Source organism: Homarus americanus, unplaced genomic scaffold, assembly GCF_018991925.1.
Source record: "Homarus americanus isolate GMGI-L3 unplaced genomic scaffold, GMGI_Hamer_2.0 scaffold45698, whole genome shotgun sequence".
NCBI classification, from domain to species: Eukaryota; Metazoa; Arthropoda; class Malacostraca; order Decapoda; family Nephropidae; genus Homarus; species Homarus americanus.
In genome coordinates, this window is record NW_024735554.1 from 8,796,086 (window position 1) to 8,940,264 (window position 144,179).

At 38.5% G+C, this 144,179-nt stretch overlaps 3 protein-coding genes across 13 annotated transcripts in view; 2 read left to right on the forward strand and 1 right to left on the reverse strand.

Annotated features, from left to right (window-relative positions):
- Positions 1–16,414: 16,414 nt before the first annotated feature.
- On the forward strand, positions 16,415–69,815 carry LOC121871486 (DDB1- and CUL4-associated factor 8-like). 6 transcript variants are annotated; one of them, XM_042373852.1, is made up of 13 exons: positions 16,430–16,497; positions 19,114–19,387; positions 32,905–33,458; positions 41,496–41,742; positions 43,757–44,015; positions 44,523–44,758; positions 45,512–45,686; positions 46,938–47,103; positions 52,796–52,926; positions 53,073–53,192; positions 54,241–54,363; positions 56,638–56,708; positions 67,329–67,442. In XM_042373852.1, exons 3-12 carry the CDS (start codon positions 32,924–32,926, stop codon positions 56,662–56,664), a joined length of 2,019 nt encoding a protein of 672 aa, XP_042229786.1. In that variant the 5' UTR covers positions 16,430–16,497; positions 19,114–19,387; positions 32,905–32,923; the 3' UTR covers positions 56,665–56,708; positions 67,329–67,442. The 6 variants fall into 6 exon arrangements, with proteins under 6 accessions (XP_042229783.1, XP_042229786.1, XP_042229787.1 ...); XM_042373853.1 differs by having other exon boundaries at positions 56,641–56,708; XM_042373848.1 differs by lacking the exon at positions 56,638–56,708 and having other exon boundaries at positions 67,329–69,815.
- Positions 69,816–81,565: 11,750 nt separating this feature from the next.
- LOC121871487 (protein MCM10 homolog) lies at positions 81,566–106,712 on the reverse strand. Of its 3 annotated transcripts, none has more exons than XM_042373856.1 (14): positions 106,535–106,712; positions 95,394–96,228; positions 93,363–93,525; positions 92,800–92,951; positions 92,124–92,225; positions 91,130–91,307; positions 90,517–90,740; positions 89,974–90,136; positions 89,350–89,520; positions 88,202–88,343; positions 84,997–85,142; positions 83,064–83,180; positions 82,748–82,939; positions 81,566–82,000 (listed from the first exon to the last, which is right to left on the reverse strand). In XM_042373856.1, the coding sequence occupies exons 2-14, from the start codon at positions 96,200–96,202 to the stop codon at positions 81,899–81,901; spliced, it is 2,661 nt and encodes an 886-aa protein (XP_042229790.1). In that variant the 5' UTR covers positions 96,203–96,228; positions 106,535–106,712; the 3' UTR covers positions 81,566–81,898. The 3 variants fall into 3 exon arrangements, with proteins under 3 accessions (XP_042229790.1, XP_042229789.1, XP_042229788.1); XM_042373855.1 differs by lacking the exon at positions 106,535–106,712 and adding an exon at positions 98,727–98,856 and having other exon boundaries at positions 81,567–82,000; positions 89,350–89,517; XM_042373854.1 differs by lacking the exon at positions 106,535–106,712 and adding an exon at positions 98,727–98,856 and having other exon boundaries at positions 81,567–82,000.
- The window catches only part of LOC121871489 (syntaxin-6-like), a 90,097-nt gene continuing 44,983 nt past the window's right edge, over positions 99,066–144,179 (forward strand). For 2 of the 4 annotated variants that reach the window (XM_042373859.1, XM_042373861.1), the window contains exons 1-2: positions 99,066–99,223; positions 111,424–111,596. In XM_042373859.1, the coding sequence (XP_042229793.1) occupies positions 99,189–99,223; positions 111,424–111,596 (208 nt within the window). In that variant the 5' untranslated portion in view covers positions 99,066–99,188. Of the gene's footprint in view, positions 99,224–108,679; positions 109,058–111,423; positions 111,597–144,179 lie in introns of those variants that run through there. The other 2 variants (XM_042373858.1, XM_042373857.1) reach the window with 2 other exon arrangements.

The following is a 144,179-nucleotide window of genomic DNA, read 5'->3' on the forward strand; positions in this document are numbered from 1 at the left end:
GGTAAAATACTGTGGGAGAAATGAATACACCTAAAGTACTCTAAAAACAAATTTATTAATATGAAATCAAAGGGAAAAAGATATATTATTAATCATATAACTACCAGGCTCAACTCCTGGGCTTATTGCAGACTCAGTACTTTCTTCTTTACTTATTTTCTTATTTACTTATTTTCTTATTTCTTTACTCAACAGTAATTACTCAGATCTTACACTCTTAATGCACACAACCTTACTGGTGTTACATTACATGGCATAGCAGGACCAGGTCCTTGGCCCTACTCACAATACATAGTACATGGCACTCATTGTAGATTACTTTACTTGAGTACAGTACAGTTACAATACCTTACTCAACATACACGTTAATAATGAAATCAGCAGATACCTGGTTCCACTACCCAACATGGGATAATTATTTCCAACTAATTATCCCTAACATACATGTTACAACACTCTCTGTGGACATATACTTCCAGGGTGCGTCCCAGGGTAGAACACTGAGATTCACGACCGTTGTTATTGTGTGTGGTAGCCAGACACATGGCGAGTCTGGGGTCTGGCCCAACGAGGCAGTGGAGCACATTAATCAGGCCGCATTGGCGCCATCGTTTCATATATGGTCCCTGCTGGGTATCTACGACATCAGGGCAGTTGTTGAGCGATGCAAGAATCACAATGGGATCTGGAACAAACGTTAGGGCGGCGTCAGGGGACGCTCGTCCTGTGTGATGCGAGGGTATATATATATCCCTGAGTTGCCAGTGATCGCTACTCACGCAATGACAATAATCACAAACAAACTAACTGTTACTCATTCAAAGATGACCCTCAGTTGACAAAGGTCTGGCAAATTACTTGAGTTGATATACACAGACTAATTCAAGATTGAGCTTCCCAGGAGAAAATGGAATAAGCAACGCATTGATCACTGTCTTCACAAAGGCGGGACTCTGGGAGGGAACAAGTGTAGCGTCTATGGGGAATAACACGTCTTCTCAGGGGTCGCTAACCCACTCATGTTTTGCGGTCGTGGAGTTTAATAAGAATCATTAGTCAAATAGATCAGCAGTCAACGTGACCCTGACACTAAGAATAAACTACTTTGAGAGGAAAAAATTACGAAGTACTAAGATTAGCAAAAACTTCAAGAGAAATACTTGAAATGTACAGAAGAAGAAAAATGAGATACTTTGGTCATATTATTAAGGATGCGGGGATAATAGAAATATTAATGTGCAAAATTTAGGATGGGAGGGCCAGAGTAAGGTAGTGACTGGGTTGGATGAATGAGATTAAAAACTGGGTCCTCAGAGAGATACAAAACCTTAGAGGATTGATACAAACAGCCCGAGAACGTTTAGAGTGGAGGCCTGTGGTCGCCAACCCTCAGATAATGAGTACGGTCCTCTGGTTGAATGATTGAATCCTGCCACTGAGTTCAGTATAATATCCAACAGATTCTAAGCATTAATTTAGTATAGGCAAGACTGGTGTTTATATGTATTAATGCTACTGATAACATTTGTATATTTAAATATAAAATCCCTTTATCTTCACACGTGGTATACATGTTCATGTAGTAATAGTAAGAGTTGTGTACGTGTAGATAGTTTGATAGACATACTGATACTGTATTTAGTAAAATCGTCATACAATTTCACCTTGGTTGATTATGTGCATAGACAGTCAATCAATCAAAGTACCACCCTCATATCTGAGGTCTGGCGATCACAGTCCTCCCCTTTAAACGTTTCAGGGGTGGCGTTAGTTTCCTTGATGGGGAGACTACACCAGGCAAGGGCGTCGATTGCTATACAAAAGTGGTGGAACATGAGAGAAGGGGAGAGAGCAATGGATATTTGAATAATAGAATTATCGACGCTCCTGTATTGTCACCAGATGAATGATTCGTGGACTGAACACTTGTATTACTGATTATTTTTTATGCAACATGTTTGCAGATGCATAAAAGGTGAACAAAAAATCATCATAAAAATTCTCCATAGATACATGATTAAAAGATATTAGGAAACCCTGAACATATATTTACAAAACAATATGAGCTAAACCCAAACCTTATTCCAAATTAATATACTTTAACCAAACTTTAAAATTCAATAAATTCTATAATTAAAAATTTTTGCTTTGAATCTATTTACAACAGTATGTACATCAAGCCTGCTGGCACGAGTTCGATGGATGCCAATTGTTCATCCTTCATAACAGAACGTAATTGTACTTGATGAAATCCATTGATCTAAAATTCCTCTCATATTCACCTGTTGACACTGGCAGCTTACAGCACATGCTATAGTTACAATGCTATCTAGCTCAAAAAGGCATCATTTAGCTTTGTTAAATTGGCATGAAGTTTAATAAGACTATGTAGAGATTTCGTGACTAAGTGCACTGCAGTCTGTATTTAAAGGTTTTGCCAATTCCGTGATTGTTGGGGCATCCAAACAACTTTCAGAAGTTGGGGAAAGATGTTATATAATTCATTATAGCAACATTGTTGTTTCCAAATCTTTTTCAAACTCTGTAGAGAGTTTATCTATTATATGATAAACGTTTCGTACAAAATCATCAAAATCAAGTCCATTTTGTTTATTTTATCACCTGATATGCCTTTAGTAACTGTTTCTACAATAAAGTCTTTAAGATGCTCAGGGTGTATCTTGTTTCTTATGGGCCTGAGCTAGAGGCCAAGCTCAGTTTCCCTGCAACAGCTTCTGCTGCAGACCAAAGTCGCTACAACACTCTACTGTGACAAACATTTAGCTCTTCTTTCACTGATTTTATCATGTCAAAAGCACGTGACATATCATTTGGTGGTTACTACAGTATAACTTATGTTAAGTTAACTTTGTTAGGGATACGTTCAATCGCCAAAAGGTATCGGATGAACTCACGACCAATCTGTAATTTTAAACCATTTGCCTTTCTTACAGTTTAGATACTTCTCTACATTGTGTACTGTGTACATTGTCAGCATCGTGAAATGACGTGGGCGACGAGAGCAGGGGTGATGGCTCGGGGATTTTCTTAGAATAATTAATGAGAAAAAGGCGAGGGACTTTGTGTGTGTGTGTGTGTGTGTGTGAAGAACAGGTTGGTGGATATAGTGCAATGATCAAAAGACTTTAGAAAAGGAGATGTGATAATATGGATAACCTAGTGTGCAATGTGGCTTACTCACGAGTATGGTTGTCAAAACAAAGGATGCTTTTGTTATAGGGAACGTGAGGTGAATGTTGACAGAGGGATATCTACAGTATCTCTCGTGTTTACAGTGTACCAGTGTTATTGAGCAAGTATACACACACCTGTTTGATGCCGTTTGACTAAGCCACAGGTTGCCAGATTTTCGATTTCAAAACACGGAACATCCTACGAACAAAAGAATGGAGGAATTTACTGTATATTTTGAGCTACCCATCGTGTTCGAGTTAACGATGGTATTTGGTAATAGTTCCACTCAACCACTACTCTATTTCAAAACCAGTATTTACTTATCACACGTCTGAATCTCAATTTGTCTAATCTAAAACCATTACTACGTGTTCGCTCCTGGTTGGATTGTTTAATTACCTTTGTTATATCACCTTTGCTTAACTTCGACTTCCATTTATACACCTCGATCATATCTCCCCTCACTACAGTACGTCTCTCGAGGGAGTGCAAATTCAGATGCTGACTCCACTGTATACTCAAGGTTCCTAATGCCCAGGATTATTCTTTCATCCTTCGCTGAATGCTTTTCAGGGATTCGATATCCATTCTGTAGTACGGTGACCAAAACTGAACCGTATAATTCAAGTTTTAGGATAACCTCGCTAGTCTCGTAACTAACCCTCCTTTGTATAAACCTAAGTACTTTGTTAGCCTTGTTTCGAGTAAATACGCATTATTGTCATGGTTTAAGGTTCCAACTTATCATTACCCTTAAATCTTTCTCACATTCTAATTTATCGATATCAACGTTGTTCATCCTATATCTGGTTTCCCTATTTACATCTAGGCGAAGTATTTTTTTTTTCACATTAAAATTCATCTGGAAATTTTCAGACCATGAGAAAAGTTTGTTTAGATCTTCCTGTAAAATTTTCGGAGTGTTGTTTAAACAGTGTATTTGGAAAGACACTGCTTTTATTTTATTTTTTGTCTATATAGCCCAACATGACAATTTATGTCTCACTGAAGCCGTTTATCCTACCCATATACCAGCAGTGATAAAACTTCACCTTTCTTTGCTCTTTGTGGCACTGTGAAGGAGTGTGAGGTTCTTAGTGATATTTCCTTAAATTTGATCTTGCACTGTTGATAACGTTTATGTTGAAATATCCTCAGTGAACTGTTTCTGCTACAGTATATAGACAATATAAAAGTGGTTAGCTTAGTGGTGTTTCACTGCAGCATAGAGAAATATGTTATTTTTTGCGCTAATAATACAAACCTATTTTACCATTTAGCACGCACTAGTGTCTCAAGCTTTGATCCCTGACACTGACACTCATCAGGATTGCGGTCATAAAAAACAGTGTCCTTTCATCTGTGCTTCCAATATAACTGCGTGAAATTGAATTTTTGTAGTGATGAACACACACTGGTAAGTTATAGAAGTACCAGTTAATTGTTACGAAAAAATTAATAATATATATATATATATATATATATATATATATATATATATATATATATATATATATATATATATATATATATATATATATATATATATATATATATATATATATGCCTGAGTCAAGTCAAACGCGTGAGACTTGGCAAGTGTGCTTGGTTGTTGCTTGGTATAAATAAACCAAGCTCACTGCTCTAGCTAGTTCGGACTTGTGTTTTCTAGAAGTATAATGGAGTGATTTTGGAAAAGAAAAAGAAACCTTGAAGACATTCAACAATAGATATAATAATGACTGTTGTGAGATAGTTCATGTGGTTCTTTAATTTCAGGGTGAATTATTACGGAGCAATATTGCCTAAGCGGAGTAGGAAGAGGAAGTACCCCGTGATTTCCTGAAATTGAGCAGGATGTAATCTAACAGCGAATCATTCCGAAATTAAGTAGTCCGAACCAAGACCTGTCCAGGGGCAGATTGTGGGTCAGACCACATCCCAATGATGAGTTTAGCAAGGCTAAAACTTCAAGGATTAAAAATAAAAACAAAAGAATGAATCAAATGAGATTTAGGTACGCTCAAAACAGGGGCAGGGATAGAATATGAAATTTAAACTGAAAACGGATTTCCATTATTGTTTGAGGAAAATCTTGATAAAGAAAAGCCAGGACAACAATGGAATAATTAAAAAATAATAATTTTAGAGACTGGGGAAAAACTTACAGGACCTAGGAAGAACGAGTTTGAAAATGAATGGGTGACAAATGAAACTAAAGAAAATGGATAGACGAAAACAGATGATAAGAGGAAGTGTGGCTTACAAAGAACTTAACAAAGAAATTAAAAAGAGCTGTAGGCAGGCCCAGGAAGATTTTCCTCAGAGGAAATGCAAGGAGATAGAAGATGATGGCAGAAGGTATAACTGTAAGGAAATATACAGAAAGATTAAACAAATGTGCCGTAAAAGGGACATAAATGGGGAGGAACTATTAAAAACAAAGACACTATAATCCTGTTTGAGGCAAAAGTAGAAGATAGATGGGCAGAGAATGTAGAAGAACTATGCAATTATAAGAATAGAGTGGAGGTATGAAATTAAAATTAAATAAAGATCAAACTTCCATTTCTGGAATCTGGACTTGAGGCAGCTGTGGGCAAAATGAAAAATGGTAAAGTTTGTGGGGTTGATCAGCTTCCTGCAGAATTTATAAAACAAACGGGCAAGAATAGGATCAAATGTTTGACTAAATATTTGATTCTATATACTTCAGAGGAGCCCTTCCTGGTGATTGAAAAAGTAAAAATTTGTATTATTACCTAAAACGCCAGGAGCCTTAGAGTGCACCCAGTTCAGAACAATTAGTTTAATAAACCATGCCTGCAAAGTTTTATTAAACATAATTTTAAGTAGAATAAAATTTAGAATAGACAGTGAGTTATCTGAAAATCAAAACGGATTTAGAAAGTGAAAAGGAACTAAAAAGCTACATTTAGTTTGAGAATTTGTAATGCGAGAGCTTTAGATGTTCAAAGAAATTTGTATATCTGCTTTGTTGATTTTGAAAAGCTTTTGGTAAGGTAAAGCACAATAAACTTATAGATGTCTTGGGAAAAATGGGTATTAATGAAGGAGATATTATAATTCAAACAAAAAAATCTTTACTGCCAACAGAAGAGTGCAGTGTGAGTAAATAATTAATTTACTAATTCGGTTTAAAGTTGTTGTATCTCCAAAATGTACAATATATATTCAGAATTCGTAATGAGAAAAGTTCAAACTAACAACGAAGGAATAAAAGTTAATGGTAAAGTAATATCAAATATACGCTATGCAGATGATACTGCTCTTATCATGGATAGTGAAGAGGCATTACAAAAACTGATTAACAGATAAGTGAAAAAGGCGAAGGATATAGGCTAAAAGTTAAAGCTGTAATGACGAAAGAATTGGTTATTTCCAAATTTGAATAACTCCTCAAATAAAAATTATGGTAAGCAACAGAGAACTTAAACAAGTGGAAAACTTGGTGTATTTGTGAAGTAACATTAGCTGTGATGGTAGATGTGTGAAAGAAATCCCAAGAAGAATAAATGAAGCAAAACCAGCATTTAATAGTATAAAAAGCACAATGAAAGGGAACTTTAACTTCAACTTGAGAAAAAGCCTGATGAATTATCAAGTCAGGACACTCAGCAGACACAAGAAAGAGGTTAGAGGCCTTTGAAATAATGTATGGTGTTATAGACGAATGTTAAAAATAAGTTACACTCACAGGAAAACAAATGAAGGAGTTCTGTACTGAGATCTGAGATTAGCAAAAACTTCAAGATAATAACAGTGCAGTAATATTGAAGGACAAAGTTGAGAGCAGGAGGACCAGAGGAAAGAAAAGACTGAGGTGGATGAATGAAATTAAAAACTGGTTTCCTAGAGAGATGCAAAATCTTGGAGGATTGGCAAAAATGGCCCGAACTGGTTTAGAACGATGGACTGTGGTTGCCAACCCTCAGATATGAGGCCGGTGCTTTGAGTGATATTAACAAATATTGAAGTATTATCATCCTGTGTAGAAGCTGACCTTGTGATCAGTGCTTCTTTATTCTGCAGTCGGTGCACTTTAATCGATGTCATTACCATAAAAAGCAGTTCAACGATATTACTTTTACTTTTATCCTCTTCGCCACTGATCGGCTCGTTAGCCGCTTGGCAGTCGGTCACGTCTCTGTTACGCACTGTTGGCAAGTACTGGATATGTACTGGCTCATTATTATTTATTTTTTGGGTAAGGAACTCATTTGCGTTCAATCCTTATTAACCCCTGCTGGGTCTGGTAATATTTTATGGGTAGCCAGTAATCCAGCATGTATGTAACCAGCAGAGTGAGAATGTTGCACCATTTCCTGACAGCCGACTGACAGAATTTTCAGTTTCCGGCAAACTGGAGTACAGTTTACGGCGTTAATAATTCTGGCAATTAAACTTATTGTGACGAAGTTGACAAAGGTCTGTTTGTTAGTAAATACATTATTGTTCCGAAAAATCCCCCGTTTTTATTTATTTTTATTATTTTCTTTGGAGGGGGAGGGGTGAAAGTAATCTACATTTTTTTCAATACAATATTCCTGTTCTTTTGGAGGGAATTGTTCCTTAAATTTTGGGGGGGAATTTTATTTTACAAAAATTTCCGAAAAAAATTATTGTTTCAAATTTCTTTTATGTTTAGCGAATCCGACCCCTCCCCCCCCTTTTTTTTCTGGAAACATTTTTTGGGGGAAATTTGTTGAAAAAAAAAGACGGATTATTCGCAACTCATATAACTCCTTAACCCCACATAGTTATTATCTCCTGTTCAGTACACAGCGTAGTGCCTCGTACCGCTGGAGGATGTCATACGATATTTATCTTATAACTGGGTGACGTCAATGTCTCGATAAATACGCAGATGGGGCAGTCGCGCTTCACTTCAACCTGGCTGTATTTGAGTGACTGTCAACTTCCTTAAAATGTCCGCGTAGCTAATATAAGGGAAATGAACAGGCTCTAAGACTCACTTACTTAGTACTGGGTGCAAATTCTCATGGATTTGAACAAGGAGTATTTTTCGTAACTGGACGTGTATGAATGCCCTAACTGGTTTTTTTCCACTTTTACATTTAAGTGGTAACTTTTTATCCTCCACCCACAGAAGTTATGATTGTTCAAGTTCATTACACTACGTATATAATATTGATTCTGTGTATGAAAACATAGACTGATGGATCTACAGTAACAATGGGACTATGTTCTATGGTGGGCTGTGTTCTATGGGGGCTGTGTTCTATGGGGGGCTGTGTTCTATGATGGGCTGTGTTCTATGGTGGGTTGTGTTCTATGGGGGACTGTGTTCTTTGGTGGGCTGTGTTCTATAGTGGGCTGTGTTCTATGGGGGACTGTGTTCTATGGTGGGTTGTGTTCTATGGTGGGCTGTGTTCTATGGGGGTTGTGTTCTATGGTGGGTTGTGTTCTATGGGGGGTCTGTGCTCTATGGTGGGCTGTGTTCTATGGGGGGACTGTCCTATGGTGGTGCTGTATTCTATGGTGGGTTGTGTTCTATGGTGGGCTGTGTTCTATGGGGGGCTCATGGTGGGCTGTGTTCTATGGTGGGCTGCTATGGTGGGCTGTGTTCTCTATGGGGGACTGTGTTCTATGTTGGGCTGTGTTCTATAGGGCTGTGTTCTATATGGGGCTGTTCTGGTGGTGGGTGTTCTGGGCTGTTGTTCTTGGTGGGCTGTGTTCTATGGGCTGTCTATAGGTGTGTCTATGGTGGGTTGTGTTCTATGGTGGGCTGTGTTCTATGGTGGGCTGTGTTCTATGGGGGTTGTGTTCTATGGGGGGTCTGTGCTCTATGGTGGGCTGTGTTCTATGGGGGGACTGTCCTATGGTGGTGCTGTATTCTATGGTGGGTTGTGTTCTATGGTGGGCTGTGTTCTATGGTGGGACTGTGTTCTATGGGGAGACTGTCCTATGGTGGTGCTGTATTCTATGGTGGGTTGTGTTCTATGGTGGGCTGTGTTCTATGGGGGGTCTGTTGGTGGTTAATTCATCAGGTTAATTGACTACGGAGTCTCAGTTACCTTAAGAGATTTGAATGCCTGCAGTTGCCTAGCATATACTATAGGCGGGCAAAGGGTGATTTAATATAAGTCTATAAACACCTCAGAGGACATTACTCAGTCGAGTGTCCATATCTGGAGCTGGTGGATGCCCGCCCCACTAGGGGTCACAACTTAGGTTGAAGAAGCCACAAGTTCAGAAAATTGTCAGGGCAAACTTTTTCGGAGCGAGGGTTGTGAACTCTTGGAACAGTCTGTCAGAGAGTGTTGTGACGGCGTCGAGTGTGAGTTTATTCAAGACCAGACTTGACCAACAGGTTCAGATACATTCAGGAGCCAGTACATGCCCAGTACATGCCAACAGTGCGTAACAGAGACGTGACTGACCGCCCAAGTGACTAACGAGCAGATCAGTGGCGAAGAGGATAAAGTTTGGCAAACAGCGAGCTTCCATTCGCTCGCGGTCGACGTGTTGGCGTACCCTGCTGCAGGGTATATAGGAGCTGATGGATGGAAGCAGTCGTCTTCCATGTTTTGCAGAGATATTGGTGACTGGAATTAGTTGTAACTATGTGAAATGTGATGCATCTTATGATATTTATGTGTGTGAATGCCACGCAAAAACTGTCCCTCATTTTCCGAACACCAGGAAATAAGCACTTGACATCTTTGTCGGCTATCCTTGGTCAAGTTGCCGTACTGTTTACCGTTGTTGTTTACCTGCACTGTCTCGGCACACAGGAAACTGTATACTCCCACGGCCTATGTGCAATATATATCTACAGTATATTTTCTATATTCATGCTGAACTGTATAACCGCATAGTTTATAAACATGCTTATCCAATTTTAAACCTGTATGAAAATTTTACCGAATAATAAAATAATAATAATAATAATAATAATAATAATAATAATAATAATAATAATAATAATAATTATTGTTATTATTATTATTATTATTATTATTATTATTATAATTATTATTATTATTACACCTATCAAAGTATTCTTTATTGTATGTTAATAATCGAATCGGTGGTTCGTCCTTGAGCTTGGTCTGATGTAGGTACAGTTATGCCCTTCCCCACAGATTTTACTGCTCCCCCAGACCGTACTGCTGACCCCCCAGTTTCAAAACGGACTGTAAGTCAACCGATACTACTTGTGGATCTTGTTTTCTAAAAATTTTGTATGCGAAATAACATTCAAAGTTCCTTGTTGACTTTTTGTACATCATACTACAGCCAAAAATATATATTTTTAGATGTATTAAAAGACGTCTCATGGACACAAATTTTTTAATTTTAAGTTATACTGCCTATGTGAATGTGAAACTAGAGGAAAAATCTTTCACAAATACTGTATTTCTCGCTGAGCGCACCACAACCGACCTCTAACCCCTTAGTCATCGCGATCTTGACTGTTGCTTCCGGTTACCTGTTGTAATCACTGATGAATTGTCCTGAAGTTTCAGCTCTTGAGGTACACTGGAAGTAACACTAATAAATGTTTTTGGATTAAGTCAAATACCCAAATGATCGTTTGTCCTTTTATTAAGAAAATAGACTATTGCACAATAAACTTAGAATATATCACCGTAACTAACGCTATGAGCTGTGAGTGTTACAGTAACGATGCGAAGTGTAACGAGCTTCGTGACACACGTTAGGTGTGTGAGAGAAACCAGTCAAGACTGACTTCGCCGGTGCTGACCCTGCTGGTCAGTCGTGTGCCAAGGTCATTTGAAAGACATTGAGATTACGTGACATACATCACTAGACACTTGCTCATAGTTTAATTACTGTGGGTGTAGTAAATATATAACCATAATGTATATAGCCCACATTTCTATAACCATTACTATCTGCTAGACAGGGGCTAATACATGACTCGTACAGTAATGTACTGTACGTGTGTAATGCCCGACCAGCTACCCGTCGCCGCCTGCGCCTGGACAGTTAACTCAATCACGGTCTGGCACCCGGTATAACAGGTTCGTATAGACCATTGTTTACATCACGTGACAGTCCAGTGCTTTTCTGTGTACAATATTGGGATTTGTTACAAGTAAGATTGGGATTACCTCATCACGAAAATATATCTCAGAAGTCCAGTGTTTTTATTTGCACTGTGCTGTACATAACCATGCAAAAAAATTCTGCTCATAATCACTATATACTTAGGGGCGGATTAAAAGTACTTGGGGCCTGAGGCTAATTCTATTTGGGGGCCCTTTTGAATAAAATTATATTGGATTTTATGAACACTATACACAAGCATGATTATCATAGGACTCGTATATGGATTTTGGTGCAAAACAAAATAACTTTACCTCTATATTTTCCATTTACTAAAACTGAATAAAACAAGTTTTACAATAAGGTTAAAGGCAAATAAAACGGAACACAAACTTAAAAGATTTCCGTTTGTCGACTAATTTTTAACCAATGAACTTAACCTTTTGAGCTTTCTGGTTTCCGAAATCTCGAATTACATCATCAAAACTCAGTTCCCGCAAAATGCCAGTTTCTATGTACTGTACAGTACAGTTGCCTCCACATTTAATGTACCACAGCCTGGGAGTGTGTGAGGGTTGGGGTACGAGATGTCGCAAGGAAGCGCCGTAGTCAGAGATGAATGAACGGGCGTGAAACGGAAATTACCCTGTTTGTGTGGCCACACATCAGTGCTGAAGAACACTTATCACATGGATGCTTTATTTGTTTATTTTATGCAGCATTGTTGTGAGGCCACAGCTGGGTGACTTGGGCTGAACAACGGGGAACCGGCAAACAGTGTACGTAATCCACGGTTTTACTCCCATGACTACGGTACTGCCTTGCCACATCTATTACCTGTGCCCTCACACACTCCCAGGCCGTGGTACGTTCATGTGAAAGCAACTGTACATTAGTGAGAGCATATTCAGGTGCTTTTGTTTCAATATTGCTTATGTTTCATCTTTGATCAGTTTCAGTTTTGAAAAGCTGCAGTTTGAGACCACGAGACAAAGATACATTCGATAAGCTATTTTCACATTAACAAAGACATCTCTCAATCCGTGGTGCAAAAGCATCCGGTATGTAATCATTTCAGTGCTGCAGTCTTGATTTTCAGTCATGTTACGAGAATCATTGATATGAGCAGCGGCATAGGATGCAAAGTGAACCATTTCATCACCCAGGCTGTTCTCAATATCAATAAAGTAATGCTGAGACTACAGATCACAGTGACTTTTCAATGCAAGTGCGGTATTCAGCTGGTCAATGGTTGTTAGAAAGACCTCGCTTCGAAATTTCCCTTTTCCAGGTCTCTGCTTCTTCACTTGACCCTTCATCAAACTGTCCCTTCTGTCGACCGTTTTCTGCTAGTGACTTCCTTGTATGTGTCAGCTTCACCCAACTCTTTTCTTTGTTCTTTATATGAATCAAGTTCAGAACGTAATGACCAAACAAAATCCTGTAATAAACTCAACAATACAACTGCATTATTCAAGTCAAGTGTAGAACTTTAAAGTGCTTGGCTGGTTTTATTAAACCTTTGAAGAATAGTGTAATCGCCAGTCAGGCGGTTAAGGATATTTAGACTCTTCACCTAGAACTCGAAAATTATAATTCGGTCAAACCTGTTGAATACAATTCATTTAGTATTTCAAATAAGTCATGCATAGGCACTCCTACATAAATGTTTAATCCAATATATATTTACATAACAATCATGGCTATGTAATTAGTCTAATCTTAACACTTACAATGAGTACTCAATTTGCCATATTTCTATATTGTCACACTGATAAATGATGCAATGGACACAGTCTACCTGTGTACACAATAAGTACTAGTTAAACTTACGTGTTGAAAGTCTAGAGAGAAGCCAGGGTAGGTGTTGACTCTAAGATATGGGTAGCTATACTGAAATGCCCACCCTATAGCCTGGCCCCCTGGCTGGTCAGCTATGGCTGAGTCAGGTGATTATAATTATACATAAACAAACTCCCTTCACACGCTCCAACCTCCTTCTGGGCCTCTCATCTTCAACCATCTCAACACTCTACATACTGTATACGGGCAGGCACACCCAATAAACATGACATGACTTACAGCCTAACATATTATTTGTTTATGTGTTTGCTGCTTGCCGTAACAAATAGTGTCTCAACAGTGTAAGGATTCCAGTTGATTGGAGGTCTCCTCAAGCTTGGGGCCTGGGGCTTCAACCTCATTAATCTCCATGTAAATCCGGCCCTGTATATACTGAAGCCAAAACCCTTATAGATATGTTCACTGACCCACATCGGAGCCTGGGGGGCGAAAATGTAATAATAATAATAATAATAATAATAATAATAATAATAATAATAATAATAATATTTCAGATTAGTAAAATTTATAATAAAAATAAATAAATAATAATGATAACAATAATAATAATAATAATAATAATAATAATAATAATAATAATAATAATAATAATAATAATAATAATAATAATAATAATAATAATAACAACACTGCAATAATAATAATAATAATAATATTAATAATAATAATAATAATAATAATAATAATAATAATAATAAAGAAGCAAAAAGAAATACAAAAGTGAAAAAAGATCAAGTGTCAGAAACAATATATGTATGTTGTGTTGTCAACGGTAAGAGATCCAGGAGTTTTACCTAAAAACTACCGTTTCCATTCTACGGGATCCTCGGGGCAACTATATCCAAGCCAACTTGACTCCTGCTGTCCGAGGCCGACCTCCATCTAGAAGACAGTGGCGAGGGTCACTCATCCTGGCCCTTCAGGAACACGACCTCCTGCCTGATATTGTTGTCATCCCTGCTGTTAGTTCGTCTCCTTCTCCCTGGCTGGATTTTCAACCCGAAGTGATTGCCCTCGGTGGACCGCTCCCGAAATCCCACGTGAACCCTGTTATTCTCTGCAAATACCACCTCTCCAGGATCGCCCACTGGTCCCCAGGTAGGGTCGTCCTCTACACTGATGGCTCTGTTGACCCCGCTACAGGTCGGGCCGGGGCTGGTGTCTACATCTCCCGTCCTCATGCCCCTGAGCCTTTCAAACTTTCTCTCAGAGTTTCTGACGGGGCATCCTCCACTCAAGTCGAACTAATAGCCCTCCTTGCTGCCCTTCTCGCTGAGGAAGAAGCAGATGGTTTCTGCCCCTTGCTTGTCTGCTGCGATTCCAGGTCTGCTCTCGACGGGATCGCATTTGGATCAGGGGAAAATAAGGACCTCATCCTCCGAATACGAGGGTTAATATCCACATTTCAGGATGCAGGCCGTCCTGTGACATTCCTATGGATACCCAGTCATGTCGGTATCTTGAGGAATGAGGCAACAGATGGCCTTGCCAAGACTGGCTGCAACAATGCCACACCTGACTACGTTGTTCCTCGAACACTTTTGCAGCTTAGGAACCAAATTCGCCGAAAACAGAGAGAAGCTCGGGAAGCAGCCCACCTGGTACGATGTCCTCCGTAAACTTCCTGACCTCTCGTATGTCTATGGGAAAGGGTCACGGAAAAGGGACGTGATTGCTGCCCGTATCATCATTGGGTATGACTTTGCTTGGGAGATTGGTATCCCCGCATCCCCTGAGCAACACTCTTTTGCATTATGCAGAAGACCCGACAGCCGCACCCTTATTCACTACCTCCTAAGATGTCCCCACACACAACGCTTCCGTGACGCCTGCTGGACCACCACTCCACGACCCCCTGACGGAGACACGATGATCCTCCCCATACTGGCCAGATATTATGTAAATAACATTGATTATGTGTTAAAGGAATATCCTTCCTTCCTTAGGCTTTAATAAGCCCCTTTATAATATTTATTTTTACTGTATATACTTGTGACACTTGCCAGATGCTTCTGGTGTTATTGTACAGGGGTACCCAGTGACAGCACTAGGATCCCGCTTCCTCTATCAAGGAATAGCCAATTGAAATTGAAATTGAATTGAAAATTGTAAGAGAAACAATTGAGACCCTGCAATTGTGTGTAAATGAGGTAGAAAGTCAGGTCAGCAACCTGGGACTTGGTCACAATTTTCGTGATGCCATATGGCAGCAGGGTCTACGATTAGACAGCACATTATGCTTCCAGTATCTTCCCAAGCAGTAATACCTCCCTGTTTGGTAGCTGCCTACTACCTAAATGCATAGATAACCGAGAAATCGATTAAATGAAACAAATTCATAGGTCATAGCACAAGAGACTGGACTTGGTCAACAAGTGTCATCAAACAGCCCAATCCCTAGCTCCAGCACACTAACCCTAGTGTGCTGGAGAACTAGGGATTTGGCAGTCCGGTAAGAGTTATTTTTTTTCTTATGCAACATGCGACGTGGACAGTGACCCAGTGGGAAGGTTAAAAATCGCATTCTTCTCATAAAGAATAATATCAGTGAACTAATAGCGACAACAGCAAATGGATCGTTAACACCTCGCAGCAATAGTATATATCGTAGCATATGTACAAAACTAAAGTTCAGTAATGTCGGTACCTTTACGTTTATTTTTTTTATATTTTAAGATACATATCTCATTACAGAGATAACAGTTAATAATGTCATGTATGGCAGAGCCGTTAATAAATCTTTTCCCCCCCTTGGTGCAAGGCCGTTAACTGCCCCTCCTAGACTATGAATCTAACGACGGGGCTGGGTACAGTAATTACCACTTACCAACGCGATTAAAATTTATTCTTCGAAGCACCCTACAGAAGATCACATCAAAATTTAAGCATAATTATCTTTTCAATAAATTATTTGCAAAATATTATTCGAAAAATATTGTTATTGGAATATAATAATATAAATCAATACCAAACAAATTTTAATGAAGTATTAAAAATTCAAAGTTTCTTCTTAATTTATATTTTTATTTTAATAAATACTTGTATCTAACCTCCGTAATTGGGTTAAACTACAATGTGCTTTGTGTTTAGCGGGCAAGTGTTTCGCCAATCAGCTGGGAAGATCCAGCTGATGTTGCTGATACCTTATAAATATTACTTCCCCCAATTAAATGTAATTTTCATTTCACATGACACACTGATAATATTTTTTTTCACATTATAATTGATGACCATTTTATTTTAAATAACATGTTACCCATCATTTTTTTTAAATAAATAAAATAAAAATGTTAACATCGCAGTTGGCAGTTGTTTGCTCACCCCGACGACAACAAACCATCTTAGCGAGAGTCGACTCCTGTGCTCCTGACGTTTGTGGCGGTACGTCTTGCTGCTTAACATCCTCATTGTGTGCTGTCTTACCTGCTGTGCCACTGCCTTATTGCTGACAACTAGCCCAGCCATTTACCGAAAGGGTTATGTTGGATTTTTTCTAAAAATAGATAGTAAGAACCATTTCACTTTGTTTACGTTTTCTAAGTTACAGATTGGAGTCGCAGTGTTTTGATAAGAATTTTTGTGAGGTGTTATTACCCACATGGATTATTGTATTAACATAACTCATAACTACGGTGACTTGTATATGGCTGAGTAATTTACGTTTTTTGTACATTTTGTTCTTATCATTAGGTAAGTGATGACACCCATCAGGACGGAAAGGTTAGATATTAGATGATATTTCTTGGATAGTTCATTTGTTCCCATAAGGCTTGTATTGAGGTATTCGTTTTTTATTATTATTATTATTTGGGTTAGCTGTTTGGCTACACAAGTGATTTGGAGCCTGTAAGTGTCTGAAAAATTTTGCAATCAATAGTCATGGATTCACCTATATGCCTGGTCATAAACTTTGGGCTTTCTTCAATACATTAATTACCTGAAATAGGCACGAAAACAATTGATCTTATCTTGAAGGTAATCTTTAACCTCTTGGTATTTAATACCTTAAATTCAGTGTGATTAGAGGGATCATAATTATACAGTACTGTATTTGGTTATATTCCCTTAAAGGAAGTGCACTTCATTTATCTAACTGCTTTCTTGTGTAGACTTATCTCTTAAATTAGCAGACCATCTAGTTTCAGTGACAAGCATAGAGGCACCACTTCTTTTTATCTTGTTGTATGTTAACTTGAGCTGTCACTTTTCCTGCAAATTTCCTAAGGAACTCCTTGTTCTGTATTTTGGTAAACCCTTTTCTTGGACCATTTTATTTCTTTGATATTTTATGACATGTTCTTCTGATGTGTTTGTTGTAATGCAAAATATGTGAAACTGGTGGCAAAGCAAGTGAAAAGCTAGTGTGAAACCACTTAAAAGGCAGACCATAAGAACCATCTTAAACTTAGCCTAACCAACACTACTCTACAATCTGTAGATTGGGTTAGGTTAGGAATGGTTGATTCTTTCAATCTGTTTTATCATTAATCTTCAAAATGATTTTTTCCCTGGTTTTCACATCAGATTTACATTCTTGCATTAAACAAAACATTGATTAAGATCCCCTGAGAGAATGTGAAGACATAATGTGGTACAAGTAGAACAGTACAGTACCATATTTTTGTTTTAATGCACAGCAGTCAAATAGGGTGTCAAAGTAGGAAAACATGCAGTTATGAAATAATTTATGAAGTAGACTACATAAACCAAGGTCATCTAAACTAACCAAAACCAATCTAGGATCATTAGGTTTGCTTTAGTTGGTTCATGTGGTTGGCTTCATAAATGTTTTCAGATTAAGTTTTTTCCTTACTTCCCATTAGCTGTAAAGATCTCATTAAAAATCAAGAAATAATGTTGGAGAGAGAAACATTTACCCTACATTTTTATTTATATAGTTAAGCTGATATTTTGCTATACACATGTTGTATTTTTAGTTTTCTTTTAATAGGATTTTCACCAATATATTTGTTTTGATGTATTGCATAGAATGCAAGTCCAGTATTAGAACAAGGAAAATACTTGAAAATCATTTATGAAACATACAACCAAGAATCAACCATAGGTAACTTAGCCAAACCATGATCATTAGGTTAGGTTAGAATTTATTGGTTCTTTTTTCTGTTCCATATTAGTTTTAAGTCAAGCATATTTATGGGAGGAAACACCTAGGCCCTGACTTGTAACTGGGATCTTGAAATTGAATAATTAAAAAAATATATATCATCCTTTACTTACATACTAAATTTCTAGAGGAGAACTGTGTGGTAAGAAGAGGCCTTTAGAAGGGATAAATCTTGATAGTACTGTATTGCTGTCAGGCATAACTCAGACACACTAATCCATTCTCTTGTTTGTTGACATTACTTGTTAACTATAAAATGCCGATGTCAGGAACAAACTACAGATTCCAGTCTTTCCTCATGCAGTGTGAATGTACAGTGCCCTCTCTGATCCCATAGAGAATGAAGTGTTCCCTTGTGATTTTAGACACTTAAATAGTGTATAGTACAGTATACTGCTGTCATGCAGTTGTAGGGGTTCTGTTAATATGATAAGTTTATATTGTACTACAAGTGTTTACTTTGTTTAATGACCCTCTGGCAGGCTGGATTTACATTCTAGGCCAGTGGTTCTTAAACTTTTTTGCATCGCTTCCCCTCTCTGCACAAGTCCTAGATCCCCCACCCCCCCACCCCCTAATGCAACCCTTGGTTATTATAGAGTGGGAGGGATGGGCAATAGTGTACAAGATGCATTCAGTTCCTCACCAGACTTTTCTCTCTGACCACTTTCGCTCCCCTTGGAATCTTCTGGCGCCCACCCCAGTTTAAGAACCACTGTTCTATGCATTAAAACAAATGTACTATTGGTGCAGATCCTGTCAAAAAATTGCTAGAAATAACAACACAGAGGTAAACTAAACATTTACCATCAAGTCCTAGCTCATTATTAAGTGGGTGGGAGACTGATTTCCTCTTCATATTTTCATTTTAGCTCACAGTTTTTGTCATGCGACTAAAAGGAACTCCAAGCTAAGGAAGACTAAACTCAAGAACTCCCAAGGCTGCTGTGGTACAGTACTGCTCATCAACCATGAGATGAAACTATAGCAGCTGCCAAAGCACATATGTGGAAGCATCACTGATATTTCTTCCTGTGACATCATTACTCTCAATACATCTACACCTTGAAACCAGAGTGAAAGTACAGTATAAGGAGAGAGGCAGCTGTGGATCTCATGGCCAAGAGCATACTACGACAAACAGTGGTGAGTGACCTGCACTAAAACGAAGGTAGAGCAGACTGCAAGTGAAGGATGGTGCAATCTGAAGTTCTTGTGCAGTCTGAAGTGACTTAAGATAAAAATCTGTCTCTGCCATAAGTAGTCATGTGATGGCTCTGCTAGGGATAGCTAACAACTCAGATAATAATGGATTGATGATGGAGCATGAACCTAAGGGGAGAGCAGGAAAGAATTTTCTCCTTCAGGAAACTAGGTTTCTTTTGCTCAAAAAGCAGGATATGCTAAGCAGCAAGTGTACTTAGAAGGGCTTTATAACAGCTAATGAACAGCTGTCAATCATTTTTGGTTGAAAATGTAATTTTTAACACTCAAAATGAGTGCTTTAAGTTCTGCCTATGGCAGTTTTACCTATACTGTACCTGTATTGGTAAGATTGTACAGTGCCCGGTAAGTCCACAATATATGCAAGATTTACATTCTTGGAAAACCCTTGTTTGATTGAATTCACTCAAGTTGACTTAAAGCTCTTAAAGGAAAAGGGGGGTGGAGTTTTTTTATCTGAAAGATCTTTTACTATTCCCCCCCCACCACACACACACACACAATATATATATAAATATATATATATATATATATATATATATATATATATATATATATATATTTTATATATATATATATATATATTTTATATATATATATATATATATATATATATATATATATATATATATATATATATATATATATATATATATATATATATATATATATATATATATATATATATATATATATATATATATATATATATATATATATATATATATATATATATATATATATATATATATATATCTTGATAAAATCACACGGGAAAATGGAAACAACGGAGTATATATAACACAATGTTCATAATGATGGAAAAACATCAAACCTACTGACTACAGTACTGTACGTACACAGTTACATGGATAATAAATATAATTTGAAGCTGTATTGTACTCAGTCTTTCATCTCAAGTTTGCACATACAGTAACCTGGCTGACACTAACTAACAACTTTTAACTCTTCTAGAATATTTCGTTGATGGTGTAAGCAGATTGCCTCATCGTGGTGTTAGAAATAGATATACTGCAGTTTTTCTAGGTAGACTTCATTGCCCTCCTTTGAAGCCATTGCTTCACTAGTTGAGTTAAATCTATTTCAGTATACCATACACATGATCACTCAGGGACACTAGAGTACACTTCTGACTCTGTGTACAGTTAAGATCATAAACGTGCTTCTAGCCTACATGCATGATATCAGCCAGGTGCTTTGGTAATACTGTATGGCAAATAGCTGACAGATTTGTTTTTTTATGACCAGTTATTTAAAATGTATTATTGTAAATAACCTCAATCTTTTGTTGTACAGTACTGTATATATTGGTGATTGGTATCAGATGTGCAAAACATGGGAAAAGAAAGTTATTGAGAGAAATATGACATTACTGCTGGATGATTTATTACTGGAGATCCAGACCTGTGATTATAAACAACAGTTGTCATACTGCTGCTGCCAAGAATTCTTTTTATGCTTAATGTAACTGATACGTATAAATATTACAGTAATGTACTCGTAAATATGGAAATAATGTGATAGTATTATGTAAACGCGTCTCTATCATTCTCTAATCATATTCTGACCACAATCTATTTCCCCATCTACTAAAAACCCTAACCATACTTACCACAATGGTCATTCACTGTTTCCACTCCTTAAAATACCTATATAACCTATCCGTCCTAACCCCACTTATTGCAATTCATACTCTACTTCCCACACTCCCTACCAAAACCTCCTAACATACCAACCCATCCTTCCAGAATCATCATACTTAGCAACCACATCAATACAATCCTTTAATTTCTCCCTCTTTCTGCATATTCCAAAATTAATTCCCTCACACCCTCTCTCCACATTCTCCCCCTACCTCTTATCATTTTTATAATCTTTTCTCTTCCTTTCCATTTTCCTGGCCACTCTCACATCCTTCTCTCTGCTCCCCCCTCTCCTCAGCCTTGGTTCTCCCCCTCCCTACTCTCCCCTACATAAGGTAGAATATAACTGTACAGTATGCTCTTTGGTTCACTCGGGTTACAGTATTAATACGTTTACTTGGATTAAATATGTCCATTGTGTTGGGAATGAACTATGTGCTATGCACTATAACTTATTTTAAGAATAGTTTCTGTTGTTTGTTAATGTTCTGTGCATGAACCTATTTTCCAAAAGTGAACATTACTTTTATCTTTCTGAAACTTTTTACAATAAAGTTTATCTTAAACCATGGTAATATTTGCAATTCAAACTTGCACCTATTTTAGCATTTGTAAAATATAAAGTAAACAGAGAGGAGAGACACATACTTCATGGTTATTGCTGAAAACATTTATTTAATACTGTACCATCAAGCATAAAGGATTCAGTATCAGTAGTCTTATGGCAAATGTAATTTCTAATCATACGTCTGGATCCCCAGTAATTAATCATCCTGCAGCTATGTCATGTTTATTGTCAATAAATTTTTTTTTTGTGTTTTATACATTTGATACAGTACCAATTGGTTATGGTATATACTGTACAGTACAACAAATGTATTCCAAACTAATCTCCAATTGCAAATCTTAAATAACTGGTCATTTAAAGCATATCTGCCAACTCTTCACCATACAGTGTTAACAGATCACATGGCTCTTATCATATACATAGGCTTCAAGTGAATTTATGATCTCAATTTTACTTTGGGCAATTAGTCTACAATAGCTGTTTGGGCACTGGGGTATCATTGAATTATATTTTCTTATATTTTTATATCCAAAATTTAATTAAATAAGTTATGCAACATGCAGATGTACAGGTACTGTTTTTATTTAATTTTTGTAGTACAGTACCACAACTTTAATTTACAGAAGAAAGGTCATGTATTTCAGATTTTGTTTTAACATGTGACTTGTTATGTAGAATTTGCATAAATTGAGTGCTCACTGTAACTAATAACAGAAGAGATAATTATCCAATGAGTAAGAATTTAAAAAAAAATTAATTCAATAGATAATTCCTATGTATGAAAGAATCTCTTCCTTATAGCATGGGTATCAAACTGAAACTTCGGTGCTATTGCTACACATTGTATTGTATAGTAATGCACTGTGATCATGATGTTACCAGTTTTGTCCTTAATCAGACTTGGGTATGTTTTAATAACACCAAAGCAGCTACTAAATGTCCTCAGAAGAACAAGTTCCTCGGTGATTTTCATCATAAATATTGTAAATAAAATACGTGTGTTAAGGTTACTGTATATGTCAGTGCAGAGAACTGAAGCCTCAGTGATGTAATTTTATCACCAAGACAGGGTGAGGTTATTGCTCATGGTAACTATAAGCTGAGTACAGTACAGGTATATACAGTACTGTAGGTACAGGACAAGTACTGTATTGAAAAAGAAAGCCTGATGTGTCCTAACCTTTTTGTGCTGTATTGACACTCATATTTGTGTTCTTATACTGGACCAGCTGGAATTGTTGAAACCATATATAATTGTCCGAGTTAGCTGTATCTAATATTTGACCTTTATAGGTTTGTTGTATGAATCTTATTTTTTACTTCCATTATTTTATATTACTTTGAATATTTAAAAAAAAAATTTTGTTTATATACTTTGTGATGTAACATCAACAACGATTGTTATTGGTATACCCTGTACTTTGTTTTTATGCATAGGTTAGAGTTTTTAGGTATAAAGGAAACTGGCTCCCAATAGAGATAGAATTATAAAGGGTGTCACCATGGTTGTTCAATATCTTCATGGTTGGTGTAGTAAGAGAGATGAAAGCAAGGGTAATGTTGAGGAGTGCACGTTGAGTATATAATGGTATGAAATGCAAGTGGGAAGTGAATCGGCTACTATTTGTATAAGACACTGTCTTAGTGGTCAGTTCAGAAGAAAAGTTAGGAATATTAGTGAATGAGTTTGGGGGAATGTATACCAGAAGAATGTTAATAGTGTACAGTACGAGAATGTGAACAAAAAAAAAAAAAAAATTGAGAAGGAAGGCAAGGAGAAAAAACTAGTGTATTTTTGTTTCTGGTAACTTGGAGTGGATGTGCTAAGGAATGGGACAGTGAGTGATTAATTGAACCTCAGAATTGAAGAGGGAAATGGTGTAATAGGTGAATTGAGAAATGTATGGAGAGGGAGAGAAGTACAGTTGGCTCCATTCCTGCAGTTGCCACCTAGCATTGCTAATCTTCTATCGCCATAAGGTGTGAACCCGAACTCTGAAGTGTGAATTCAAAGTATTCAATAATAAGAGGGAAGGAGAGGTGTGTCAGGGAAGGTGTCTTTTTGTGGGGGGAGGGACAGGATACTAGGGGTGAGGACAGAAAGAGTATATCAGTAGGGAGAGATTACAATACAGGATAACACTTGAACGATACTGATGGGGTTTTTCAGCTGAATGTAATCATCTAGTGTTAGCCAGGTGAAAATACTAAAGTTAAAGTGGAGGAGTGGGAGATGAGTTCATGTTCTAAGTAAGGTGTTGCTTTGCAAAAGGGGGCATTTATGAACATCCGGGGGTCGTGGCCCATGGTCCAAACGTCCTGCGTTCCACCAGAATATAGAAATAGTTTAAGGTGCAACCACTAAAGCACTCAAAATGTGTAGAAAAGGACATTTATTCTAACTAACACTTAATAATGTGCACGAGTAGCTAAGACTAATAACTCCCACACCCTGGTTGTTTAAAATACTGGGTATCACTTGTATTTTTATCATAACTGCACCATAAATTGCTCATTTGATAATCCCTGTAATTATAATAATAATACAGTAAGTTGGATGAATAGGTTGTAGAGTTTGATAAATACAGAAAAGAGGAAAACTGGAATTGAGAGAAGCATTAGCCAGAGAGTGTATCAGGATTTGTACTGGTGGCATAGACAGATTTAGAGAATGAGAAGTAAAATTTTGATAGTGTTTAATTCAAAGGTAGATAGAAGGTAGGAAAGGGAAGACCAAGAGAAGGATTTTTTTCTCTTTGGGGTTATTCACAGCACTACCACTTCGTGGTCAGTGTGCACTAATCCTGGGATAGTTAGTAGTAGTTATGGAGAAATAATAAAGACAGTATACACCTGGGCTTTGCCTTTTGTGGGGGTTGTGTTCTTGAAAATCTCTGTGAACCAAAAATCTGTGAAGTGCAATAATGAGGGGTAAGGGAGAAGTTAGAATTTATTGTATCACCTTGGTAAATCTTCGATTTAAATGTAAAGTTGGAAGCGATAAGGTACATTGGGGCTGGTGAAAATACGACGGCCATCGGTAGAGTTTTAGGGTCACAGCATCTCGGTCAACTGTAGCAACTATTAAACAAATTACTGTTTTGTTTTACAATTTTTATGCATCCACATCTTTAAGTTGTGTTGCAAAGTATCATTTTGTTAGATATTGGAGAAGTCTTATTTTACAGGAACACATCTTCATATTTGCAATGATTAAATTATCAATGGATAGACAATTTAATTTACAATTATTTGGTTTATGATAAGATTGGGAATGTAATCCTTTTGTAATTTAGGGTATAAAGTCCCCGAATATGTTATAGTCTTAGTACAGTGTGTTGTGTTCAACAGAACATCATGTTTTTATTGAAGAACAAATAAGGAGAAACATGGCTTTATTCCTGAAACTCCCAAAAATACTTCTCTTTGGTCAGAATCTGAAATTTTACTGAACGCTAAATGTTTTGTTTATTTTAAATTTGCATAGATGATAAAAGAACCGTTTAAGTTACATGAAAATCTGTGTGGTATGCTACATTGTAATAACAAATGAAAGAGAAGACTCCAACCTCAATAGACATAAACATCACCTCACCACTGCCACAGGCCATTCAGTTATGAAACCAACTATGATCCTCCACTCCAACCACACCATCATCTTGCCACACACACACTACATTTTGACTCCATCAGAATAATCCCTTACACTCTACATTATAGTATTATTTATAGCATGTTTTTAGCAATACTGTACAGTATTTTAATTGTTTCTTCTTCAGAAAAAAGCTGAACATGGGCCCCCTAGTGTGTTGTCATGAACAAAGAGTGTACGAGACCAGCAGACTGAATAGGAGTCTTTGTGGGTTTTTGCTGTCTCACAATTTTACTCGTTTTACACTGTGCATCAACCATGTCTTTTTATAGTTATAGGAATATATTTATTTCTTGTCTTTAATTTTTTTTACATACAGTAGTTATATACTGTATTACTAGGTGTCCGATAAGTCCCTTTACCCTCTGTTAACATAGTTACAATATGATGGGAGGCAGCCACTCAAGTGTTAACACTGGTCCTATTAATTATTAACTGTCACATTACATATACAGTACTGGGTATGTGAAAATTAGTGTAAAAATAGAGAAAAAAATTATTTTTCCATCCTGCTAATCTACTTCTAGTTGGAAAATTTTCTGAGTAAAGAGACTTTTGGAATAAGTGTACTGTATTAATTTTGTTAAGGGCTTCATAGAATATATAGCTTATCTAGAGGGATGAACTAACTGTGCACGTAGACATACAGTATTGATATAACATCCACAAAGCATTTAGGCCAAACTTACTCAAGGCAGCTTGCTGTGTGTGAGACAATACTGTATACTGGTATTAGTATGTAACATTAACAAGCAAAACAATGTCGGTAATGTGTCACCTTATTTCACAGTGTGCCTTTAAGAGCTCTTTAATTACTTACAAAAATAAGTGATTAGGAGGAACATTCTTTTCATAGAACCAAATTTTGATAGTGTTCACCTATGAATACATGCATGCCCTTAAAATTTGCATGGGTTTGGGTCTCAAAATGACTGCAAGTTGCCAAATCCGCAAATATAATTTGCTGACCAGGAGGGGGGTACATTTTTCTTACGAAAAAAAAGTAATTTTCGTAAAAATATTTTTTACATTATTTTAAGTACAGTAAGCTCTCATATTTTGCGCTATTTCATTTTGCGTTTTTGAATTTCGCGAGCACTACCTCATGTAACCAAGTCTTATATTTGACGTAAAATATCGTGAATTTCGTGAGATCCAGCAAGCTGAATGCTGGCCACCATCTTGAATGACTTCACAGCCCTCATACCAGTTGCAGTCATTTCTGCTACAACGCTTGTTTTGTCATTTCAAATTGGTTGCAACACGATTGATGAATAGGGGAACTCTGTTTGTAAAACGCAAACTTTGCATACATTTGTTGGCTTAGCACGATTCCATCCTCAATGTTTTGATTCCATCCTCAACGTTTTAAGCGTAGCGTGGGGTTATGCAATGTTTACAATTCACGTTCGACATCACATTTTCAATTGATTCGTGTCTTTTGTTTGTGAAGTGTTTTTTGAGAGGTACTCTGTAATTTTTTGTATTTATTTATTTATTTTGTTTTTTTCAAATTTAACTGTTACCTATAAATACTGTATGAAAATAAAAAATAAAAAGAATGTTTCGCAGTGAGGACAAATAACGGTTTACACCAGCGCTCTCTGTTTACATCACGTGATCAGTTGAATCGTGCGGTTTCTGTCAATGACCCCGTGATTTTCGCAATTTTCTCTAATTTTGTTGTGTTAGCGATGAATATGGAAAGACAAGTTAGGAAGAATGTTTCCAAGAAGCGTTCTGTTGATCGAATTGCTGGTGGTGAACGTAAAAGAGGCTTACAAGAACGCAACTATCGCGTTGTAGCCCGCGCTATCCTAGCGTTCGTCCGGGCTGTTATTGTGTGCTTTTTTGGGTGGTGCTATCACCTGTCGAGTCAAGATAATGGCCTCCACCTCTGCTTGTGCTGGTGGTGAAGAAAATGATGAATAACATAAAGATAATGGTGATGATGAAGATGGAGGCAGGGGAGTTACAAGTGCTCCTCATCTGCCTTGGAAGAGAAGAGCGGAGGGAGGTCAGAGCTGGAGGCAGCAGGAGGAGGGTCGTCCATGTCGGAATCAGAATCAGGAGGAGGAGCACTTGAGTTCCTTCATTATTTCCTTGTAAGGAAGTAGGAGCTTTTTGAACCCTCTCTTGAAGTTGACTGATCTCTCGATAGAGTGATTGGTCTCGAAAAACATGCTCACGAGTGCCTGTTGAGGCTATGACAGTTAAGGTGGGCACCTTCTCCACTTCACCTTCTTCTTCCTCCTCATCCTCACGACGCTGCTCCTTTACAAGCTCGGCCAGCTCTTCCTCAGTCAGCTCTTCCCTAGCATGACGCAGGAGCTCCTCTTGCATTTCTTCCTCCTGTATGACGTCAAACCCCTCACCTCCCACTTGATGGGCAAGCTGGGTGATGTGCTGCACATCCTGGTCGACTGTGGGGAAGCCAGCAGTCATTTGCCACCTCTAGCCACAAGGCCCTCCAGCAGGAGTTAGCACAGAGGGCTGTCAGGTTAGCATGGCACTGCTTGATGAAGGAGATGCAGTCTGCACTGGAGAACTTCTTCCACATTTCCCACACTGACTCGGCACCATCCCATGTGTCCTCGTTCAAGGCTTGCCATATCCTGCTGAAGGAGCGAGTCATGTACTTGACCTTGAGGACAGCAATGATTCCCTGGTTGAGTGGTTGGAGCAATGATGCTGTGTTCTTGGGCAGCAAAACCACCTCGACGTTTTTGTTGGCAACCTTGAGGGCTTTGGGGTGGCCAGAGCCTTTCTTTTGCAGGTAATCCTTGACCTTTCGCACAGAACAATTGTAAAACCAGTCAGCGAACAACACTACCATCATCCTGGCTTTCTTGTTTGAGCGTAGAAAACTAGGAGGAGGTGCATGTCTTTGTTCTTGAGTGCTCACGGATATTTGGCTTGGTGCAGCAGCATGGGCTTGATCATTTGCCCTGCAGTGTGGCAACACTGCAGGATAGACACATGATCTTTGGCCACCTTGAAGTCCAGTGCACTCCATTCCTCCTTGGAAATGAATGTCCTGGCTGGCATATTCTTCCACCACAAACCAGTCTCATCAGCATTGAAAACTTGCTCTGGCTTGTAACCCTTCTCCCAGATAATCTCAGCAAAGACCTCAGGATACTCCTTTGCTGCTACATTGTCTGCTGAGGCTGACTCATCAATGATCCTCAAGTTATGTAGGTTGTAGCACTTCAAGTTCTCAAACCACCCCTTACTGGCATTAAAACCTTTTTCTATGGTATCACCAGAACCACCAGCATTAGCACCACCTTCACCACGGAATTGGTCATACAGGTCCTTGGCTTTGTCACGGATAAACTTCTGGCTGAGAGGGATGTGGCGGCGGGCAGTTACAGTCCTCAATCCAGATGTTAAGGGCTTTCTACATCTTCACCATAGCTGTATCCCTCACATTAACGGCTATCTTGGCAGAAGAGGGGGCACTTAGGGCAATGGCATTACGAATATCCCTCTTTTTTCCTTGATGTAGCGGACAGTTGACTCATTGATGCCATACTCCCTGCCACATGCTGCAAAGCTTTATCCACTCCTCAGTTTGCCTACCAGTTGTGTCTTCTCCATGAGGGTTATGACCTTTTCTCTCACTTGTTTGGGCGCCTTCCCGCAGCTGGTTGAAGATGGTTGAGGGTGTTTGGCAACCATCCCAAGCACGAGGAGCACAGTTCTTTAGAGAGCAGAGTAGCACATGCATGAGACGGAGAGTGAGTGTGGCCCAGCCTCCTGGGACAACAGAGACCACTTGTGAGAGCCATGAAACTCACGCGCTCCCCCTTCCTGACCGCGAACCTGCCACCAACTTTAGAAGTACCCTCAGACATTCTTCGGTACAATCAGGGTGTCATACGCGAATAATCGAAGGCCGCAAATTTTAAAGGCATGATGTACTACAGATATATTGAATTCTGAACTTAATGAATGATATAAAAAACTATTGGTATTATAGAGTACAGTAGTAGGATAATAAGTCATAATACTACAGTGTAACACATCTACACGCATTAGGGATATTTCATACAGAACATGGTAAAGGAGAACTAACCTGGAGAGATCTTCTGTCACTGTAGGTTGATTTTGCATGTACAGTACTGGCATAAGAGTTCAATCTACTTAGCATCTCGAGAAGCTTTAATCTCAGTTTTGATACGGAGGCATTAGAATGCTGGTTGTGTTAAGGTGCATTATTTCATGGCAGATCAAAATAATGCAGTAGATAGGGACACATTCTGAAGGCCACTGAGTGTGTTTAGGTGCATAAGTTAATTTTCATTGCTTTTATGGGTACTACTGTGCACTTAGTGCAATTTTATGGGTAAGGTTGGGTTATACAAATGGATATACATGTACAGTGAACCCTCACTTTACGCTGTTAATTGAACCCACGGTGGCCCGCTTAAAGTGAGAAACGCGTAAAGTGAACAACATAACATATGGGATTAATTGAAATAGAGACCGGGCCGACCCCCAAACTCCACTTTTTCCCGACACAATACGTACGTTTTACTAAAAATAACATCTTAACTTTATGATGGTATTCACCCACACATAATGTAGAAGGGAACAATCAATAAGAGAATAATAAACTGAAGGTTAGGTTAGAAAAAACAAGGTTGGGGTTAACACTTACGTTAGTAGAAGAGATGGGTCGGCATAAGGGAATGGAGGCTGGTTTCGAAGCAGAGGGCAGGCTACTGGCCCTCAAGTGAGTCTTCATCGGTGTCATCCACACTTACTAGTGCCTCCCTGACAAATCCCTCAAAGTCATCATCACTGTCTCTGCCTCTGTCACTGGCTTGGGCTGGCTGTGGTGGGTTGCGGGCGAAGAACTCTGTTATGCTTTGCTGACGGCTGGTGTTTATGTTGTTGTGATAATCCTTGATGTAGGGCTCCATAGTCTGCAACAGCTGGGTAGTGAAGATTTCATACCTGTTTGCGTCAGGGTTGTCGGAAAGGAGGAGCTTGACTTTCTCAATACACTCGATGGCACCCCTTACATTACTATGGGATAAGCGGCATTCTTCTTGGGATGACGCACCACCTGCCTCTTCACTGACGTTATCATCATCTACCATCTCGTCGGTAGTCACATCAGGATCCCTTATCACCTCCAGGATGTCGTCGTTGGTGGTCTCGAAGAAGCCTGCAGCTGTAACACTGCGCAGCTTCTCTGGCAAGGTCCACTGCTACTGCAACAGTCTGAACCTCACCAGTCACAGATTTACTCTGCCTAACACCCGGAATGCCTTGCAACACATGTCTCCATGCGTGACGAACAGTTGCTACAGACAGCTGATCCCATGTCTCCACCAAGAAGTCCACAGCTTTCTTGATGTTGAATGTTCTCCAGAATTGTTTTAAAAGTACTTCTTCCTCTGCCAACTGTTGATCCTCATCGTCTTCGCTCTTGCTATCGGTGTTGGTGTCACTCAGGTTACGCAACTCTTCCTTGGTGTTGGTGAAGTCGTTCAGGAGGTTGAATTTTTTAGCAGAGAATGCAGCTTTTACACTACAGATCAATTCTTGGTCCATGGGCTGTATTATAGACGTAGTGTTGGGAGGAAGGAAGACCACTTTTATGTTGGGGTGACAATCTAACAGTAGGGGCGAGTGTCCTGGTGCGTTGTCAAGCAGCAACAAAATCTTGAATGGCACATTCTGTTGCTCACAGAATTTCTTCACATCGGGAACGAAACAGTCATCAAACCAGGAGAGGGACAGTGTAGAGAACTTCCAGGCCTTACGTGCGGTCAGCCAGTGGACATTTAGCTTGGTCATGTCCATGCTCTTGTAGGCGTGCGGCTTGCGTGCTGTGTGGATCACCGATAACTTGAGCTTACAGGTACCGGAGGCATTGGTGGTAAACAGGACGGTGATGCTCTCCTTCTGCAACTTCCGGCCCCGACACTTGCTGGCATTCTTCACAACGAAGGTCTTGGAAGGTAGCTTTTTCCAAAAAAGACCAGATTCGTCCATGTTAAACACCTGGTCGTCGGTGTACTGTCCTTTCTCCATAATCTCGCGTAAAATATGAGGAAATTCCCTAGCCGCAACAAGGTCAGCACTAGCTTCTTCACCACCAATGTTGATATTGGTGATCTTGCTCCTCTTCTTAAACCTCTGTAACCACCCAGAGGAAGCATTAAAGGGTTTGGGCTCTGTAATTCCCATCTTTCGTGACACTGCAGCATACAGTTCACGTGCGTACTCCTTAACTGAGCGTGTGTCCACCGCCATGTTCCGTCGCGCCTGAAGCACCAAGTAGCTCGCAAGTAATTTTTCTGTCTTGAGAAGCACCTGGTTGTGGAAATACTTGATCATAGAAGCACCTGTAGACTTTGTGATGTTCATGTGCTCCTTTATCTTGGCTGCATCCTTCTTAATTGTCCTGATAGTTGATTCGTTAACACCATGCTGGTGCGCGAGATCAACCTGTCTTGTTCCTTTCTCCAACTCTTGTATGATCTTATATTTGATTTCGTAGCTTAAGGAACATCGTGTCTTCTTTGGCTTAGGGCGGCTGGGTCCAGGTAATGCAAGGTTTCTTTGTGGTGGTGGTGGTGGTCCGGTGGAAGCCATTCTTATGGAACAATGGATACTGATATACACGGTGCAGCCGGGAGGGGTGTAACTGACGCGGTAGGTCAAGGGGCTTGAACGCTCCCGCGGCGGGGCACGTCATAGTACTACATTAAACCAATCACAGCTAGCAGGGAGGGAGGTAAGGATGTTTTGCCCAATCACAGTCCGCTACGTCATATGACGTCACCGATAACGCAACAAAGACATACACTGGGCAACCTACTTGCGCTGCTTACACAACATGGCGGGAGGTTTGGATCCAAAAATGGCGCGGCGCGAGAGGACCGCCAGCCGCTCTCCGCATTAAGGGGTACACGCACTGCGGAAAGTGAGCATTCCGTGTTCGGCAGGGTACCGCGTAAACGTGGAAACGCGTAAAGTGGGACCGCGTAAAGCGAGGGTTGACTGTACTGTACTATTAGATTGTGCTAATTATTAAGAGGCTATTTGACGTAATGCAGCACCTAAGTTCCATACCTGGCACAGTACTAAGGGTTGTTGGTCAGTACTTTTGGGCACCCCCAGCTTACCCTTGAGGTAGATGTGTACCAAGTCCTTACATTCATTATATTGTTACCTAACTGCTTCTAACAGGCAGTCAAGTGACATAAACCCCCCTCTCTCCTCCGTGGCTTTCATGGCTTATGCTGCTAATGACTAACCTGTTAAATCAAATACGGAGGATTCTTTTACAAGATGACCGAGTTTGAGTTGTGCTGACTAGTAAGACAGCTAATTTTAGGCCTCCTTTTTCTAGAGGAGTACTGTTACACCTGTTGCTCATTAAATTAATCTAGCAGCTTTTCCTAACATTTTTGTTGATGAAATATTAAATAGGTTAATATATCTTTCATGAAGTCTTGATCAGTTGTGTGATGAAAACAAAACATTGTAGAAATTTCAGGTACAGTTACATTATTGTGAATTTTATTTGCAGGTAGTTTGTTGGTCTCCAAATGGCAGAGGAAGCCGAGACCTACTTTAAAAATCTAGGCGGAGGAGCTTGTTGCACAAAGGAGGATAGTGATACTGTAGTACAAAATGGAGGTAACAAAAGAGAACACAAGGAAAGTAAAGAAGACCTAAGCATTCCTAGTGAACGATCAGAGGTATCAGATGAAGAAGGCAATAAAAAAGTGAAATCGGAGAATGACAAAAAAGATGGAGAAACCTCCGGAGCTTTTAGCAGTAAAGGAAAAAGACGTCAGCGTAGCTACCGTACGAGGCTTATTGAGTCCGACTCTGATGATGAAACGGACAACACACTGTGTGAGAGGGGAGCAAGTAATGCAACTAACAGAAAAATAAGTGATACAGGGGATACACTAATAAGTAGGAGCGTCACTACCATTACCTCTGGCCCCTCTGAGATGGACGACACAAGTGCAGACACCAGCCGAGACACAGAGACAGACCACATGGAGCCAACTAGTCTTTCTGCTATGGAGACAGGAAGTGCAGCTAGTGGCAATACTGATAATGATGGCACAGGTAAGAATCATATTAGGTGTTATATTGGGTTCAAAGGTAGCACGACACTTTTTGCAATGTGGAAAAAATTTGGATGTATTTGGAAGATACCGGTATAGTGTACAGTATATCCAGCAATTCGCAAAAAAATAGTATCATGCTAACTTTGAACCCTTGATATGATGAAACTTTAGGTGATTTTCGACTCATTTTATGAATGAAGTGTAGTACTTTATAATTGGTACATGTAGATTTTGTCAAGAAATTTTTTTTATTTAAGTGAAGAACCTTTGTGAACGTAGAGGTGAGGAGTTTTGGAGTTTGTTTGAATGCTGCTACTTTATATCTTGAGTTGTATATTGTACAGTACTGTATCCTAATTTGTCTGTAGTAGTGAAAATAAAAGTGCAGTACAGTACTTTGAATAAGATAGTTATAAACACTGAAAAATATCGTAGACTATTTTTCACGTGGTTTATGCGGTAACTTTTATTGTAAGACATTTGGCTGGTTGTCTGGGTGTACTGGATGTGTGTATTAGAGAGAGAATATTAATACATATTGTATATTCATAATTTCCTGATCTATGCAGTGCTTGTCCAGTAGTTTCCCGAGTTGTGTGAATGAGCTGAAGAAGAAATTATAGTACAGTACAGGTATTATGAATACTGTACTGTATAACCAAATACACATACCCGGTACCTATATACAGTAAATTGAGGAAGATGGTACTGTATAATGAAAGTTTGGACATAGCATGATAAGCAGAGAGTAAAAACAAAAACCCAGAACAGATTTACTTCATTTCTGTCTGCTATATGAAATGGAACGAAGTAATGCCTCTACACTGTACATACACCAAACTTGGGAGATACTAAAATGCTTTGGTTCTACAGTACAATCGTCACTTTGCTAACCTCATGAATTTGTGAGTTAAGACAGTTTGTTTGTGATCACCTCCCCATCAACATAAAGTTTCTTTATTCTAATGATTGATACTGTAATTACCCATTTGCAATACTGTACTTGTTTAAAAATTTAAAATGACCAACCACTCTTACCTCGGATTTACCAGGCTGGCTACAGACCCGTATAACCATGCCTAATCATCAAAATTTGATGGGTAAAGTCAGATTGCAGTTCATGTAGTTGCGGGAATTGTCCTGTAAGGCATAATGCATCAGTTGCAGAAATCATCTTTAAAGGGTTTAAACACAAGATCTGCCAATATTCTTATACTAAATAGTTTTCAAATACACTGTAAAATCTGTCTTATGTGGCACTCCACTATCCAGCACAATTTAATAAGTGTACAGTACTGTACTGTATTGTTAAATATTTTTAATCAATGATGTACACTAATTGATTATTCATATTAGATTAAACTTAACTGTACGCTTATACGTAGTGCATAAAATATTCAAGAAAGAAGAGTGTCATCTGTACACTGCTACTACTACTTAATTGGTGAATACTTTACAGGTACAGTCTTGTTCAAGATTCTTTGAACACTGCTGGAGACAGCTGGCAACTCAAGGCCGTTTGTTTACTATAGTACGTAGTATAATGTAATAAGCCCAACCATTAATTAAGCAATGGGGAACTAAGTAAACCAATCACCAATCACTTTTACATTCATTCATAATTTTTACTACGTACTATAGTAAACAAACGGCCTTGAGTTGCCAGCTGTCTCCAGCAGTGTTCGAAGAATCTTGAACGAGACTGTACCTGTATTGAATTCCTTTGGCAAGAGTAATTCTTTATTAACTGTCATAGCTATTTGATTAACTGGCACCACATACAAGCCCCCCCCCCATTGCTATATAACTAAGATTCAACTATAATAAGATATAAATTAACATCCCCACACAACAGTTATCATCCTGTATGACTATGTTTTATCTTTATTCCTTAGTCATGCATTGTTTCATGACATGTCAGTGGGTATATATGAGTATTGGGCAGGGATCCATCCTTAAGAATATTGGTATTTTGGCAAGGGTCTTATTGGGGTATTGTACACTCACTAAAAGATTATTTTTCACCTTTACGGGTTTATACAATATAATACACCGGACCAAGAAATCTGATAACACTCATCACGGCTTCTGTCGCAGTGATAATTGTGGATGGTTTTAGAGCCAAGGGTGCAGAATATTTTTTTTAGTGAGTGTACATGGCATTGTACTAAAGACTTATAAAAACTATATAGTGAATTGAATTTTTATTTTTGAGACAGGTTGTGTTCCGAATTATTGAAATCGATATGTTGGGAACTGTAGACTGAAGGAATTACGAAATGGAAAACTAAAAAACATAAATTTAGATATACTGTACTGTATACAGTACACTGCTGTACTATGCTGTAGTAGCTACCGATTTAGTAATACAGGGCGTCCTCGCTTAAAGTCGGGGTTACGCTCCTGAAAACACATTATGCGAAACAATGTTAAGCGGATCAATTTTCCCCATAAGAAATAGATAAAATACATGAGTTACTTTCCTGAGCCTCCCTTTGCCCCATGAAGAAAGGTTACATATACAGTACAGTACAAAAAATCATTGCCATTTCTATAGAGAATAGTATATAAACTACAGTACAATACTGAGTTTGTATTGGTACTCATCGATGGGCGGAGGTGGTAGAGCGAGTGTGTGGTGGGTAGTGGAGTGAAGGAGGAGAAGGGTGGGAGCGGAGGTGGAGGGCAGTGAGTCACTGAGAACTCTGCGGCTGCCTCCTCTTCCTCCTGCTCTAATTGGTGTTCCTCCGCCGCTGCTTGCTCCTCCTCCGTTGTTGCTTGCTCCTCCTCGGCTGCCGGCTGTTGTGAAGAAGCTCCTTCTGCCGTCTCGAGACGAAAAAATGAACCCAGTGTTGACTGCTTGGTGCTACTCATCATCATCTTGTAGATTTCAGTATAGCAACCAAGACTGTCCTCAATGCTGCGTTGAACCATTGAGCTACGTTCTCTGTTTGGGTCGTTATCTAGAAGCATTTGCATTGCTTGCTGGAACATGTTCAATGATTCTGCTAACCTCTTGGAAGTTAGCGTTCGTTGAGGTTCTTTGTCGTCGTCGTCTTCAACGGGGCTGTGTTCTGTTAATTGTTGCAGATCTTCGTTGGTGTGCTCTTCTGTATGGGATGCCAGGACGTCCTCAATATCCTCCGATTCCAACTCATCAAAGCCTGCCTGTCTAGCCGAGCTGAGGATAACCCTATTAACAGCTGGGACTAAGTCGGTGAATCCCGTAAACCTGTTGATGCACTCGGGTCACAGTTTACGCCACACACAATTCAGGCAACTCTAGGAAACCTCTTCCCATGCCTCGCCAATGTTGTCAATTGCATGAAGAATGTTGAAGCCGCGCCAATATTCTTGGATCGTTGGTTTATTTTCTGCGTCTATAGCCTTGAACAGCTGGGCCATGGTAGGGTGTAAATCATACGCCTTGAATGTGGCGATGGCGCCTTGTTCTTAGACTTCATCAGTGCTGTCGTGTTGGGAGGCAGGAATACAAATTTTACACTGTCATGCAAGTCGTTGAGATAAGGAGGATGAACTGGAGCATTGTCAAGGATCAGAAGAATTTTGAAGTTAAGGCAGTATTCCTTCAGTGCAGGGATGGCGTACACGTTTAACCATTGGTTAAATATGGTGCTGGTTATCTATGCCTTTTTGTTTGCCTTGTGAATGACAGGAAGGTGATCCTTAGAGTAACCTTTCAGGTCCCGTGGGTTGGCAGCGTGAGAAATCAGCATAGGCTTTAGCTTGAAGTCACTGGCAACGTTTGTGTCAAGCGATCTTTTGCCACTTTAAAACGTGGCGCTCTTTTCTCCTTCTTGGAGATGTAGGTCCTCTCAGGCATCCTCTTCCAAAAGAGACCAGTCTCATCCACATTGAAGACTTGCTTCGGTGAGCAGCCTCCTTGCTGGATAATCCGTTTGAATTCTGATGGGAATGTCTCAGCAGCAACCGTATCTGAACTGGCAGCTTAATACTGTATTATGGAAGTTATAACGGTGCTTAAAACGTTGAAACCTTTCTTGGCTGGCCGTAAAGGTCTCTTCCTTCAATCCTTCACCCTCTTCTGCCTTTTAAGTCATCGAACAAGGATCTGGCCTTCTGCTGGATAACCATAAGGCTCACTGGGGCATTGCGTTGATTCTGGTCCTCCATCCACATTGCCAGCATCTTTTCCACCTTCTCTATCACAGTGCTTCTAGTACGAGTCGTCTCAGTAGCACTCAGAGAAGAACCACTTCCAGCACTAACCTTAATCTTGTCAGCGTTGGTCCGGATAGTACACACCTTTGTGGGGGTTAGACCAAGCACAGCGGCTATGTCCACAGCACGTTCCCCTTTTTTAAATTGGGTTAATACATCCATTTTCGTAGCAAGAGTAATGGTCTTACATTGCCTCTTCTACACTAGCATCAGTAGCACTTGATGGGCGCTTGGAAGCCATTTCGAATGGTTAGAGTACAGTTTTAGAGCAAAATCACTTAAGCACACACGAATGATGTGAAGTCGTAACAGAGACCGGCTTGGCGTCGTTTGGGGACGCTGTGATGTTCCGCGAGTGAGGGCAGCGCGCCTAGCCTAGAGAGCGTAGCTTGGCCAGACAAGAGCAGGTGATGCGCTGTAGTAAGTAGTCCATGAAGACTCAAAACGACGTAGTATCGGATCACCGAGACATAAAACAAATTTTTGGTCTCTAAAGTTCAGCGACGTAGTACTGAAACAATGTTAAGCGGGACGACATTAAGCAAGGACTTACTGTATACTGTAGTTTGGGAACATCAGTTCAGTTTACCTGAACAGAAGTTTAGGATGGTGCAGGTTTCATAATACTGTACAGTACAGTACTGCACTTTAGTATTGACTGGATAAAAATTGATGTCAATTTCCCTCATCAGAAAACTTTATACATATACATATGTACTGTATACATTGTACTGTACCTTTACACCATCACTTTGCTCTGTTGACATTTAGAAAGACTAGATTTAAAATATCCCCAACTATTTGAAAATTTAAAGCACCCATGCAATCACTTGGTAGTGTTGTAAACAGTCATTATTTTTTAGTGAATTTTTCAGATCCGTTAACAAAGTAGCCGTAATAGTAATGACGAGCCGTTTCTCAAAAGCTTGTTGAATTTTCCAGAAATGTTGAGGGATGATGCTAAAGTACAGTACAGTATATCTATCTTCATTGTTGTTATCATTGGCTTTAACAAATGTAAACCATTTATATTTGAGGTCATGTTTCAGTCATGAAACCTAATATGTCACCAATCCTTGTGGGCTGTCATCTAATGATACTTGAATACCTCTCGGGAAACAATGCACTGTGACCTGTTTAATGGGAGAATTAGATCATGGTAAATTTTATATCCATCTCTGATTCAGTACTGTACTAGTTCAACATACAACAACCACCAAATTTTGTGTACTAGCTCCTCGTAACCTCTTAGGGAATTAGGTCACTGTTACATTTGGCTTCTACATTAATGCTATACAGTGACCCCTCGTTTAACGAACACCTCGGTTAACGTAATTTCGATTAACGAACTGCCTTTCATAAGGATCTTCAATTCGGTTAACGAAAAAAAATTCAGTTAACGAAGTTCTTACGAACCGACCTCAACATGTTTTCGCTTGCACTGACCGGGCAACCGGCTTTAGTATCAGTCCGCCAATACATTAATCGGTTCTAGGGCTTAAATTCCTTACTATTTTAGTAAATATCAAGAAGTTTATACTATTCAATAATTTTATAAGTTTAATATTCAATTTTTTAGTCATTTTAACAATTACGTATTGAACATAATTGAAGGTAAAGTGACTAGTTTAATGCGCGGCATCCAGCCTCTTAACACAGCATAACAGGAGTTAGTCTCTCTCTGTTTTCACTGGAGGTAACATCTTGCTTGAGACTCTCTTCAACTAAACGCTTTTTTTCTGTGTTTCCAAGCAAATTATTGGTCATTTTGAAATATAATTTACATATTGACAATATATAATGCAGTGCAGTGTTGATTTAAAGAAACTAATCTTGAATTACACCAAGAGAGCTAAAATTTTATGGGTGAAATGGCGCCATGGGGTGACTTCTCTTCCACCCCAATGCCTTCTCTTCTTCCTTCTCCTCCACCCCCATTCTAAATCCCATCATCATCATCATCCAGGAGCCTTCTACATACACACCTCAAAGTAAGTGAACTTTTCTACCATTTTTGTTGAATTTAGGAAATTTTCGGTGAGCTGGAACCAATTACCCAAAAACCCATTGAAACAATGGTTTCGGTTAACGAACTTTTTGGTTAACGAATGACCTTCTGGAACGGATTGAGTTCGTTAATGGAGGGGTCACTGTACTGTATATTAGTCACCAGACTCCATGTGCAGGATTATATGATTTTAAAATTTTGAAAATTCAGATGATTTCTGGATGGGACCTTAAATTTCAGAAGTTGGAAAATCCCCCAAAATTTGGATCACATTTTCTTATTTTTCCCTTTGCCTTTTTTTATTTATTTATTTTTTTTGTTCAGCACTTCTGCCAGTTGTATGTTCTGTATGTATTGTATATACAGTCATCCCTTGGTTATCACACCTAATTGGGACCGAGCCGAGTGTGTAATAACGAAAAACGCGATAACGAAAGTACTGTACAGAACCTATGGGATTTATTCTAATTTGGTTCCAGGCACCCAATTTTCCCATTTTATGACCATTTAGACCCACTGAAGATATAGATAATGTTATGGTAAGTATCAGAAACACACATAGGCATGGCTAGGTTTATTACAAAGTGATGAAAAGGGTACGCTCAATACTGTAGTCCACAAAACATGTAGCTATGCTTTCTTTATTTGAGTCCCCCGTCTGAGGAGTCCGTTTTCTCATCGCTTCAGGACGCCTGAGTCCTACGTTTTCTCTCAATCTTAGAGTGCACCCGAGACATCGTAATTCCTTAGTAATGACACAGAATATGAAATTGCAACTGGGGTTGCAATTGTTGAGTCAACTTAAATATGTCTGATTACAGCAAATGTGTTATTGTCAATTTGTAGGTGAAAGATTTTATCCTCAATAGATGTAGGCGAAGCAAGGGGGTAACAATACACCTGGAGGCAACTGAGTGATAACAAAATTCTCGGCTTGAAAAATGTGCTATAACAGCAGGTGTGCAGATTTTAATGGAGGCGTGATAACGAAAATCGCGATAACCAAGTTATATATATATATATATATATATATATATATATATATATATATATATATATATATATATATATATATATATATATATATATATATATATATATATATATATATATATATATATATATATATATATATATATATATATATATATATATATATATATATATATATATATATATATAATGACCTTTATATGTGGGGAGTGGGGATAACAGTACAGTATATCACACATGCTAAAATCACCAAATTTACTGTGCATAATCAAGTAAGGACAGAAAGTCAAACTTTTTAAAACTAATATCACTTTAACCTAAAAGTAGGTTGTTCTAGTGACTTGCCTATTGGGAGATGTAAGTTACAGTTTGCTACATTCATCAGATTTTATTTGTATGGTATCTGATGAAATTTAATTAGCAGCTTGAAAAAAGAAACCTTACATATTCTCTAGCAAATACTATATAAGTAATATTGTGTTATTCTGTACTATAATGTACTTCCAACTATGGCTCTACAATACTGATACTGCAATATTCTACAGTCATCAGCTTGCAACCTGTATTCATCTTCCAAAATGAAAACATGTTGAATTATATACAACTGCAGGTGAGCTCCATTGTCTTCAGGTAGCTCCTGTTACTTTTGGTAATGGGGATCTTTTAAGACAGTTAAATATTACACTTTTCATTTTGGACGTGTTATTTACATTGAGAGTTTTAGATAGAAGTGAGTTGCTGATGGTTAGGTTCAGGTGCTTCTTGTGGAGTATTGATTAAGTGGGTCATTGTGGAGCATGAGGGAATTTTTAAATTACATCTATTTTGTAGATGATTCACCAGCTTCAGAACGTCGGCGTGAAAGGCCTCACACTCGACAAACAATTTTTGGTGGTCTGCTGTCTGACACAGATTCAGATTCTGATGATACAAGACGTCGTAGAAGCATTCAGGATATTTTAGAAGATGAATCACAGCGGATGGATGCTGAAGAAGCTATTGCCAAAGAAATTAAAAGAATTCAGGAACGTCCCAAACCAAAACACGAGTGGAATTTTGTTGAGCAAGTTATCCAAAGGTTAGTCAGTACTTCTGGCCTGTGTTTTCTAACTTGTTCACCAGTACCCAGGAGTTTAGCTGTTTCTGATACCTTTTTCTGGCTACATTTATAAAAATAATATAGTATAGTGTATTAGTGAGACTTAGAAGAATGTTAAGGTTCATCGTCACTTGGATTACATTTTCATATTATTGCTTAACTCATATTGCTTAATCATCAAAAGATTTGTTATTCTATGTTACATCAAGTACTGTACTCTCATACCTACAGAAACACTAGCCAGTTATAATGGTAAGGTTAAAAAGGTTTTGTCCATTGTTCCTCTCTTTAATGGTTGTATTGTTCCTCAGTCCTGAGAGGGTACAATACAGTACATGTACTTAGGAATGCTTGTTTTCATCTTTGTCCACATTTCCAGGAGTTGTGAACTTTAGAACTTTAACAGATACCGGGTAACCATGAATTTTAAACAAATTTGATTATGAATACAGTATATCATAACAATATCCGAGACAAGTTTGATAATCAACATTTGATGTTATTGTTTTTGCTTTACAAATTACTATAGCTATTTGATTTATGTTGTGAAACCCAATTGCACTTTACTATCAGTGATACCATAGTTTGATGATTACCTCTTAGTCATTATTGACCTAGATTTTATGTTTCCCCCTCCTTTCCCTCCCTTCCTCCCCATGCTGTGAATCTAAGAGATGCATCCTGTATTGCTACCCACAAATGTGTACAGTACTTGGTTAAAAGTAAATATTAAATCTTTTAGTACATTTCCCTCAGTTCCTACACTGGTTAGTGAGTTCCAACCACGGTTTCTGGTCTTCATTTTGTATTTACTGTACTTATATTATAAAGTCTCTATAGAATAACAAATGATATATTCTATAGTGTATTGCTGCTATGAGTTTTTCAGGGGTCTATTTTTTCTAAATTACTGATATAGACCTCTAAATTACAACATTAATTATCTTTAAGTACTTGTAATGCTGATTTAGACTTGTATTGTTCTGTAACCATGGATTTTAATAATATCATATCTCTAATAGAATAGGTGTACACAAAAATTAAGCTGTAATCACCAGAAGTTGTAGGCAGACACACACTGCAACAGGCAATATTGTTTACAGCATGAAAATTGAGCTTCTTCACCATGTGTCATGCAAAACTAAGATAGGCAAGTCAGAATCTCCAGAGGTTTCTGGCTTTTACATCTGGAAGATTTCTTAGTATGGTTTGGCATGTTTAATACAATACACACACACACACCTTACTCTAGCAGTATATATGGCTATGCAGTACAGTTTTATCGCAACATTCACTGTATATAAGTCACAGCTTGTAATCATGGTGCATAAACACTCATTAACACAATGTAATTAACTGTTATGTATTGTTTAATCACAATACAGTACATCGCCCACTAATGAAGGAATAACTGTAATTACATTCATAACTGCTGAATATGAGAATAGAATTGACGTAAGTTTATATTCTTCAATTAATTTCTCAAGCAAACTGACTTTGTAATGCAACAGTCAACATATAACCTCCCCAACACAGCATAATTAACAATTACACAATGTTTAACTACAGTTGACCACTGATATAGTTACAGCTGTATAATGGTATCCTCATGTGGCAGATACTGCAAAAGTATTAACTTTGAGGGTAAATTTATCATGGGAACTGAGAGAACTTGTTGCTTTGAGACTGGTCTTGTTCATTTTTGTAAACCACAACCCTCCAAAATTGATCCTTATTGAAATAGTGTTGCCTTAGATTATGGCTTTGAGAAGCTTTACTATATACAGAACATACTGTACTTTTTTATTGTTAAGGTAAAAGGGAACTGCCATTTGGTGGTAAGTCATGTCATATAAAAATACTGGTAGGAATTCTATATGCTATAGACATGCTCATTGTGTGCTTTATTTGAAGTTCATAGGTATTGTTGCCATTGAACGTGCTATTGACATATACATCTGATGGTTAAAGAAGGTTATTCCTCAATTTACAGGCAGATAGGTGGGAGAGCCAAGCATCAATCATCTGTCTTGTTCAGCCACCATTATTATGACTCCCTCCACGTGCCTAAACGTCTAGAGCTCATGTACAAAATGGAATTTCATAGGGGATGTGTCAATGCTCTAAGCTTTAATTCCACTGGAACTAGACTGGCTAGTGGGTCAGATGACTTTCAAATTGCTGTATGGGATTGGGCTCGAGAAAAGGCATTGATCACATTCTATAGTGGACATCGAAACAACGTGTTCCAGGTCAGTTTATATACATATACAGCATATACACATTTTATTTCTTTGAAAAACTCTGGTTCAGTGAAATGAAAAATGTAGGCTGTTCTTGATTTCTGGTATGATGATGTTGGCCAGTTTTAAATGAATAAATTGATTTGCTCTTGAAAGTATATTTATTGTTTAGTTACATATTTTATAATACAGTATACTGCACTTTAATTGATACACTTAATAGTATTCTTTAAAAAAAAATTCACGAACAGTTGAAACAGTGATATTGTGGTATTGGAGAATTTCACAACATACCCTGTTCAGTCTTTTTGTATATGGTTATTGTTACTGTGTATGATGTATGTCATCCACAACTAGGTGGAGCATACTAACTTCTATAAAAACCTCTTGAAGTTCCTGTGTATGTCTTATGAAGCTAATGAATTATTTTGTTTTCAAAATTTACATAACAGTACAGTACTAATTAAATGCCTATGCAAAACATAATGTTTGAATTTGAAAATTCCTTTATTACAGAGTAAGTTCCTACCCTTGAGTGGAGATACACACATTGTATCATGTGCGCGTGATGGACAAGTACGTCTAGCAGAACTTTCATCAACGGGCGTATGTAAAGCAACCAGAAAACTAGCCAAGCACCGTGGCCCAGCGCACAAACTAGCAACACTTCCTACCTCCCCACATGTTGTATTATCTGCTGGAGAAGATGCAGTAGTACTTAATATAGATATTAGACAAGAACAGCCCACCAGGTAAATAATGATTCATTTACTCTTGTTTCTTTTGTTTCTCTTCTACATCCTCTTTTTCCTCTTGTCCATCTTTTCCCTCTTTTTACCCTCTCTTCCTTCTTTATCATTTCTATGCTTGCTTCCTCTCACTTTTTCATTTAGAATTGCTTTATGCAACATTAATGGCTCCTTGCAACTCCATGTATGTGAAGAATTGCTGTCTTCCTGTACCCTTTCTTTTATGTATTCAATTAAATACTGTACCGGTAACAGCTGCTGTTCTATACTCGGTTAACCATTCTTAAGAAGTTTTCATCTAACACTCTTCTTGATGTTTCAATAACATATGATAGCAGTATTGAAAATTCCTCTTTCGTATTATCAAGTTTAAAATCTGTATTTTCTCCATACTAAAATCTTAAGCTGGGATTTTCATAAACAAAATTTCTGCAGCTCATATGATGTAAAGTTGTTAGCTTCCAAATTTTTGTAAGTTGTTTGTTAATGTTTTTCATTGCATTTGTTTATCATATTTACTGGAACATGAAACAGCAGGGTTCTGTAAATGTTCATTAAATGAATGTAAGTATTCATACTTTGGCTGAAAATGGGTTTATTTCATACACTTAAGAGCACTTCTCGGATATTTCAGGAAATATTATTTGTGGACTGATCTCAACCCAATTTAGTCTGGATTATTAAGTTTTTGTTGTAGTTTTTCGCACCAGTTTTCAGTTTCAGGACACAACTGGATGACCTTTATGTTTGTTACAGGGTTGCTCTGGTGAAAGATGTTTCTGGTGGTCATGTTTCTCTCTACAGCATACATGCTCACCCAGTCAATGAAAACCAGTTTTGTGTTAGTGGCCATGATCAGTATGTTCGAGTGTATGATCGACGTTGTGGAAACCTGAGCTTCCCAGTCTTTAAATATTGCCCTCGTCACCTGGTAAGTTTCATCGTACTGTATAAAGACATGTTATGTATGTCAATGTTCTCTAGTTTTTAAATATTCTTCAAAATGTTTAAAGGGTAAAAACATTCGCTGTTTTACTATTTTTTCAAGTCGAGCTTTAAATGCTGTTACAGATATGTATGATACAACATTGATTTTAACTGACCTATATTGAAAATTTGAAATATATTTTCTTTGGACAGTACTCTGAGGAGTACACCCACATCATCATTAACTGCCACATATTGTTGCCATATTACATATTCTAACTTTAATATTCAATAGTAAACCACAACATGCACAACTCCAGAGCATTTGACAACTCAGACATGAAGATGATGATCACTGGTGCTAATCATCTCACAAGTAACTTCCCCCCCCACCCCCTCCCCCTGGTATTCAACCCATTTTTAAGGGTTATAAATGCATAATATTTACATGTGTTTATATGAGTCTGATATTGTGTTGCATAAATTTTAATGATTAATATGACTTAGAAAATAAGAGATTGTAAATTGTGTTAAAATTCGTGAATAAATTATTACCTATTGAATCATGATCTTGCGGTCTGTTTCAGTGAATCACTGCTGTTTCATCCCCAGAATTTCCAAACACAGTACATTGGTTATGATACATTTGGTAATTGATATCAGAAAGACAGCTTACAGTTTTGCCTGAAGCATTTATACAGTAGTGGATGATGTATTGTCTATTGGGGTGAAGCATTTACCTTTTATTAAGCTGCATGAAATGAATAAAGCAGAAATAGGAGTTCTTGGCAAAGAAGCAACTCAAATAGTGACTGTAACCAAATGTACCAGTATTGAAGTACGTACTGTATCTGCCTGACAAATTGCTACTCATGTTTATATAGTACTGTACTTGTTCCTTTTGGCCACTTGGTAAGGTCTGTGGCAAAAATAAGAGTTCATTTTAATTCATAATTAAGGGAAGCCTACATGCTTTTGACAGTCTACAGCTAATACACACACACACACACACACACACACACACACACACACACACACATATACATACACTCCCTTCCTTGGTGATCATTTATTCTTTATGCACAGTATTATTATGTAAATGTACAAGCTCAAATATAACATGTTTACAAAGTAACCATTTTCATTTGAGACTAAAAATAAGTGGTAGTTTGGTTATTTTTATTTTATTTATTTTATTTTTGGTAAATACTGTATTTTAGCTCTAAGATTCAACTCTGGTAACTGTTTCTTTCAGTACGAGGCCTCACCAACTCCAACAGTGACTTGTGCAGTGTATAGTGGTAATGGAGATGCCATATTGGCATCATACAATGATGATGATATTTACTTATTCGATACGTCTTTATCTGAGGGTGCTGATGCTGCCCATAGATACTCTGGCCACCGCAACAATGCTACAGGTATTTTGTTGATTACTATAAAAAAGTACCTGAAAACTGTACTGTACCTAAACTTAATTGACTTTGCTACAGTCATCATTATGATGCTGGCCAAGTGTGTATGTTAGTAGTTGTCGTGGGGTAGATATTATCACCTGCTAAATGTTCTGCACAATTCTTCTTTAATTTGCTCTGCTCATATACTGTACTTTATTCACAGCATCATGTATAAAGCTATGGTTATATGTGTTATGCTCTCTCCATTCTCTGTATTATGTATGGTACACTAAAGTTACCATTAAGTGTCTCTTCTTGATTCTGGCCACCAAGTTTTATAAGAGAGAGTGAAAGCAATGATGCTGCTGGACATTCTTATTACAGTATAGTCTGCATTTACGTGGTCAGTTGAACCCGTGGAGGTCCGCGTAACAACCCCCAACTCCACTTTTTCCGACAATACGTACGTTGTAGTAAAAATATCTTAATTTTATGATGGTATGCACACACACATAATATAGAAGAGAAATATCAAAAAGAGAATAATATACTGTACCAGGTAAAAGAAAAATCAAGGTTCAACACTTACGTTAGTAGAAGAGATGGGTCGGCATACGTGGATGGGGGCTGGTTCCGAGGCAGAGGGCAGATTAGTGGCCCTCAGGTGAATCACTATCACTATCCACCACAGATGTCAGGGCCTCCCTGACAAACCCCTCAAAGTCACCATCACTGTCACCATCACTGTCACTATCACTGACTTGGGCTGGCTGTGGTGGGTTGCAGGCGAAGAAGTCGGTGATGTTACGCTGACGGCTAGTGTTGATGTGGTCGTGATACATCTTGATGTACTGTTCCATACTTTGGTCTAGAAGGTTATTGAAGACTTCATATCGGTGATTGACAGGTTCTTTGGAAAGGGTGAGCTTGAGTTTCTCGGCAAACTCGATAGCATCCTTTACATCACCATGTGTTAACTTCTGTTTTCGTGCTGCCGCACCATCTCGTCGGCAGTCACCTCAGGATCCCTGATTACCTCCATGATGTCTTCGTTGGTGGTCTCGGAGAAGCCTACAGCTGTAACACTCTGTGCAGCTTCTCTTGCAAGGTCCACTTCCACTGCAACAGACTGAACCTCACTAGCCACAGGTTGCCTCTGCCTCCCACCTGGGATACCCTGCAACACATGCCGCCACGCGTGACGAATCGTTGCCACAGACAGCTGCCCCCATGCCTCCACCAAGAAATCAACAGCTTTCTTTACGTTAAACATTTTCCAAAACCGTTTAACTCGCACTTCATGCTCCGCCAACTCTTGTTCTGGATCCTCATCGTCGCTCTCGCTATCTGTGCCACTCAGAAGTTTACGCAACTCATCCTTGGTGTTGGTGTATTCGTTCAGGAGCTTAAGCTTCTTTGCGGAGAATGCAGCCTTCACGTTGCATATCAACTCATGGTCCATGGGCTGGATTAACGACGTAGTGTTGGGAGGAAGGAAAACCACTTTTACACCGGGGTGACGATCCAACAGAAGGGGCGAGTGTCCTGGTGCGTTGTCAAGCAGCAACAAAATGTTGAATGGCACATTATTTTGCGCGCAGAATTTCTTCACGTCGGGGACGAAACAGTCGTCAAAGCAGGAAAGGGACAGACCAGTGAACTTCCACGCCTTACGTGAGGTTAGTCAGTGGACAGTTAGCTTGGTCATGTTCATGTTCTTGTAGGCATGCGGCTTGCTGGCTGTGTGGATCACCAACAACTTGAGCTTACAGGTACCGGAGGCATTAGTGGTAAACAGGAGGGTAATGCGCTCATTTTGCAACTTCCGGCCCCGACACTTGCTGGCAGACTTGACAATGAAGGTCTTGGAAGGTAATTTTTCCAAAACAGACCGGATTCATCTATGTTGAACACCTGGTCGTCGGTGTACTGTCCTTCCTCCATAACTTCTCGTAAGAATAGAGGAAAATCCATGGCGGCAGCATGGTCAGCACTGGCTCCTTCACCAACAATGTTAATGTTGGTTATCTTGTTCCGTTTCTTAAATCCTTGCAGCCACCCAGAGGAAGCAGTGAAGGGTTTGGGCTCTTCAATTCCCATCTTGCGCACCACTGATGAGTACAGTTCACGAGCGTAGTCCTGCACTGCCCGCGTGTCCACAGCCATGTTACGTCTTGCTTGACGAAGTAAGTAGCTCACCAGTAAGTTCTCAGTCTTGAGCAGCACCTTATTCTGACAATACTTCACCATTGAAGCATCTGCAGACTTTGTGATGCTCATGTGTTCTTTAATCTTAGCAGCATCAGTCTTGATCGTCCGGATCGTAGATTCGTTCACGCCATGCTGGCGCGCCAAATCAACTTGTCTCGTTCCTTTCTCCAACTCCTGAACGATTTTGTACTTTACTTCGTAACTTAGGGCGCCTCGTATCTTCTTGGGCTTGGGGCGGCTTGGTTCAGGTAATGCAAGGTTTTTCTGGGGTGGTTGGGGGTCCAGCGGAAGCCATTGTTGAACAGATTTTGCGGGCACAAGAGAGAACAGTATACAGTAGGATCGCGCCAATAAAGATTTCCACAATAACGTTTTCGACATTAATGGTAAGTTACAATAGATACCCATTTTCAATAACAACGTCTGGATTCTCTTGAATAACGGAGATTAGATTTCGCGGGAAGCGTCCGAGCGCATCAATGATAGCGTTTGTTTGGCCGCCATGTTGATGACGTAGTTGTCCGCTCTGCCTCACTCCCACTCTCGCACACGCTCTGTGGAATACAGAGCTGCTCCCACGTGTGAGATTTTCGCCTCTATAACCAGTGGTTGCGAGGGTCGGTGATCAACAATGGCTTCCGTGTTTTTGCCTGTGGGGGCTGGGGGAGGTGGTGGAGGGAGTTATTTACCGCCTGAATGCCCGGGAACTTTTAAAGTGAATGAGAAAAAAGACCCCAAAGCTAAGAGACAAAGCCACAAGAAGCGTGCCTACTCGGTCACAGATAAAGAACAGATTGTTAAGCTCATTGAAAGTGGCGCACGGAACATTGATATTGTGAAGAAATTGAACTGTCCTGAGTCTACAGTGTGAAATATTAAGAGGAACTTAGAAGAGACCAAGAAGAATATTGCGCTGGCTAAGAAATATTTCGGTAGTGATGGAAATGCAAGGCGAGCTATGAATGATAAAAGTGATAGAAACAGGCTGATAGTGATTACAGAGCATTTTCTTGTGAAATGGTTAGCTTGTAGAATGAAAGACAGTGCAAGTGTAGCTCGAAAGAAAAACATTAAGCCTCCCCGTCCTTTCAATGCCTCAGTAGGGTGGCTGCATAAGTTTAAGATTAGAAGTGGCACAAAGTATGCAAAGTATCAGGGTGAGGCTTCGTCTGCTGACTCAGTGGCTGCAGATTCCTTCCCTGAAATTGCCAATCAAATCATTCAAGAGGGAGGTTATACCCTGGATCAGATTTTTAACTGTGACGAGACCGGGTTGTTTTGGAAAAAATCCCCCAAAGTAACATTTATCTCTAAAAAAGAAAAACAGGCAAAAGGTGTGAAAATGGCAAAGGATCGCTTTAGTGTCCTCCTAACCTGTAATGCTTCAGGTGAATGCCTCATGAAGCCTCTGGTGATCTACAAATATAAAATACCAAGAGCTTACAAGGGATGTGATATGTCCAAACTGAATGTCTACTGGGAAAAGACAAATAAAGGCTACATGTCCACGGAGTTATCAAAGAAGTGGTTTGATGATTGTTTTGTTAAGGATGCCAAAGAATACTGCCGGAAGAAGAATGTATCCTTCAAAGTGGTGCTCTTTCTAGACAATGCCCCCAGTCATGCACGATTTCTAGTAGGATGTCACTCTAGCGTTGAGGTTGTGTTTCTACCACCAAATACAACCTTCAAAATACAGCCACTAGACCAAGAAATCATAGCGAATGTAAAGTTGCTGTACTACAAATATGTCCATGACAAGATGAGGAAGAAAACTGATAAGCAAGAAGAAGTAAAGGAAATTTCTGAAACTGTGAGCAGTAGCGAGGAGGAGGAGGAGGAGGGTCCACCCCTTGCCGCCTCCGCTTCTCCGCCTGGCTCACACACCGCCTCCGCTGCTCCGCATGACTCGCTCACCGCCTCCGTTACTCTGCCTGGCTCACTCACAGCCTCCGCCTCCACTCCTCCTGGCGTACCTTCAACCTCCACAATGACTGTTACTGCCTTCTGGAAAAATTATAACATTCGCCAGGCAGTCAATTTCTTTGTAAAAGCCTGGGTAAATACTACGAAAGCAACCGTTAGGCATGCCTGGTCAGCACTCCTGCCCCAACTCAAGTCTGCCGAGACGAAGAGACAGCAGCCAGCAGAGCTAATGAACCAAGTGTTGGAAACCGTCTGTAGTATCTCAGCCCCATGATTTCAAGAAGTGACTCGGGAAGATAAAGAGGAAATGATGCAAGAAGGTAACACAAATGACGTCGAGGATCTCCTGGAGGATGAAGAAGGTGGTGAGAGTGGTGATGCAGCGAGTGGTGCAGGGGAGACCGAGCTGAGATATGTGACGACACAGAAGCTGTCACTCTTATTGGGTGTCTTTACAAGCCTTCAAGAGATGATCCAAGACATTGAGAGTGAATCAGGTGAAAGGGAGCAAGTGATTGGAGTTATAGAATCTATTTCAAGGAAATACCAGACGCAGTACAACGAGCGAGTGAATGCCCGGCAGCAGTCACTCATCACTTGCTTTCTTTCACAACGCTGGCCAGCCGCGGAAGACCAACAGAGAGATTTTGAAGTTGGTGATGACATTGGGGAAATGCTTGAAGATTTTGACTTTGCGGGGTTTGATGACGTGTTAGCGGAAGTGGGTGAACCGGGTGCGAGAGGCCAGCACGGGGACGGAGGTTCGACGCAGTAGCCTCCATGCCCAGCCACGGAACAATAAACACACCAAGCACCTCAAAAACTCCCCCAAGCTACGGGTAAGTGTTATATTACTCAAATTTTTTATTCTGATGATTGAATAACAAATCTTTTTATTTCAGCTAACAAAAAGTGTTAGGCAGGGCTTCAAGGGAGAACAATGGGTGAAATTCTTGGGGCGGCGGCACCAATAAACCCTTTTTACATGCATTTCAATGTCACACAAATAACGTTTTTGCTAATAACGGTGTTTTTCAGGCACCTATTAGACGTTATTGGCGAGAGCCTACTGTACGCTGTGACTGAGAACAATGAGACTGGCGCGGCTAGGTCAGTAGCTTCTCTCCCGTGCCAGGCCACGTCATATAACATAGACCAATCACAGCTAGCGGTGGAGGGAGGTAAGGATAAGTGGCCCAATCATAGTCCGATACGTCATATGACGCCAGCGATAACGCAACAGCGACATACTGCGCACCCCTCCCCACACCGCTTCCCGCGTATGGTCAAGAATGGACCGCATGAATAAAAAATGGAGCGGCGCGTCTGGACCTCTCCAGCCGCTCGCCGCGTAAATGATGAAATTTACCGCGTACGTAATTAAAATATTTCATTCTGGCAAGGCACCGCGTAAATGACCAAATGCGTAAACAAAAACCGCGTAAATCCAGACTATACTGTACAGTATATCAAATAAACCATATTTTAATTGTTATTTTGAATTTCAATCAACTTTTTGTTCTTAATTTCTAGATTTTATTATTGATGTATTTGTTTACTATGCTGTTATTTGTTACAGTTAAGGGAGTAAACTTCTTTGGGCCTGGTAGTCAGTATGTAATATCTGGCTCAGACTGTGGCAACATATTCTTCTGGCATCGGGAAACTGAGTCCATTGTCCAGTGTATGCCCGGAGATGAAAATGGAGTGGTAATATTTTCTCTTTTTTTTAATTTGGTCATCATATTAAAGTCCATAATTGAAAATTATATTGTGTGTAGTATAACTTTAGCCTTGAAGGATATTGCTTATTGTATACCGGTAACTGTTATCATGTATTCATATATCTTTTTTAGGTAAATGTCCTGGAACCACATCCTCATATCCCAGTGCTGGCAACTAGTGGCCTTGATGATGATATAAAAATCTGGGTTCCTACATGTGAAGAAGATCCTTCACTGCCTAATTTAGAACAAGTGAGAAATATTTAACATTATGGGTCATTTGGAATAAAGTTGTGATCATGAAAACTGGTGTACCTTGTCCTTGCTCTGCATGGGAAATAATTTCAACACTAATTGTGTCCTTTATATTAAAGGCTTAATGTTTGTACAAGTAAGCTTCAATACAGTATACTGTACAGTACTGTATCATTAAAGCCATCATGGAGTGGTTGTTAGGGACCTGATAGTCCCAAGTTTCAAGCCCAGTTCCCACTCTATCGATGGGTTGGCAATAGGAAGGGCATCCAGCTGTAAAACTTGCTTTAAATTTGCCTTATGGTAGCTGGGACACCATGCCATCAAGTATTGTATTTCAGCAGGGAATATTTAGAAAAAACTTTTGTGTATTTTCCTCCTGTACAGTAGAGTTGTCCAACGCAGGGGTCAAGATCCTCAAAGTTAGTGTATTGGAAATACTGTATCTGTTTTGGGCAAACATAATATTTTATGGGAAAGAAATTATTCAAGGAAATAACTGCAGATGGTAGTGTGTTTAGACCTTTTTATATTAAATTTACTTAGAAGTGTCCGCTCACCTGCCTTTTTCGAATGTCAGACACTCTTTGTTATGAGAATCAGCTTTGCAGGTTCATCCTCTCACCATCCTCTTCATTGTTGGTACTAGATGCTATTAGTTAACAGTGCAGATGCCAGTGAGTGGCAGGAAACACCACAAATGCATCAATTTTAAACTCAAGCCCATTGTTACTCAAAATTTTTTTATCTATTATAAATAATTGCAGCATTTTTTGTAGAGTAGATAACAGAATACATGTTTGAAAACCCTAGGTTGGATAAGATTCTGACTAGTTACATGAGCCTAACTGTGGGATCCACAGGGTAGTTACTGTATTGTACATTCATGAGATGTAGGGCTGTAACTGTGTTATAGTTATGACAACCTAAATATAAAATCAACTGTGTAAAATGTAATTGGAAACTTAACCTCCCACATTTGGAATAGGGGCTTACAGTAATTTATGAACTTGCATTATAACCCAATTTTCTGTGGCTCCCTCAGACGGTAAAATCAAATCTGAGGAAACGTCATAAGGAGCGCAATGAGGAGTTCACTGGATTGGATACGCAGATGTTGATGGTTCTCTGGCACCACATAAGACGGACGGACCGTAGACGACGTAGGGTGAGTCATAGGCATAGCTGTATCACACAGGAATCTACAGTAATGATCCTGTATAATATTAGATGTTGAGTTTGGTGACATGGTAAGTACAGTAGATATAAGTTTTATTGATATACTGTACTAATACTTTGTACAGTATATTTGAAATGTGTGGTGGTTGACTGGTTTGTTTATTCTACATATGTGACCCATATATAAATCACGTGGCTATTGATCTTGAATGAATTACTTCTGGTTAAGCTGTCTGGGTAATGGTGAAGGGCACATCATCATATGCTGTTTGGCTTTAAAGTTGATTATTCAACTTTATACCAGATTTTAAATACTGTATTAGGATACATCACATATCAGAATCAGGAATATTGTGTGTAGTTATTTTTATACATTTAAAGAGCATTCATGAATGACACTGATAATGGACTGCTAAGCTGGACACAAATACAGTAAACCCGCATTAAACAGAATTTACTGGGGGGGGGGAGGAAGAGGGGTAACTCCAGTTATTATTGATTATTTTTTTTAGATATACAGTACAGGGGGACCCCAAATTCGTGGGGGTTAGGTTCTCAAAATGACCGCGAATCGCCAAATCTTAATAACATTTATGGACGGGGGTGTACATTTTTACCTGTGTACAAAGAAATGTATATTCCCTTTGTGTTTGTCCTTAGGACAATTATTTCCTTTACCTGTATTTTGTGTAGACACACACATACAGATAAATAATAATGGGAAAATACTCTCACAAATACTCAGAAACAAATTTATTAAAAATGTGACAGTCTACCCTCAAGTCCGTGCTTTATTAATAAAGTACTAAAGTATTGACTTGAGGGTAGACTGTCACATCTATAATAAATTTTTTTCTGATTATTTGTTAGAGGATTTTCCAATTATTATTTATTTCTATGTGTTTTGTGTGTACACACACACACACACATATTTACAATACAGGTAAAGGAAATTACTGTCTCTAGAACGAATGGCTCCCTGTCCCAGCCGCGAAAATGCTGGTAACTTTTAAACTAACCACAGACATTCTTGGGTACATCCAGGGTGTCATCCACGAATAATAGAGGACCGCGAAATAAAAATCCGCAAAATTGGGGGGGGGAGAGGCCCCTGTACTCTCAAATCATGACCGTTTTGGAATTTACCAAGAAAAGAACATTAGTGTGACAACTCTATGTATTTACTGAAAAATTGGTTAAATGATGCAGGTTAGAGATTACTGAATATTGTTACAGGCCAAAAAATATATATTTATATGAAGTAATTATAAATGAGTTGTGATGTGATGTGGAGATATTTTAACTTGTGTAGAATACTTGTACCTCAAGAGTTACTTATTAATTTGTCATCTTTGTATTTTGTGCAGGGTCTCATAGGTCCTTCACCATAGGAAAATTAATGCTCTCTATTTTTATTTTTCAGGTGAGAGAATCAAAACAATGAAGATGGCATAAAAATTAACACTAGAGGAATAATTCAGTTTAATGTTCATGTATGGAAAACCACTTGCTACACTCCATTCAGTTGTAAAAGAATATAATCGACAACACCAAGTCATATGGGTGTTGTTAAGTTCATTCGTTGATGTGCAGCATCTGGCTTTCTATACAGGAATATTAATTACACTAATTGTTACCTCTAGTGTTAATTTCTCTGCCATTTTTGTTGATTTTTTTTCCTTCTCTTGAAAAAGAAAAAGAGAGGGGTTAATTTATGTTCCTATTTTACACAACAAATGAGACACCCTGTACACTGTAGCTCTTAATAGGTATTAAATATAATTAAAGACGAACCATATTTAGATATACTGAACAATAATGTTTTTGAGGGGCTGTTATAAAAAAGTAAAAATTTTGTTAAATTTTTTTTTTTCAAAATTTTTAATTAGATGGACAACCTTAGAAGATATAGACTGGCTTGAAACATCAGGTGGAGGTCTAACTGAAAGAAACTGTCTTTACTGTATATAGTTAGAGGGAGGTATAGTGTGCTCTAATGGAAGTTGGTCATTTTGTCAACACATTTTCTGGATTACAGTATTGGTGAATAAAGGTTTTTGTTGACTTTTATTTTTAAGAGAGACTAATAGAATGTTTATATTCATATTTCATTCATTGAAAAACTTTTGTCATTCAAATAGTAATTGCACCTACTGTAGAAGTACAGTACCGTTCTCTGAGCTTCTTGATTGTTTGAGATGTTGTGGTGGGTTAGTTCCAGGCTAGTCATAATGTTCCATAACTTTAATTATATTTTCTCCAGCAGGACTCAAGCTCTGACAGCGACTGATATTCATGTAGAGTGCTGACTTATAAGCCTTCAGCATCACTTCGGTAATTGCACATAGAAGACATATTTGTGTATCAAATTGAATAATTGCTCCCTGAGGTTATTTATAAACTGGAATTCCAACTCCACATATCCAGAATTGAGACTTATGCTTCTCTAAGTTATCAATACTTGCTGTTGTAGTGTATCTTGTACAGTATAACATATTACTATCTTTATTTAAACTGGTCAGATACAGGATACAGTACCATATATATATATATATATATATATATATATATATATATATATATATATATATATATATATATATATATATATATATATATATATATATATATATATATATATATATATATATATATATATATATATATATATATATATATATATATATATATATATATATATATATATATATATATATATATGGGGAGGGTAAGAGGCATGTGTTTTGTAACATTGAAGCATATGTACTTGATTGTTATTACCCCTTGTGCCTTTATTCATTAAGTAGGTGAGGTGTTGGTGAATTAGTTACTGTACATTCAACAAGCCATCCCTTAAACAAAATGTTGTTGCAGAGTTTCTTCTGAAAGGGATCACTGAAAAACACCAAAATACATACAATAGTTGTGTTATTGGAAATGAGTGCAGTATAGAGTACTGAAACTGAATTGCTGTTAATTTTAACACTGATTTTTTTTTTTTTTTTTTTTTTAAATATATATATATAACCATCAATGAAAATATTCACCCAGAATTATATCCAGGTAATGTTTATAAGTTCAGTTCACTGATGAGACTCAGCCTATAATTAATTCTGTGATAGTGGTCACGTGTAAACTTACAAAGGTTTCTCATAAACTTTCTCATCAACATTTCCTTATGTGCAACTTTTTTTTTTGGTCTTACAATGTTTCTAGTAGTAAAATTTGAGATGGGAAATGTGGTGTGAATTTGTATTAAGGGTGAAAATAATTTTTCTATATAGTGTACCGATATGTGTGCCCAGTGTAGCAGTTATGATTATATTTGTTTGATAATTTTGAATTAGGATTACAAAACCAACTCTTATTTAGTTTTTAGTTTTTTTTTTAAGTTTGGGAAATGGTATTGAATTGGGGAGATATTGTTGACTAATTTGGCTTGTTGTATTTATACCTCTAAATCTGCCTGCACCTCAGATGCCTTGATACCTATGGTCACTTCCCTAGTGGGTTGAGGAGTATAATAGAAAAAAGCTTTAGGACATAAACCTTCCATCACAGCCTAATGCATGCCCTTCACTATCTTGTCATGTTTCCCTTACTTACTGTTCCTTTTTTCCCTCTGAGGCAGCTTGTTGCCTTCCACCATTCTAGCTCTTTTTACCTCACTGATCTACATTATTTGTAATTCTGTCATTCATCCTCCTCTTCATGTGTTCTTACCACCTCAAGGTATTTCTTTTAATTCAATCAGTAACCCCCACATAAGTACATTTGGCCTTCTCAGTCAACCCACAGGTCTTATGCATATCTCTATTGGTCATCCTTTTTTCAACTTTTAATACCACCTAAAACTAAGATTAATTCACTACCACAGCCTGCATTATAGACCAGTGTGCTACGTTCAATATCTACTTTTCACTCCTCCAAGTTGGGTTCTCGGTCCTTTCTTTATATCCAGGGTACCATTTTTCTTATGGTTCATACTGTGGTCTTCCTGAGGCCAAATGCACAGCCAATTGCAGATACACCATCACCTACTTCAGCTCTCCTGTATAATTCTAACTTTGTTTCTAATGTTAAAGCAGCCCTCTTTCACTTCATCAATGATAAATAGAGGGGTAAGGAGATGCATTAGGTCACTTAGACAACATTGCATTAGTCAAATGTAATGGCAAATCCTCTCATTATAAGATGAGATGAGAGTAGCGTAGGAATGCGCACAACAGTGGATGGTGACACCGAGTCTGGGAGTGCGCGGGCTGCTTCATATGACTGCTCACCCACCTCTCCATCCAGTTCCACAAGGCCTTACATGTCCTAACTGCATACCAGAGTCCACCTAGCCAGTTTTACAATTGCTAATTTTTCTCTTACAAAGCAAGAAAGTGGCAGAAGTAGGTTCTTAGCAAAACAGCAAAGTCACATAAAGTGAAGATCAATTGTAGTTACTTATATAGTTTCTTAAATTAAGTTATAGAAAAAGATGGTTAACTGCAGATATATTTGGTTGATAGAAAAGATAATTCTATTTCCTCCTCCTGTTAATGGATTCAGGAAATGAAGTTAATGCCCACTTATAACTTGAAATGGCAGTACAGTACCGTATATTAATTTTTAACAGGTAAGAGACCTCTGAAAACTTTTCTTTAACCATGAAAAGGTTTATGATATACATACCTGGAAACATGATTAATTGAGAAATCTCTCTTCATTAGAACATTTCAGGGCAGGGTAGGCAATATTCTTCCCATATCCCACACCAAAAGAGAAAGAAGTAGGCCTTCCCAGGCGAGTGTCCTTCGTGTGACTTGCGTTTCCTGTGATTAATGACTTTGCCTGCTAATATACCCACTAGTTCAGTAGTAGAATTCATTTTTATTTGCAGACAGTTAAGCCATATACAGGTAGTGTTTTTCCAGTTTAATAAATTTCTTACCAGTCACTAGCAAATAGGAATTACCATATCTGCTAGTGTATGAACTGATTTCATATACCCTGTAGTATAGTTCGACCCCTGAATGTTTAGTAAAAAGGCTGAGTTTTACATATACGTTTTGTACAATTCCACCGTAGCTTTTAAGAAATACTATAACCCTAGACATATTTTGAAGCAACACACCATATTCGCCCCAACGCATCTTGGCCATGACAACAGCTGGACGACGAAGTACAGTACAGTATTTGTCAGTTATTTCACTACACACGTGGCTCGGGACACAGCAGATAGCTGAGATCCCACACTTTGCTGAACCCTCCTTTCCCCCTTCCCTGCTCAGTGAACTAACTCTCGCACACAAATAAATGTTTATTCCCTTTGTTTTTTACCTATTTTTTTCACATTTGTTAGATTGTGTGTGCTTGTAACTGAGAAAAAAAATTGAAGAAAATTATGTATATCTACCCAAAATTACGAGTTGAAAAATAACCATAACATAGTTCACAGCTCGGCCTGGTAGGGAGTGGGCTGGGGGGGATGTCTAACATGGCAACAATGCCCTCAGCAATATAAACAAAAGGCTCTTCATTCACTAGGGCAACACTGCTTTTAGCGTAGCAGGCAGTCTTTTGTGAATTTTGATAATGTAATATATTGGAAAGGTATTTTAAATATTGTCTCCCAAAAAATATCATATTTCTTTATTTTTTTTAAAAATAAAATTTGTATGAATGGTGCTTCATGCCTCTTCCAACTTCTTTTGTTCACACAAAGTTGGGAGGGACAACTGTATGTAACAAAATTATTACGGACACTGATGTACAGTATTTGAATGAAATACTGTACAAGGTGCCAGTTTGAAAATTACCTTTAATTATGTTAGTTATCCACATTTATTTTTTTTTTTATTTTTTTTTTTTTTACTGAAAATGGAGATTCAAACAGCTAAACCCCATAGACAAAGTCTTTTATCTGTAGAAAATGTTTTTTGATATCCTGTGAGGTAGGACTTTTAGACCATCCTGTGTTTGTAGAATCAGAAATAATTAGTCTCTAACAGACTGACTTCATGAGGGAATTCAAATTCTTCTCAGTCAAGGAAGTAAAGAACCTGTTAAAAAGAGATCCAGTTATTGGACAAAATCTGAAATACCCACAAACTCTATGCCAAATTTTTTTATAAATATCTTTTGCTCTTATGCAGTTGTGAATCACGTGTTGTGTTGCAGGTGTACCATAGCCTCGAGTAACTGGAGGGAATACTGTACAAGGTATACAGAAAATAATAGATAAATTATTTGTATGTTTGTAATCTCATGCCTAATAATCACTTAGTAAGTGAAGTGCATTAATAATTTTCTGTTGGAGGTAAGAGAACTTAGACATAGAAAATTAGTTTACTTTATAATGAATGTGTTTTATACTCCAATATTTACTGAAGTAAGTCTGTTTTGTTCAGGAAATATTGATGAGAATACAGTACTATACTGTATACTGTGTATTTTGTACCCATAATAAAGATATTTGATAATGGTTTATGATAAAGGAATTACTCATTGTTTAACTTATCAGAGCAAGGTAGTTATAAAGTACAGGAACACTTTAGAGTTAACTAAAAAATTCAACTATTATTTTCTATAACTTTGAGTTGAAATTTTAATAAATATGAAGAATTTGCTCAACAGATATTTTGAATTCTTTTAACAATTACAAAGTTAAGTGATGAAGGAACACTTGAAACTTGAACTGCATTATGAAAAAAATTATGAAGTAATTATGAAGGACATTAATTATGAGCAGAGTAAACTAAAGTTTAAGGGTTGACTGGTTTAATGTGTAAATAATGGCAATAGTGTGTTGAAGTAGTGTGACATTGCTATTTAGTTTAAGGCTCTGTTGCATGATACACCTTTCATCTGTAAGTATGGCAGATCACATCTTGAAGCCATTTGCAATTAAATTGTTGTATGTACAATAATATTAATTGTAAAGATTAGAGAAAAGGTCATGAATGTGATTCTTATAACTGCAGATGAAAATTTTTGATCCAGAACTCCATTAATAAGGTTTGGCTAAATGTTGGATAATAATTAGCTTTTTGATGTCCCCAAAGTGGTCATGCTTACTACCATTATTTTTATTCATCATGGTTTTTAATCTGGAAATGTAAATGTCCTCTTATGTGTTTTATTTATAATTCTTATTACAGTACACACACACACACACACACTCTTATAGCCATGTATAGTACTGATGGAAACAGTTCCTGGTGATATGAAAGGTTGTCTTAAGGTTATAAAGTTTTATATTCAGTGATATGGTTGAATCAAAACTCATTCATGGGCATATGATCACCCTAGGGCTTACTGTACTTTGTGCATCTGGTGAGATGTAGGTAATTCATTCCAGTGTTAACTAGTATGCATGACAGGGTTTTTAGTACCACTGTATCAGTTGTTTTTAAAATTTCTTGTAGATCAGCTCTCTTCCTTAAACATTAAAAAGTCAACCTGAATATCACCCATAACAAGTATATACTGTACAGGACAGATATTGTATCCCTCACTTTACGAACATTCAGGATACGAATATTCATTTATACGAATTTCTTAAATTAACACCTCTTTTTCATTTTACGAAAGGTTCTCCTGCTTATATAAATTTGGGTCCCAGAAAAAATTGAAACCGCGTTCCCCCGGGAGTCAGCTGGGGCAGCCATCTTGGAGAGATAGGCAGAGACATATTCTTACTCAATGGTCATAGCAACCCTCCCACATCTCTCAGCTTGCATCTTTCTTTCTGCCATTCCCTACCCCATGTGAATCCTGACTGCCTTCCCTTAAGGTAATCGATCCCACCATTCAGTTTGTTTGTCTGAATTCACAGCTGAGAGTGGTGGTGTGCTTATTTAAGTGTTACACATAACATCGTTGGTGGCATTGTAGCCAAGTTAAACTCTTCACTGTAGTCACATCCCCCTAGTCCTCTTGCTACCAGGCTGAACTGTAAGCTACGTAATGGTTATTATTCAATTCAAAATTTTGGCAAGTTAACTTGACTTTCTTCTATTTTTATACTCGGTTACAGGCATACACAATCTTACAAAAGGAATGTGCAAAAAAAAAAAATGCCAAACACCCTGTAATTAACTTTTAAGTTAAAAAAATAAAGGGAATAATCATTTCTTCAGTCAGCAGGTGAGGTATGTTAGTTATTTTTCAACTTTTGGGTTGATCAGGTTAACTTTCTTTTTTTCTTTTTTTTTTACTCGGTTACATGCACAGACAGGAGGTCCCCGATTTACGAACACCCGCCGATATGAACGGGGTTCCGTCCCGACGACCAGGTTGTAAGTCGAAAAGGCGAAAATAATACATAGAAATTCTAAAATGGGTGTCTCTTTTTCTTCTCAGCACCACAAGAACTCTCTACTTTTATGCTTGCCAGCCATTTTAAAGGGAATTACAAACGAAAATTTTGTCAGTACACAGCACGGTCACTAACGTTGGGACTCGAAAATGCGTAATGTGAAAAATATTTTATACGAACATGGCAGTCGTATGTCCGGGTTGTTGTAAGTCGAGGAGAGACTATATTTTATTTACCTGAGTTATTTTTTTACTTTAGTTTACTGTATTTTATCATTGCTTCTTCTTTTGTCTTAAATTAAGTGAATTTAGATGTATATAAGGACTTAGGCTATGATATAGTGGGATTTTAAACATTGTTTTGTAAGTATGGTATGCATATGGCATGTGTTCCGACTTGCGTACAAATCTGACTTACGAACATCCTCAGGAACGTAACCCGGGGAGTCCTGTACTGTCCTTTAAATATAAGTGCAAAAAAGACAAAAATAACCATCATAAGGTCAAAACATGAAGGGAATTAATATTACTTTGTGTAGGAGAGTTAGTAGGCTAAGCAAGGGAGCTGAGGCATTATTTCAACAGGGCTGAGTTACTATGGCAAGTTTTGAAGCCATGCAAATGTGACTTGTGCAAATGGCAGTTGTGTTGAACTTTCATTTAGCTTTTCCTTAATGGTTTTAGCTGCATATTTTGTTCTAGACAGTATTCTATTATCCCTCTCAGCCTCTGTGAGACACACTTGCATGAAAACTTGCACTCGGCCTCGGATGTTTTGCCAAAAAATCTTTGAAAAAAAATATTTTTTAAGGGCTCATTTCACTGCCATGGATATTGTTTTATTAGTTGTAATGGAGTCTCTTTTAATGTAAAATTGTCTGAAAATTTGTATGAAACCATAAAAAAATTGAAAATTCTTAAAATTTATACCACTTCGAGTACAACTTGAAAAAGTAGGAAAATGTTTAGTGACATCTCGATTTCCATTCACATTTTCCTTGTATTATGGTGTTCATTGATATGTACTATATACCAAAATAAAGAACAAAGCCTGTAGAATATCGTGGTACTGTATATAAGGAAATATAATATAACAAAAATTCGTGGAATAATTAAAGGGCCAAGTGGTGCACCCTCCTCTTGCTGTAACGGCCAGAGCGATACTGGCGTCATGCTGCGCTGCCTTGCACGCGATGACCAAGACCGTCTCGGGAAAGGTGATGAGGCCCACACAAAGAAAACGTCGTCTGTCAAATGGCGTCCAAAGTTCAGTCGGTTTCACTGAATAATTTTTTAGTTGTTTGAAAATATAGCCCATTGGATGCCAGGTTGGTGTCGCGAGGCTGAATGTAAGTTTTTTCGCCTTTTATGTTCGATGCCACAATGGTGTTGTGCGAGGTCGAGAGGGTTAATGTTTTTAATGGGTTATGTAGTATTTTTCATTAGCTGGGTAGGTTTTTTGTTGTTGTTCGTGAACCAATTTCGTGTTTTGGGGGTATAATATTTTTATTTATTTATTTTTTGCTGGAAAGTGAATCCTATTTTTCCTTTTTTTTTCCCGGTTACATACTTGAAATACAAAAATTCACTTAAATGAATGATTTTCCAAGAACCTAATCATTCGTTAAGTGAGGGATACCTGAATTAACATTTTCATACACACTAGATATGCTGACCATGTCAATCTTATTTTACAGTTTTTTGTGGCATGAAAATCAGTTTCTGGACTAACTTTCTCTTGTTAATTAGTCAGAAAGATTGCAAAGAGATAAACAGTCATGGGTCTTCACAACCAGTGTGTTTACAAGTGCTGTGAATTTAGAAATTGCTTCTAGTATTACACCCTTATCTTTTACAATAGGGTCTATTTTTCTCATATGCTTCTAGGCCAACTTCTTACATCTGAAAATTTTAATCTAAAATATTTGCTCTAGTGATATGATCAATGGAATCTTTTGTACAGTAACAGTTAAAACTGAACAGAATTCACATTCTAAGATTGCACTAAGCATTCTCAGAGCAATTGAATAGCCAATCTTGACTTGACATTCTGCCAGGTTAAGTATTCTAGGTGATTGAATTCTAGTTATGAAGAAGTTGTACAATATAAATTATTAAAAAAAATGCCCTTGTGGTAAAAAATGAGGAAGTAAAATATTTTTTGAGTGGTTAGGTAGCAATCTGGTGGATAATGTTTTGGACAGCTGTTTGGCATTTCTCCCCTCAGTTTGTTATTATTCATGCCCAAGGCAAGGCTGTATGAATTTCTCGATTCATTGCAAAGTTTCCTGTAAAGTATTGGACAATTTTCCCTACAAAGTTGTGTGTGTGTGTGTGTGTGTGTGTGGTGGCATTAATCATCTATGAATAATCAAGCAACAGGTCCCCCCAGCACACCTGTTGCATTACTGGTACAGTATATTTTTCACAAACTCAATAAAAGTTACCTGTGCTTAATTTTTTTTGGAGCATAATTGTGGAGGCTTTTGGCAATGCCCTAGGTGGGTGTAGGCTGAACCATGGCTGAGTTGAGACATAATGCTTCCACTCACACATGGCTCCCCACACAGGAGGAAATTGATACCATTATATTTGATTTAGGAGACAAGGATGACCCTGCCTTGCATACTTTGCATAGTGACAGTGATGTAAAAGAGTGAAAATGGTGACTTTCCTCAAGATTTGACTAATAGTTTTAGTGAATCATAGGGGTGAGTGATAGAGGGAATATGCTGGTGGTGTTGGGGTACCTTCTACCCATGTGGCTTCCACATAGGATTGAAGTGATCCTTTGTTTACTCAATTCCTCAACTTTAATGGTGTAAATAAGAATTAAATTTTCTATAAGCTGATAAGATTTTAAATAATTTGATTTATTTTTAAATTTCTATATTCACCCAGCCAGTGGATAATGACCACAAGTTGCCATCATTGTATGAAGAGTGTTAAAAGGGTATTTATTTCAAATAATTGAATAGTCAAAACTGCAGATGTTAATTACATGAATGTTGAGGTTCACTTGTATATTTTTTTTCGATTCTTCTTATAACTGGACTTTAGTTTTATATCAAAGTCATACATACAGTAAAGGTGTTGACCGTTATACATTTGATTGATATATGATCGATCAATTTTACAATGTTAAAAACAACCAAATACCGCAATGCGATGGACAAGTCAGATTTACATTGGTTGCTACCAAATGTTTTCCTGCATTGTTACTGCTATGAAAAAGTGATGTGCAGCAACTTGCAATATTCCAAGATATGACGATTCAATTTTGAAATGGCATAACACATGCGACCCACACAGGATGTCGGACTGAGCAACTGAACTGTCACATCACCTAGAGCAGTGGTTCTCAACCTTGTTTGCCCCATGCACCCCTTTCACCATATGTCAGAATGTCATTCCCCCCTCCTTTCCAAGATTGTCTGCCTCAAAAAGTGCATTCCAAATAATATGCATATAATACTGAAAATCCTTTATTTTTTCCATATTAGTATCAGTTCCCCCCCTCCCCCCCTGGTTGAGAACCCCTGACCTAGAGGATAGTTTGCATGAGGAAAAAGCTATTCTTTGTACATAAAATAATATATACTGTACTGTGCCAGTAAATGAGAGGAATAAATAAAAATAACTAATAAATAAAAGAAAAAAGACGTTTTTTTTTCTTCTAAAAACCAGTTTTTGTGATATAGTCCAGAATGCGACATCTAGCTTTATACCCAAGTGTGTAAATGCCTATCATCAACTCACCAGACCAACATACAGGCAATTAAAACATCTAATAATTACTTAAGTACTACGTAATATTAGGAGGACACGTCGCTCCCTGGCACCATTTGGCAATCCTTTCTTCACTCGGGACACGAGACCGCAAACAGCCGAGATCCCTCTACCCCATTGTGTGGCCTATTTCCCACACATGAGAAATGTTTATATCCTTTGTTTTTCACCTAATGATAATTGTTATATTTTTTTCCACATACTACATGAAATATTGTGTGCATGTAAAAAAATATCAAGAAATTACGTTTGTCTACTCAAAATTACGAGTTGAAAAATAACTTGTGTGAGTGCTAACTCTAGCTCTTCAGGGTCTCGTAAGCAGACCCTATTTTCCCCATAAGTTATTCATGTCGATATGCGATCAATCACCTTATGATGGCTTTGCGAAGTTCATAACCCCATCGTATAATGGTCAACACCTGTACTTTACCCCTAAAATTTATGCCTAGGGATACATCTACCCCTTCATACATTGTTTCTAATGGGAAAATTAGTTTTGCATACCACAGAACCCTCGCAATAAACAAGGACTACTGTACCTGCATATATGCAGTGCTTCACTTAGGTTTATTTACTTCTGATGGTGCACAAAACTTGAAGCAAGATTGTAATTTTGGATCACTTGATTATTCACTTAGAATCTATGTACCTCAGAAAATTAAGTTAATCTTTTTTGTGTTTCCTGCTCAAAAGTTGTGTTTACACTATAGTGTACATTGTCCAACTAATTCTACAAAAATCATCACTAATCCTCTAAATTTAGTACTATTGCAGGCAGCTAATGGAGATTTCCTTTTATAACCCCCATCATAAAATTTGAAAGCAAATACTGAATGAATTAATTTTCACACCCAGATGGCAGCAGCAGGAAGCACTAGCAACAGCAGTGTTGGAGCTGAAGGTGGTGCAGGCACCGGAGGATCTTCAAGTGATGATAGTAATGACAGTGAGGATTCTGATGGTCACCGGGGTGTTCAGTGTGCCACTCACTAGTACTCTTTAAAACTATGGCATTTTTTGAGGATTTGTATTAAGGTCAAGAATAACATTTTTATGAAGTGCTTTTTCATAGTTCACTTTATTGTTTAAAGAATTGGTATCCGGTGAGGCATGTTCTGCATTCTGTTGTAACACCATTTATTGCTTGGTTAAGTGTTGCAAATGCTACTCATTCAGAATATAGTAAAATTGTATGAAAGAGTTTTTAGAAGAATTTTTGTTTGTTTTTTCTTGCAAACTTTAATATTTTGTCAAATATACTACAGTACATGAAAGCGAATACTGTATATTTTGGGGGTACTAAGTGGAAGATGAGGAGGGGAAAGTGAAATTAAAAAATTATAAACCGTTTGCATTCTATGATACGGTTCATATGAAGAATATCCTTCTGTTTATATTAAGAGCAGATACAAAAACTTAGTAAGAGAGAGATTGCCATATGTTTTATAATTGTAATCAATTATTATCAGCTGTCATTAAACAACTTTCCTAAGCATTACAAAAAATATGTCATCTGTGCTATACCTGTATGTATAAAGGGAATTTGTTATTTTGAATACGTTTTTATTATTATTATTATTATTATTATTATTATTATTATTATTATTATTCCCCACATTATTGAAGGGCATGTTACTTTTGTCGTGTGTGTAAGTTGACCTACTATTAGTTTCTGTTCATTAAAAAGAAAATAGTTGAAAGATTTATTTTGAATTTGGTGTGTAGTTGTCATGAAAAAAGTTTCCAACTCGAGATTGATTTTGGCCATACCTTGTTGATTATTTTAGTTTTGCTCTTTAAAAAAAACAAAATTCATCCAATGGGGTCATTTATGTTATGGGGACTTAGCCTTATCTTTATACAGTAATTATTGTTATAAAGAAGTTCTGGTTATATAATAAATATTGTTGATGAAATTTAAACTTATATTTTATAATTTTAGGGGTTGGACAGGGTGTGGCAAATGATTGCAGTACAAAATTTCAGTTACAGCAATTAATTTTTGTATTGTTAAGCTCCTTTAATGTTTTCTGTGGTTTGAGAATTTCAAAGGCTGTATACTGTATCTCAATTAGAAAATAAATCGAGGAGGAAAACAAAGATAGAAGAGCTGAATTAATGTTAGTGTAATTCAGTATTGTATACTTGTTAAATACACAGTATAATGTGTGTTTATTTTCAAAAGTTTTTCTACAAATTTTTTTTGGGTATAAAATTGTGTTGACTGAAGTAACAGCCATTTAAGAATTGGTAAACATCTCGGCAGAATATTAATACCCTGTATAATGCTGAATACCTTAGATTTTGTGAGGTGAAGTAATTGAGTTTGTGTTGACAAATTGTAAATTGTTCACCTTACATTACCCAGTTAGAGGAAACAAGAGATTTGAGAAGATGGCTTAGATAGACAGGATGGTAAGAATTATTATACAGTATTCATACAAGTGAATGTACAGAAATGATAGGGCGAAGGTGTGCTGTCTGGAAGGGATAGCTCTTCTAAGTTTACATTTACTATTAGTCATAGTGCTTAGGTAATATTTTATGCTGTAAAACTACATAGAGCCAAGTAGTAATCATATATCTTACTATATTTGGAAATGTTAAACATTTTCAAGTGAAATGGTTTGTTCTATTGTTAGAAATAATTCATAGGTTTAGGTTTGAAACTTGACAAATATTATGAGAAACCTAAAGGCAATTGAATCATTTATTAGTTTTATATAACTGAGGAAAGATCACAAACTTAAGGAAAGTCAAAGGGAAACTAAGTAACCTGTAGCTCAGTTGATGATTTACCCTTTGTATGGATTTGCTGTATGAGAAACAAATTTTATTGTCTCTCTTTGAGAAGAATAATTGTAGGAGTTCAATATGTGTATGAAAAGACATATGTGTGGAAGGGATCAAGACCCATGACTAGGTTACCAAGATGATATCCTTACCTTTCTTTATAGGTTGCCATTTGCTCTAGGGATTATTATCTTAAAATTTAATGCCAATTTTACAACATAATTCTGAATATCTCATTTGAACAGAGCATATGTATGTTAGTGATAAACAAAAAGTCAAGCTGGAAGAAGGCAAGTGAACTACAATCTGTAAAATGGGTTTGTTTGATAACATGTTCTTCAAAGATTGTAAACCCAAAATATCACAGGATATATTTACAATGACCTTAATTCTTACCATAGGACTTTTATCATCATTCGTCTGTCCAGATTACAACTGAGAATTTCCTGTATAGGAGAGGCTATTTAGGATTGCATGCTGTCATGTTTCAAATAGGTACGTAATCAAGTGTATGTAATTATGATATTTATTAAACAAGTTATACAGTTTTCTTAATATATACAGTATAATCCTTTTGATGCTGAATATGTAATTTTGTCTAAACAGTATGCAGATCCTGAAGACATTGTTGTGCCTGAGGTCCAGAATTAAGTTTGTGTGTCTTTCTAAAGGATAATCTGTGTGCTTAGATATAGAAATCACAGATTAATACTGACTGTGATAATTCTTTTATTTCCTTGCTTTTTAGGGAATGTTAACATATTGCTGATAGAGTACAACCTTGGTCCCATTCTGCAATTTATTTTGTTCTTATTGACCTATAAAAGTTGAATACTCTGTACACAGGCAGGCCAAATTATTCTTGATCACCAAAAGGTGATACTTCCCAAGGGTGACACAAAACATATTGTGCATAATTTTGATGTTACTAATATTTTACAACGTTTTTGCTCACTTGAGCATTGTGCCTCCTAACTAGTACCCTGTACTGCTATATTGGTAAATATTCAACAAAACTGGAGTTTGTTCCTGCAGCTGTAACATTGTTATGGAAATATGATGTGTCATTCTGTTTTATATCTCATGAATGATATATGCACTTCTTACTCAGGAGTGTGTATGAATACAGTACAGTACTGTATAACTAATGGAACAAATATTTTTTTTTTATAATAACAGACCACAATGAGATGGATTAAAATTTAATAATATTACACTATAATACACAGTACAGGTTGTACCCCTCTAGTCCGGCATTCTGTGGTCCGGAAACTCCCGTGGTCCGGAACGATTTTAGTTTGTCCAATAGGTAGATAGGCATTTTTTTTTTTTTACTTATCTGAATTATTATTATTATTACAGGAGTATTAAATTTTTGCCCCTCAGGCCCCAATGTGGGTCAGTGACCTATGCCCGGGTGGGCTAATCCCCTTAAAAAAAAAAAGCCGCGGGAAATTAAGGTTTGTTTACATCCGGCAGTTCGGCTGCTCTCTCTCTCTCTCTCTGCTTGTCTATACAGAGTACAACATTTAACCCTTCAATATATATGAGCAGTAAATAAGTGTTGCTTTCATATTCTTATGTAGAGAAATGACGATATGTTTTCACATGTGCGCACTTACATACGCGCAGTCTCACTTTTTTTTTTACCATTAATGGTTAGCTACTTATATTGTTCCATTTTAACATTAAATAACATTACAGGTACTTCAAACAACCATATTAATTTTTTTACATTTATTTTACTACAGCTACAATCAGGGTCTTATTTTCTTCAGTTTTATATGTAGAACCAATCAGTCACTGGTTTTGTAAGCTTTAACATAAACAATGCTGGCAGCCGTCTCTTCTCCTCTAATATTCCACGATTATTAATAAATTGTATTGTTAATTTTGCACACACAAACATTAATTCAATAAAAACAAATTCAGAAATATTACAGTAATTAAAATATATATGAACATTAAATAAGTGTTGCTTTCATATTCTTATGTAAAGTAATGACGATATGTTTTCACGTGTGCGCACTTACATATGCGATCTCTCTTTTTTCTTTACCATTATCGTGAGCGACTTCTATTGCTCCATTTATTAACTTTAAATAACATTACTTAAAACAACCATATTAATTTTACTACAGCTACAACCAAGGTCTTATTTTCTTCAGTTTTATATGTAGAACCAGTCAGTCACTGGTTTTGTAATCAACGAAAACAATGCTGTGTCATTTCCTCGTGTGTTTTAATATTCTACGTATTATTAATGAATTGTATTGCTCATTTTGCACACATACAGTAAACATTAATTCAATAAAAAAGACATTCAATAATAAACAATAATGAATCTTTTGTACATAAGAGAAATGACGCTGTTTACACGATTATGCACGTCGTCTGCACGTTGGCGGGCCATTCAAACCCGTCGAAATTCAAGTTTCCGCTGTCAAAATTTTTATTTATTTTTTGTTTGTTTGTTCCAATAAAATACATTAAGAATTAAAAACTCGCGAAATTTGAGAAGCTACTATACGACATTTAACCCTTCAATATGTCTTCAAAGAGACCATGATGCAGAGAAAGTGGTGCTAGTGCTTCCAAGCATAAGCACAAGTCACTATCTATCCAGGAAATGGATGAATTTCCATGGTCTGGCAATTTCCATGGTCCGGCACCGGTCAGGTCCCGAGGTTGCTGGACTAGAGAGGTACAACCTGTACTACCTAAATGCTCATTTCATGATTAGTAGTGTTACAGATTTACTTAGGAATTTGTAGAAATAAGAATAATGTTTAATTTCAGTCTTATTAATCATGCTCAGTTGATGTTTGATTACTACTGGTTGTTGGTTTACATGAGCCAGGCTTCGTAATGAAAAATCTTAATACCTTGTGATTTATAATGGTTATTTGGGTTTTAGTTTTAAATTGTGTTGAAACTTTTAGGAATTGTATATTTATACTGTACTCAAATTAGAAGCATATTTAGTTGTGGAGCTGTTTTATATTTAGATGTACAGTATAAATATTATGTTTAATAGTTATACGTACATACTGTATATTGTTTATTAGTTGCATTTCCATATAAGTGCTGTATATTAATTTGTGGATGTGTTTAACAATACAGGGGTATTTGCATTCAAATATAATTGCTTTGTCATGCAAAGATCATGTTTTATTACAAAACTTAAGGATAACTGACTTACAGGTATTTGGCCAAAATGTTGAAAAAGATAGTCTTTGTATATAATTAAAATGCATTATGTATCACCATCTGATAGGACTAGTAAATAAATGTAAATTGTATCATCTTAATATATAAATTTATTATGATTACTTATCCCAATGCCAGTTTATTTTTTCAGTTAATATGGTTAATCTTAGGGAACTTTTGCCCTCCAGTATTTTCAGCCTATTTTCTCATACATATATACTACAGTATGAAGGAATGTTGCCTTGGATATTACTCTAGTGACCTTCATTGAATTTGTTTGATATGCTTGATGTGTCTGCACTAAAAATGCATTAATACTGAAGGTAACGGATGGTTGAAGTTTATGCATGAAGAAACAGTATTTTGGTGCATTGAAATCTCTTTATAATAATTTGAAATACATCATAGGAAGTATGTTTGCTTACTGCAAATTATTGACTTGGCATGATAGGGAGCTTAATGAAAAGTCAATTTTTGTTAAGCTTACATGACGGGCATAGTAGCTTTTTTGTGCATTTATTTGAGAAAGAGTGGACACTTTTAAGGGGTTATCCGAGAAAAACAACACTTAGTATTAAAAAAACATGAGATATTTTGTTGAATATGAAAATAAATTTTTTTCCTTTACCTAATTTATATAAACTGCCCATATTGTTGGTCTTTAACATGTGAACAAGGTGTCCAAATTACGTATCATTTTTTGTTCTTTGAGCTTCTTTGTAATGTTGTCACAATGGGTTAGCCACAAATGTAATGAGAATGTGACCATGAAGCATGTGAGTAATCTGTTTTTCATGTCAGGCTATAAATTTTTCTTGGATTTTTTTTTTATTATTATTATTAAACAGAATGGCTCTATTCACAATCTCCATGAAAAAAGACATTGATAATTATAATAATAATAAATGGACCTCAAAATCTTACTTGAGTGTGGAGGCATAATTTTCTGAAATATGAACAAACAAGACACAATTATTAATACACTGTACAGTACAGTATGTCCTAAAATAAAGCACTGTGTACACATATTAGTATCTTTCATACATATTTCTGTTTCAGAAGGTTGTACTAATGCATCTTGATATAACAAGAAGTTCATGTATTATGTATAACTACATGTCTATAGTATATATGCAGGTACTGCATATGTATACAGTATAGTAATATCTCCGTTAGCCGGAATCCCTCAAACCCAGAACTCTCTGATAGCCGTAATTAAGTTTTCTCGGAAAATTTTCTGGAAAATTCTTAGAAAATTTTCCCGGTACCCAGAAAATTCTGTGGATGGGGGGTTTCATTCCGGGTTCGAGAGATGATGTAATGGGCAATTTCTGGAACTGCCAAGAACATTTTTCCGTTACCCAGAAAATTCCGGGAATGAGGGATATTTTTCTGTGTTTGAGAGATGACGTAATGGGCAATTTCTGGAACTTCTGAGAAAATTTTTCCGTTACCGCAAAATTCCGGGGATGAAGGATTTTTTCCGGCTTTGAGAGAGTCGTCTCGTTACCCGGAAATCTCTTATTCCCGGAAGTGCTCTGTACCAATTGTTGTGGCTAACTGGGATATCACTCTTATGTATAGAATCATATTGTTCAATAGATTTATGCCTAAGAAAATTTATGGTCTGCATCCAACAAAATTGTGATGAATTCATGTTTGTTGGTCATGTACTGTATTTACATGAAGTACTGTAGACATTGGATATGTTACCAGATATATTATTACCTCTTATGTAACTTATTTAATTCAAGTTACAGTTGGGTATCTATGACTGTTACCACCATCTTCCTGTAATATATCTCTGCTGTATATGGTGGCACATATGTCTCTTTGCCTGTATTTGATTTGCCATCTTTAGCTGTTAAATATGATGGCCTTTGCATAATCATGGGCATGAGTGTCACGTATCATTTGTTATATACAGGGTACTGTACTTTTATTGTAAGCAGAAAGTACCTTAAAGTTCAGTCATATCTAATTTGTTTATATATTTTTTGTTTTCCTTGAACTGTTGGGGCATATAGTCACTACTTTGTCAGACCGTCCATCTGTGTGTGTGTCTGTTCATTTAACAGTCCTGTATTGTACATTTATTCCATAACTCCTCAACCATTCAAAGAATATCAGAGAAAAGTGACATAAGAATGTGACTTAAAAGATGATTTGTTGCTACAAACTACAGATTTTTGTGTATTTATAGTTATTCCTTTCAGGGAGTACCAGTTGGTGTCAGCATCCTTTAGTTTTTACTGGGATTGTAACTTCAGAAATGCTTGATTTAAGATATATTTTCATTTAATTAATTATAACGGCTATAGAAAGGATGAAGTGAAATAATTATCTTTTTCCATTACAGTAATAGATACCATGTGGAATCTCAGGGTATTACCGTAATCTGATTTTAAATACAAAAGTGGATGGTAAAATTAAAACCAGTAAAGTACTTATAAGATTTATGCACTAGTCTGTTTAGTAAATTTAGGCTAATCCCATATCAAAGAATGACAAAAAAATTTTGTTTTTTTAAAATTAATTTCTGCTTTATTCCTTTTACAAAATGGCCAAGGTAAAATTATTCCTTCATAATTAATTATACTTTAAATGTACTGCACTGTATAAAATTGTACTGATTCCATTTGTATCTTCATTTAATATTTGCTTATTACTAACATGTTTATATATACAGTACAGCAATATTTTCAGAGCCATATAAGTTAATCCCTTGTTTTTATGTATTGAAACTACTTAATTATTATCCTCCTGATGACATAAGTTATTTATATTACTCCATTAGTTCTATTTATTGTAATGTAATGTGACTAACTCCATCTTTATCATCCAAAGCATGTCATGACAGCAATGAGTTTATGCCTTTTAAGTATTTCTTGCCTTTACTTGCTCTTTGCTACTTTACCTTATCCTATAGATTGTATAGGTCGTCTTGCTTTAATGTACTGTATTTATTTTGTTTTCATGTTACAGTATTTATTTCCAAGTTCAATGTAACATGGATTAGTGGGACATTTAGTTGGATGTTGCCGGGTGCCTATGTCCAATCTCATATCCTTTCTAAAGATACAGAATTTCTGACTAATGATCCATGGAGCATACAGTGCTTGTAAGGAACACAAGGATAGGTACCGTATTAAATTTTAGGGGGGAGTAGTCATATCATACTTGATTTGAGTGTCTGAATTGATTGGTAAACTGCATTTTGTGCCTTTAGGTACATCATAGAGTCTGTTGGCACGTTGTCTGTTAGAAATTGGGATTGAATATAGCAGTCAACTCAAACAGTATCTGTAGTTTTTTTTATGTATGTTACAGCACATTTCAGCCAAGCAATTGTAGATGACACAGCAAATCTTGAATATCTTTTATTTGATACAGAGTACTACCAGAAATCCTATTTTAAGTTTTTTCACCATGTACATATATATTAAAGTACAGTATATATTTTTACAGCTGAAAAAAAATGGCGTTAATATCATGTAAGGGGAATCCTTTACTTTATGAGTTTCCTGCTCTGGTTACTACAGTGTTAAGGTCTACTTAGTTCTTGGTTAAAGGGTTCACTATAGAATAAGGGTTGCCATCACCCACTCCACTTGAAGTAAACAGGATTGATTCTGGAGCCAATCTGAGTTAACATGATCTAACTTGGTTTTATATGATAGTTTTAGTCAACATATCATGTAAATGCCCCGAGCTAGTTAACATCCTGTATGGAAGTTTCCCAGTTCACACATTGGGAAAAGGCATATGTTCACAGCCTAGTGGGTAATATACTGGATTTGGGGGAATTTTTTCTTTTAATATAGTGTATTGTAGGTTAGTGCACATATACAAGATCTCCTGACTGTATTTATTGAAGATATTTTGCATTTGAAAACAGTTTTGTTGACTGCCATTTCCAAGGACAGTTGAGAATATTAGCCTGTGTTTATAATAATGATTTGCATTTTCTATATACTTGTATTAATAATTACCTATTGCGGAATCTTTGTCACTTTTTGGGGGGGTTAAGTGACAGAAAAAACAGCATTAGCTCGACAATTGTTGTATGAGAGGAAGATATCATACATATATTCTTCATGCTTAATGTATATTAATTACTCTTTACATTACCTTATTGAATGTGATAATATAATGCAGAGATTACCTCTTATGTATGAGGCATTTTCATCATAAGAGTCCATTATATGATGTCTGAATGGTTCACTGATGGCTATTTATAATGGCATTTGTCCAACCTTGCGCACTTACCTTTGAAAAGATGTTTTAATCCTTGAAAACTATAGTCTTTTTGTTATAATATTCTGTAAATTTGAAGATGGGGAGGATAAATGAAATCCCATGAATGATGCTTTGTGTGTGATTTATAAGAAAGCTTACATATTTCAGAATACAGTATAATTTTGCTTATGGTAGACCTCAGTATTTCATGTAATACAATTATATAGCTGCAGTCATTGTTATAGTAACTGACTCAGCTACCCATAAAAGTGTTATGGAAGAAGTTGATTAGGGCATCCACTCATGAATTGACAGTTGTGTTTCTAGGCAACATTCATAGTTTAGTCTTGTTCATTTTCTAACTCCTTTCTCTTTAAGTGCAGGAGTTTCTCACTAATAAGTCTTTCATTAAATAGTCTTATTAACACCAAAATTACCTATAATCACCTTTTACAAGTAACTAAAGTTTATTGACATGTTCTGGTGTTCATTTTGCAATACAATACCTTCTATCCCTTGGCCAGAATTTATTCATATATCCTTATCAAAATTCTCTTAAGCTTGCAACTCTATACAGTTTCAATTGTGGTATTAGACATTATATTCTGTTTCAGTTCTTAACTTGACAACCTTCAAACTTTCAACTTTTAATTAATACAATGATATCTACTGTATCTATTTTTATTACCTCCAGGAACTCGTATTGAAATAGAATGTTCTCCAGACTTTTAGTCTCTGGCAGTTGAGCTAATGCCAGTTTGCAGATATTCAAAGAACTTGCTCCCTTTCTACCAGTGGTGTTATATCAAACAAAGAAAGCAGAGTGTTCATTGTTAAGGTAAGAAACAATTTTGACTAGGAAACTGTTGGTCTGTTATCAGTGATTTATGATAATTTGGTAATGAATACTGTACTGTTAAATAACTGCATAACATTTTTGAATTACAGTAATAATGTTTTAGTGGCATTTCAGCAATATTTTTGTAGTTTTATATGTTTTATGCATATATACTGTACTAATGCTTGTATAAAGGATAAAAAATTTAATGTTTAAAGTTTCTAAAAGTAAATATTTAATATCAAATTTTTCAGAATTTTCTTCACAGAGTGCTATCACGTAATGGGAATATTCAGTGATCCTGACATTAAATACTAATAATTCATCAGAATAATGGACTCTGTGGTGTACATATACTTTCTTGGATATATATTTAAAGTTAATTATATTTATTTTCATTGAGCAAGAAAATATTTTGACAGTGCGGGGTGTTTCCCTTCATGGTAAACCCAGTAAAGAAAGTACTGTTAACATATCAAATAACAAGAGGTTTGGTAGAAATAGATGCTTTTTATTACTGTACTTTAAGAGAAAATTAAAATTAAGCTATTGCTAAATGGTGGTCGAGGGTTGTCATCATTGTTTTTCAAATCAGATTAACACGAGCTGTGTTTTTATCTTGTTTCATTTCACTGACGTGGTCAACATTTCCAGTTTTATATATTGCTTGAATTAATGTTAAAATTTCATTAATAACTGACAAAAAAAAATCCAAAATATAAAATATTTTAGGAAAATTTCTTCATGTTTGGATCTGTTGAATTATATGAAGTTCCTTGATGTCTTATATTTTAACATTCATCTTGAAGTGATGTTTCTTGAATATATATTCAAATACTGTATATTAAGAGCTAGGCTAAGAATTAGCCATTATCCAAAGTTACTTCAGCTATTTCTGTACCCATAGAATTGCCTTGTAAATATCAAGTAAATAGTTATAGATGTTTGTAAATGATGTTTTAATGGCCCTTTTAATGTTTTCTGGACTATAGATTCAATACTAGGGTAGTAGCCCACCTTGAGGTGCTGAATAACTACCATAAGGACTTTTTGGCCAATATCTTGGTTTACAGGAAGACATTCTCTGTTACTGTTTAAACAATGGCAGGTGAACAAACTGGCCAAATTTTACTTATCAAGAAAGTTCACAGCTACTGAAAGGAAGCCAGCTGAACTTGGTCTTCCTGGATGTAAAGCTGGAAAGTAGCAAAAATGTCTTCAGTCTAGAGGTAATTCCCAGGCAGATACCCATTCTGTAACAGGTGAAAGTGTTCATGTTTTCATGGTGAGGGTTATGGCAAAACAAATAGTGCAGGAAAGAAATGAAATTTATAGGTTAGAGCAACTTAGAGGTATGGTTGGGAAGTTGGAGATTCCTGCAATTTTGCAGAATTTGATGTTTTAGGGTTTGGAGAATTTGTGGTTGAAGGAATATACAGGTAATCCCTGGGTTACACACAAATTCCATTCTTAAGTTGAAAATGTACCTAAGTCGAACCACATACCCTGTGCATACCGTATTTACAGAACAATGTTTAAAATCCCACTAAGTATATCATAGCCTAAGTCCTTATATACACCTAAAATCATTTAATTTAAGAGGTACGGGCGGAACGAATCAAGTGTGAGATCCATCAAGATTCGGGAGAGGGAAATTTCTGAAACCGTGTCTACAAGTGCCCCATTTACTGCTAAGGTGACTAGCCAGGTTAGAGACGTAACTCTAATGAAGGTGGAGAAGGCATTAAACATCTGGGTGGAGGATATGAACCATTAACGTGTCCCCATCGACGGCAACGTGCTCAGGGAGAAGGTACCGAGTCTTTTATAACCAGTTTAAATCTGAGGTTCCTGAGGGTGAAGTATCCACCAGCTCTGAGAAGAATTTTAAAGCCAGTGCAGGTTGGCTCAACCATTTCAGGAAGCGTTTCAACCTGAAAAGTATTACTCGCTGGTGAATCGGTATCGGTGTACGAGGCAGCTGCACGGGTGTTCCCAGGAGAATTCAGGAAAATGGACATCTTCCAGAGCAGGTCTTCAATGCTGACGAAACATTTGTTTTGGAAGAAAATGCCAGACAGAACCTACATTTCCAAGTCTGAGAAGCAGGCCCCCGGGTTCAAGGCTGTGAAAGACCGCGTCACCGTCCTGCTATGTGGCAACTTAGTGTCTTGAGTATGACCCCTCTATGGAGTGCAGCTTCAACTTCTCATGAGGTCTTACAAGCCTTAAAGCTCAGTATAAGAATATGTTCCAACAGCTTTAGGAAACAACAACGACAGCTTCCCATCACCATGTTCTTTTAAGAAAACCTCAGCATCAACATTGTCAGCAGATCAGCCAATGCCCTCAACTTCTCGCAGTGACCTTGAGCTGCCCACATCCTCCCCTGCATCGCTATTTGAGCTTGACGATCCCCCCACGGTGACGTGGGAAGGGGATGAATAATCTCAAAACAACACATGTCTGTCTACACACAGGTATTGTCTGTGTTCTATTAATGCTGTTATGCACTTGTTACAGATGTTGATATTACATTACAGTAGTGATTTATGAGTTCTAGTGTATATGTATGTATGTATAGTGATTTAAAGGCGATTTAGGGGATGTTTTGGAGTGTTTCTGACTTTATGCGTTTTTTGGCTTTACGCTGGGTCCCAGGAACGTAAGCCCCACGTAAGTTGTGAGTCTACTGTGCTATACTGTACATTCAGTAGTAGGAAACACTGGAGTACCATAACTTTCATCATTATTAAAGACATTCATATCATAAGACCCACTAATCCCCCATCCCGACTTGATATTGCATCAAGTCAGTAACGTGACCCAGTAATCCCCCCACCCAACCTCCATCGTAAGACAGTTACATATTACATTCAGCTGAGTGAGCAATGTCTGCCTACTCTAGGTTCAAGACAACAGCATCTGCTGTTGAAGAAAGTATACACAGTATAGTAGTATATATTATTTTGTTTACAATTAACAATTCAGTATTGTACGTGCACAGTGGTGTTTTCATAAATAAATACAGCTCCGTGCGAGATGCATCATTTAGACTTGGGGAAATTTTCCTGAGAAGAGTGGAAATACCACTAATTTTTTGTAACACGGCTCATCATGCCCTTATCATATCGATTTTTTTTTTTAATATATTTATTGAGCCAAAAACTTTAGATAAACTATTCAGGATTATTTGGGTAAAAAAATGTCGTGTAGCTTAATTAAAACTGATTTTATTAACTCCAGTATCAACCTTTCTTATTTTTTTTTCTATAAAAGAATAGAGTCCCCATACTTATATCGTGTACAGTATGTATACTGTATGTCACAGCTTGGATTTGTGTTATGGCAAAGAGGATTTCTGGGCGTGGCGTGGTCACATGTAACAGTTTTTGCCCGTGGTAAATTAGGGGTTTTGAATCTCTAGCACAGTATACTGTAATTATTAATATACTGTACTGTATACCATAATTTTTTCCAACATTCTTGGCATTTCTTTCAAATCGTTTTTCTTCACGAGCTTGTTCAAGTGTAAAATTATTTTGTTGATGGTCATTGACTCTTAAGCCCCAGGTTAGGGTGCTGCTGGCAGGTCCACACACAACCCCCCCCCCTCCCCCCGCGGGGATAAATCGAGAAAAAATAAACTTTCCAAAATAAATAAATAAAATAAAAAAATGGTGGGAAAATAATGAGCTATAATAAATGCTGTATCTTTGTTATTCCTGTAGGACCTTAGGACCATTAATACTTTATATTTTAAAATGTATTTAATTATAATTTCTCACACAAATGTTCATTCATAAAATTACAAAATCAATGTTTGTCAACCATGACACACGGGTAGCTTATATTGTGCAATATACTCATCCTGATTACAACTGCCAAGAGGTCATTGCAGTACAGTATACAGTCTCTCCTCAACTTATGACGGGGTTACGACCAGGTCGAAAAGGCGAAAATAATACACAAATTCTAAAATGGCTGTCTCTTTTTCTTCTCAGCACCACGAGAACTCTCACTTTTATGCTTGCCAGCCATTTTAAAGGGAATTACAAACGAAAATTTTGTCAGTACACAGCGCGATCACTAACGTCGATACTAGAAAATACGTAATTTGAAAAATATTTTATATAACCACGGCTGTCGTGTGTCCCGGTTGTCGTAAGTCGAGTATTGTATGTCGTAAGTCGAGGAGTACCTGTAGTAAATAAAATAAATATCTAATATATATAAATGGTCTAACAATAGTACACTAAATTGTAATAAACTGTTGAATTTAAAAAAATAAATATAACTTTTATAAGGGTAACTGTACAAATCAAATACCAACAACACAGAGTTTTCAAACATGAAGAAATACTTGGTTGCTGCTTCCACTGTAATGCTTAAGCTCATCACCACGCAGTGACAAGATCTCAGAATCCAGTTTTGGTCCATTCTTAGCCTGAAAATAAAAATATATTTCAGTACTAGAAAATGGAAAATTAATTTTTGGAAATAACCTATATTCCAAAAGGCTTTGCAGATTCAAAATTCCCTCCAAACCTCATCAGATGTTCATCAGCTGAGGGTGTGCTCATGCTGCCCACATTAGTCTTTCATCGCTCAGAAAACATTGTGGATTCAAACTAGGTGTACTACCCTTTAAATGTCTCAAAACAAATGCAAAAGTGACGGTATGGAGTGCAGTAGTGCAAAAAAGAAAACAAAGTGGAAATTCCCCAATACAATACAGTTACATGCCTGCAGTCTAGATGTAATGGGAGAGTTTGTTCATGTGAGACGAGATGCACAGTTTTGAGTAGGGATGAGATGCATAGTTTAGACTCAGAAAACTTTTCCCAGCAGCCATAAACATTCTGGGAATGTAGGCTAGTGTCTGTCTTTGCAAGATATGTAGTTTAGACCTTCAGAAACTTTTCCCCAGTAATGGGAACAAATTCCGTGGATGAGGGATTTTTCCAGATTTGAGAAAGTCGTCTGGTAACCCGGAAATCTCTCATCCCTGGAAGTGCTCTGCACCAATTGTTCTGAACATAACTCCTTTGTTGTAAACTTAATCAGCCCCAAATTTGGAGAGGATGTGTCTTACATTAAAGAATATACAGAACAGGTTTCATATTTCTACTGTAAGTAATTACAGCATATCCAATTATCCAATAACGTCACAAATATCCAAAAAACAGCTCACCTTTCCCATGGCAACTCTCTGCCAAGAGTTGTGGTCACAATTAGAACATGATTTCCGAGGTAACTTGTCCAAGGATGAAGTTCTTCTTTTGCAGTTCCTACACTCAAAAAATCTCTTCTTGGCTTTCACTGTCTTGAGTGGGTGATTCTCCTCACGACAGAAGTCTGATGCTGACTCTGTCATGTATTTGCACTTTGGAAAAAATGCAATTATTAAAAATATGAACAAATCAATATACATAAACAGACACTAATGTAACTAAGAAAATCAAAATTAAATAGGCAGTAGCATAAAAAGTGGTCAGAGCAAAATTTACCTGCAGGCAAACATATGCTGTGGTGGGTATTTCCATGACAGATAACATCTTGTCCTCCAGCATTTCTTTCTTCTCTAGGCCTTGGTAATACTTCTCAAGTGCCTCATTCTCTACAACCTAAGATAAAGGCAATAACATACAGTATATCTTGGATTGTCTTCATGCACAATTCTTGACACATAGGGTGACCTACAGGTATACTGCTCCTCCCCGACTTACGACGGGGTTAGGGACCCAAATCCAGGTCGTAAGTCGAAAATGCTTAAATGATACATATAAAACTAAAATGGGTATCTCTTTTTCTTCTGAGCACCACAAAACTCTCACCTTTAAGCTTGCCAGCCATTTTAAAGTGAATTATAAACGAAAATTTTGTCTGTGTACTGACGTTGGAACTCGAAAATACATAATTTGACAAAATTTTGGTACGACTGAGGCAGGTCGTAAGTCGGGGAGGAGCTGTATACGTGTTCCAGGAGGTAGGAGCATACAGTACATGATCTCAAAAGCTAATTAATAAGGTCGTTGAAAACCTGTTGATATTATATAAAAAATTATGTAGTGTGCCTGGGTGGGCTAGTTAGTCCCCGTAAAAAAAAAAAAAAAAAAACATAATCCTTTTCAACATCATCTTTACTTTCACTTATATGTACTCAGTGAGTTAAATTTCAAATAGACATGATTTTATTTCTTAGTTGAAGCACAAGATGCCTTAACACTCTTGGGGTTTTCATAAGCAAATTTGAGTACGTAGTCATAAATTAAAACAAAATAATTTTTGTTTTTGTATGAAAGCTAGATACGCAAGATACACATTTGGCAATGTTAGCGCAATCTGGCAACTATGTAGACTGCACTCCAAGGTTACCACACCAGTTTCCCCTTTGTGTTTAAAGGACCCAGGGTATATAACCTTAACCCATATTTCCCATGCATTTTCTTGCAGCTTGTGCCGATTTCTCATGCATCACAGTGATTTCATTTATCCATAACTGTTGTGAGAGTTTTGAACCATGTCTCATGTTGCTGGTGAGAGTGGAGGGGTGGGAAAACGTAAAAGTGCAAGGACATTGCACCACATGGTGATAGTGTTGTGCCTCCTGATGCCTCTCTGTGTCCCTTGCCCTTCTGGCATAAGTGATATTTTGTCTGACCCTTCAGCAAACAGTCCTAGTGCTATGACTCAATACAGTATGTACAATTATCTTTAGTGTCTGGAGGGAAAAAATGAATAACCTGTACTCGGCCTGGGTGCGCTCATCAAAATACAAAATTTACATCACTATTACCTAGCTAAATATTAACTTTTGCACAACTTTTCGTCTTTAACTATTTTTTTGCTAAATATGTACGCTTTATAATGGAATAAGTTTCATATTACAATCATATAAAATAACGAAAGTATAAAGGGATGAATAAAAATTTTCAAAAAGCATAAACAAATATTTTGTGTTCTACACGTGCTAAAGTATAAAAATAATGATTTCATCGTGATTACTCATGTGTTTGTAGATAATTTATTTACAATGATAATGCAACAAATCCCACCTTTTTATCTCAAACAGCAAGCTTGCTATGACTCATTATGTACAATTATGTCTCGTGTAGTGCAGTCTAATGCTGTGATGCGAGTAACAGGCCAGACCCCGGAGAGTCTTGCGGGAGAGCGTCTACCCAAACCCAAGAGTGTTAAATTTATGAGATAAATAAATCAATGCTTGAAATTGTTCATTTAAAGTTTCAAGTGTTCCTGCAAGTGTTTAACCTTTGAAAGTATGGTAGCTGAAGAAACTGGCGAAGGTTCTATGATGCACTCCCTTTAATAGACAGCATGTTTAGGTACAAAGTGATGATTAATGCATAACAAAATTGGTGTTATGTTTAAATTATATGCCCTTTTTCCCCAAAACAGAAAGAAGTAATGCACTCTTACATTAATTAAATTAGTGTGACGTGATTTCTGTTCCATCATGGCTTTAAACTTGTCCGAATTAACATCGATGGAGCCAAGCTTTGATTTATGAGAATCTGCTAGGATTGCTTCTGCTAGTCTTGACTTTTTATTCACTTGGTTTTCATCTGAAAAACAATTACATTACTGTATTATTAAATGTATGTAAAACATGGGAGTCTTGGCCGAGACTAACTCTCCACCAGCAATGTACGTACTTAAAAGTCAATGTTAGTGTGTGTGTGTGCTTTTTTTGTGCTTTAAATACAAAATGAGGAGATCCTGCCTGTAACAGTCCATCAAACCTGGACCAATGTTGCTGGAGTAGTTTATAACATCTTCAAAACGGCCATCTTGACAGCCATGTAGGATGACAAAACAGAGAACATGGAAATCCCTCCTATAAAATTTTATCCTGATTCCAGATTTGAAGATTAGAATTTAAATGACTTGGCAGCTATAATGATTAATGGAATACCACCAACACAGGCATATTTAAAAAAAAAAACATTGTGCAAAATTTCATAAAGATTGCTAAATATTATTCTAGAAAAACAGTAATTTACATATTGGTTAACAGAATGGCACAATAATTGGTAACTTTATAGAAAAAACATTAGTGTCCTATTCCTAATAAGTTTCATGATGATCTAATAAGATATGATGGTATGGTTATTATACTGTATACATAATAGTACAGTACACAAGTTGGTCTGGCAACCATCTTGGATAGAAGAGCAGAACCAAAACAGGCAAATTGTTAGTTTCCTTAAATACTGGAATCCAATGAAATGCTGTACAGAGTATGCACAGATCTAAACAAATATATATCCCCCCCCCCCCCAAAAAAAAGGTAATTAGTTTATTTTTTAGAAAAATACAGGAAAACATAGATTTGTTACAATATAAAAGTAGCAGCAGCAGCTTTTGAAATAAATTGCGAAGAACCAACAAAATTTGACCTAACTAGCCTGACTTCACACATACAAACCTACTGAATGACTGTTAGGTTAGGTTTGAAGAAGTTAGATGTACTATTCTTATGTGTTCCTCAATATTTGGATAGGGAATTTGAACCGCTGCCACATACAACTTAACTCTAAGTTCATCCGGGAGAAAGGTAAACTTTTATATGCACGGTTCAGTGGTGATCATTCATTCATCATCTGCTGTGATGTACCAGGGATAGAGTTGGGAGGGAGGATCAAGAGGATGAAACAACATAATTGGGCTGGTGAGTATAGTACAGTATTCCATAATGTGTTGTATTTTTTTAGGTATATAATAATAATAAAAAAAAAAATATTTGCATCTTTATTATGCTGTCTTTACATGTTATTTATTGACATGTGAGAGGGAGTGAGGTTTGCAGATCATTAGAAAGACGTTCAGGGCCATACAAGTGACCGTGAAAAGGTTATAATATTGAATATTACAGGGAAAGTGAAAATCCGGAAAAGAGTACCGGTATTTGCTGTTTTGCGGTAATATCAGGAACGTAACATTTGTGAAAAATGAGGGACCACTGTATACATTTCATTAATTTTTTTTCATATTTAAAAAAATAAATAAAATAAAATTTATAGTAAAAAATAAAAATAAAAATATTAATACAGTGACCCCTCGTTTAACGAACTGCCTTCCATAAGGATCTTCAATTCGGTTAACGAACAAAAATTCGGTTAACGAATTTCTTACGAACCGACCTCAACATGTTTTCGCTTGCACTGGCCGGGCAACCAGCTTTAGTATCAGTCCGCCAACACATTAATCGGTTCTAAGGCTTAAATTCCTTACTATTTTAGTAAATATCAAGAAGTTTATACTATTCAATAATTTTAAAAGTTTAATATTCAATTTTTTAGTCATTTTAACAATTATTGAACATAATTGAAGGTAAAGTGACTAGTTTAATGCGCGGCATCCAGCCTCTTAACACAGCAAACAGGCGTTAATCTCTCTCTCTGTTTTCACTGGAGGTAACATCTTGCTTGAGACTCTCTTCAACTAAACGCTTTTTTTCTGTGTTTCCAAGCAAATTATTGGTCATTTTGAAATATATTTTACATATTGACAATATATAATGCAGTGCAGTGTTGATTTAAAGAAAATAATCTTGAAATACACCAAGAGGACTAAAATTTTAAGGGTGAAATGGTGCCATGGGGTGACTTCTCTTCCACCCCAATGCCTTCTCTTCTTCCTTCTCCTCCACCCCCATTCTAATTCCCATCATCATCATCATCCAGGAACCTTCTGCATACACACCTTAAAGTAAGTGAACTTTTCTACCATTTTTGTTGAATTTAGGAAATTTTCGGTGAGCTGGAACCAATTACCCAAAAACCCATTGAAACAATGGTTTCGGTTAATGAACTTTTTGGTTAACGAACGACCTTCTGGAACGGATTGAGTTCGTTAACCGAGGGGTCACTGTAACAATAAAAACTGAAAAATACAAAAAAATGAAGAAAAAAAATATCAAGAGTGAGAAACAATATACAGTATGTATGTTATATCGTCAATAGTAAGAGAAATAATTGAGACCCTGCAATTGTGTGAAAATGAGGCAGAAAGTCAGATCAGCAACCTGGGACTTGGTCACAATTTTTGTGATGCCATATGGCAGCAGGGTCTACCATTAGACAATACATTATGCTTCCAATATCTTCCAAAGTGGTAGTACCTCCCTGTTTGATAGCCGCCTACTACCTACTAAATTGACCAAAGGATTAGCTGATCACCCACCTGGATTGCTAATTATCCAATTACTGCATATTGTTACCAGAACCAGTGCTTGCTTGGAAAATACTATTAAAGGACTAAAGAAATTTACCCCAAAGTGCACCAGGTGTCACCAATTTACTGTGGAAGAAATCCTAATCGACACTGGTGCTCTACATGTAATTTTTAATTCTCATATCAATGTTCCTCATTGCTGAGGCTTTTAACTTACTGGACATCATAAAACTGTACTGTATATTTATCAATGAAGTCTTGTTACATGTCAGTTAATACTGTATCATGTTAAGTCAAATTACAAATGCTATAAACATACTACCTGTAGTACTGTAGTTTGGTAAAAAAAAAAAGAAGAAAAAAAAAGGAAGGGGTTATTGACAATCTACCTCAACAATTAAATTATACTTAATGATGAACATGATGTACAAATGGAAGAGGGACTTACTGTCTGACATTGAGGAATTGCTTAACCTTTTTCTGATTTTCTCCTGAAATTGAGGATCAGAGGCTTTCTTTGTGTTCTTCACTGCATTTGGGTCTTTAGCTTGAATCCCACCTTTCCCTTGAAGCAGTGCCATAGCATGTGCCTGTTGGAGTAAAACACTTGAAAAGGGAATGTCTGGTTGAACATTTTGGGGGGAATTAAAACCTTTTATTCAACATTTTATTTAATACAGTATAGTCTGGATTTACGCGGCTTTTGTTTACGCGTTCGGTCATTTACGCGGCACCTTGCCAGAATGAAATGCTTTAATTATGCAGTAAATTTGGTCATTTATGCGGGAAGCGGCGCGGGCAGGGTGCGCACAAGGTCGCCCAGTCATCAAAACATTACCGAGTTCTTCACCCACCACAGCCGGCCCAAGTCATTGATAGTGATAGTGACAGTGAGGGTATGGACTTTGAGGGATTTGACAAAGAGGCCCTGCAAGCCTCTGTGGTGGATAGTGATACAAGTGATACAGGTGAGGCCAATAATCTGCCTCGGAACCAACCTCCCATCCCCGTGTGCTCAGCCATCTTTTCTACTAACGTAAGTGTTAAAAAACCTATTATTATTGATATTTCTCTTAATTATTAATTGTGTGTGCATACCATCATAAAATTAAGATGTTATTTTGACTACAAGGTATGTATTGTGTCGGAAAAAGTGGAGTTTGGGGGTCGGCCCAGTCTCCATTTCAATTAACCCCATATGTTCTGTTACCGTATATCATTTACGCGTTTCTCGTTTTACGCAGGCCTCCACGGGTTCAATTGACCGCGTAAATGCAGACTATACTGTACTTGTATTCCTCTGTGAACCATATTCCATACCTATGTCTTGCTTCTTATATAGTAAATTTTCGGGACTTTCCAAAAATATTCTTTTTAATTCTGAAGACTTGTATTTACAAAATCCATAAACTGTATACCTTCTTTCTTTTATATATTTCAGCCACTGTATTTAGTGTAAATATCTAATCTAAGCAGACCCACTCTAAAACCTCCCTGTCTCTCACTTATATAGTACTGCACTGTTAATTTCCTCATATATTGCTTGTAAGCTATACAAACTTTTACTTACTCAGTAGATTTCATAAAAGTACTCACTTTAGCAGGGCCTGGTCTACTTGGAGGTGGTGAAATGTCTAAATCAATATCACCCCCAGGCTGGATACCACGACCTAATTTGGGAGTTGCACTTGGGGAAAATGAGCGTCTTGATTGTCCACTTCCAGGTGATAGAGACAATGGTGTTTGTGACATACTCTGCTCTTGCTGCTGAAAGGAAAAATGGATAACTCACATTGTAAGTATCATTCCAAGTAATTTTTACTATCTGGAGAGAATTCATATTAAGGGTAGAAGAATGGATGTTGAGAAACTTCAAGAAATAATGAAAAATACACAAATTGCTGGAATGTTGAAAAGCACAGTTTATTGAATTGGAGTGAAGGAATAAGCTAAATAATAAGTAAAGGATAATATTTAAATTTTATGATATAAATGACATAACACTTTACAGCAACATGAACACATTGGGAGCACTGCTAGTGTATCCTTAACACTGAGAAGTGTGAATATAGTTTGTAGCTACCCAAATCATTTGTTAAGGGCCTAAAGTGTCACTCTGCTATGTTCAATGTTAGGCAAAATATATACACAAAATAAAATAGACCAATAAACTAAAACAAAAATAAAAAATTACCATATATTCCAAACTGATTACTGTACCTGTCTTTTCCTTGACTGAATCTGATGATAGGTCATGTTGAGTAAATCCTTTGCCGAGACACTACAGAACTCTCCTGCATCAATCTTTTTATCTGTGTCCTCTTTGACCAAGTGACGTAAAAGATTACGAGCTCCTGGGGTAGGTGCCAGAAGTTTCTCACTACTAAATGGAGAGAAAAAAAGAAAGAAAATTAATGAAATACAAAACCTATAAATTTTAGTGATAAATTTTACTGTGAAAATTGGCAACCATCATACAGTAATTCATTATCACCATCACCAATTTTTGGCCATTTTCCATGCTTGCATGGGTTGGCAGTGATTATCTGGTGTTAGCTCTCCATGTTGTGTGGTCATTTGTAGCCTCAAGTTCTTATCTCTCAGGCCATTTCAATATGGTTATAGCTCCCAATATTTCCTGTCTTTGAAGTTTCTTTATCCCATGATCCTCATTACACTAAAGTTGGAGAGAGGTAAAGATAAATATAAAATCGATTACATCTTATCACATGAATATATAGAAGTGAGAAAAAGAATACTCACAAACTATCATTACTTTGTGCAACTTGCTTTACTGCATTTATTTCACCATCACTCATGTGTTTTAAGGTGAAGGACTTCTGCTTATCTTCCTCCTTCAACTGTTCTGCCTTCAATTTAAGTTTGAGGGAGTTTAAGGTTGCTAGATCCTTTCCTTTGTTGGCTCTAACTTGCTTGGGAGCACTACCTGGAGTTGGTGAACTGTACAGCTGTCCACCATAAAATACCTAAATATGAAATAAAAAAAATTTTTGGGACAAAATGCTTCAATTATTCATTTGCTGTAAAACTTTACCATCAAGTTCAAAATACAGGAATACTGGACCTCATTTAACAGATCCTCTGGCAACAATGTTCCTTTATAATGATGTCATAAGAAATGAATTTTAACACTATTTTTATCTGTATTTCATGATGTTTTCCTATTGCACCCCTTCTCTTAAGTTCTGAAACACATCACTCTGCTTCCTTAGTTACATCTATCTCTAGTAAGAAAGCTTCTGACAATGATGTAAACTAATGGAAAATATTAACTTACTTTATTGAGGTATTCCTGTATCTAAGTACTTAAATGACTGCACAAAAATTAAATGTACTATAAATAAAATTAAGTTACCTGATCCTTCCCAAGCACTTTCTCTTGTAGCCTACGCCGTGGGTCTACTCGGGTGAATGAGGATTGGATATCGGCACGCTTGGCAGATGTTTTTTGATACTCTCGTTGGATATGGTATAAACAGAACTCACATGAAGACTTGTTCACAAAATATTTGCACTGTGAATTTTGCTTTGTTCTGCAAATATAACATTTCAGAGAATGAATATTCAATATCTTTTATGTCTTAAAAAAAATGATTCTCCAGACATTCTTTTATAGTGACACACATTCCCTTCAGAACCACCTACATCTCCTTTTAATAGCATATATTTTCACAATTGGAGTCCATCTTCCTTTTCTCATCCTAAGGCAAAGATGGAAAAATACTGTATTATAGATGCAACTTTACATCTCAATCATCCTGAGGCTTAATGAGAGGTTCCCAAAACAAGAATTACAAATCTGGTACCAAATACTAATAGATAATGGATAATCAAATTTTTGCCTCTTTACATTTTACTAATCATGGTTCACTTGTCTGTGTAATCTACCACTTCCCAATACAGGTATTTAATTCCTATTCACTATGTTCCATCTGTTCATTGCAGTTTATGTTTATCAGTTGCAGGATAAGCATGTTTTATTGACAGTAATATTTTTCACATTTCTTACACTTCAGTTTTCTTGTCTGAAGACCTCAACTCAGTTCTATATATTTAACCACATTGAACTTGGTTACACCAATGATTTTGTACCTTGGGTTATGCTCTGATCAAAAATTAATCCAGGGGCCCAGTTTAGCTAGCTCATTCAGTCTCCAGGTCCCAGGCAAGTAGTACTATCTGACCGACAACGTAATAACGATTTTACACAACATTGTGTGGAGTTTTGGTATAGAAATAGTATCGACGATGTAATAATGAAACATTGTTAACTGGGATAACATTTCAGTCAAGAAATGATGCTCTAGAGTCTAGACAATAAATTATTATTACAATGGAGTTCTACACACCTGCCTTTACACCATCCAAGATCCTTAGAGCTTCCCATCACCATGGCTTTATGGTGGTCAGATATGGACAGAGTAAGAAGATCTGTGTTCTTTTCACCCTGTCTGAAGTAAAATAAATCACATCAAAAAACAAAAACATAAGAATTAACCCAAACACACATAAATATATTTTTTTTAGTTCACTTGCAGAAAATGCAAAATAATTTATGCCATACCCAAATGTCTTTGTTACTGACTGCCCTGGTTTTAACATACAGTACACTACAGTACAGCACAGTGTACTACAGGTTGGTTTTAGTTTAAGGAAAGCTTTTCAGTTATGTAACCCATTCGTAAATCACGGTTGGCCTGTAATTTCAAAACAGTTCATACATCACAATGTACAACTTTTAACAACTACAGCTTTCACATTTAGAAAGCTGCATCCCAGCTACCCTCAACAGGTTGATTAGGTGAATCCATGGTGCATATTTGAAGGGGTTTTGTGAAATCCCTCATGAGATGTCTTGATTACAAGCGGTAACTAACTAATTAATGGGAGTTTGGGTCACAGATGTACGAAATGTATAATGATAGTACCTGCAACCCAGGTCTAGGCTGAAGGGTGGAGAGTTAAAAACCCAAGAAAATCTTTTTAACATCAAATAACTATCATATGATATAACAAGTGTTTCACCTGTCCTTCATGATTTGAGGATTGAGGAGGCCCACCACGGTGCCCACACTGCTCTTCCACAAGCCTTTGTGAGCCCCTGAGAAAAGGAACACAGCCACTGTTTTGGTGCAGTCTGTTAGGTCACTCAACTTCCAGATGGAGTACTGGGAACCCTAGAAATCATAATAAAGAGCAAGATGAAACAAGTATTATGTAAAATGTGTAAGAGCTTTTCAATATTCAATATGCAGTGCATGAACGGAAAAGGTGTTATCAAACATACTGAAATACATTTATGTATGTAACTGATGTAAGTGGTAAGGGGACAAATGAGCTAAATTATCATCATTGACCAATGACCATGGAAATGTTGCAGGTATATACAGTATGTCTCCACAGTTGTCAGATTATAACAATGTTTCACAAGTTGTTGCACAGGGAAGATAATATAAATCATAGCTTTTTTAGAGAGAATTTATATGACAGTCCTTCAATCACATTGGCTCCTTAATACTGTCAAACCTTAACACACATTCTATATTCACATTCTATATCCCCAAGGCAATCAGTGGGCTTAAACATACCTTTTGTGAGGTTTTGGGGTCACTTTTTGATACCAATACTCCAATAGTGACCCAATCTCCCTCAATATCTCCACCACGTAAGTGAAGATTAATTGTGGACATGCGTACCATCTTGCGTCCTTCCATCCTCTCTCGCATCGAATCTCCCGACACCACAGGATTGCTGAAGAGGGGAACACAGAATACACTACAACATGAGGCTTGATATGTATGAAATTAATTTTCTATTTTTTTATGACCTGATAATCTGAATGACTGTCGGGTCCCTGAAACACACAAATGAGCAGGGTGATAAAGTTACAATTGCATCCTTGCTCTTAATGCAGAAAATGATGTATTAATATATAAAATCAATGAGCTGAACATTTACTCTTTCATGAGGTTCCTTTATACTGTACACTAAAGAAATATGATAATGATCCTAAAATCCTATTTTGTAACCACCATGGATCAGGGAACTCGTGTACAGTGTCAGCAAGGCTGCAGGTTTAACCTTTACGCCCCGGGTGACGTTCCAGAACGCCCGACCTGTGGGCCCCAGGTGACGTCCCAGAATGCCCGCCTTTTCCCGCCACTGTTTAAATGCCCAGCACAGGTTATCAAGTTCTAGTGTGACTATTTGCCTGTCACGCCACATGCTCGGCCTCAGGGAAGCTTCCTGAACTTGTTTATTTCATTTTCATTGTTTGTCCATTTTATCATATTGGATCAAAGTAATATTGCTAAAAGTAGTGCACAATAGTTGTATTGTTGTGTAGTATTACTGGAAAGTAATGCAATGACTATGTTATAAATGTATTTATTTGTGAAATTATTCCAATAATTACTGTATTTCTACACATTACTTGCTCTACCAAACACAAAGACAGCCAGACAGCCTAGCGACAGACTGTGTGTGTGTGTCACCGAGCAGTGTTTATGAAAAATAATGCAAAAATAAAATAAATTCTAAATGAATTATTTATAGGAAATACGCATTATGATCAGTAAATATATGTATTACTGGCAATCCCAAACACAAAGACAAGTTAAAATAGCTGCTAAGTGCATAGTTGACCACAAGTGCTCACCGTCATCAAGCTGTCCCCTTATCTCCCTTCGCACTGCCAGGGAAGTATTTAGAGGGTCAATACATACTTTTTCTTACTTCTTTTTTATTGTTTTATCATTTAAAAGGTTAAAAATTATTTTCTGAAAAGTTGATTTTTCTCGATTAACCCCTGAGTGGGGGTACGCCCAGCGACACCCTAACCCAGGGCTTAAGGGTTAACCCCAGGGAAAAAAAAAAAAAAAAAATATATATATATATATATATATATATATATATATATATATATATATATATATATATATATATATATATATATATATATATATATATATATATATATAAAATCACACGGGAAAAGGGAAACAACGGAGCACCTTAGCTTCAGTTGCCTCTGAAGATGTCTTGAATAAAGAAGAAAGCTAAGGTGCTCCGTTGTTTCCTTTTCCGTGTGATTTTATCAAGATATATCTTATCCACGTTTTCATTCTGGATCTACATATATATATATATATATATATATATATATATATATATATATATATATATATATATATATATATATATATATATATATATATATATATATATATATATATGTATATATATATATATATATATATATATATATATATATATATATATATATATATATATATATATATACTGTATATATATATATACATATAAGAAAAAATATCCCGATGGCTTATTGTTTATATAGTACTTGTTTCAAATTGTATGAATACTATATGTAGATATATTAGATAATGAAAAGTGCTGAGAAAAACTCTGAAAACACTTTCAGTTGGAATTTGTATATTAAGATATTGTAAAAAAAAATTATGAGAGTTATCAATCTACGTTATCCCTTTATGGACATTTAATCATGCCTCACATGCAGTTTCCTAGATGTTATACACAATGTTCAGTAAGCTGTAGCTTTTCCACGTGAACTTAAGATGAATAAGAAAAATACTTACATAATTCTGATTCCAGAATACTGGTCTACAGTAACATTCTTATCAACTTCGGATGAAGAAGTACCAGCTTCTTTTAGAGACACCAGGGATCCATCTACTCCCTTCCAACCCAATTTCTGCTGGGATTTTCCCTTAACTCTGGCCAATACTTCATCTTTGCGATTATTTTGTACTTCATTAGACTCATGGGAGATGCGCTTCCTAATTTCTCGCCCACAGCTGTTGTAGCGCTGCTCAAAGGGGTTTCGATTATCTTCTTCATCTTCAGAATCTGTGTCTCCTCTATGTAATTCACTCTTCCTTTTAAGATTACGGTGAAGATTTGATTCTTCATCAGCAGATAAGGTTCTAACGGTGCGCTTTGCTTCGTGGCTAATATTGGTTAGCTTAGTAAATTTTGTACTTGTAGATCCATCTTTTACATTAAATTTCTTTTTCTTAGATAACTGATCTCGAAGAAGATTCATGCGTTCTTCCATTTGTTGTAACTCTGCTTCTAAAGGATCAAAATCAGTATTACTATTATTTGCCAATGTCTCCTCTTCCCTTTTCTTTGAAAATTTGGAATCTTTGAAAGCAGCACTAAAGTCTGACTTAGCAGAGACACAAGTTGTGGGTTGGTCTTCATCATCAGACAAAACAAGACCCAGATCAGCCATGCTGGGGTTTGTGACATCTGGAACCTTTGGAGCACTAGACTCAGGTTCTTCTAGTTTCTCCTCATGCTCCGCATCCAACATGGTAGTAAGAGTGTGCAGATCTTCTGATTCGGCTCCTGTCCATCCTCTGTCATCATCATCATCAAGCATAGCAGCCAAAGAGTCCAAATCATATTCTGTGGATCATAAAATATTCTGATTTCAATAGTGTTGTTCCTGCAGGGATCACTTAACATAGTATAATACAGTATCACATACAAGAACTTTTTTAGATAATAAGAAAAAATACTTAAGATTTAAATTTGATACTAAATATAAATACTGTATGTAGTACACGCCAGCCATCCTAAACTAATGTAACTTTTATCCAACAACCAGAGGGTAGGTCTTTTAACCCCTTCACTACAGAGATGAGGCTTAATATTTTGGTAAAGTTTTACTTTCGCACAACACGGGAATCTTTGCAATCAATAGTTTAGATAATTCTAAGATACGTTTCTTCTATGACATTTCCCTTACAAATTATCTAAATATTACCTAATCTAATCTTCTAACCACTCTCTCGGTTAGGTAGGTTTTCCCCCCAAAATAGTCAGTTTCGGTTGAAACACAAAATATACAAGGAAAAACAAGTCAATTTATAGTTAGTGCACCATTCTTTCTTTGGGTATTACAAATGTGTTAAAAAAAAATCGTCAAAAACCAACCAAACCTAACCTAATCAGGGGTCAAGGGGGCAGAGCCCTCTGATTAGGTTAGGTAAAACGATGAACTAATATTAAAAGACAGGAAAACCTAATTTTGTTAGTAGTTTCCATGGTGTAATTAAAAAGAATCTCTACCATACATAGTTTGTAAACCTGCACTGTATATATAGTTTGTATACTTACACAGTTAATATATAGAACTAATCCACCAGGACTGCATAGCGCCGATGCGGGCATATCATCGCACATCCAGAAAATGCCTCAAATTTCACCATATCATATTAAGTTCTTTCTGTTTAACATACCGGGAAGTTAGGTAAGGTTAGGTATATTTGTTTGGTTTAGTTGGTTAGGCCTGTTCTTCATAGCCACAAATGTTAAGTAGCGTTTATTTTAAAAATATCAATTTTTTAACATATTTCCACAAATTACAAAAGTGTCCACTATAATATAACAATGAAGATCAGTGTACTGCGCACATCATTGTCATCCTTAATATCTCTTTTATTCATATTATGGTACATAACATTCAAACTAGAATTAGTGACCCCAGAATTGGGCAGGATATCAAGTGTTTTTATAATTGTTTTTAATCAATTTCGCTCGCGGGTTAGTCCTATATAATTACCACTTACACTACTGTATGAATAGTTTGTATACCTACACTAATGTATGAATATTGTTTGTATACCTACACTAATGTATGAATATTGTTTGCATACCTACACTAGTGTATGAATATAGTTTGTATACCTACACTAATGTATGAATATTGTTTGTATACCTACACTACTATATGAATATACCTGTAGTTCATATACCTACACGACTGTATGAATATAGTTTGTATACCTACACTACTATATGAATATACCTGTAGTTCGTATACCTACACGACTGTATGAATATAGTTTGTATACCTACACTAATGTATGAATATACCTGTAGTTCGTATACCTACACGACTGTATGAATAGTTTGTATACCTACAATACTGTATGAATATACTTTGTATACCTATAGTACTACTATATGAATATAGTTTGTATACCTACACTACTGAATGAATAGTTTGTATACCTACACTACTAGGTGAATATAGTTTGTATACCTACACTACTGTATGAATATAGTTTGTATACCTACACTACTGAATGAAGTTTGAATACTTAAACAATTGAATGAATATACAGTAGTTTGTATACCTACACTACTGAGTGAATATAGTTTGTATACCCACACTACTGTATGAATATAGTTTGTAAACCTACACTACTGAATGAAGTTTGAATACTTAAACAATTGAATGAATATACAGTAGTTTGTATACCTACACTACTGAGTGAATATAGTTTGTATACCTACACTACTGAATGAATAGTTTGTATACCTACACTACTGAGTGAATATAGTTTGTATACCTACACTACTGAATGAATAGTTTGAATACTTAAACAATTGAATGAATATACAGTAGTTTGTATACCTACACTACTGTATGAATATAGTTTGTATACCAACACTACTGTATGAAATTTGTATACCTATACACTACTGTATGAATAGTTTGTATACCTACACTGTATACAGTTTGTATACCTACTTTATGTATACATCGTTTGGATATCCACAATATGTATACATCGTTTGTAAACCTGCATTATATACACCGCTTTGGTACCTGCATATGTAAAAGTTTGTAGACCGTAAATACACTATGCACATTGTTTGTATATCTCCATTGTGTACATTGTATACCTGCATTGTTTATATACATATTGATTCAATTTGTGCTTGTATGGGAATTTTACTGAGGAAATACCTAGAAGTAACCTTTTAAGTATAACATGCCAATGTTTGAACTCGATCTCACCTGATCTCGACCCTGTAAGAGGCCTGAAAATATAATGAAACACAAGTAGGAAAATCTAATTTCATACTTCTTCAAATTCTACAAATTACTTTACCTGTCTCACTGTCTGCCATTCCAAGTTTTGTAATGATCTAGAGGTATATAACAGTCACACAAACTTCCTTAGAACAGAGGAGGTGTGATGAAGCTCACTTTACACGTATGGCGGGAACTTCCTATTCTCTCAGGACATTTCTCTTACATAGAAAAAGGGAAATAAGTATTGATGTCAAAACCTGTAAAATATATCTTATAAAGTTTATTTAATTAATTTTCTTATGATATATATGGAGTTGTACGTAAACTGAGTATTTTATTCATAACTTATAATTAGTTTTCATATTTAGAATTATTTTTCCACCTCATTTTATTTTTGTCTCATAGGTGAATTATATTGCTGGAAGTGACCAATGTTTACATTTTGCCAATCAAAGGACACTTATCAGTACCTGCCATTTGAGTGTCGTATGTGATATCAGTGGGTCGTTATCTAGTTCTTTACCCTACGTATGTGGACATGACGTTGGAGGATCCATTTTTTGTGGTAAAAGAGTAAGTAATAATTGTATATTTCGTATTGTGTGTCAGAACCCCATGAGCCAGGAAACTTGGATTCCTTTAAAGTAATTTCACAACTAAGACTGGGAGTTGTTGGAAAGAAGGGGAGTGTTGAATTTATTAGTTGAGATCATTAAAACGATTGATTATGTGTTTGTTGAACCAAAGCATATTGTATGGAACTTGTCTACGAAACTATTCATTAAAGATTAATGTAAAAAAATGGATCTTGAAGTGGAGAACATCGCATGTCTTGTATATGTTTTTATAGTCTAGTTTTTAGTTAACGTGTAAGATGTGATATGAACATTATTTTGACAGCATAGTGGATATATTTAAAAAAAAATAAGGCTTCCTTATTTTGTGATTAGTCTTGTGCTGTCATTTCTTTTGCCCTTGTTTCGTTGAGCTCTTTTAGTAAAATTGGAGGGTGTTTGACCTGCTAACTATTAATAAACCAAATAAATAATGGTATGGTATATTTTCGGGTTGCCGCCTTGAGAATACTAATATATTCTAGAAGAACCACTGCAATACTTTTCAATGCATAGAATGATCTAGTGCTGATGCAAAGAAAAGACTTCAAATCTACAGTAGTTCAGACTTAACAACTAGGCTATATACCTCAGTGCCGTCTGCACATCTATGAATGTAATGAAAGAATTTTACTGGATTTTATCTTCTCATATCGGTGACAAACAATAGAGGGTAAATATCTTGAAGTTGCCGTGCATGGAAATTACGATGGAAAATATATTTTTATAGTGTATTTCATTGTGCTTTATAAAAATTTTACCCCCAAAATTTGGGTTGCATAAAGTGGGCAGGGCTTTGAACTACTGTAGAGGGAAATTGTGGGGTTATAAAACACAGCCAAGGCAAAACTAACATAGTTTTATGATCCGTGATCTTTAAAGATTTTCTGATTAATTTAGGTCAGCGAGGTTGGGTTTGGTCAGTTAGTGTAGTCTGCTGCCATAAATGGTTTAGTTTATTCTCATTTTTAAGGTCTAGATTTCAGCTTGACAAAATGAGAACAAATTGAGAAAAATGTTGAAAAGTACGATTTACAGTACAGTATATAATGTAGTACCTGTACACTATTTAATTTTAACAGAAAGAAATTGGTTCATTGCAGTTAAGTCAAATTAATTTTATTGGTGGTTTTTATTTGTTCACCAAAGTAAACTCTGCCCTCTTCACAGTTCTGTACTGACAACAAATCTGTTAACTGCAAGTACTGCTACAGGGTACATTCAAGTTACGAATGTTCAGTGGTCAAATTAGCTAAAGCTGTTGGATTAGTGGTGCCTTTACTTTAGTATTTTATCGATAATAAACAACTTCAGTAGAAAAAGTTGTTAAATGTGTAAATTATCAAGTGTACAATGATGTACTGTACAGGTACTTCAGTTTCATACCAGTGTTTATTGGTACAGTACCTTATGAATGTAAGGTAGGTAAGGGAGCAATTAATAGTGGCTATAAAGTAGAAGTGTGTGTGGGCAAAGAACACACAAAGGTGACGGCACACTAGGCACTTTCCTCCAGACATGTTGCCCGTTTTGCTGGCCGCTGGCCTGATGGCCCAGCAAGCAGCAGGATTTCGGTCATTGCGAGAAATGGACAACAGTTTGGCGGTGAGCTTTGCTGGTAGGGTTAGTACTCAAATGAGCTTTATATTAAGTGTTGAATATTCAAGTAAAATACTAAAATAAATCACAAAACAATAATAATTTATAATATAACAAATAAAACAGTGACATGTGTCTGTTTATTCGTCACAGCTGATCTGAGTTGCTAGGGAGCCACGAATTACCCAAATGTACCCGAAAGTACCCAAAAGTATAGCAAATAAGGGTAAAATCTTAATGAATATCTGTTATACATACACAAAACATGTTTAATAATATTTTTAGTGTAATTTTGTAAAAATAATTTGTAAGATGAAATAATAAACAGCGAAAAACTTTCAGTATTGGCGAACGCTAAATTCCAAAGAGTTCGTGAACAAGGGAGATAACTCAGATCCATCGTGAAGCACTTCGCTAACCTAACCTAACCTAACGAAAAGTAAATCCTACGGCTATGTTAATTACCCCAAAGTAACAGAAACATCGGTAATTATATCTCCATTTTGGATAGGTGACTCTTTGGAATTTAGCATTTTTCGCTGTTTATTATTTCATTATTTTGACTACATTTCAATGAAAACATTATTAATCAGGTTTTATTGATGTAAAACATATATTCGTTAAGATTTTACCCTGATTTAATATACTTTTGGATAATTCGTTGGACCGAGTTGGTATGGTGAGCTTTGAGGTCACACAGTTGCGTCTTATGCAAATGGCGGTTGTGTTAATTTTTCATTTAGCCTTTCCTCAATGGTTTTAGCTGCATATTTTCTTCTAGACAGTATTTTATTAAAGTTTTTAATGTGTTAGGTAGTAAATTACAGTAGATGGCTTATTATTTTTCATTAGTTAGGTGGGTTTTTATGCTGTTTGTGAACCAATTCATGGCTTTGGGGTATAATATTGTTTGTTTTTTTGTCGTTGGAGACCACCCCCATTTTGCCCATTTGTTCTGTTATTCAAGATACAAAATTTCACTTAACAAAGGGTTTTCCAGGAACTTAACCCATTTGTCAAGCATGGGATATTTACATACAATAATATCTCCATTAGCCAGAATCCCTCAAACCCAGAACTCTCCGATAGCCAAAATCGAAATTTTCTCGGAAAATCATTCCAAGCTGTAATTTTCTGGAAAATTTCAGCTTTGGGAACAAAATTTCAAGGGGCACATTTTCCGGAAAATTCCGGGGATGGGGGATATTTCTCCGGGTTCGAGAGATGATGTATTGGGCTATATCTGGAACTTCCGGGAACATTTTTCCACTACCCAGAAAATTCTGGGGACGAGGGATTTTTCCCGGCTTTGAGAGAGTCGTCTCGTTACCCAGAAATCTCTCATTCCCGGAAGTGCTCTACACTCTACACCAATTGTTCCGGCTAACGGGGATATCACTACTATATACACACTGTATATACGTTTATATATTTTTCCTGTAATTAGAATTGTTGAGTCAGAGAACTTCTGGCTCTGTTGTATCAATTTTGTGTACAAGGGCTGTACTGGTCAAATTTAAGTATAGGAGCAATAGTGTTGTACATGTTTGGAATTTCTATTTTTAATTTTTCCTTGCACTTCTGCTAATTTTCTAGGTGATCGGCCTATCCAGTTAAAAGAGAATTCAGTTATGCAGAGTTGTCAACATGGATACAGGACAGTAAAGTCTCAAATAAGGATGGTAATGTGTCCTCCAATATTGCGGTGTAAGGTGAATCATCATATCGTGAATCATTAATTACTATTAAAATAAAGCAATAATGAGATGCGTTCCCTAGTGTGACCTTTTCATATCTTGTGTGGCTCTTTTACCCTCTTTTCCCAAAAACCAATAAAATTAATGAAAAATTTAAATTTTCTTTAAATAATGTTTATGAATGCTCCTTACACAATATAAGTCAATACTGTAATATTATGGTCACACAAGAAGAGACGGGATGCCATTGTTGTTGTCAGTGTTTACATCCATGTTGACAGTTCTCCATCTTAAACTGAAGAAAATAAGACCCTGGTTGTTGCTGTAGTCAAACTAATGTTAAAAAATGTGTATGTTTTAATTAATGTTATTTAACGTACAGTAGCAGTAACCACTAATGGTAAAGAAAAAAGTGAGAGACTGATAGCAAAAGGTCAATATATGTATGTACTCACTCATGGAAACCTAGCATCATTCATCTTATTAAGAATATGTACAAAAGATTCATTATTGTTTGTATAATACATATCAGGATTCAGTTATTATTTATATGAAAAAAAAAAATCTCGCCGTAAGTACGAATAAAATAAAGGTGTAAATTGAATTGGGTCCTAAATTAATCAGGGTTTTAAATATGAATCGTCATTAGCAGAACCGTCATTATCGGAAACTTTCCTGTATGTGGTAAACTAGGAATTCATAGGTGAAAAACAGTACAGTACTCTATTTTGGACAAGAAAAAGTATCATTCAAGTCATTACTGTATGCCTATACTGTACGAGTCCCAGAATCTACAGGCTTTAGTGGGTCGTAGCCACTGTACCCTACTTGGTTCCTGATAAGCCAATATACAGGTTGACAATCCCTTATCCGAAATCCTTGGGGCCAGGGCATTTTGGAATTTTTCGGTTTTCAGAATGGTTAGTGTTTTTTTTATAATGTGTATTAGCTCACTGACCCATATCAGGGCCTAGGGAGCGAAAATATATTAAAAATTATAATAATAATAATAATTCATAGGTCCAGGTCATGTTTCTCACTTTTGATCTTTTTTTCATTCTTGTATTTCTTTATTACTGTACGTATTATTTTATTATTACAGTATTATTGTTATTATTTTATTATTACAGTATTATTGTTATTATTATTAATTTTACTATTATATTTTATTATTATTATTATTGTAATCATTATTATTTTATTTTGGTATTTTTATAAATAAATTTTATTTACTATGAATATTTATTATTATTATAATTATTATTACTATTACTATTACTATTACTATTACTATTACATTTTCGCCCCCCAGGCCCTGATGTGGGTCAGTGAGCTATGCCCGGGTAGGCTAATCCCTGGTTAAAAAAAAAAAAAATGGCTCCACAAAAAAAAAACTTTCAGTTTTCAGAGCTATTCGGTTTTCGGAATTTCGGATAAAGGGTTGTCAACCTGTATATATTTTTTTAACCACAACTTTTTGAAGACTCTTGTTAATTATTTTATGTGGAGGTGGACTGCTTCTGACATCTGAAGCTCTTAACTTCACCTTCAAGGCCTAACGCCTTGATAATATCTTGGGTCACCCAATGAACCTAACATTTGAGTTGTGTTTGTGCAACCCAACACCACGTTCCTATTTTAAACAGTGAATCAAAGATTAATAGCAACATTTGAAATATATAGTATTTGAGGTGGACTTTATCTCAGTTACATGAAGCTACTGATGGGCACAACAGCTATCTGTTCTGGAGTTCTGACACCAGGACAACATCCTCCATGTTATTGCAGATACCAGAAATGTATGTATCAGGAATGCTTCGGATGAATTCAAGATCAGCATCATGGTTGGAGCTTAGAATACCTTATGGCAGGAGTGTAAATATGATTTTCCATGTTTGCATGAGTTAGTCGTGATTACAGGGGTCCGACTAATTACCCAAATGTACCCAAATGTAGCCAAATATAGCCGGAATGAGGTCAAATAATGGTCCTAGATGAATAAATCGGACTGCCAATCACTTCTCGACTAGTATTTGGTGTCAGAAAGTCACAAAAAATTGGAAAACTTACTTTAATCTGAGTTAATAGATCGCGTGCATGTACCGACGGACCGAGGAATTACCCAAATGTAGTCGCAATGAAGTCAAATAATGGTCCTAGATGAATAAATCGGACTGCCAATCACTTCTCGACTAGTATTTGGTGTCACAAAGCCACAAAAAATTGGTAAACTTAATGTAATCTGAGTTAATAGATCGAGTGCATGTACCTAACCTAACCTAACCTAACCTCGACTAGTATTTGGTGTCACGAAGTCACAAAAAATTGGTAAACTTAATTTAATCTGAATTAATAGATCAAGTGCATGTACCTAACCTAACCTAATCTAACCTAACCTAACCTAACACAACACAACTCAGATTAAATTAAGTTTACCAATTTTTTTTTTACTTTATGACACCAAATAATAATCGAGAAGTGATTCACAGCCCGAATTACGCTTGTACGACCATCATTTGACTTCATTGCGGCTACATTTGGGTACATTTGGGTAATTCCTCGCTCCGTCGGTACATGCACGCAATCTATTAACTCAGATTAAAGTAAGTTTTCCAATTTTTTGTGACTTTCTGACACCAAATACTAGTCGAGAAGTGATTAGCAGTCCGATTTATTCATGTAGGACCATTATTTGACTTCATTGCGGCTATATTTGGCTACATTTGGGTAATTAGTCGGACCGTGATTACAGTGCTGTACTTGATGGTTGCTTTCGGGTAAAACCACAACAGGATGTTCCCCTATCCACTACCCCAAGGTGCCAGCCCAGAAAATGCAGCACAGGCCAAAAGATGATCACAGTGTGACCCAATTGCCATCAGGCATGTTGAAGCAAAGCTTTACAGTTGGATGTTCTTTCTAACACCAACCACAGGATGGGTACAGCTTGGCAAGGCATGGTCGTAACTTCTTAAGGTAATCAAAGACTACCCGCTTGTCTTTAACATTAGAATTGACACAATTAGTTAACCTTGGCCAAACTCTTGCAATTGAAGATTTGAAATGAGTTTGAGTCTTGTGTGGAGAAATTGACTCGAGGGATTTGATCAAGTTGACACAGCTAAAGGAAGAGGAGGCGGAAGAGAAGAACGAAACCACTGCAATATACAACAGAACCAACTGTCATGTAAAGAGAAAACTTGGGTGTAAAACATCAAAATACATTCAAAAGATGTGTCGATGGAATTCGTCTTGGTTCCAGTTAAACATCCGTTGTCGTTATAATTAAATACTAGATTACCAGGGTTTACATGGTCAAGCTCATGTATATTCTTTTAACTTACTCTCATAAATGTAAATTTAAATTTTATATAATAGTTATTAATAATATATCGCTAAGACACCAGATAAACACTTCAACAATCACTACCTTATTATAATCCTTGGGTAGTTCAAATTGTTTATAAGTAAAGCTGTGTGAAATGACGGTTCATATTCACAAAGGTTTGTATGATGAATAATCCTAAGTGAAGACATAAAAATGCACTTTATTGGTTGACTTAAGATAAATCATAAAGATCCGCAGAAAAATTACTAGACGCCAAAATTGATGCGTTCAACTCTGCTCCAATTACAGTACAGTACAAGCAAGACAAAACTATCGTAACTAAACTTTCAAAAATTTCTAGTGCTAAGTGAACTGAACTTGTTAGGCAAAATATAATTGCAAAATTAATGCCTTTTTTTAGTGTTTGTATTTCAGCGTAAACTCAACAAGTAAGTGTAGTACTTCAATTATGAGGAATGGTCATCATACGAACTTTTGGTAAACTTGGCTTGTCACTGGGTTCTTTTGATGATGCAATGTATTTTATCTGAGAATGTCCAAGTGAAATTATATTGTAGAAATAGAGTTCAAATGTAATATTTGTTACACGTAACGTGTGGTAATTGAGTGTTATAAACTTATATACCCGATTTTAACGTGAGGAGTTCTTGTGAGGACGCTGTGGAAGAGCTTTTGGTTGAAGTATCCGGTAACCTCTCGCCGTATTTGTGGGGATATCCCAGGACACTTGTGTGTATATTCAAAGTGCCTTGAGTTGTAAAATTCTCACATATCTTGTGTAAATATATTAAGTCCTTAATGTGAATAATTTAGGACTTTTAGGTCCTTTGTAAATATTTCAAGCCCCCTTATAAATACAGTAGTTTGTCACTCGTTTTAATTTTTGTTACGTAATTTTATTAGTCTTGTATTACCTGCAATGTTTATATACTGTACAGTACATGCAGAAGCAGTGTGAATTTTATGTCGAATCTACCTTATGTATATATATATATATATATATATATATATATCAGTTTCAATTGTTTATTCCTTGATAGAGGAAGCGGGATCCTAGTGCTGTCACTAGGTACCCCTGTACAATGACACCAGAAGCATCTGGCAAGTGTGACAAGTATATACAGTATAAATATTATAAAGGGGCTTACTAAAGCCTAAGGAAGGAAGGATATTCCTTTAACACATAATCAATATTATTTACAAAATATCTGGCCAGTATGGGGAGGATCATCGTGTCCGTCAGGGGGTCGTGGAGTGGTGGTCCAGCAGGCGTCACGGAAGCGTTGTGTGTGGGATATATTATATATATATATATATATATATATATATATATATATATATATATATATATATATATATATATATATAACACGCGGACTTTGAACATATAATCAACGACCTCTCACTAGTGCATATTTTTAAAACTCTTGTATAAAAGTATTTTTAAATATTTGAGATCCCCTCTCTTATAAATTCGAGTATTTTATCATCAAGTTAACTGCAAAAATATACTGTAATTTTGTCGTGGCAACGGTAGCTGTCGGTAACCTTCTCTCAGCGTAAGTACCGACCGGCAAAGATAAAATACTGATTTTAGTCCTGGCCGGTCGGTACCCTCCGTTTTCTTCCACGTACAGTATACTGATTCATTGCTGCTATTAGTCTCTACCTCATTGAATTATCAGTTGAATGTTGGCCTTCGCGAGTTTAAGTTGTAGAATTAACTTCATGGCATTATCCTTGAGCTTGAGAAATACGTTTACCATCCAATCAAATCATGAACTAACAGTAGGTCGTTTTTTTGATAGGCAGTTGGTAGGCCCGCAGGCCGCCACACCAGTGCAAAGCAGAGCAGGTGAGGAACTATCAGCTGATGCACGGGCACAGAGGCCAGTTAGTTTGTGTGTTTACGGAATGATGAAGCCTGTGTATTCTGCTTGCCACCATCTGGTTTAAAGTGACTCCGGTTGCTGATACACTCGTAAAATGACGCCTCTCCTAAATTTCACCAGGGGGTAGTCCTTGTTAGGAACCCTGTGTGTGTTGATTGTGGTGGTGGAACAGGTAGTCACTGAGTGTCCAGTCTGTCAAGCGACTTGGCTTTGACCTTGGCCAAGACCAAGCTGGAACGTTTTCATTGACAATTGCAGGATATATGTGGGGCATTTGTGGCTCCTTTAAAATAATGCTCACGATTTATTGGGGAGATTCATGAAATACAGATTGTAGTATCCGGCAAATGAAGCTGAAGGAAAAAAAATAAAAATAGATCTTGCGAGGATGGTAACCTCGTATAACATGGTTGATAAGACCACTGATGCAATGATGGATCACAAGTTGTCGACGATGGCTGGATGAATGATAAGGTATGCACGTAGATGGTGGTGATGGCAGGTGGAATGAGTGCCTCGTGGCACCAGGGCCACAGATGGTGTAGTGTTCCATATACAGCGGGTTTATGCAGCAGCCCACACGTAATGAGCCACTCGAGGCGCCTTGGCTGGTTCATCCCGTAGTTTTACTGGCGTCAACTGCATTTCTTTTATCATTGCTCTTTACGACCGTCACACCCTCCTGTTACTGCTTCCTCTTAGGTGCTATGCGATAATTTGTGTATAAAAGAGCGAATAGTTGTTTCTTGGTGTATTTGGTCGGGTGTAAGCAACAGGAGTTTGATTGTTTTGGTTGAGGGGAGGGGAGATACTGGCGAGGTGGGGTAGCCAATGGCACGGCCGTGGCTGGGCCAAGAGTTACTCTGATTGTCAGGATCAGCTCGGGCGTCTTAGTGTGACTTGCAAGTTGGTGGGGCGCGTACTGATATCTGCCCTCGCTCTGCCCTCGCTCGCGCTAGGATACTGACCGTTCCTTGTGGCCAGGTAGCGGTGTGAGGGGGCACTATGGTGTGAGGGTTGGTGGAACCTTCTTGATGAAGGGTTGTGGTACTGTTGGTGGGTTGTGAGTGTTGTAGAGGCCAGGGCATCTCCGGTGCTATGGCAGGACATCTCAGGAGAACTGGTTCTCGCTACGGTGGGGCAGCAGGCAATCGTGCCGCAGTCCTTCGAAAACAGAGCGTCAGGAAGAGCATCAAGGAAGTCAACGCCTTCCGCTACTCTAGCTTCGTTGACCTTATCTACTTCGGCTCCAAGAAGTAGGTGTTATATAGTGACCACCACCACACGGGGTGTCGCCCACGTCTCCACACATTTACGTTATGATTATTTCCCTCAACACTTGCCGGTACTGTTATTTTATCTACCTGACTGTTTGTATATTTTATCTTTCCCAATGTGAAGAATTAAACTATGTTAGCAATAAAATCTGATCGTTGATTAAAATTGGTGTTAATTTGTTTAATTTTCAGTTGAAATTTAGCGAAAGGTCCGAGGCTAAAAATATATGTAATTTAGTGTTCACAATAGTGGCATGGAGCGTCATTTTAATCTTCTGCCAGGTTTAGTTAATGATTTTTATGTTGTAATATAACAATACTCGTTATGTATAACTAAGTAGACAATTCAGCTCCTCGGGCACCAAGTAAATACTGTACTACTTGTAACACCAGCGTTAATTACCAATTTTATTTATATCAATGCATAATTATAGCAACACATTGATTATACTGTACTTGGTGTATGCTGTATATTATCCTCTTTTTTTTTTTTTAGGTATTAGCTCACCCGGGCACAGGTAATTTTTAATGACCTACATCAAGGCTTGGGGGGTTAATGAAATAATAAAATTGATGATAATAATAATAAATAACAATTCTAATAAAAGAAAATACTACTTGTGTTGATGACTAGTTTACTAAATAATTGATTTGGTAGAACTGATATTTAAATCTTGGATCGCTCATAAACATATAATGCGCTTTTCGGTACTGTGGTGTGATATTTTTAGATGCATTTACTGAGCCCAGTGTCGCATTTCCTGACCTGACCGATAGAAGCGTTTTCAGGGGGTCAGAGATGGTATAATACTGTTTGGGTGTCATGTGTGTGTATCGGAGACGTATTGGGTGTCATGTATGCATAGGAGACGTTTTGAGTGTCATGTATGTATAGGAGACGTGTTAGGTGTGATGTACAGTATGTATAGGAGACGTTCGGGGTCATGTACAGTATGCATAGGAGACGTGATATTGTACCTGCTGAATAAAAAAGAAAAAAAGAAATCACTTATGCCGTTATTTGTGAACCATAAAGGCAGGGAGGGGGTGGACAAATACTGCTTGGCGGCCACCTTGTAGGAATATCCAGTATACGAGGAGTTTGGTGGTCGAGTGTTGATTAGCCAGGACGAGAAACAAGTCTCTCGTCCGGGTTGTGGCTGTATGGTGGTGATCTGTCGTTTGTCCACTGCTACTTCAAGGTCACCTCTAAATAATGTGGTGATATATATTAGCCCAACCGATTTCAGATTTTCCCTGCGAGGAGGTGGATTGTGGCACCAGGGGTCACCTTAGCTAGGAGGTTTACAGGTGATATGACTCTAGGGATTCCTGAGCCCATAGACACATTGTTAACGTCTCCTTTATACATGTAGCACAAAATATCGTGCCGACTGTGAACCCTTGAAGGGATCCTTCAACACAAAGACCATAATGAGCACCACTGACTGACGCTCTTAGTGTAAAGTGCACCGTGATGGTGTCTTCCAGCCATTGCTAAGCTTGGTAGGCGCTAGATTAACTGACCTAAGACTGTGATAAGATATTTAATTCATGGCGCAACGATGGTGAACCCAGGCAGTGGCAGACGGAGCATGATAGACGTGTGGTGGTGGGGGTGGGCGAGTGGTGGTACTAGTACTAGGAAGTGGTGGGGAGTAGACTGGATGCTGGGAAGTGGTGGGGGGGGGCAGACTGGTGCTGGGAAGTAGAAGTGGATGGAGTAGAGTAATGCTTGGAAGTGGTGGTGGTAGTAGATATAACATTCACCTGCTGTGCTTAGTGTCCCTGGGAACGTGAAGGCAGGCGAGTGGAATGATGATGTATCTGAACTGTCCCTAATGTCACTAATGTCAGGCCTATTACCAGATAGATTGGCTCTGGGGAAAGGTGTTGGTAGATTGGTGCTGGGACGTGGTATTTGTACTTAGCAGGTACTGAGATGATCCGTGTCTTTCCATTATTCAGTGCATCATTATTTTACACCCCTCTCGGTAGAAAAAATAGATACGTGTTTACATTTGAATTTTATTGATTGTCGTAATTAAATATGAATCCTTTTATATCTTCAAGTGTTAGAACATTACCGGGGGATAGTGTTGGAGAAGACTCTCTAATCTAATGAATGTGTAAAAGGTCAAATGTATTTCTTGAGTTAACTCCATTATTCTCATGTCTCCCATCATTCATCTTTCATCTCACTAGTGTTTGAACTGGTGCCACCCTCTCCTCCACAGCTGTCAGGTATCTTATTACTTGTACCTATTAAAACACTGAACCCACTCTTATCCCCAACAAGAGCCGTCTTCCCTGTATTAACACCACACGTGTCACTCTGTCCACAGTGAGGTGTGCAAGGCGCTGAACAAGACGCGGGGGCTGTACCAGCGGTGGGGAGAGCTACAGGAGGAAGGGGCCATCGTCACCAGTAAGGAGGAGCTCGATTGGACCAACACAGAGCTACGCAACGCCCTCAGGTCCATAGAGTGGGACCTGGAGGACCTCGAGGAGACCATAGATATCCTTTTTAACAACTCAACCAGAGCCACGGGATCTGTGCATGTTGCCTTTTGGGATAGGTCATGGGAAGCTTTTCAGATTTGATTTATGTTTAGAAATGTGTTTGTGTTTGTGCTCGATGAAGAAAAAGAAAAGAAAAAAAGTCTTAAGGGGGTGGTGGCAGTGCTGGCTTCCTTGGGTGTGTTTATGTCGAGACTCTTGTGAGACTCTTAGCTCCGTCTTCTCAACCTGGCCTGCTGCCATTGGTGAGTACCCGACCTCTGCTTTGTTTATGTCTTCCTCACACCCTCTTCCCCACACTTACTTCTTCACCCTCACTCGTGCCTCACACCACCCCACTCATACCTCACAGCACCTCACTCCCCACTCTTACCTCACACCAGCTCATTTACTCATACCTCACACCACCTCACTCCCCACACCTACCTCACATCACATTACCCCTACTCCTACCTCACCCCTCACACACACAATGGTACCTTTCCCAGATATGGTTCCTGCACTGTCCTCATATGAGTACTTAAATACCGCAGTTCGCTGTTAACTCGGTATCATATAGACCTGTGGATCGTGTCTTCCATAGTTGGCCGCCTGTGAAGAATTATTACTACTACTACTATTTTTTTTTTTTTTTTTTTTTTTTTTTTTTTTTTTTTTTTTTTTTAACGTGGCCTCCAGCCTCCCCCAATAGCCACACCTTCGCCACCATTTATTTACCTTCATATTAAATATCCTAATACATAAGAAACTATCCTATCTGTGTTAAATTAGTTGAGCCGCAGATCAATGCGGCATTCAGTGACTGTAGCCTCATAGTCGATATCTGCAGCAGTTGTCGGAGTAGGGGCAGAAGCTCTCGTTCCCCTGAGGCAGAGCAAAGCCGACCGAAGGAGAGAGAAGGACAGTCGACATCTCATCCAGGCTGTGACATAACTTCTGGGCTGCTGCTTCTGTTCGGAGATCAGCTCCGCGAGTCTGAAGTAGAAACATCTGAATTTTGGGCCCATCCCACCAGAGGTTGTGAAATACTAGAGGAGTGAAGCTGCCTTGATCAACATTTTGAATTCTTCCCATATGCTCCTTCTCTTGTCGTTCTCGTTCTCCTATGCACAGCATCGAGAGCTAAGGTTACGGTGACAAACGGCCATGGGATCAAAATCCTGATGTCGAAGAAAGCTCGCTGTCCCCAAGTGTCCAGAATCCTCGAGTTAAATGACGTCCACACGGGCTTCGTTAGATGTGTTTGAAGTCCTGTGTTGAACCATTACTACTACTACTTTTTTTTTTTTTTTTTTTTAGCGTGGCCTCCAGCCTCCCCCAATAGCCACACCTTCGCCACCACTACTACTACTACTACTACTATTACTATTACTATCGTCTTGGTACTTAAAACCGCACCCGAAAATTACCTAACTTTTTTTTAAATATTTAAGAATTTTATTAGCTAAACTTCTGAAGACCATACAGGAGAGCAGAGCGGAGTTTGATTCACCACTGCAGATAGGTATATAGATTTTTTCAGGCGTAGAAACAGGTCCAAAAAATATATATATATATATATATATATATATATGTTTTTTTTTTTTTTTTTTTTTCCTTTAGTTCCTGGACCTACATCATGATAACTCTGTCGATGTGCCTCCTTTGCTTTTTTTCTACTGGAGTGATTTGCAGGCTCATTATATATATATATATATATATATATATATATATATATATATATATATATATATATATATATATATATATATATATATCCAAACCCGCCAGTATCTAATAATTTGTTATATATATATTCAGTATACAATACTGTATACGGAAACACTTGAAATCCCACTGTGGCGACGGGATTTCAATGTTATGATTTATGTGGTATTACAAGTTTTTCTTTACCAGTTTATACCAAAAGTGTTAAACATAAGTATAAATGATGGGGTAAATATACTGTAAGTGATGGAAAAATATAAGTGATATAAAAAATATAAGTGATAAAAAAATAAATGATGGAAGTTATATAAATGTGAGAACTTATTGATGAGATGTATCACATAGCCTTGTATACCACGTGGTATACAGTGGTAAATAGCCTATAATGTGTTCAGCAAGGTATAAAGATATACATTTATATCTACATTTATACCTTGGTGTTCAGTAGCGAGCAGCAACAGCAGCAGCAGCATTAAGAGAGTCCACGGGTGAGTTATTTAAAGTCCGATCAATCACACGCTAGCAACATTGATTTTTACCTTGAAATTTGCATCACATGTTGGGGGGGGGGTGAAATAGTGTTGGAACAAGGATGTGAGTGAGCAGTGATGGCATAATGGTGTGTGGATCCTGCCTCGTGTCCTGCTCCTCAACTCTCACCGTCTGGGTTGAGTGTATGTATAGTAGATAGTTAGGTAGGTCAAGATAGAGCCTGCCTCACGCTCATTGTTTACAAAATTGGACTATTGATAAGTTCTGTTAGTGGTTGTGGTCTTATGCTAAACGGTGTGTGTGTGTGACGAAGATTTTTTATTTTTTTTCAAGTCGTGCTGGTATTAATGTCAAAGTTAATCTGGTTATGTTTGGGTAGTTTTAGTTTGACCAAGTAAGATGAGAATTATGCAGGGTTAGGTTTGGGCAGGTTTAGTTTAGGTTTGGTTTGGTTTGGATAAAATTATATTACGTTATGCCAGTTCATTTTATGTAAGGTTTGTAAATTTAGTAAGGTTTGTAAATTTACTGTAGGTGCGCCGGTCGACTGGACACAGTGTTCGAGTATTGTTGCACGGGTCGGTAGTTCAATAACCGGGGCACTCCCAGTTCACCCAGCTGTAAACGGATACCTAAGTTTACAGCTTGGAGAAGTGAATGCGATTGAGTACTTTACCGACCATGCTGCCGCCTTGTGTACCGAAGGCTTAATATGAATACAATGTACTGCATCTACACTGTCCCTAACAGACAGTCATGCTTATGGGACCCACTTTCACTTTTCACTATACTTCGGTAACTGGGCCTTGTCCTGGGATGTTACAGTGCACATTGACACCTGCTTCTTGATTACGACACCCCGCAGTTATCTTGCCACCGGGACGCACCTGATAGCGAGTGAAAAAAAAATAGCTCAGTGATGTAACTTTATCAGTGAAATATTTTATGAGTGAGGATTGTCTTGCTCATCAGTAGCTGGGGTTGGTTAGTCATGTACTCCGCCACCCTCCTTCCTCACACCCGCTGTTGTAACAAGTCTGACATGATGTACACTGTGTCCTAAATGTCTGGATGTGTGTTTTCAGAGTCCCTTTATGATTTTTTTTGAGTCATTTGTTTGTTTTATAGAGACCAATGAGGAATTTACATATGGGAAACATCTGTATGCATTCTATCTTTTACCCGCGCATGTTAGCTAAGATTTAAGACTTATAAACAGACCCTGATGCGTTATTTACAATTCAACATACATGCCTAAGGAAATTGTTACAGCGTATACTTGGTGAAGGAAGGATACAGTAGTTTTGTGGTAGAAATGTTTGAGGACGTATAGCGATATTCTGGGTGTGTGGTTTCCTTAAGCACGAACACTATTATTACTTTATGAACATCGTGTATAAGCTAACATGGATTAAGCTGTGTTTCTGTTCAGTAGTTTACAAGTTCAAGGCCAAGAAGAGGTTAGCAAGGGCCTGGGCATGACGAGTGACCGACACCCAGTAACACCAGGCTAGGCAAGGCAGTTTTTGTGTCGCAAGTGTGTGTGTGTGTGTGAGAGAGGGGAGCGACCGCGGGATCAAACTCGGTCTCATGGGTAGGGTGTCAAGTTTCATCAGCAATTACGTCGTGGTATAAAAAATATAGCTGGTCTGATGGTGATGTTCATTCAACTGATATCCTGAACCTGTAGCAAGTCTCCCGAAACACACACACAAAAAAAAAATCTTGAAAAAATTGGAATTGAATTTAAAGTTTTGCTCATTGGTAAGAGAATTATAATGCCAAAGTATTTATTTTTTATTTACTAAGCAGACGTCGCTGTTAATTACAAAAACCTCTTATTTTATTTTTAACAACGGCCCTACCTGTATGTGCTCAGAAGACGGTCAGAGTTACAGTATACGAATAGATCATCCAAAACTTCCCTTTACAAAACACACATATCTGCCCATCCCTCTAGTCTAGTGTGTCCTGACCAAGCTTCACAGTCATCCGTGGTAAATTTGGTGGAGTGTTCATTTACATGTAGGGCGGCATAGGAGTCATTGAGTGAGACTTTATCACACTCGCCTCTGATAATACTGTGTGACTCGAGCATGTCCCGCAACACACACAAACACACAAGAGTCTAGGAATGTGTTGTGGTTACTGTGATTGTAAAGTACAGTGTGTGTCTGTGTGTGTGTATATATATATAGTGTGTTTGTGTGGTTTTAGTAACTTAATAAACTACACAGATGAGAGACATTGCAAGTCAAGTTATAGGCTCCGTAACAAAATATACATTATAAGCTTACTTCATCACAAAACACATTATAAGGTTACTTCATCACAAAACAAATTTTAAGCTTATTTCATCACAAAACACAAATAATAAGCTTACTTCATCACAAAACAAATAATAAGCTTACTTCATCACAAAGCAAATTATCAGCTTACTTCATCACAAAACATAAATTATAAGCTTACGTCATCACAAAACATAATTTACTTCAGGTTTATTTTCCACCCCCAAAAATATGTGATGAAAAAAAGGTTAAGTTTTGGTGAGCATCAGACACGTGCTTGTATTTGTAAACATACGTAACCCGACACGACTGCTTCACTTCTGGACAGTGTTGGTGGTGCTGTCTGTGTTGTTTTTTGATCCAGGAACTTGATGGGTTAGTGTTGCGAGTGGTGATGCTGCTGTGGTTATATGTGGTGGAGTTTTTATAGTTGTTGACTGTGTTGTGATGAATAATGGTGCTGTGGATGGTGATGGTGGTGAATAATGGTGGTGTGAGGAGTAATAGTGATGGTGTTGTGTGTTAGAGTGTGGATAGTAGTGTGGTGAAGACAAGAGATGGCACAGTGTAGGTGTAGTGTAGTGTAGTGTGTGGCGTCATTCATGTGGGCACTGCACGTGGTATCATCTTCCTACAACACTTCCTGCCCCTTTCAACACACAACTCCAAGACAACACGCCTGCCACTCCAACACAACGCCCAGCCCCTCCAACACAACGCCCAGCCCCTCCAACACAACGCCCAGCCCCTCCAACACAACGCCCAGCCCCTCCAACACAACGCCTTGCCCCTCCAACACAACACCCTGCCACTGCAACACAACTACCCTGCCCCTCCAACACAACACCCTGCCCCTCCAACACACACACCTACAACACTCATGGCTTCGCTGGTCTCCAAATGAAACACAGGAATAGAATATCCTTAATTTTTAAAAGTATTATACTCTATAACCTTACCTGTCATTTATATAAACTTTAAAGGACATCCCTGGCAATTAAAAGCCTTTCCTTGGTCTTCTTAGCCACACTGCTGTCATACACACTGTTATAATTACCATCTCATCTTGATACTTTTGTTTTTGTTTTTATATCGTGAGTCGCTAATATGGGTGGACGGTAATACTGCTAACCTTGTGGGCATTTATAGGTGCGGCGGCCGTGTGTGTGGACACTTGACCCCCCCCCCCTCCCCTCGCCCTCCCTCCACACACCTCTGAAGTGGGTGGATGGTGATACATAATGGAGAGGTTTATACCGGGTTGTGGGTGGATGGTGATACATAATGGAGAGGTTTATACCGGGTTGTGGGTGGATGGTGATACATAGTGGAAAAGTTTGTACCAGACGTCTCTCGAGTGTCGCTTTGTGGACCATTTTTAACCCGAGAACAACAATTTAGTCTTTTAGAACAGGTTATGGAGAAAAAGTCAATGGTTTCTTCACTTTTATTTTCCAGGTAGACATTTTAACCAGCATTTACAAGATGGTTATAGATGACAGTGGTATTCCAACTTAGCCTGGCGTACTGTTATCAGGGTGTGAGGTGGGTACGGTGTGGTGCAGGTAAGGTGATTGGGGGTGGTGGGTACAGGCTGCCATAATGGGTGGTGTGGTGGGTGGGTGTAGGAGAAAGGGGAGGGAGACAGTGAAGAGGACAACTTGCCATATCGGTCAGAGGACAGGGCAGGGCAGGATAGGGTAGGGACAGAAGGGACCTGTTTTGGGGTTATACTGTGGGAGGCGTCGACCACTCAGGGTGCTGGCGACGCGGCTACTGGAGGTGTTACCGTCTCGTGTTCCCGACTTTCTACCTCGCCTTCCACTGACTCGCTTACCTTTTCCACATAATGTTGCACATGTAGGAAGGAAATTAGGATCATTTGAAGATTAGTCCCAGCTTATTTTACTTGAAGGTCCCCAGCTTATTTCACCTGAAGTTTAACCACCCTAACGGCCAATTCAACTTCACGTAACAATTTCCAGTAGCGTTATTATACTAAATTCGACAGCAAGCGAACCTTCAAGTAAAGTGTTAAAGAATCTCATGAAATAAGCTGGGGGAAATCTTAAGGTGAAATAAGCTGGGGCGGTGAGTCTTCCGGGTAAAATACACTGGGGGGGGGGGTTCATATCTTCAGGGGGATCCCATACAGAAGTGTGTCATCAGCGCCAGTTGTAATGAACACAGCCACTGCAGGAGTTCATCACCCTATCAAAAGGTTCTTCCCCTATAGGCCTATCTCATCACCGTAACCTCACCACTCTAGCCTGCAGTGGTGATAATGAAATAATAATATGAGCGATAATGGAAGTAATGGTGTTAATGGCTTTCTTTAACGGAGACAACGATAAGTTCGATAACAGGGTACACGAAAATAATGGAATAGAGATGAATAAATAGATAGATTCAGATTACATTTCATAAGCCGTAGTAACATAAGCCTATCATCATCACCTTATCTTAGTTATGGGTCATAGGCAAGTGTAAACAGTTGCCCTGGTGTCGTGTACCGCACCTTGATAGTTGGTGTCCAGGTGTGGGCCAGAAACACTTGAGTGGGTTGAAAATATTTAAGAATTGAGTAAAAAAAAGAGAGAGAGAGAGAGAGACTAAAACAGTTAGGGAGGACGCTCGTGGGAAATGATGAGCGATCGAACAGGGAGAAAATAACCCAGCATGGGGAAGGGGGAGGGCAACGATCCAGGTGGAGGCGCCTAGGTAGATACTGTAGTGTAGTGTGTCTCCAGTAACAGTATGGAAGGGCCAGTAGACTTTGTGTTCTCTCGTCAATTTATCGCAGGAATGTCAGTAAATGTGATGGAGTGATGGTGAGCGAACGTGAGTGAGAGCAGGTGGGGGAGAGAACCATGAAGTGAGGTGGTTTACTCCGGGTCTCCTGTACTGCTCTGCTTTTCTCTTGCCTCCGACGACCACCATATTTTATTGGGTAATTCCCTGAGGAGCGTATGGTTTATGGTAGTGAGGGAGGGGGTGGTAAGGGTAGGATGAGGTGAGGTGAGGAAGGCGGCACCGACTGTGGTGGTGTGTTACTGTTGACTGGTGAGCCGTCATCCATGACGCTGGTGTGTGAGTCAGCCTGGCCCAGGCCTCTGTGTCAGTGTAGCTCTCACTCCCCACCTTCTCGCTACCGTCACTGTCGTCCTCCACCTACGACACACAGGATACTTTACTCCTACAAGACATGTGCTGTAAGAGAACTGATAACCACAGTAGGAACGCCAGTGATCAGTGTATAATATCGCCGCGGCTGTCCAAACACGCATGTCGGAGGATCCAGTGGTGAAAGGTGTTGTGCAGGAGGGAAGTGTGAACATACAGTACAGATGACTAATACCAGTGTAAATCAAAACGGGAAGGAATGTTTGGTGTAGGAAGCCTTGACTGATGGTCCTTGTCCTCAGTGATCGTAGTCATAACCTTAAATAGAACAGTGACATCGATACCATTAATACTGCAGTTGCCAGCCACGGTATCTGTCTGTCAGGGTGCTGCTGGTGTGGGTCGTAATGCTCAAGTGCCCCCCCCCCCCTGTCTGCCTGTCTGTATGTATGTAAATAGTAAGTCATATGTATAATAATGACCAAGTAACGTGTGGAAACAGCCAGAGGTACGGTAAGGTTTTCAAGGTTACTCTCCGATGGAAACTCACTCAAGAACAAGGACTAGAATTGGATATAGTTGTGACTGTAGCTACCCATACCTTCCGGCAACGTGATAAGAAGGGGATATTACACTTGTCGTTGTTAATAAATCAAATATATGTTATACACACTTAAGTGGTGAGTGTCGATAAAAGTAGCCGGGTGGGGGGTTGAATTGTGTGTCTGCTCCAATGAGGTGAACCACAAAGGTTAATCACCGCCGAGGTCGTTACGGGTTGTTAGGGTAGTCGTGTGGTTATGGTGACAGGGAGAGACAAGGTTACCTACCTCATAATTAATGATGGTTGACGCTCTGTTTTGTTAAATCGTATCCGTACTTTTTCCTGGTGTTAACTCTAGTGGAAGGGAGGACGAGTGCCGGTACGAGCCCGCCCCTCCCCCCTGGTACAGTGTTACCATAGGATAGAGTAATAGTTTCGGATGCCGGAACTTGAAGAAGGCAACAGGCGAATGTCGTCTCCGCCAAGAACATAACAAGGTAAACAATGGTAGGCCTATTTACCCGTAATGGTTTTGTTGACGGTGGTTTTAGTTAGTCAGTTTAGGAGTGCATTACAGTACAGCTGACGGCGTATACATCATCGTTTAGACCCGGCCAGACAGTGAAGCAGGTGTGTTCCAGGAATACTTACCATTCCATGAACTCACCTAAACAACTCAACAATTATACTGTACCGGCATATAGTCTTGAAGCACTGGGGCGTTGACTACAGAGCTGTGTCATAATTTAGTGATGGGAAAATACTGGACGTTCTGGTGGGTAATGTGCACACGATGTTGGTTATTTTCTGGGAGTGTGACGCTTGACTGGACACAAAACATTCACTGACAATTGGGCGTGTCATCTATATCGTGTGTGAACATAGTGTTAATGTCCGAGACGCTACACTTTCAGCTTGTAACCAACAATAAAATAAAACATCGCTTGAATGGAGATCAGTTGAAGTCTTCATGGAGATCCTGACCAATCGAGGTGTTAGTGGCTGACCAGTTGTGTAGGCTGCTGACACCACCGTTTTTGTGGATCAGGTTGTCACTCGGGAAGTCAAGTCGCAGTTGTCAGAGTAGGAAAAGCCCTGTAATCACCGACACTAAGACAAATATTATACTCGACATCCCTGTGGTGAAATTATAATTATGTAGGTCGCAGGATGTCATGATTGCCCGTTTGCTTGTTAATTAAGCACCCCCCTTGTGCTTTGTTCAAGGTGGAGCATAAATCGTTACTGGTGGCCAACAGGGAAACATTTTCGAGTTCATGGTGGGTGGGTGAGAGTGCCTGTGGGGCCATTACTTGTGTTAGTAAAGTTACATGTTGTGGAGGAAAGATAAGTGTACACAAGAAGGTCTGTCTGTACAAAACAAAGCTGGGCAGAGAGAGAGAGAGAGAGAGAGAGAGAGAGAGAGGTGAAGTCTGATGCTGACGAAGATTTACGCAGATGTGAGCAGGGTTAGATCTTACCTCTGAGCCACAACACTATATTCTTACAGCTAAATGTCTGTCACTCTACCGGGGGTTCATAGTTTCATATACGTCAACCCTGCCGGATATTAGGTAGTCCACCACACGAGTCATGCGCCATGGTATGTGGTTTATAGCATACTTTATGAGGAGGGTCATTAACATACAGGTTGGCGCAGTACTGGTGGGGTTGTGAGTGTAGACTGACAAGTAACGATGATACAACCATCTGTTTTGTTGTCACAGTGTTTAACCGACTGTGATTCTTGACTGTTCTCTTGTCAAACGTGAGGCGATGAGATGATGTATATAACGATAATGAGTCCGGTGTCGTCTGGGTGTCTATGAATGAAGTAGTGATGATGTATGTAACTTGGTATAGAAATGATCTTGAAGAGGAGGTGGCGTCCGGTGATTGGTATAGTGCATTTCAAAGAGTCAGTGACCCTTTTGTAACCTCTTTGATAACATGACAGGGTATTGAAGTGATTTGTGTCATGGTCTGATGCTCACGTCCATAGACACACACACACACACACACACACACACACACACACGCATAAACTCGGTTATAGGTTTAGTTCATCTGGTTGTCGAGATCTCACTTCCACCGGAGCCAAGGTTTGACCACGGTTTGTTAGGAATGTTCATCGTGTGTGTGTGTAAAAATACCCAACAAGGGTGTAGGTAACTCAGTGCTATAATTCAAATATCGTCTCTCTAACTTAACAGCTAACCTTGTCCTTATATAAGCAAAACCTAACGGCAACCCCTAGCCTAACTGAACATTGACCTTAAACTTACTATGTTAACTGGTCTGTTTAATCTCAGCCTGTTCCAGCAGTCCCAAAACACAACCAAATGTGGTAAAAAAACCTAACCTAACCTTAATAAGTCTAAAATTAGGCACCCATATAACTGTGAATAACCTGATAATGAGCAAGTAATGAAATTCGCCCCGAAATTGCATCCCACTTCTTGACAAAACAACCCCATGTCAACGTTTACTCATATCGGGAAAAAAAGAGGGTTGGAAAGGAGGGGGGTAATTTTCCAATCTCGCCATGTACTGTATGTGTGTGGGGGGGAGGGGAGGAAGGAGGGGTGTGGGGAGGCGTCTGGTCCACGAGGCAGATGCAGAACACTGTCTCGTAAATGCTCTTTTGAGTGGCCATGAAGTCGAGTTATCTAAGGAGCTTGTCAGTCAAATATCGAGGGTACTGGGGTGGGGGGGGGGAGGGGTCTTAAGGCTTATAGGTTTTAAGATAGAGAGGGGCAGTCGTCTTGACGTACCGTGGCGCCGACGATCTTTTCCCTGAGTTTAAGAAAAATAAAAATAAACGGAGAAAAGTGATAGCGTTTACGGTTCGTTGCTTATGAAGAATAGGATTGTAGATGTAGCTCCGTATGTGGTGCAGAAAAGCAGTGTTGGAACGTGATTGGTACAAGTTCTTATTATGATTATATATATAATCTAACGTAACCTAACGTAACCTTACCTTACCTTACCTTACCTTACCTTACTTAATATAACGTAACCTAACATAACCTAACCTTATCCCCAGGTAGTGTTAGGGTGTTTAATGATCAGGTGACATGGTTGATGCTATACTACAAGTTTAGGAAGATAATCTCTTTACAAGGTTCTTCTTTTAGTAAATTGTGCATGGCAGAAACTGGGTTAGGTTAGGTTAGAGTATAGGTTACGTTATATTAAGTAAGGTTAGTTTAGGCTAGGTTTAGGTTAGGTTAGGCTAGGCTAGGTTTAGGTTAGGTTAGGTTAGGCTAGGTTTAGGTTAGGCTAGGTTTAGGTTAGGTTAGGTTAGGTTAGGTTTAGGTTAGGCTAGGCTAGGCTAGGTTTAGGTTAGGTTAGAGTATAGGTTACGTTATATTAAGTAAGGTTAGTTTAGGCTAGGTTTAGGTTAGGTTAGGCTAGGTTTAGGTTAGGTTAGAGTATAGGTTACGTTATATTAAGTAAGGTTAGTTTAGGCTAGGTTTAGGTTAGGTTAGGCTAGGTTTAGGTTAGGTTAGGCTAGGTTAGGCTAGGTTTAGGTTAGGTTAGGTGTGTGTGTCTTGCTCAGGACCTCTCCTTCATGCTTCGGGGAGGTCCTTGTGTTGGCCTCTTAGCTACCATGCTACCATAATTGACTTATTGAACGTAACTCTCTCCCCTCCCTCCTCCCCCCCCCTCCTTCTCCCCATCTTTCTCCTCTCCGTTTCTCCCCTCTTCTCCCCTTCCCTCTCCTCTTCTCCCGTTTTCCCTCCTCTACCCTTCTCCCTCCTCTTCTCCCTCTCTTCTCCCCTTCTCCCTCTCTTTTCCCCTTCTCCCTCTCTTCTCCCCTTCTCCCTCCTCTTCTCCCCTTCTCCCTCCTCTTCTCCCCTTCCCTCTCCCCTTCCCTCCTCTTCCCTCCCTCCCTCGTGTTTTTCTGTTTTTAATTACCAATACATTGTTGGGAAGGTGATTGGGTGCTGGTGATTAGATGTCTCACGCTGGTTTGTTAGATGTATCACGTTGGTTTGTTAGATGTATCACGCTGGTTTGTTAGATGTATCACGCTGGTTTGTTAGATGTGTCACGCTGGTTTGTTTTATGTGTCACGCTGGTTTGTTAAATGTGTCACGCTGGTAATGAGATGTCACGCTGATAATAAGATATGTCACGCTGTCATAAATTCGTAATCATCACTAGTATCGATTTTCCAACGTTCGCTTCCCAAAAAGAAATCAATTAAATTACCTGTAAAAAATGGCGTTGAATTCACCTGTGGCGGCGTAATTAACCTGAGGATTAACCATTTTCTTCAGAGACTAGTTGGGAGCTCGGTTAATGTAGTGCATTTATTCCTATCGAAATTGGGATCACGTGAATATTATATGGACATCCCCAGCTTATTTCACCCTGAGTATGAAACACCTTAACGCTAATTTAATCTCACAAACACCTAAGCAAGCTGGTGTTATGTTGTTAGTATTGTCATTATTGTTGTTATTATTATTGTTAATATTTTTATTATTATTATTATTATTATTATTATTATTATTATTATTATTATTATTATTATTATCATTATCGGTGATACTACTACTACCGGTGTTATTAGTATTAGGTGAGGGCGTTTTCTAATAGGTATTGGGGTTAAGTCTGTGCCGTGCGGTCGTTGGGTGAGTGAACCAAATAATATTAAATCTTGAGAGAAGTTCATGACGAAGCAGCGTTCGTTCACACCGCAGTCTAAATCCGGATTTGTGGATGATGAACGAATAGGTGGTAGAGTTGTATCGAGTTGGTGTTTATATCGGGGCGTTCACTGTTTTAGATCAATCCTGACTTAGTGATATATACAGTATACAGTACATGGGATGGTAGATTAAATTGTACGTGTTGTTGGGTGTTTGGAGGGGAGAGTATTCATGTGTGTGTGACTTTATTTGTGTATAATTAATTCTGGGACAGGTACTGCGCCTGGCCATGATGTGTTAGGAAGTGGTGTTGCGTTGGTTGTGGGGGGTGGGGAGGAGAGAGAAACTTATGCGGTGTGGTCAGTCAACTGATTCTTGTTGACACGGCCACGCCTACCCCCCAACACACCGTCTCCCACCTTAGTTGTCTATGTAATGCACATTCTTCTTATTATGGTGTGTGTGTGTGTGTATTATTATTATTATTGTTATTATTATTATTGGTTTATTTATTTATTTATTTATTTATTTATTCATGAAGCTTATTACTGAAGTCCTTTCCTAGTAATGTTGACAAGTGAGGGATGGGAGCTGTCTTCACCTCACTCCTCCTCCTCTTGCTTCTCCTCAGTTGTTGTCTCCTCCTCCTCCTTCACACCAGTGTCATAATTTGTGTTAATGGTTATTTGGCCTCTGTGTTTACTTTCGAGCATTGGTGTACACATACTTCTGGCTGTTGGTGTACACATCTGGCTGGTGGTGTACACATACTTCTGGCTGGTGGTGTACACATACCTCTGACTGTTGGTGTACACATACATCTGGCCTGGCTGTTGGTGTACACGTCTACTAATTTGTTCTGGGAGGCTTCACGGTTGGAGCTACAGGACACATACTGCTTTGAGGTGGTGGGAGAGTGTGTTGATTGGTAGGTAGGAAGGTAGGTAGAGTGATAGGTAGATGTAGGTAGGTAGAGTGATAGGTAGATGTGGGTAGATAGAGTGATAGGTAGATGTAGGTAGGTAGAGTGATAGGTAGATGTAGGTAGGTAGAGTGATAGGTAGATGTAGGTAGGTAGAGTGATAGGTAGATGATTTTGCAGTGGTGAGAAACTAAACATATATTGTTAAGGGAATGTAGAAATATCAGACAGATAGATCGATAGATACAGCGGGTAGATAGAACACACACACACACACACACACACACACACACACACACACACACACACACACACACCACCATTGTACCCAACCGTGACAATAACTGTTTATGTGTGGTATATAGAACACTGATGACTTCAGATATAAAACACACAAGAGGAGGATTACTTTGGCCTTGTGTGTGTGTGTGTGTGTGTGTGTGTGTGTGTGTGTGTGTGTGTGTGTGTGTGTGTGTGTGTGTGTGTGTGTGTGTGTGTGTGTGTGTGTGTGTGTGTGTGTGTGTGTGTGTGTGTGTGTGTGGTGATAGTGTGAATGATGGTATGGGTTGTGTTGGTGATGGTGGTATGGGCGGTGGTGGTGGTGATGGTGATGGTGACCAGGTGTAGTAAGGTGGTGATTTTTTTTTGGGGGGCATAAGTTATGATCTTCATTAATGGTGATGAGTTTATAGTGTTGATGACTGATGAGGTTTGGTGATGGTGGTGATAAGTTGTGACTGTAATGGTGGTTGTGGTGATGTTACATGGCGGTAGTTTTGATGGTGATTTGTGAATGGTGATGATGATCATTTAGGGAATTGCCATGCTCGCGATTGATGACGGATGGTGATGATGATGACGTCACAATTATTTTCCCGATTCTAATATGAACAGAAAGTCTCAGTATCTCTCTCTCTCTCTCTCTCTCTCTCTCTCTCTTAAATGATCTTCCTGTTCGTTCAGTTCGTTTTCGCATTTCAGGAGGAGTGGGTTGGTAGGAGAGAGGTGGGCTAGAGTGTGTGTGTGTGTGTGTGTATCCTGCTTCCTGGGTGGTTATGGTGGGTGGTATTTAAACCGGTGTGTGTGTGTGTGTGTGTGTGTGTGTGTGTGTGTGTGTATATTTCACAGCAGTGCCGTGAGGCGACTTAGGTGACTCAAACATATGTTCGTGGAAAATAGCATACCGCATTAGTATGAGCTACACATGCTGGCTCGTGTACATACATACATACATGTTATACATACATTTGTTTATTTTTTTTTCACTATCTTTCACACACACACACACACACACACACACACACACACACACACACACACACACACTTTTGAATAAGCCACACTTATCAGTGTAAATTAGTCAGCGCTCTCGTATTTACACTTGACTGAAAGGATTCTAGGATACAGTAGAAGGACCCTTTTGGAGGGCTGCAGAATATTACTGAGCACTGAGGTATAGGTCCCAAGGCGATTCCAGGTGGGGGGCACACTTCTGTGTGATTCTACATCATCTTCAGCTTATTTAATTTTTAAGATTTTGACACCAGCTTATTTAATCGCAAGATTTTGACACCCCAGCTTATTTCATCTCTAGATTTTAATTCTGTGCTTATTTCATTTTAAGATTTAGACACCTCAGCTTATTTCTATTTTAAGATTTAGACACCCCAGCTTATTTCATCGCAAGATTTTGACACCCCAGCTTATTTCATAGCAAGATTTTGACACCCCAGCTTATTTCATAGCAAGATTTTGACACCCCAGCTTATTTCATCAAGATTTTGACACCCCAGCTTATTTCATCCCAAAGATTTAGACACCCCAGCTTATTTAACCTGAAGATTAACCACCTTAACGCTAACTTGACTTAATCTAACAAAACCTAACCCGTGCAGGTAGCGTTAGAGCATTGATTAAAACACACACACACACACACACACACACACACACACACACAAAACTATGGTGAACCCGTGACACAGATTCTCCTCAAGTGATGTTAAGTGACTCGACTCCCGGCCACGGTTCGCGGTTCTTCTCCTGACATATTGATGTGACTTTTGTGAATCTAACATCCGCATTCCACGAGATATACAGCACGTTATAGCTGCCCCCGGTAGACGTTCAGTTTAGTCGGTCTTTATGGTAATTAGTTAACCCTATGGTCACCGTTTTATACCTCACTGGTGTTTTTATAAGGTTCTCTGCGTCGTAAAGTGTCTTATAAGAACCTAATCTAACTTAACCTTACCTTACCTACTCTAACCTAACCTTATCTAACCTAACCTTATCTAACCTAACCTTATCTAACCTAACCTTATCTAACCTAACCTTGTCTAACCTAACCTTGTCTAACCTAACCTTATCTAACCTAACCTTATCTAACCTAACCTTATCTAACCTAACCTTATCTAACCTAACCTTGTCTAACCTAACCTTGTCTAACCTAACCTTATCTAACCTTACCTAACCTAACCTAACCTAACCTGTGAGTGTCTTAAAAGGTCCCACTTGTGTCCTGTACTCTAGGTTGTGTGGAAGGTTCCCCTCGTGTCCTAGACCCGTCCAGCAGTACCACCTGAGGTTGCCGTGGTAACATTTGATCGACATTTATGAGTGTGACCTCTAAATGCACTGAAGGTCACCACTGATCCGATTAATTGAAGGTCAGGCGGTGTGTGTGTGTGTGTGTGTGTGTGTGTGTGTGTGTGTGTGTGTGTGTGTGTGTGTGTGTGTGTGTGTGTGTGTGAGTAGCATCGTAAATCCATCTACGAAGTGTCTGGTATTTTTACGAGAAAGACACACAGACAGACGTCTGTGACAGACCACATGACACCAGACACTACTGACGACTGGTTGAGATGACACACACACACACACACACACACACACACACACACACACACACACACACACACACACACACACACACACACACACACACACACACACACACACACACACACACACACACACACACACACACACACACACACACACACACACGGGGTAATTGTCCGCTAGTTTTACATTTTACACTTGACAGGATCTGGTTGTGGGGAAGAGATGGACGAGGCAGGTTGTGACTACTGGGATAAGGGGAGGTGTGTGTGTGTGTGTGTGTACGTACGTTTGTAAGTATATGTATGTGCGGGTGTGTGTGTGTGTGGCTATAAATCCAGGTCACAATTACAGTCTCAAGCCTCCTGTAAGCCATTGTGTAACCTGGCCTGACCTGTATACACGTTTTTACAGCATTGTGGGTCATCTGGGGTCAAGAGCTGTTTCTGGTCGTGTCCGTGGAAACAAAAATTGGGCTAGGAAGAAGAGTCACAGGGAATAAAGTAGATTTTTTTTTAAAGAGCCGAAGGAATGTTAGGTTAGGGTTAGGTTAGGTTAGGTTAGTTTAGTTTAGTTTAGTTTAGTTTAGGTTAGTTACTTACTTATCTCCTTAGTGTTTTTCCCGTGATTTTTTTTCTAGATTTCTTCCTGTGCTTTTTGCTAACTCTCGCTGCGTCTAGATAAATAAAAAATAACCCAAGACCACAATATTGTTTTGACGTGTGTTTCTTAATTCAGGCAGTTGGGTAATACCTTTATTGACCAACACGTAGAAAGGGTATTTGTGGGGTAATTTATATATTCATTTGTTAGTGGTGTGAGCAGGTAGATAATGGCCACCCGTGTGATCTGTTGGTTTTTGTTCTGGGTGAGGGAGAGGAAAACATGACGTGTGTGATGGAGGCAATGGAAAGGTTGTGGTCTTGTCTGGGTGTGTGAAGGTAGAAGGGTGGAGGCGGCGGGCGCGGGTAATGAGGGGACAAAGGCGGGTTATCAGGTTCAGGAGGAGGCATTGAGACGGGTCATGGTGGTGTGTTGTGTCACCACCACCAATCATTCCTCCACACGTGCCCACCTCTGCCTGCGTCTTGACTCCTCCATTCTGTTACCTTCATAAATGACGTCTACTACACACACACACACACACACACATATATATATATATATATATATATATATATATATATATATATATATATATATATATATATATATATATATATATATATGTATGTATGTATGTATGTATGTGTGTGTGTGTGTGTGTGTGTGTATGTATGTATGTATGTATGTATGTATATATATATATATATATATATATATATATATATATATATATATATATATATATATATATATATATATATATATATATATATATATATATATATATATATATATATATATATATATATATATATATATATATAATTTGTGTGGAAAATGCACATAAGCTAGTGTACAAAGGCATATACTCACACACCTACACTTGATTGCGTGAGAAAAAGTATCAAATATATATGCATCATCACACAGGTGAAATTCCCAGCTCAGTAAATGTGAGAGAGGTAATAAGGCGTGAGACGACGACGGCAGGAGTCGGGTGTGTGACACCTCGCCAGTAGACGTGGTAGTTCCTCCCCGCCGTGTGCCAGGGCTACCAGGTTGCCACAGGCGTCATCCCCAGCAGTAGTGTTGTTGGCGTGTCACCCGGAACTTCGGGATCTGGTGACGAACGTCCTTCCGCTTCCTGTGTGGCGGTGGGGCTGGTGGCAAGGCCGCGTGTGGTCATTCTCTGGCAGGGACACCTCGGCCACATAATCAGTGCTTTACGGACAACATACAGCCACTTACACCTATCATGGTGATAAAAGGATAATGGAGGATAGGAAGATTGATAGATAATAATGGTAGTAGTTGGAAGTCACTCGCTTTATACCCAGCCTTCACCAGGAAGACTTGTGTCTGGTGACCGTTATAATATGTGGTGAGAGGACACCCGTGACCATACATGTTGGTGATGGTGTGGTGCGTGACACATACCGTGCATACAGTGACTAATACCACGGTGTCGTGTTTCCTGGTATTGATTAGTGTGTGGTGGTGAGCAGCTGTTGGAGATGATCACAGTCATAGTGCAACTTGTATGGCAGAAATTAATTTACAAAACGATAGAACCGTGATGAGAGGCAGTGGAAAGTGAGGAGAACTGAGTAAGAATCCCCACCATGAGACGACAAACTCTCCGCTTATTTTTTGTTCACATGTATATCAACATGACATTACAGTAGTGGTGAGAATGTTGTTACTGTGTTGATGGTGAGGGCAGCGTGTTGTGATAACCTCTCCAGAGAATTTATGGCGCGCGACGCTCATTAATGGCATCTTGTGTGTATTATTATATTAATGCTGTGAGGCGAGGTCATTAATGTCTCTCTTCGTGCAGCGTTTGTTTGTATACACAGGAAGATACGGTGATTTGCTGATATTTAATGGGACTTGATATGTGGTGTAGGGTGGTTGCGTAATGGTGACCTGACCTGTGTGTGTGTGTGAGAGTAACAGCATGCTCACCATCCATCATGCTCTCACAAATTATTATTATCACCATCATTAAGAGGACAATTACAACTCTACGATGATGATGCACAACTATTTTACATTCTTACACGCAAATACACAATCACGTAGGAGCAAAGACGCCTTCTCTCCCTCCCAACCTCCTCTCTCCCTCTCCCAACCTCCCTCTCTCCCTCCCTCCCAACCTCCTCCTCTCTCCTCCCTCCCAACCTCCCTCCTCCCTCCCAACCTCCTCCCTCCCTCTCCCTCCCTGCCACCCTCTCTCCCTGGTAAACTTGAGACTCACCAGATAAAAGAATCAGGACCACTGGCATTTTCACCCCATTATGGACAATTACGAGAAGCTAGCAGGGAAAGTCTTCATTTGTTTGTCTTGTGTAGTTACGTACACTGTCATCAAGCGAACTCTCTCTCTCTCTCTCTCTCTCTCTCTCTCTCTCTCTCTCTCTCTCGTGAATCAAAAGGGAGAAACTACAATAATGATAATAATTTATATTCCTCTGTATCATTATTTCTCTGTTATTCTCCCGCACTTCATCTTCAAGCCAAAGGTTTGTGCTGGGGTCTTGTGTAAGCTTTCATCTGACCAACACACTAAATCCCCTCAGTATTTGTGCGGAATGTTAATTAGTTTCATATCCGAGTAATTCGCGGAATCACAGATGAAGTTGCCATTGGTGTAACTTAACGCAGCTGTAGTTGTTCTATCTCTCAGCTCTACCAGTATCGGGGTCAGTTGGAAATCTGGGTACTGTATTTTCAACTTGAACACGGCAACAAATTCCTCGATGTTTCTGTAGTTAGTATATCCAGGATTAAATCTCTGGATCACCTAAAGATTCACCCTTTTTGAGCTTATTTCACCTGATGATCAACCACCCTAAGGCTACCTGTGGAAGGAGAGGGTTAAGAAGTGTTGGGGGGGTTAATCTACAGGTGAAACAAACTGTGGGGTGCGAAGTTGAAGAGGACCCGAATTTCCGTGCTTGCTCTTCTGTTTTGTCCAAGAGACGGTGAGGGAAAGACCGATCCTGTACACGGCTCTTGAGTTACACTGACTTGAGAATGGTACTGGAAGTCTTGTGTGTATAGATGTTGTCTCTTATTTTATATTTTGAGGGGGGGGTGAAGAGGAGGTCACTTAAGGATTTTTAAGAATCAGCCTCCGGATTAGGGAACTGGGGTAGAATGGTCGTTTACAATGGTGAAAGCGAGAGGGATGACTCAAGAGACGGAACCGTGTAAATGGAGGAGAGGAGTAAAATTAAGAGCGGAGTTCTTATTGGTCAACCATTGGTAAGTTGGGCCTTGATTGGTTTGGGTCAGAGATGATTGTGTAAACAAGGACGACGCCTGTAGTGACTGTGTCAATAACCAAAACTAATACCAGTGATTACCCGAGTGACAGTAAGCCGCGGTGAGGTGTGTGGCCACTGACCAACTCTTCACTACTGGTCCCACCCAAGTTGTCAACAGGTCTCCACTGGCGAAACGACGGCGTCTGATTAGCTGATTGGCGCAAGCGAGCGACTTTCTTTTTCGTTCGTGTGCGCCATTGTTGTTTTGACCGCTACTCGTGTCTCAGTGGCTGGTGGGGTGAATCAGAGCGCCGTGGTTTAGTCACCTGTTGTCTTTTGTATATGATGACAACACAGGGCCAGTTTACTTATCTGCAGGTGAAATAAGTTAGGGTGTAATAATAATAATAATAATAATAATAATAATAATAATAATTAACGGTTTATTGAAAGAACTTGGCAGCTAGAAGGCTGAAAATATACAGTTACATATTTGGGGAATGGGTTTCGAATTACAAATAATATACAAGTAACATAAGTGATATAAATAAGATATATAATAACTAGATGGCGAAAAGCTCAAACTACAGTGCATTTCAACATAGTGACAGTGCAAGGAGTAGTGTTTACTGGGAGTGAATACACTGATTTATTACAAGTTATTGATAATTTTTACAATGGTTGGGACTCGGCTGTTCTTATAGCGATCAGTTCGTGCACGTATGGGCTGGATGCGGTTGTGGTGTCGAACAGCAATTCTCGGGCTAGGGATCTCAGGTGGTAGTAGGAGCCGGTGTCTAATCTTAAAGTGATCTCAAACTTTTGTGAATCCGGACCTTACTGGATTAGTCAGCTGGACATAACTTAAATCAGTAGGTCTCTGTGTGTTGTTTGTTCGTGTTATCAGACGTGTGTGTGTGTGTGTCTGTGTGTCTGTGTGTGTGTGTCTGTGTGTGTGTCTGTGTCTGCGTGTTAAAGACAAGGAAAAGTTAACTACGTCGCTCTCTTAACGCAAATTAGGGAGGAAACAATCAAGGAAATGAATCTTAGGCATTGATAAACTAGACATTTTATTTAAGACGTCAGGACCTGATCGTCAGTTCTCGTGTCGATGGGTTTAGTGTGTTGGGGAGAACCTGGTCATCAGGTCGTGGCGGTGCATGATGGCGGGGAGGTGGTAATGATAGAACAAAAGGAGAGAGGGAGGGAGGGTGGAGTGATAAAAACGAGAGGCAGAGACAGGGGAAATGATGGAGTGTGTGTGTGTGTGTGTGTGTGTGTGTGTGTTGATAATTTTTCAACCCTTGTGGACGTCGCCGCTACAATAGAGAGGACCCAAGCGCGCACACACACAAATGCAGCGGTCCCCCCCCCTCTAGGTGATGGCCGTCTGCGTCTAGTTAGCCCGAGGCGGAGCAGGTCATAGGTGGGAGAGTGAGTAGGGGGGGGGATAGGTAAGGAAGATTCTCCTCCACCTTGTAAGATAGAGTCATACGCAGCCGCTGACTGACTCCTGTACATCATCATCACTACCACCACTATGTACTGTGGAACTTGAGACAATCACAGGTTCATATTTATCATGTTGGTGTTGTTATTGGTGTTGTTGTTATTGGTGTTGTTGTTTTTGTGGTGGTGTTACTATCTTCAACGATTTTTTTACGTGTAAGAGAGATCCTGACGACTGAATTTACAATGCAGATCGAATACAGTAGCTATGTGAAGCACTGTAGATCATCCTGAAGCTCTGCGAAGCATTGTTGATTAAGGTTCAGTGTGTGTGTGTGTGTGTAATAATAATAATAATAATAATAATAATAATAATTAATAACTAACGGTTTAATGAAAAAGTTCTGCAGCCCGAAGGTTGAAAATATACATTGGACATAAATGACTTATTACATACATTGACATTGGTGGTTTAACAAAAGCCTTCATTAGAGAAAGGTAAAGGAACATACAGTGAACATACAGATTAATGTAGGTGTTGAACAGTAGACACGTAGTGTAGTAACTCTCTCCCAGATGGTGTTAGGAGGGACCTCACGTTGTAGTAATTCCCTCACAGATGGTGTTATGAGGGACCTGACGTTGTAGTAATTCCCTCACAGATGGTGTTATGAGGGACCTGACGTTGTAGTAATTCCCTCACAGATGGTGTTATATGAGTGAGGTGTGGTCCCAGGCCTTCCTATTGTAGGCGGATTAACACATGGCTGGTTGTTGTTGGGGTCTCACGGGCAGTTATCACTGGGTACCTGGCTCCTCGCTGTGTGAAGGTTAACAGCTGTTCCTGCTGAGTTATTCTCACTGACTTAAGCACTGTTCACCTCTGTTCAACACTGGTTCCATTCCTTTCCTAAATGAAATAGTAACTTCTGGCGAGAACTTGTTGATATTCCGGTGGGGAGGAGGGGTTCAGGGGAAGGAGTTGGTATGGGCCAACTTAACAGTTGACCTGGCTGCTGTGAGCGCCAGGTACGTCTTGACCCTTCAGTGATCAAGGACGAAGTGTGTGTGTGTTAAAAACCATATGAGGATATTTTGTACTTGTTGTGTAAAATGTTTGTTTCTTGTCGCTGTCTACACATATTTGGCATCACTCCCCTAGTTACTCCTCCTCCCCTTTGAAGGTTCTCTACACCCCTTGATCCCCTTCCCCCAGCCTCCCACCCCACCTTACCCCACCCTACCCCACCCTACCCCAGTCTGATAATTTGAGAGTAGTATTTAAATTAAAACACTAAAACCAAATCAAATAATTGGCCTTGAAATTTGACCCAAAAGACATAAAAAAAATAGTTCAGTATATATATAAAATGTCTCACTGGACACAACCCTCTGAGGCAACACTGTGATCTGGGACCTGAGTGTGATGCAGTGTGAGTGTGAGAGATTGGTTGGTTGGCACTTTTTAAGGGTCAATCACCGTGACAAACAGGTGAGGCCAGGCAGGTTATGAGGGTGGTCGGTGGTGATGGTGGGATGGTTCTTAGGGACTTAATTGTGGTGTTTGTGATAGGGATGGTTCTAATGGTAGGGGTTAGTGTTGGGGATAGTTGTGAGGTGTCGCTACGGCTGACGAAATACACACACACACACACACACACACACACACACACACACACACACACACACCCTATATTTGTATATCGTTATTATTACAATCCATACACATTGAGTACTGTGAGTTAAAACAAAAACAAAGCACAGAATATGGAGAAGCTAACTAATCCCATCTAAACCTCCGACGTGTGTGTGTGTGTGTGTGTGTGTGTGTGTGTGTGTGTGTGTGTGTGTGTAGGAAAAGGTGACACTGACACATCTGTTTATGTTGCAGATTAAATCAACGTGATTGTATTACTGTGTTTATTTTTATCTTGTATTAATGTCTTATATAAAACTCGAATGGTGTTACGTGTTTATGGTATGTTGTTGTTATTGACACTGGAGAACATATCAAAGCTGGAGACCGTGTTGGTGGGGGGTATATGCATAGGTGATGGGTGAGTGTGTTGTACAAGTAATGAGTGTGTTTGTTTTGTCTTGTATGTGTGTGTGTGTGGTGTTACTAGTGAGAGGGAGCGTTGTGCTGGTGTCTTGTCAAGGTTATCCCTGGCACCTACACCACAACACATACACACACTTTATGATATATATTTATTGGTTTTTTATCTTTGGTACGTCTTTGTGAAGTAGGAGAGGCGTCAGCGTTCTCACTAGGGTAAATTCCTCATTCGCATCAGTGTCCAGGCGAACTTTTTTTTTTTTTTTATAATAGCTTTGTCAGACAGCTCCATGAATGCCAGCTCTGGTGAATGATTGACCGGACTGTTTAGTGAGAGAGAGAGAGAGAGAGAGAGAGCAGTTTAGTATAGCTCATAATATACCCAGCTCGACCACTCATAATTAATCACCAGTCACCACCACTACCAGTTATCTCTCTACCATCTCTTTTGCTACTCCTATTACGCTCTTCTTATAGTAATCCCTACGTCACCATCGTTAGTGAAAAAATGCCCCCACCCACCCACCCTCCCAAGAAAAACAAACACTGAAATTCAATAAAATACTTGGTCGATCGTTCAGTATAATCAAACGCTAAGTGAGAGGAACTACGTGAAGGTGGTGGTGGCGTAACGTGAGCGTAGTGTATACCCCCTTACAGGGGCCCACCGTCGACACACCAGACACTGCTGTCTGTCTCCTGCTTGTCGTCGCAGTTAAGTTACTACTAGTTTATCTGACGCATCTCAGCGGTTTATTGTTATATTAGAACTGTTACTTTTTGTCTTGTGTGTGTGTGTGTGTGTGTGTGTGTGTGTGTGTGTGTGTGTGTGTGTGTGTGTGTGTGTGTGTGTGTGTGTGTGTGTGTGTGTGTGTGTGTGTGTGTGTGTGTGTGTGTGTGTGTGTGTGTGTGTGTGTGTGTGTGTGTGTGTGTGTGTGTGTGTGTGTGTGTGTGTGTGTGTGTGTGTGTGTGTGTGTGTGTGTGTGTGTGTGTGTGTGTGTGTGTGTAAATAATAAATAATAATAATAATTAACGGTTTATTAAAAGAGCATAGCAGCCAGAAGGCTGAAAATATACAGTTACATAATTGGGGAATGGGTTTCGATTTACAAATAATATACAAGTAACATAAGTGATACAAATAAGATATATAATAACTAGATGGGGAAAAGCTCAAATTACAGGGCATTTCAACATAGTGACAGTGCAAGGAGTAGCATTTACTGGGAGTGAATACACTGGTTTATTACAAGTTAATGATAATTTTTACAATGGTTGGGACTGGGCTGTTCTTATAGCGATCAGTTCGTGCACGTATGGGCTGGATGCGGTTGTGGTGTGGAACAGCAATTCTCGGGCTAGGGATCTCAGGTGGTAGTAGGAGCCGGTGTCGAGGATGGTGCAGAAGCTTCTTACCAAATTTGCAGATGAGGTCGTTGTGATAGTCACTGAGAGTCGAAAGGGTCAATGTGTTGAGCGCTTCTTGATATGTGGAGTAGGAAGGGGAGAGAATGATCTTGCATGCCCTCTTTTGCACTTTTTCTAGGTGTTTACGTTGTGTGGCATTTAGGGAGGAAGACCAGGTGTGTGTGTGTGTGTGTGTGTGTGTGTGTGTGTGTGTCCTTTGTTTGGGTGTAAGTGAGAGTCGTATATCTGACGACACCAGCCCACTTATGACGGTGTATTGTGTTTGTTACGTTGATGGGTGTAAGTTGGAGTGAACGTGTGTGTTCGGGGGATCCTCATTGTGGCATTGTGAAGTAAGAATTTATTGCATTTTGTGTTTGTGTGTGTGTGTTGGATGGGGGGGAGGGGGAATAAACATGACCATCCTCACGGCCTTGTTACATCCGCTTCCAACCTGCCAACGCTGCCAACAACATGTCCAATTTCTTCTTCAGAGCCACAGCTGCATTACCAGAGTTTTCCTGGGACAATGTTTAGTGTTTACCATTGTTGCATTGTGTCACTTAGTGTGTTATCTAGCAGCACTTTGACTGTGGTGGCTAGTGGTGATGGAGGAGGTGGTGGTGGTGCAGATGGTGGTGGTGGAGATGATGGAAGGTGGTGGAGATGATGGGAGGTGGTGGTGGAGATGATGGAAGTGAGGTAGCGGTGGCAGTGGTGGTGGGAGGGAGGTGAAGGAGAGTGTGAAACGTAATAAGAGGAGAGACTGTTGCGAGGGCGTCATTGTTGTTGCTGCTGCTGCTTCAACTTAACCTCAAACTCTGTATTGCCTCACCTAACACTAGCCTCCATCCACCACATTTCACCTCACTAAGAGAGATTTAAGGGTCAGTGTCCGAGAATGATCCTCCCCCCAAACCCCCGCCCCAGCCCCCCTCCCAGACCCCGCCCCAGCCCCCCGCCCCACACCTCCTCTCCCTGTGTCCCAGCTTTTTATACCAGGATTAAGTATTTAGTCGACCTCAAAGGGTATACACACACACACACACACAGGGTATAGTGTCAGGGTATGGGACGATGGTTGGGTATTATTGTCTTTCCCCGTCATGCCTTCATTGGTATGTACCGCGAATACTTGAGTGATTTGTAACCGCGAATACGTAAATGTTGTGAAGTGTACCGTATTACAATATGTTTTGTCCGTGTTGGTTATATAGTGAGATACAGCATTCTTCCCCTCTTCCTTCACACTAGTAGCTTCTCTCACCTCTTCCCTCACACTAGCAATATCTTTTCCATCTTCCCTCATACTACTACCATCTCTTCCTTCTCCTCTCCCGTGTGCTTTCTTACATCATTTCCTCCACTTGACTCCATCACCTGCCTCTTGTCCTTCTCTCTCTCTCTCTCTGCTCCCCCTCTCATCCATCCCCCCCTCTCATATCCTTCCCCCTCTCCCCGCACCTCACCATCTTATACTGTTACTCGCAAGGTCTTTCCTCGCTCCACTCCCCCCTCCCCCACTTCTCGCCAGCAAAACTTCTTACCGTGTGTGTGTGTGTGTGTGTGTGTTAATTGGTTGGTTGGTCGGTTCATTCCCAGCGTCTTGTCAGCTTGCTTATTTGTTATGCCCCGTCACGAGTGTGGAAGGGGGCACGTAGCGTCACCCTACCTTATACTCCGTTCTGCTCTGTCTGTACGTCTGCTAGTGAGAGGGGAGAGATACTGCTAGTGTGAAGGAAGAAGGGAGAGATGCTATTAGTGTGAGGAAGATGAATGCTGTGATTATTCCCACTACATAACTAACACGGGCTAATGACACTGTATTCAAGGTACACATACATTTACGGTACAATTTTTGGAATCTGAGGGAAAAAATCATGTTATCGGTGTTATCTTTGTGGTATCAGGTCCGTAGATGTTATCACTTGGTTGGAATGTGTCAAGTAGTCTTATTGAAAGATTCGTTCAACCTCGAGTCATAATAATAATAAGGGAATTTCTGAAGCATCTCCGCCCTAGCTTATTTCACCTAAAGATCAACGTCAACCTAATTTCTCTCTCTCTCTCTCTCTCTCTCTCTCTCTCTCTCTCTCTCTCTCTCTCTCTTTATATTTTGTGTATAGGTCTGGATTAACTTAGGCGTGTGGGTTTAGTTGTTTGTGTGTGTGTCTGAGTGAGAGAGAGAGAGAGAGAGAGAGAGAGAGAGAGAGAGAGAGAGAGAGAGAGGTCACATATACTCCTCCACGCTATTAGTTATGCTAGTAATATGGACAGTCTTATCTGGCTTTACACAGCTTCGCCACATAACTTAGTACCCACCTCTCTCTCTCTCTCTCTCTCTCTCTCTCTCTCTCTCTCTCTCTCGATAATGGTACTGGTGAATGTGGCAGGGGTGTGACTGAGGCGGGTGTGAAGTGGCTGTGAGGTGGATGTGACGTGGGTTTTAGTCATACTTTAAGTGCAAGTGTGGTGAAATTTTTGTCGGAATGTTGGGTCTCCATAAGATGTACTGCCTATAGACCAGTCAGTGCCAATGGTAATCTTATATGATATTTCTCAAGTGTCCAAAACATTGTCACAGTCACATACAAAACACAAATATCCTTATTCTTAATCGTATGTTTCTTAATATCGTTCGTTACCCTTCATTACAAACCGGCGTAGTAAGAATCTCGTGAGTACTGTCGACAACATTTTGCTCTTGTCTATTCCGGTGTGACGGTGGCGTTGTAACACAGTGTCTTGGTTGATCAACATGTAATTGATTATTCTCTATGTGATTTTGTAGTGTGTGTGGGGGGGGGGGCGAGGTGCACATGTGGATGCTGTACGGACTGTTTTTGACTTATAAGATACAAAACAATAATATAAAATAATAACCACTCCAATATAATACAAAACATGACATTCTAACATTCTACCTTAACTAGATGGGCTTATTTTAACTGGAGATAAAATTAAGGTATAGAAAATATTTTGGTAAAGTTTCTCTCTCTGAATTTTCCCTCCCCAAACTGGTGATAAAAAATGCATCTAATTAAGGTAGAATCATGTGTAAGTTTGGGTAGATTTTGCAGCATCAGGTACGAGGGACATTCATCATCGGGAAACTGTGAGACTTTTTTTTGTACAGCTGTCCAGTCCTCGTTAACTTTCACCTTAGGGATTGATGATGGTTGCTACACTCGCCAATTCTCTGGGAAGAATGATTGCTGAGAAAGCGAATTCTGAGGCTGTGTTGACGAAGTGAGAATGTTTAGTGCTGAGGGGTGTATGCACTTGCTGGAGGTTATACCGTAAACAAACACCGTCAGTGAAAGTGAGTAGCGGTCTTGTTCCCATCACCACTGTAGAGGTTCACCTACCCTGACTGACACACTTTACCTGCTGGACTCTTTCGGTGGTATAGGGTGCGGTAGAAGAGTGGATATAGCTCGCCTCATGCTCCATAGGGTAAACTAGTTCGCGTAGTGAATGAGTTTTACCCGTACCTGACATTTCAATTGGGAAAGTGGAAGCGGTCGAGTGCATAGCCGACCACCTGCCACCATTGTGTACTGAAGGGGGAAAAAAAAAGACATTTAATCTAGTGTAAAGTATCTGCACTGTCAGGCCTACGGGACCCCCTTTCACTTTAGGTGGTAGAGTCAGTAGATGAAGGTCGTAGTGGTTTAGTGTAAGCGGCGTCAATAATTTCAAGGGCTTCTCCTCCTTTTTTAACTCTGCGGTGACAACATGACCAGCCAAGTTGTTACTATTTGCTGCACCCTACACTCCAACACAGCCTAGTAGATGAGAACCCGTTGAAGAAATTTGTCAAGCTCTCTCTCTCTCTCTCTCTCTCTCTCTCTCTCCTCAGCGATTATATATTGGACTGCGTGTCATGTTTCTTTTATTTAATGGTTGCAGATTGAAGAAAGTGAAGAGCCTCAAGTGTTGACGTTATTTTCACCCAGACAACTTTACACTGGAGACAACTCTTATAGTTCTAAGGCATCTGTCGCCATATAATAGGGAGTTGTTGTTATGTGGAGTGAGATGCCTTACTCCACTAGCATGGTTGGTTTGTTATCATCCCTTAATATCATCTTCTTGACTGGGGTGTTGTCTATAACTTCCTGTGGCCTTCGATGAGTCGGTCAAATGATGGCTCGCCCGTCCGTCCGTCCTCTGGTGATGGGGTATTTTAAGTTGTCGATTATATACGTGAGTCATGAAGCACTAGAGAAGAGTACCATATACCTTCACTCCCTCCCTCCCTCCTTGACACCATCCATCCCTCCCTCCCTCCCCTTCCCTCTTACACTTCCTTCCTCCCTACCTTCCTCCTTGACACCCTACTTCCTCCCCTGACACCTTCCCTTCCTCCTGACTCCCTCCTTCCTCCTGACACTCCTCCCTCCCTCCTCCCTCCCTCCTCCCTCCCTCCTCCCTCCCTCCCTCCCTCCTCCCTCCCTCCTCCCTCCTCCTTCCTTCACCTTCCCTCTTACACTCCCTCCCTCCCCCCCCTCCCCTTCCTCATCCTCCTCTCTCTGGTCTTCTCTCAACCCCACTCCCTCTTCCTCTCACCCACACCTTCCTCCTCCCATCCACCTCAGCCTCCTCCCTCCCACCTACACTCCCTCCCACCCACATTCCCTCCCTCCCTCAGGTGCTTAACTTATGATAAGAGGTGTAATCTCGTGAAACTATTGCCGGCTGTAGCACTTAAACTCTCCAGGGCCATCGACACCCCTCTCCACACCTGTGATATATCAAATCCCTCACTCCCTCCCTCCTTCCCTCCTTTCCTTCCCTCCCTCACCCCTTCCTTCCATTCCTCTCTCCCCTTCCTTCCCTCCCTACCTCTGCGGTACACATCCCTATCAGGCACTACATGTGAATGAATCCGCCTGAAGCCCACAACACCTGTACTGTAAAAGATGCTCCCACCTGTTCCTACACCTGTTTACCCACACATCTCTAGGGCTTATAACTGTAGTCAGGTGTGTGGTGGTGATCATTATCGAGGGCTGTTATTTTACTCCTTTGTGTACAGTTGACGTATGTGTGGGTGTGTGGGGTGAGGATAGAACACACTAGAGTATAGGTGTGGGGTGAGGATAGAACACACTAGAGTATAGGTGTGGGGTGAGGATAGAACACACTAGAGTATAGGTGTGGGGTGAGGATAGAACACACTAGATTAGAGGCTGGGGTGAGAGAGCTGGAGGGCGGGGAATTCCTGCATGATAGTGTAGCAGCAGCGGCACCACATAACCACCACCACCCTCACCACCACCAGCCTCACTCTCCTCACTACCACCACTAGCTTCACCCTCCTCACCACCCTACTACCACCCTCACTACAACCACCACCCCCTCACTAAAACCACCACCCCCTCACTAAAACCACCACCCCCTCACTACTACCATCCTCACTACCGCCATCTCCCTCACTACCGCCACCTCCCTCACTACCACCATCTCCCTCACCACCAATACAACAACTGCACCACATCAAGACCTTTAACCTTGCCTCAGCTAAAGTGGAAAGGTTATAGGTAAGACCAGTCGGAATTATTAAACACCCTGTAAAAAAAAAATTAAATAAAATCATAGAATACTGTACAGGATGTTTAGGAAATACTGAGATACGTTTCATAATTCTGGGGTTTATTCTTGAGACATAAATAATATGACTTCATGAACATAGTGTAAGTACCCCATTGTTTCAGAGTTATAACACATAATTAGGTAGGGGAGGACTGCAACAAGTCTATGGGCATAAAATGCAAAATATCAAACGCTATATAAAGTAAGTGGTAACAGTCGAGTGGGTCTGTTGGTAATCCATATGCAGTGATACGTAGCTAAAACAACTATCTGTGTAGGTGGGGGTCGATATGCTCTGAAATCTTACGTGTGACTAGTGATAGCCCTCATATACCAAAATATATCGTCCATGGTCTCATATTGTTTCCCACAAAGTATGCACAGATAGTTGTTTTAGCTACTGTACATCTCATCAGGAACGATTCGCAGTTAATGTTTGGTCCGGCATTATTGGTGTCCACTTTATTGACCCATATTTGCTACCCTAGAGACTGACAGGTGAAACATATATACATTTTCTTGAGGATACTTTGCCACTGTGACCTTCAGGATATGTTAATAACTGTGGTACATGCATGGTGGTGTCCCAGCTCATTTTGCTCGAGTAACAAGGGAATTCCTAAGTGTTGGGTATATCCTGGCAGGTGGCTAGGGCGTGACGACCCTATTTCATGGCCACGTCGATCACCTGACCTAAATCCCCTTCACCTCTACTTGTGGGGTTCATATTAAAAGCAAAGTGTATGCTACAGAGGTGCCGACTCGCGAGGAATTGTGGCGCCGAGTGCAAGACTGCCGCCTCAAGCATTCGCAACACTACTGGAGTCTTCGAACGAGTACGACAGTCACTTTTGCGGCGGACTGAAGCCTACATTCAGGAAGAAGGCTGGCAGGAATTTTGAACAATTTACTATAAAATCCAGATAATATGTTTGTAAATATATTGTACTAGCAACACTAGATATATCATTTATACTCCGTAGATTTCATTGCATTCTAACCCCCCAAAACACTACACACACACACACACACACACGAGAGAGTTGAAATTGAAGTCTTGTGTTGTCAATATGTGGAGTAAAACAACGAGGGAAAAAACAAACTGCCATGGTCACACAATTCTATCAAGGACTTGAGAGTCATTATACCCCTTGACGAGCGTGTCTCCTGGTGTGTACTTGACCCCTATTGTTGTGTTAAATCGTTTAGTGTGTGTGTGTGTGTGTGTGTTAAGGAGAAGAATGTTAAGTTAAGTGCTTTATATTCCAAGGTGGGGGTGAGCAATTACGTGTACTGCCTCTTGAGTCCGTTTCTCTCATCGCCCTCACTCACCCCTACTCACTATCTTTCTCACTGTTTCTCCATCCTCCTCACTCACTCACTCTCACTCACAGATGGAGTTGGCAGGATAGTACAGTAGGTTGAGATGAAAGGGATAGAGTACCGGGATAAAATCATGATAGAACCGGGATAATGAACAAGCCTTCCAAACACCCATCCCTCACACATCCTTATCGGTGAGAACAAACTTGTCTGTTGAGCTCGTAGTGTGTGTGTGTGTGTGTGTGTGTGTGTGTGTGTGTGTGTGTGTGTGTGACGCCAACAGACAGAG

Coding starts and splice junctions, on each gene's coding strand:
- LOC121871486 (XM_042373849.1), top strand. CDS start 32,924: ATGGCAGAGGAAGCCGAGACCTACTTTAAAAATCTAGGCGGAGGAGCT. Junction 33,459..41,495: donor TACTGATAATGATGGCACAG/GTAAGAATCATA, acceptor TCTATTTTGTAG/ATGATTCACCAGCTTCAGAA. Junction 53,193..54,240: donor CACTGCCTAATTTAGAACAA/GTGAGAAATATT, acceptor TGGCTCCCTCAG/ACGGTAAAATCAAATCTGAG.
- LOC121871487 (XM_042373854.1), bottom strand. Junction 91,308..92,123: donor CTTGGATGGTGTAAAGGCAG/GTGTGTAGAACT, acceptor TTATATTTGCAG/AACAAAGCAAAATTCACAGT. Junction 82,001..82,747: donor AGAGAGTTGCCATGGGAAAG/GTGAGCTGTTTT, acceptor TTTTATTTTCAG/GCTAAGAATGGACCAAAACT.